Source organism: Wolffia australiana, chromosome 4 (assembly GCF_029677425.1).
Source record: "Wolffia australiana isolate 7733 chromosome 4, ASM2967742v1".
Classification (NCBI taxonomy): domain Eukaryota; kingdom Viridiplantae; phylum Streptophyta; class Magnoliopsida; order Alismatales; family Araceae; genus Wolffia; species Wolffia australiana.
Window position 1 is genome coordinate 19,221,057 of NC_135838.1, and position 139,317 is coordinate 19,360,373.

The 139,317-nt window shown below is 42.1% G+C and overlaps 8 protein-coding genes, 1 long non-coding RNA gene and 1 other non-coding gene across 12 annotated transcripts; 5 read left to right on the forward strand and 5 right to left on the reverse strand.

The window, feature by feature from the left end:
• Positions 1-25,694: 25,694 nt before the first annotated feature.
• On the reverse strand, positions 25,695-26,864 carry LOC144702250 (alpha/beta-Hydrolases superfamily protein). The gene is made up of 2 exons (XM_078574220.1): positions 26,281-26,864; positions 25,695-26,169 (listed from the first exon to the last, which is right to left on the reverse strand). The coding sequence occupies exons 1-2, from the start codon at positions 26,841-26,843 to the stop codon at positions 25,737-25,739; spliced, it is 996 nt and encodes a 331-aa protein (XP_078430346.1). The 5' UTR covers positions 26,844-26,864; the 3' UTR covers positions 25,695-25,736.
• Positions 26,865-44,519: 17,655 nt separating this feature from the next.
• Positions 44,520-44,600, forward strand: TRNAL-AAG (transfer RNA leucine (anticodon AAG)). Its single transcript has one exon. It is a non-coding gene; the product is annotated as a tRNA-Leu (tRNA).
• A 1,894-nt stretch (positions 44,601-46,494) lies between these two features.
• Positions 46,495-47,696, forward strand: LOC144702252 (uncharacterized). Its single transcript, XR_013581214.1, has 3 exons — positions 46,495-46,858; positions 47,356-47,477; positions 47,557-47,696. It is a non-coding gene; the product is annotated as an uncharacterized LOC144702252 (long non-coding RNA).
• A 212-nt stretch (positions 47,697-47,908) lies between these two features.
• ACA1 (autoinhibited Ca2+-ATPase 1) lies at positions 47,909-50,698 on the forward strand. Its single transcript, XM_078574214.1, has 4 exons — positions 47,909-49,466; positions 49,525-49,855; positions 49,929-50,227; positions 50,311-50,698. The coding sequence occupies exons 1-4, from the start codon at positions 48,054-48,056 to the stop codon at positions 50,584-50,586; spliced, it is 2,319 nt and encodes a 772-aa protein (XP_078430340.1). The 5' UTR covers positions 47,909-48,053; the 3' UTR covers positions 50,587-50,698.
• LOC144702251 (cyclin-D5-1-like) lies at positions 50,646-52,135 on the reverse strand. The gene is made up of 5 exons (XM_078574221.1): positions 51,824-52,135; positions 51,661-51,747; positions 51,303-51,594; positions 51,082-51,212; positions 50,646-50,994 (listed from the first exon to the last, which is right to left on the reverse strand). Exons 1-5 carry the CDS (start codon positions 52,007-52,009, stop codon positions 50,809-50,811), a joined length of 882 nt encoding a protein of 293 aa, XP_078430347.1. The 5' UTR covers positions 52,010-52,135; the 3' UTR covers positions 50,646-50,808.
• A 6,366-nt stretch (positions 52,136-58,501) lies between these two features.
• On the forward strand, positions 58,502-63,489 carry SAT32 (interferon-related developmental regulator family protein / IFRD protein family). Its single transcript, XM_078574224.1, has 13 exons — positions 58,502-58,807; positions 59,796-59,961; positions 60,664-60,744; positions 61,105-61,187; positions 61,274-61,389; positions 61,469-61,579; positions 61,681-61,790; positions 61,871-62,180; positions 62,670-62,753; positions 62,833-62,883; positions 62,964-63,035; positions 63,138-63,215; positions 63,293-63,489. Exons 1-13 carry the CDS (start codon positions 58,798-58,800, stop codon positions 63,338-63,340), a joined length of 1,320 nt encoding a protein of 439 aa, XP_078430350.1. The 5' UTR covers positions 58,502-58,797; the 3' UTR covers positions 63,341-63,489.
• Positions 63,490-64,812: 1,323 nt separating this feature from the next.
• Positions 64,813-85,772, reverse strand: LOC144702253 (nucleic acid binding protein). Its single transcript, XM_078574222.1, has 8 exons — positions 85,426-85,772; positions 78,910-79,646; positions 70,759-72,566; positions 67,166-67,434; positions 66,475-67,084; positions 65,686-65,767; positions 65,141-65,188; positions 64,813-65,056 (listed from the first exon to the last, which is right to left on the reverse strand). The coding sequence occupies exons 1-8, from the start codon at positions 85,670-85,672 to the stop codon at positions 64,853-64,855; spliced, it is 4,005 nt and encodes a 1,334-aa protein (XP_078430348.1). The 5' UTR covers positions 85,673-85,772; the 3' UTR covers positions 64,813-64,852.
• Positions 85,773-113,483: 27,711 nt separating this feature from the next.
• Positions 113,484-118,113, reverse strand: LOC144702255 (glucosamine inositolphosphorylceramide transferase 1-like). 2 transcript variants are annotated; one of them, XM_078574225.1, is made up of 4 exons: positions 116,300-118,113; positions 115,485-115,607; positions 115,183-115,350; positions 113,484-115,104 (listed from the first exon to the last, which is right to left on the reverse strand). In XM_078574225.1, exons 1-4 carry the CDS (start codon positions 116,537-116,539, stop codon positions 113,596-113,598), a joined length of 2,040 nt encoding a protein of 679 aa, XP_078430351.1. In that variant the 5' UTR covers positions 116,540-118,113; the 3' UTR covers positions 113,484-113,595. The 2 variants fall into 2 exon arrangements, with proteins under 2 accessions (XP_078430351.1, XP_078430352.1); XM_078574226.1 differs by lacking the exon at positions 116,300-118,113 and having other exon boundaries at positions 115,481-115,608.
• Positions 118,114-118,258: 145 nt separating this feature from the next.
• On the reverse strand, positions 118,259-126,954 carry LOC144702258 (adenine phosphoribosyltransferase 1-like). 2 transcript variants are annotated; one of them, XM_078574228.1, is made up of 6 exons: positions 126,769-126,947; positions 126,230-126,340; positions 125,719-125,811; positions 121,405-121,554; positions 119,103-119,161; positions 118,259-118,427 (listed from the first exon to the last, which is right to left on the reverse strand). In XM_078574228.1, exons 1-6 carry the CDS (start codon positions 126,851-126,853, stop codon positions 118,374-118,376), a joined length of 552 nt encoding a protein of 183 aa, XP_078430354.1. In that variant the 5' UTR covers positions 126,854-126,947; the 3' UTR covers positions 118,259-118,373. The 2 variants fall into 2 exon arrangements, with proteins under 2 accessions (XP_078430354.1, XP_078430355.1); XM_078574229.1 differs by lacking the exons at positions 118,259-118,427; positions 119,103-119,161; positions 121,405-121,554 and adding an exon at positions 121,561-123,571 and having other exon boundaries at positions 126,769-126,954.
• Positions 126,955-128,201: 1,247 nt separating this feature from the next.
• Positions 128,202-128,974, forward strand: LOC144702256 (zinc finger protein ZAT10-like). Its single transcript, XM_078574227.1, has one exon. The coding sequence runs from the start codon at positions 128,286-128,288 to the stop codon at positions 128,862-128,864; it is 579 nt and encodes a 192-aa protein (XP_078430353.1). The 5' UTR covers positions 128,202-128,285; the 3' UTR covers positions 128,865-128,974.
• Positions 128,975-139,317: the final 10,343 nt, after the last annotated feature.

The window sequence follows — 139,317 nt, forward strand, 5'->3', positions numbered from 1 at the left end:
GGAAACGGCTACGACATTGTCCACACTTTGCTTGACGAAGGAGAACAAGATACATGTGGTGGAGGCAGGGACTATGAAGGCTCTTGTAGAGCCCATGGTGGATCTTGAGTATGAGATGGTAGACAAGGCAGGGTATGTTGTTAACTTGTTGGTATATGTTGCTAAAGGGAGGATGGTGCTGGTGGAAGATCTCAAGGTGTTCTAATCGGCTTATGTGTCATTTTAGTATGGTCTCTGACCAATAAGATTTATCTTAAAAAGTATACTACTAATTGAAGAAGTTTTGCTCACTCTCTCTAAGATCTGCAACATATTAATTGTTAGTTCAAAGATGGATAGGATCAAATGTGGATATTTATGATCCAATATAGATAGGATTAAATATAAATGGTTACATCAATCAACTAAGGTTGTGTCATAACATCATCTATATACATTATTAATCAGCATATTGGTGTAAGTAGAATTCCTTCTAGCAAATCGTCCTATGTTTCACTCTCTCTCCCCCACCCCCTCCCTCCCTCCCCTTCTCCGCTACCCCATCTTCTTGAAATATATTAGAAGAGGATCGGATCCCAGCTGACAGCTCTTGACTGATTGAGGAGAGATAGAAAGGATGCAAGGCGACGAAAGGAACCTAAAGCCTTGGAAATTGAGAATTGAGGGTACACCCAAAAACTCTCACAGTCGCTCATGCACTATTTGCCTTTAATATGTAGATAGAATGCTACAATTTTACATAATGTATAGCAGGGAGTGACATATTAACTCTGCAATATAACACCAATTATATTGGAGCTTCTATAGATGGCTCACAAACACAAGAAAATTAGGCCATCTATATGTTGGTTTGTGTATGTAAGCAGAGTGCTGCATGCTACATTAGGCCACTAGGGACAAGGAAATCCTACCCTTGGTTGTATTCTCTCAGTCTAGTGTACTCAAATCCAAGCAGAAGGTGCTTCTTCTTCCTCCTCTTTCTCTTATTGTTGAATTACGAAAGAAGGGAAATAGAGAGACAATTATAAAAGATAAAATATGAATGATATTGAAGTTTCTCCCTTGAGGAGTAATATTTGTAGAGGATTATAGTTTTACAACTAAATTTCCACAACCATGATATCATATGACAAATGACATCATTAGATCGGACAGTCGAGAGGAATGGAGGCCATGCAGTGTAGGAGTTTTCTTTAATGATGTAGAACCTGAAAAAATAAGTTTTTTACAGATTTTATACTCCTGATCCTCTTCAAACCCCCTCCCCCCCCCCCACTATAAGCTCAGCCACAACACAAGGCCGAGCTTGTTGCATAGACAATTAAATCAAGATTCTGGTAGATGTTTGGTGAGGGCATCCACATGTTGATGTTTTCTAGAGATAAATCTGATATGCAGTTCCCTAATAGTGGCATTTTATTGAACAAAGTTAAAGTTTTTCATGTGCTTGGCACGACAATGAAACACACGATTGATAGCCAAGTATGTGGCATCAATATTGTTGCAACAAAGGATTAGGTGATGTGGGAAGTTTATTTGAAGTTTTCAAAATAAAGATTGAATCCAAATGAGCTAGGTGATGGTATTAGCTAAAACTTTGTACTCTGTTTCAGTACCAGGTGGAGTAACTCCAGGTTGGTTCTCGGAATATCTTTAGATGAAATTATTAAGAATATACATGATATAACCACTTGTACATCATTCGTCAGCATTAGAGCCAGCCCAACTAGTGTTGTGGGAACCAAAAGCATGATGTTGCATTGGTTAAAAATGAGGAGCCCATGGAGGATACTCCCTTTGAGAAAAAAATGAACATGCTTGAAAGCAGACCATTCAGTTAAGGTAGGATAAGTAATCGTCTACAAGTGTGGTTGATAGCAAATGAAATGTTTGACCTGGTGTAGGGCCCCAAAGTAGGGGACAATCTTGTGCAGAGACATGTGTGCTAACTATCAAGGATATGCTCGTATACATGGACTCAGGATTGGCGATTGAATTCGTAGCATGGACACCACATGTATTACATGTGATGATGCCCAAACCTGATCTTTAAAGCCAAGACACACATGGTGCTCATGCTCATTAGCATGCAAGCACGCTGGATCAAGGCATGCTGCTCGCATAGGCCGTGGGCGCTGCACACAAAGGATGCCAAGGATGTGTGGGCGTGGGCGCATGCACGTGTGCTACACCTTGGGAACACGGGCCACGCAAGCTGTGGGCGTAGCCCACTACTGGCGCACAAGCGTAAGTGCTGAGTGTTGTGTGTGCACGCAAGCTAAGAAGTATTATGCCAGGAGACTAAGGCATGGCACGTGGAGTGTTGAGATGACTACGAGGCGCACAATGTCCCTACGAGTAGTGTTACGATGCTCAGTCAACAAGGCTTGAGGCATCAAGCACGGTAGAGCCAAGATGTAACAAAGTGGTAGAGGTGTCAGGGTGGGTGTTGGTGGTGTGTGGAGCCTCAAGGTCGGGACTGAGCACATGGTTGCGGTGGATGGACATCAAGGCATGGTTGTGGTACAATCGATCTGTGGATGCGTTGAGGGCCATGACCCACAAGCCTATAGTGGCCCACTCGAGGGCACGCTTGTTGCAATGATGTCCATAGGCACATGCGTGGGGCTACAGGCCTCAAGGCATAGGAACGTCACAACCCAATGGCGCATGTTGCCCCTTGTCTTGTTATTTTGGTATCATCCCTGATCTTCCCCTTTGTAATGGCTAAAAAATCTAATGTAACATTGTTTAATACAATTGAATGTCCCTTTGATGTTAAGGGCCTAGCCCTAGCTTCTCTCCTTAACCTCCAAGCAATGCGAAGTTGTCAAAAGAGACTTCCATTGAATAGGTGAAGGCTGCTCAATGTTCCTGCCCAAACGTTGAAACCAGAATGCGTTTTATTCAGGCATTGTTTTTAGCTTCAAATTTGACCATGTGGCACTTGCTATCATGTGCTCAAATCTTGAGCTAGAAACAACCCTCAAATCATAGGCATGCCACCCTCAATGCTTGTGCAAAAACGCTAAGCAGCCTTTACTTGTGCTGCATAAGTCTCTTGTAATAGCTTTAGAATGCTTGGAAGTTAAGGAGAAAGGGTAGGGACTAAGCCCCATACATGAATTGGGTCATGCATTATATCAAAACAAATCACAGTGAAATTGTAGTCATTACAAGGGCATAAGACCAGGAATGATACTGAAGTAACGAGATGACTCACCGCAAGCATGGGTAGTAGAGCTCAAGGGCCTTGAGGCCCACATGCCAGTGTGCACACTTGTAGGCCCCCGCCACTACAGGCGTGCCCCTAGGCCAAGCATCGTGCGCTTGTGGGTCATGGCCCTCGACATACCAGCCCATTCATCCCAGCCTTGGCACTCCACATGCCTCCAACACCCATGATGACAGCATCACGCTCGGTCCACATTAGTGTCCTCGTGCTCAGTGCCCCAAGCTGGGCATCGCGCACAATACTACCCGTAGGGGTGCCACGCGCCCCACAACTGGCTCGGCGCTCTATGTGCACCAATGCCTTGGTCTCTTTGCGGGATGTCTCCCGCCCTACACCCCACAAACGCAGAGCATGCTGCCCACATGGGGCACATGGTGCTTAGCACCGCGCAATTCTCGCTCCCAGTGCCTACGCCTCTATCGCCCACCATGTGCTTCCTTTGTGCATAATCAAATGCATGTGTGCACATCGCACGAGGCCCTTGGCTTGATTTGTTGTACTTGCACAGCGAAGAGCGCAAGCACCTAGTGGGCATTGGCTTTAAAGATTAATATTGGGTGTCACCACCCATGGTGCGTGCGATGTTCACGCTTAAGGACTTTATCCCCTGTTTTAAATCCAAGTACACGAAGATGTCCTTACAATAAGTATACAGACATCTATGCAAGAATGCCACCTACTTCGGGGCCTTACACATGGTGAGAGTGACATATTGAAGTGCACCAATGATTTTATGGTAAAGGATATCATCCGTGGTACTAGAGGGATCTAAGGGATCTGAATAAGAGCACATAAGCCAAGGTGTAGAGAGTGGCCTATAGAGGTCTATTTTAAACTTTTAAAAAATTAGTTAACATACTTTATTTGACAAAGTATATAATAGTCAGGATTAGCAGCCCATAGGATTATTTTAGTATGCATCTTGCTCAACAAACGTAGATTGGATTAGGAGTGTCAGATATTTTTATTTATCAAAACATTTCTTATTTTAATCTGAATTAATTCTTTCGAAACGTAGTAAGCGCAACTAACTGAATATGTGTCAAAGAAAGCCAAGTGCCAGAAGAATCTTTGGTCCGCAATATTGAATCCCCACCAGCTTTATATCTCAATTGCCTATAATGTGCTCAAGAAAAGGTCTGCTAATAAACTAGAGCATATCCATTTTGCATAACCTAGAGCACGATGGAAATCAAAATTTTATTCCATAAGAATGGTTTCAATTAGATAACAATGAAAAAAGGCATTATAAAAATAGATATTTTGGATTTTACATTTTGACTAGTATCAAGGCAAAAGAGAATGTAAACAATGGTGTATACCTTAGGGATAAGACAGGTCTTATATGGGAAATGGTACGATTGAAGATTATATTATAAGAAAAAACTATTTGTAACAAATCACATGTTGGCGGTATGAGTGAGGAAAAGAGTCCACAGACTTCATCAAAAGATAATATTTAGATGCACATGTAAAATTGGTGGGATGCATCAAGGTGGAAGGGAGGCAGCGGAGAGAGGGAGTTTTGAAGTCAGGCTGCAGACTTGTGTGAGACCTTGGTAGGATGTGTAAGATTGTGGCTATGGGAGTGTAAAATTTATGCCAGGTCTATACTTTCAGCAACATAAACATCGTGAAGAGATTTTTTACTGGGAGAAGTAAACGATGTAGGGAACTCAAATGAAGAAGAATCAAGAAATGAGGAGGGAGTAGCAAGGGTAGCCCTTGGTCAGTGAGGACAAGTAAAAGTGAAGGGTCGCAAGAAGGGCTAATGAGTGGAGAGGGGTTGGTGGATGGCAAGAGCATTGTGGGAACCATAAAATAATAAGGCACTGAGCACCACACAAATGAAGTCAAGGGGTTAAAAGGTGTCATAGGATGAAACATGGGAAGAGGGTTATGGAAGCTTAGAAAAACTCAATCAGGTGAATTAGAGAATTTTATGGTCAATAGCCTGGAGAATAGAAAAGTATTTCCATTAAACACAACATGAGAAAAATTAACAATTCTCCTAGAGATAAGAGAGAGATACTGGTATCCATTATGGAGAGAGCTCTAGCCACAAACACACACAAACTAGACCTATAAAGAAGCTTATGTTTGGAATATGGAAGATGGTAAGGATAACATGAACCTCCAACTGATTTTAGAATTCAATGATAATGTGTTTGGGTAAATAAAAGTTAACGTGAATACTTATTGTGCAGAAGAGGTGTCAGCATTCGATTGATGAGATAGGGAAATGTGGTGATAGCTTCACCTTATAATTTTTTTTACATTGATGTGAGATGGATAAGGGAGAGACAAGTTTCAATGAGGTGCTTGTGTTTTCATTATGAAGTGTCTTTTTGTTTTGGTGTGGGGCCATGACAGTTTATGGATGACCCTTCTCTTCTTAAACTCAACATGAACAGATTGGTATTCAACACACCCATTCATATAAAAAAGAAACAATTTTGGTATAGAATTATATGTTAAAATTCAATGAAAGGAAAAAATGGTATACTATGTCTTCGTGAACCTAGACTCAACTAGATAAAATGTGATTGGTACCAATAGTCATTGTCCTAGATATTAAGGAGATCATTGGTGATGATCTTGCCACCTTCATTATTGCGCCAATCAGATGTGATATAGTTGATGGCCGAATCAGAACTAATATTGATAGAGGTCAGAATCTTAGGTAATGGTGATAACTGTTGCATTAGTCATGCATTAAGCCATTTGTTGGAGTAGGTGTCGTATGCTCCTTCGAGGTACTCTACTGCTTTTTCTTGAAAGAGGATTGGCTTCCAAAAATTTAGCTTTCTTGACTGATTGGGCTTTATAAGGATTATTCATAGTACCTGAAAGATACGAATCCCATAAGCAATGAGATTGGTCCAATAATTCAGTTCATTAAATCCATGATGTGTGCGTTTCGAATGGTCATTCCATTGCACTTGGACTTCTAGTACATTAGGGTCTTTAGTAAAAAGGTGATCTATGAGAACTTTATAAACAAAATTTGGAATCAGTTGGAAGAGTTATGGTATTGTTTCTTGTTGAAAAGTTTGTGATCTGAGGGCACTTACGAGATCTCGAGTTGGTATTGATGAAGGACAATATCTGCAACATTATGAAACATTGACTCCCCAATGTGCTGGAATGTCAAAAACATATGCATTGAAATTAATTTTGTGGAGGGTACAAAATGGGCCAGCACTTTGAGGATGTAGCTTTGCATATTGTCAAATTTTATGAACGCGAACCATGACGAGGTTGGCTTCATTGAACTTTTAAAATAATCATTGTGAATGTGCCGAAATCTTTTAGAAATGGTTTGAGGGTTTCATCTTGGCTTCAATATTTGCATGAAGGGCATTAATGTGAGTTACACAAATTTTTGGAACATATAATGGTTTTTTTATTCCTTTTCGAGGGGTGGGATCAATACAATTTTGGTGTTAAGATTCCCTTTACAAACTTTGGGTTGCCGCATATGGCATCTGGTGATTCTCACTCGCGTTTCATTATTTGTTTGGAGGCTCATTCACCGTGGCCTCCCGACTGCTGATCGGGTGACCCGTATTGGTCACTCACTCAGTTTGCATTGTCATTGTTGCCATGTCTCTCCTCAGGTTGAAACTATGGAACACCTTTTCTTCCATAATGAGATTTTTATTTAATGTCGGAGTCAATTTACTCATCACTGGGCATGCTCTTACAAACCCACACTCATCTAACACCGTTAAAGTGTTTTGAGAAGATCTTTTTTGCATCAACATGCTCTAATTGAAGCTCTACTTACACATCACCATAGCTTACTTACTATGGGAAATATGGTAATGGAAAAATTATCCTCGTTTTGTAGGGCCTCCCTTGCGAGCATATGTTGTAATGCGATACATCAAGTAATGGTTTCATCACAGGTACCAACTCGTACAGCCCATTACTCGAAGCTCCCCAATTACATGTGATTTACTTTATACTTGGGGCATCTTGGTGGCCTTGAACCCCATCACCACTCGGCTACAGATTGTCCATTGGCACCCACCGCCAAGGGGCATTCGAAAGCTCAATTTGGATGGTGTGGCCAAAGAAAACTCAGGACCAAGGGGTGGTATTCTGCGAGTTCACACGGGGAGTATTCTTTTTGCTTTTTCATATTTCTATGGAGTCCAAATTATCACAACAATCATGGCGCTGGCAATATGTGATGGTTTTCTCCTCTATGAGTAGCGCAACCTTCACCATATCATCATAGAATTGGACTCACAGTTCTTGGTCAACATGCTCAGTGCATACGCATGCTTGTAGTAGAGTCTCTAGAGTGTATGGCAAGACATCATGTGGTGTCACCCCGCATGAGCAGCATTCTCCACCAGTTGCGTGAGGGGAACCAAACGACAGACGCCCTTGCCAGCTATGTGGTATGCTCCTGCACCCCCTCCTTTTTCATCACTTGGCACGACCTCCCCGGTGCGGCTTGTGGCTGTCATCATGTTTAAAGACTCGGTTTGCATGCTCTCCACACGCGTCGCCTCTTGCCAAAGGCTAGCCCTTGAGAGTGGCGTATCGCATGGAGCACTAGTAGCACGAGTGCATGACCTCCTTCCAAACTGATGCCCTTTAGCGCACCTCCATGCTCATATCCAAGGATGGTGCAATGACCTTCATACTCCATGTAGTACCAACTCTGAGGGAAATGCACACGACATGGAAGCTTGCAGCCTTCTCCAAGAGCAGCCTCGGTATCATCTCTTGTATGTTTTTCTTTTTACACCATGGGTGTGGGCAAGTAGGGTACGTGTGTAATTGGAACATTCACACTTGATCCATGCCTATAAATTCTCCACTTAATATGTTAAACCCCCTTGGGTGGCGTCCACGGCATGGATGGATCGGTCTATAGGCAAAACTCTTAGGTTAGTCGTACTGACACAATGTTTTTTGCCAATAAAAAAAAAAATTTCATCATTGGAAATGGATGACTGATTTTGTAATTGTTTATAGATGGAGACAAAGTACGGACATTCCTTATATACTTATGGAATACCTTTGAAATCTTTCAAGTGGGCTTCTAGTGTTGTGAGTATGTATTTCTTACTTAGAGCATCAACTTCTTTATTTTTTATGTCTGGCTTATGTGTTAAATATTTGGCATACGACATGTTGAGGATTCAGACACTTTTGCAAGTCCAAATATTTGGGATACTCATGTTTATATAAAATAATAAATTAGTGAGAAATAAGATAACGGTGCTAGTGTCCAGCACTTGGATGATTGTGTACAATTGGTTCTCATGTGTATAGTATCATAATTTGGTTGTCCTAAGTTTCTCACTATGAAATACAAAAGGATGTCCATGCTAGGTGAGAACACAACCTACTGTCATAACAGAAGTATCACATGTAACTTCAAGTACCACATTAACATGAAAAAAAAGCTGAAGTATTCGGGTTTGAGCTCATGGGGTTTTGATTTCCATCAAGGCACCCTGAGATGCTATGGACCATAAACTTCTCCTTTCTTGAGATAACCCATAATGGGCTCCATGATAGAGCTGAATTTCTTGATAAAATGACGATACAATGTTTATAATTCATGGAAATGGTGGCATCATATTCTATAAGAGAATAAGCCAACTTCAAATAGCTTATACTTTTTTAGAATCCACGGCCATGCCTTCATCAATGAAAATTAAGCTTAAAGGGCATTTTTAGCACAATGCTTTAATGTGTTTTTTGATGAATGTTCAAAGTGATGCATGCCTTAATATGGGTTATGATCCAAGCACAATAGGCCCTCAATCAAGTAGTTTACTGATTATATGTGAAGATAAAATAATTTGTTGAATAACTTGTTCAAAGTATTAATTACTACCTTCGAGTATTTAAGGTTGAATTTCTTGATGATTTAATGAAAAGAAATTAAATGAAGATATTACTATCTAATGGTGATATCTTTATTTAATGATGTGGTGAACATATATAAAAGTTAAATATTATTTTAAATCTCAAGTCCTTGGAATAATAGTTGGTTTTTGCTCTTAACTCTTGAAAGGTATTTTGAATTGATTGCAAAATTATAAATATAAAAAAATTGGAATTAAAATGATTATTATTTTATATTGCGTAATCATAATCAATGAATATGATTTTTGGACTTTTGAAAGATTATCGTTATGCACTTTCAGATTTCCAAGTCCATATATGCAGTTTTGAGCCCTAGTTTCAAACTCCCTTCTCCTTGCGCTTTGTAAATCGCAGTCCAAAAGCTAGAGACATCCCTCAATTCCTGGAGCAACTTTCAAGCAGCTTTTGAGCAGTCTTTGAAGAAATCATTTTTTCTCACATCAATCCAAGTTCATAGAACTTAGGATCGTGGTTTTGGTGCAGGGTATTTCAAGATTTAAAGAAAAGAAGGCTGGGATCCGAACTTCGCACATCCTCGACCCTATGATAAGTTTATAACTTTTAGTATATTTTTTACTGATTTTCAACTTTTTTAAAACATATGAATTGTTTCTAACATCCATAAGAAACCAAAAAAAATTGAATCGCATTCTTAAAAAATATGGTATATTTGCGATCACTTAGGTTCAGCCTTTGGGGGCCAGAAGAAGAAAGCTTTGGGGGTTGAGGAAGACAAAGCCTCGTCTACTTTTTTCCTTTTTCCTGGTATCCTTGTTCAGCCCTATTTCCAAGTGATTTTCTTGGGGGCATCATCACCTCGAGACGGATGCCACCGAACACCATTAAGGATTAGCCTGAAATGTCTAAAAAAATAACTGTCTCCCTTTTCTCCTACCTCATTTCTTGGGTAGAAAAATCATAGGCTAATTAAAAATAAAAATATAATATAAATAGAGAACCTAATTCACCCCCCCCCCCCTCTTCTTAGGTTATTCCTTGGCCACCTAAACTAAAAATCAGATATGATAAAACACACTTCTTTTGGTTGATGAAGAAGTCATGTTCGTGTAGAACTCTACAACGTTGTGTGAAATGCAACGAGTGGTCTTCTTTGGTTTGACTATAAGTGTGTCACCAAAAAAAGTGACAACAGATGTTCCTAGTACCTCACAAAAAGTGTATGTCAGTATACAAAGGAAGGTATTTGGCTCATTGGAGAGTCTAAATAACATCAATAGCTACTCGTAAAGACCATCCTTGGTTTTGAAAGTTGTCTTCCATTTGCATCCTTTATAAAGTAGCACTTGGTGATAACCACTTCGAAGATCAATATTGACAATAGCTTGGCTCCTATTAATGTGTCAATCATAGCATCTAATTAGGTATAGGAAAACAGTACTTGATAGTGGTCTTATTAATGGCTCAACATTTGATGCACATTCTCCACATTACGCGTGTTGGATGAATGACGGGTGACATTTTCAGATAGATAGTACTGGAGGACAATCCACAAAGATCAAGCCCAAGCTTGTCAACAGCCATGTCGTGGAGTGCGAGCCGACATGAAGAGCCCAAATTTCTGATATCAGGTTTGACGATAGCTTCCTAGCGTCATTTATTTTCTTTCACGTGTCATGTTTCTTTGAATTTATGGAGCCCCCCCCACATCCTGTTTACGGGCCTCCCATGTCAGTTTCATTTTTTTATGTTGGTTTTGTCTTTTGTCCATCCATCACTATTTGGACTTCTCCCCTAAGGAGGCCCATTAGGGCAACCGCACACCCCCCCCCCCCACTATATAATGGGTTGGGGTTTGATCACATGTTTTTTTGAAGATCCTTTGAAGAAGAAATACGTTGTTGTTGCACCATGGGGTCTCCATCTTCCCCTCCCTAGAGGAGTCGATTTCTGTTGCTTTATAGGATAATCTACTGTCAAAGTGAACGCTGGCTAGCGCCATAATGAGGTGCCACTGGTTGGGGCCGCCTGCTGCCGTCGAGCTGCCTCAAGCCTTGGTGTTGCACTGACAAATCTGATGCTGAAATTCCTCCGTCGCTACCATGTTAAACCTGCCACCAACTACAGTTGGCGTGTTGCACCATCCCGATCACGCCACCAGTGCTAGTGACGATGCCACACATGTCCTCTCATGCCCTTAGGGCTATGACCTGACCTCTAGTGACCTCAACCGCCAAGATCACAGTTGATTGTGGCCGCCCAGTGAACTGAGGCCGATCACTTCCCTACCATTCTCTACGGCCAGATGCATGCAATTGGCAGTTTCCCACAGCCCCAACACCATGTTCGTGGTCACCCATGGTCCCAGCCTTATGTCAAGGTCACAATCCCACCGCACCAATCCTGCCAGTGCTGCCCACAACCCTTTTTCCACCTCCCCTGCACCGTCTCATGCTTCGCCTACGGCCTCAGTTGCTGGAACCACGGTCTCCACCACTACAGCCACCAACCGCGCCAAGTGCGCGCTCTCCCTCTCGATCACGCCTGCCCACAGCCGCCGCAAAATAGCCCCCAACCCCTGCCACCCGCCGGTCCCTAATCACCCGTGGCTCTGATTGGCCGCAGATCGGCCCACCGTTGCCCTTGGTCACCTGTCAATGGTCCCAACTTGTTTTCGCAGAGCCCATTGCATCTTCTCGCGATTGCCACCTACTCAACGCGGCCCTTACTGCACTCGCAATAGGACCTCCTAGCCTCCTCTATCACGATTGCCATCGAAATTCATGTTACTGATTTTGTTCTTTTGGTATCGGATCTGTTTCACTCTCGGCGACAATCAGGAAGCCCACTGACAGTAATTTCCTCACCCCATCGGCTTTTGATCGGATCACTCGGATCATTAGGAGCTTGCCCATTGTCAAAACCCCTTGTGTCAACTATTTGGGTTGTCGACGTCATACTACTCGTGGGTTTTCTTTAAATGAAGCATCATCTCCCCGTTTGCATCACATTTTCAATCATTTTATTGTTCGTCCATGTTTGATCATTGTCACAACTTTCTCATCCGTTCATACCATCATTCATTTGTCATGGCAAATGAAACTAATGACCGCCAAATGGATGGTAGAGAATACTTTATCGACTGTCATGCAGCTCATATTCAATGGCCTGCAATGAGACGATTGGGAATAGTCTTTGGTTCCAGAACTCATAGTCAAAAAAAAATTAATGAATATCTGAAAAAGGAGATGTATTACCATCCACAGCATCTACATTGTTCACAAAAATGTTCTTGATCCATGGTTCACATTAGCTCTCCATAACTGCATATCAGAAAAACCACATTCATTATCATCATTCAATCTTAAAAATGAAAAAACCTCAAACTTATATCTGCCCGAATTAATCCAAGGTATATCATCTTCAATTTCGGAAACCTTCCAAACATGATCACAAGCAAGATCATCACCACACACAGAACCTTCAAAGCTTCGTTGTCCATCGTTATTGTTCTTCAATGTCACTATAAATCAATATTTGGCCACATTGTTTCCACCACATTTGTCAAGAATATGAGGAATTCAAACAACGAAAAAATGAGAAACATCAAAGAAAACTCAGAATTTGAGCTTGCCACCTGCATTTAAGGCCTCTCATGTACACTTTTTTAGACAGAGAAAGATGGACTTAGTGACAAGGGATTTCCAAGTCAAAGAGGAAGAGAGAGAGCTCTTGGAGAAAAAGTTTCATCCCCATCCTCAGCGGTCATCATTCCCCATCGTCTATGTTCGGCATCCCTCTAAGTGGTGGTGGTCATCCCGATGTTCGGTGATCAGCCTCTCCGTCCTCGGCAGTTGCTATCACTGTCTTTGGTGGGCATCGCCCCCATCCTCAATGGTTGTCGCCCTTGTCCTCGGTGATCATCATCCACGTCCTTGGTGGTCATCATCCCCGTCCTTGGCACCCATCCTCCCGGTCGTCAGTGGTCATCGTTCCTGTCCTCTGTGGTCATCATTTCCCACGATCGATGACCTTCATCCCCATCTTCAGAAGTCGTCGCCCCGCCTCAGCAATCATCCATCCCCGTCATCGATGGTCATCATCCCCGCCCTTGGTGTTCATTGTCCCTATCCTCAATAGTCGTCATTCCCCATTGTCGACAGTCATCATCTCCATTGTCAATGGTTGTCATTTCCATCCTTGGTAATCGTTGTCCCTATCCTTGGTTGTAGTTATCCATGTCATCAAAGGACATCATTCTCATCCTCAGTGGTTGTCATCTCTGTCTGTGGTGGTTGTTGTCCCGATCATTAGTAATCGTCATTTTATGTTGTTAATGGTCATGATCCCCGTCCTATGTGGTTTTTGTTCCCACTTTAGTGACTGTCATCCCCGTGATTGACTGTTGTCCCCCCCCCCTTAATGGTCCTCGCCCGCATCTAGAGATATTTTATATTATTTTTAATATATTTCTTCCCATTTCTGTCATCAATCATTGTTTTCATCCATTTAGTCATTTCCATCATCAATAATGTGTAATATGTGAAGGATGAGTGATGAAGAATGATTGAATAAATAAATTCAGATGGATGATGGATGACAGTTTTCGGACACATGGATGAGGATTCATCATCGGTCCAACAAGCCTACTCTAGATACCATCCTTTTTAGATATTAGTAATGTCAAGATGGCAATGTGAATGAATCAGCAAAATGACATCTTCAATTTGTTTCCATAATTCTTTATGTTCTGCAGGAGTAAGTGAGTAGTGAGGTAAGTTGGGCAAAGATGACCCAAGATGAAAGTAAATCACAAGGGAAGGAAGCCCCTTTGGTAGGTCTTTGTAAAAGAAAATTGGAAATTTAGTTTGTAGACTCATAAGATCTTGGTGTGTAGTTTATAAGGGCGAGCCTGTAATTGTTAATATAAAGTATATCATGAGTAGTGTCACATGCTTTTCATGGATATCTTCAAGGATGAGGTGTAGTACTGATAGTTTTAGTTGAGAACTTAAATGAGATGGAGGGTTTAACATCATCATCGAGCCAAATGGCCCGATAATTATGTGTTTAACGATGTGCATGAAGGTGAAAGACATCTGCCCATGGCCATCCCAATATAACACTACCCACCTCCATTGGGAAGACATCTGCCCATGCATTGTCAAAATACAAATAAATCTGTGAACTACATTTTGTCAATTGTGTGATGAAAATGTAGCTCCTTAGAAAATAGCATTGATGTTTCTTCCATTATCAATGATGACTTTGTAGTGTTTTGATCTACACAAATATAGGTACAGAGAATAAATTTCTTTACTGGTGGTCTATTCCAATTAATGAAGTATTGTATATAGTCATCTCGTCAATAGGTTCAATGAAGTATTATGCTACTATGTATTCTTCATCTTTAATGCATAGATCATTCTTTTTTGAATTTTCTTCTAGAGTTTGATTATGGGTGTTTATGATATTTATAGTTTGACTTGATGTAAATAGATGACCAAACCTCCACATGTATAGCATCATCAATTTAGCGTGCTTCTTAGGGGTGTGGTCTAGGTGATGCTTCCAATAGAAAGCATGTTATGCCAGGAACTGTAGTTGGAGGCGCTGGAATGGACCCATATTGTGACATGGTTAATAATGGAAATATTTTGCCGACAATCCAATCACACATTCCATATCTCATTTATGTTCATTAGTACAATGTATTCATTATAGTGCACGTGTGATACTTATAATGAAGTATGTAAATGCATGATGGGACATAGTAAATTCTGATGAGATTGTAATACACAGATCCCTAAAATTTTAGCATGTGTTCTAGATAATCCTATTTGAAAGATACATGATAAGGGCATCGAAGTGTGTGGATATAATAACACTATCTAGCCTCACTCATATGATGAGTATGGCTAATGACATAGCCATTAGTGTGGAGACACTTGCTCGGTTCTAGAGGTTTTGATTTGGATAAAAACTTAAAACCATTTCCAATAAGAGACTTGACAGAATTATAACAGCATCAACATAATATTAAACAGAGCACCTCAGAACGAATAACATCCATGGCTGCTTCAATCTTCGAACAAGTCATGTGGAGCAGCTCATGCGTGCAATCTCTAAAAGTATCCATGTGATCCTCAACACAAAGAATTGTTGCCCTTTGCCTTGACAAGCTCCATTCACCCTCTGTAGTGGTTGTTATACCACCCCGATAGCATCCCAAATGGAGAGAAGTTACGAGGAGAAGGGAGAAGAAGGAGAAGGCCCTTGAACAGGTTTGGCCTTAGTGAATTTTGTTCAAGGCCTTCCCTTATTTATACTGAGAGAATATTTTTCATAAAAATGGAGCTCGTCAAGGTGAAAGAGGAGATTCAATGTGTAGAGGATCATGTGGATACATCTTGGGGCTGCACACATGAGCAGCTTACTTTGTCTCACTCGATGATCCAAGAAATCACAGATATGATCAGTGCCCACATGATTCATTTCATGTTTTGTAGATGCCATAATGATTTCATTTTAAGTCTTTTGCATTGAGTCAGTCGAATCTTAGATTTAGATCAAGGCCCTAGAGAACCCAATAGTTGATCGGAAGGGCTTTCTAATAAATTACTCATTGGAAGATATCTTAGGGGAGGAAAATATTTGAGAACCCATTATGGCCTTTGATAGGGAATTGATTGTCAAACTTCTCTAGATAGGACATGATTGCTTGTGAAATGAGGGTAATAAATTCATCATATTCAAGCATCACTCAGTATGCTTCCTCCAAAGTCCCTGCACAACAAAGGCTAATCTCTATACTTTTCAGATATTGTAAGCTGGTACAAAAACAAAACAATCTTTGAGATGGATCTTCCAGAAGGCCGCAAGTCAGCACTAACTCATCAATTTATGTGATATATTCAAGAGAATTTTGATTTCCTTTCACAATAAGTTACCATCGGTCAATCAGACGTATGTGATAACCTTTTGAAAGATACTTGTTGCAGAGATTTCCTTAATGGTGAGCCACATGGTTACTTGTCGTTCTCTTCGTTGGTGAAGTAATTCATCAAGATTTTTCCAATAATTTTTGCCCCCCTCATAATTTTGAGGTTAAGAAGCTACAACTTATAAAGCTAGGTCATATTTACCTGTCAAAAAGGAATCCATGGCATCTTTCCGGTCATAATATTCTTTAGGGCACTTGGCCCAGTCAAAACTTGGTGCCTCAACTTTTATACTTTGATAGTAATGGTCATCTTGCTCATCAAGAATGCCTACGCCTAGCTATGGTGTCCTGATTTCACATCCTCAATCGGGTGGTGGACAGTCATTTGTTCTTACTTGTGGATCATTTACATCTTCATAATCTGACAGGTCATCCAATCCTTGACAAACGTTTTCAAGAAGTTGTAAGCAATCATCAAAGTTGTGACATCCCATTGTCAAGGTTTTTTGAAGCTCTCATGCCCAAGTAGGCATGGTTTCTTCTCTCAAAGATGAAGTTACAAGAGAAGCAATAGAAAGGTGAAAGTTTTGATTGGGGGAATAGAGGCACCCACAAATAGATTCATCCAATATAACCGCTCTAATATCATTAATGCAATATGATGTACAGGACGTCGAGAATGTGCCTTGGTGTACTTATCCAAGAGTAAGTGAAATGGATGTATCTGATAGATGGATGAATATCATGTTGACAGTGAGACAAAATCACGATGGACAGATACTGAGAAATGAGAGGGCGCGCAGACAAAGAAGTTGTCATAGGAAAGAAGGAATATAACTAACTTATCAAAAGTCAAAACTCGTCCCCCACTAATCCTCGCTATTAGGTTTTTTATATGGAAACCAGAATACCAAACAAGACTAAAATACCATGAAGAAGTTCTTTTCCATGGCCCTTAAGCAGTGGGTGGTGGATGATTTCATCCCCTGATTTTGGGCATGACAAGAACTTGAGCGATTGGTGGTGGGCAATGGGTCGTGGCCAATGGATGGTGGGAAATGGGCGATGGGCGCCAGACAATGGGCGATCATATGTCCATATTACATCTCTCTCTCCCTCTTCTCTCTATATCTCACTCGCTCTTTCTCTCCATCTTACTCTTCTCTCTCTATCTTGGCCTCTCTTTCTCTCTCTCACTCTTCTCTCCATATCTCAGTCTCTCTTTCTCTCCATCTTCCTCTTCTCTCTCTATCTTGGTCTCTCTTTCTCTCTCTCACTCTTCTCTCTATATCTCAGTCTCCTTTTCTCTCCATCTCCCTCTTCTCTCTATATAACTCAGCCTCTCTCCCTCCTTATTCTCTCTCTCGGTCTCTCTTTTCTCTATCTTTCTCCATATTCTCTCTAGTGTTCGCACGTCCCAATACTGACATCGTATTTCAGTATCGGGAAAGATATTGTACCGGATACCGGAAATCAAATTTTGGGTATCCATTTTTACCAATATTCGAATATCGGATATCTGTTGCTATAGTACCGATATCTGATATTGTCATCTGTCTCGATGTCGTCATCCACCTCCGCTTCAGGGGAAGGATAACAATATCAATGTTAGATATCGAAGTTCAATATCCAATATCAATAACCTAAGTTTTGAATTTTTGAAATGAGTCGGGCAGAGTTAGCGGCATCGGTGGCGGCGACAGCACTGGTCAGCTTGAACACTGGTCAGCGTGAACATTGGTCAACACGGGCCAACGACGTGTACAGTGGTCAGCGTTTCTTCCTCCTCCTCTTCTGCTTCTTCTTCCTTTTCTTCCTCTTCTTCTTCTTCTTCTTCTTCTTCTTCTTCTTCTTCTTCTTCCTCCTCCTCCTCCTCCTCTTCTTCTTCTTCCTCTTCTTCTTCTTCTGCTAATTCTCTTCTTCTTCTTTATCTTCTTCTTCTTCCTCCTCCTCCTCCTCCTCCTCCTCTTCTTCTTCTGCTAATTATCTTCTTCTTCTTTATCTTCTTCTTCTTCCTCCTCCTCCTCCTCTTCTTCTTCCTCTTCTTCTTCTTCTGCTAATTCTCTTCTTCTCCTTCTCTTCTTCTTCTTCTTTATCTTCTTCTTCTTCTTCTTCCTCCTCCTCTTCTTCTTCTTCCTCTTCTTCTTCTTCTGCTAATTCTCTTCTTCTTCCTCTTCTTCTTCTGCTGCTAATTCTCTTCTTCCTCTTCTTTATCTTCTTCTTCTTCCTCTTCTTCCGCTAATTCTCTTCTTCTTCTCTTCTTCTCTTCTTATCTTCTTCTCTTCTTCTCTTCTTCTCTTCTTCTCTTCTTCTCTTCTTCTTCTTCTTCTTCTTCTTCTTCTTCTTCTTCTTCTTCTTCTTCCTCCTCCTCCTCTTCTTCCGCTAATTCTCTTCTTCTTCTCTTCTTTTTCTTCTTCTTCTCTTGTTCTTCTACTACTACTAATTTTTCTTTTCTTCTCCTTCTTCCTTCTTTTCTTATTCTTCTTTCTTCTTCTTCTTCTTCTCTTCTTCTGCTTTTTCTTCTTATCTTCTTCCTCTTCTTATCTTCTTCTTTTTCTTCCTCTTCGTCTTCTTCCTCATGCTTCCCTCTTATCTTTATTGTGTTCTTAATTCCTGATTTCTTATTGTTTTCTCCTTCTAGTTAGTCATTTTTATCATTCTTAGTTTACTCTTGCAATTTTTTGTGTTAGGTTGTTTTCAAATTTTCAATATTGCCTTGCTCGTTTAGATTGTTTATCATGTTGTATCGTAATTTATTCATGTAATCCAGTAGAAAAGAATCTTGATATCTGACTTATGGTTCTTAGAAGTATGAGCACATCTAGAAGTAATGTCCTGGCCCAAGTCACCTCTGGGGCAGGATCTTGAGGTCATCAAGATATCGACGTTGGAACATCTCGTGTTGCACAGAGTCACCCACAATCAATGGATCAGTCATCATAGATTACTTCATACCTATTGGTGATGGGTACTATGTATGCTTACTGTGTCGTGAGAAGAACCCTCAGAATAAGAAGAAAGTGATAATGCGGCAAGCTGACCTGAGCACTAATGTATTTTGGAGATATTTCAAATCTTTTTATCGTGCACGTCATGCGGAGCTAAAGGGCATTGTCGACAAGAAGCAGCCACTAATAATGCAGGCTATGGATGAGCAACCAGAAGGAGGGCCGATTCGATGAGGACATCTAAAAAGGCATAACTCTAAAGAGACAAAGGATGTCATTGCGTGTTTCATATGCTTAACAGATTCCCCTTGGACCATTGTTCAGAATGTCGCATTCAAAGAGCTGTGGTGCTATGCAACATGGTTGGACTTAGACCCCAAGTGCGAAGGTCATGAAGTAGTGGATGATCCAAATGCATGGTAGCACGAAGAGTTAAAGAATCTATGAAATAGTGTCAACCAAGTGTCTCTCACTATATATGCATGGCCTACAAAGAATGGTACTGGTCTTCTAGGCATCACATTCATTGGGTGGATGAGAAGTGGGTGTATCGGGAGTGAGTACTTGCCATCCGAGAGATCCGCAAGCACAATCGGGAGACTATGGCATCCATCGTTCTCCAAGTCCTAGAAGAATTTTGCCTACGATCAAAGGTCATCATTAAAAAACAAACCTCTCTTTTAAGTTGAACATGCGATTTTATCCATAACATGTATCTATGCAGGTTTAGGTTGTGACTAATGATACCGCCTCTACTAATAAGAGGGTGTTATCAGTGATTGTGAAGAAGATAAAGAGCATTAACCCAATGTTTAGCACCAATCGACATGTCCCATTGGTCACACACATATTTAACATTGTCGTCCAAGCGACAAATAAAAGCTTTGGCATTCCCTGGGCTCAAGAAGTAGTGCCCGAAGAAGGAGATGTGGACAGGACCGCTGATCAATTTGATAATGATGAGGAAAACTTGCAGGGAGATATATTTTTAGTGGTTGAAGACAATGATGGAGTATGTCCTTTGTTTTATTTGGGAGATGCAATAGCGAAGGCACATACTCTAGTGCATGGCATTCGAAGCTCTGCTTAGCGACAAGAGGAGTATGTGAAAGCATGTGAAGACAACCATGAACTTGAAGATAGTAACATAGTCATGTTGGACTTTAGACCCGTTGGAACAACATACATACTATATTATTCATTGCTACGAAGAAAAATGATGTGATAGATGAAGTGCCGAAGAGTTTTAGCACAAAAGGGAAGTCGACGAAGATGTCAAAGGATGAGTGGGAGTTGGCGAAAGAATTATGTCGCATTCTTGGGCGATTTTCTGTCTCTAATGATCATGTTTGCCGGATAGAGACGCTGGCCATAAATGATGCGTTTTTCATCATCGAAGGTTTTCTACATTATGTGGGCGATGTAGTCCAAAATTTTGAGGAAACCTTCTTCTCTATGTGTGATGATTGCATGAAAGAGATCGATGCAACATGGTGCAAGCGTGCAAGGCAATGCAATGCAAGTTAACGCAGTATGTAGAACTCATGTGGGTGAATGACACAGTCACTACAACGGCATTAATGGATCCATTCCTGAAAGGGTCCATGCTCGATGAGAGCATCAAACAATCAACAATCGCATATTTACGATCTCTCTTGCTATGTGACTTGCTAACACATGCAATGGCTGGTCCCATTGAAATGGATCAACCAAAAAGGAAGAGAGTTGGACTCTTGGCTATAGAGCTGATGGAGTGCACCAGCCCGCCCCCTAAAGACATCATCGGAGCCACCGTCAGCGTCATCGACGGCTCCGCTCGTTCGCGTCCAGCCCGACCAGCACGCTAAGGTGACGGTAAAGACGCCTAGGTTCAAATATCCCTGGTAAAAGCACCTCTATGCATTCAATGTTTTGATGTTCATCGACACGTGCTCGTTCCATTATTTGTTTTATCACGTTCGTGTGTCCATTTTTGTTGTGTCCGTACTCATGTTCGTCGTGTCATGATGTGTTAATCGTGTGTCACGTGGCCCTATCTTTATGTTTCTCCTTTTGCATCTTTATTTGGTTGTAATAAGGGCCCCCATGTATAAGGGCCCCTTAATGGACCCCCTTATTGGACCTACCTAAGGGGCCCATCTTGACCCCCCATACAAGGGAGACATGGGCGCCCTAGGTCGGCCAACCAGACTTCGTATTGAATTGTTGTTTCATTTTTCAGTCTCACGCAAGGAAGAGAGAGGAGAAGAGGAAAGAGGAGAGAAGAAGAGGAAGAAGATGGAGAGAGAAAGAGAGGGGGAGAAGAGGATAGTGTGCCAACGTTGCCTGCCCTCGCGGCGCCACTCAACACCCGCTTCTCTAATCCACCCCTTTGAGAATGACACCGTCCACCGTCAAAGTTTGCCGCGCTCTGGTGAGCCACCTCCCTGACAGTGAAATTGATGTGTGCCTCCCTTGAGCTCGCGTGCTATGAGCGAATGCGACTACGTCTTGGACGTCCTCCGTGGGCATGCCCATCATTATCGCAAGGTTGTCCCCAAGGTGACCGTCCACGAGCGACCCACCGGGCACGTACACCGCCCGGCTCGGCTGCGCGCGGTTGATGGGCGTGAGCAGTCCACCCGGACATGTACTATGCCCTTGCTCGATTGCACCCAGATTGATCGGTTGCCAAGAAATCTACTTGGTCCGCATGCGGTTCCTTTGGATCAACCATACTACCTGGTTGATTGACTGCCGGGCATCCCACTGAATACGTGCCCCAACTCGCCGCTCGTCTGCCCAACCCAGTTGACAGGTCGTTGAGCTGCCCGACTGCTCAACCTCCACGCAAAACACATTGCACCACCGACGTGGTTGCGCGCCCTCTACACGACATTCACGCGGGTCACTGTTGTTGTCGCCAGTGCGCTGGAACCATCGTGCTCCCCACTGACTGTCGTCCTTGTGCCCGCTCGGCGTCACTACCAGCATCACAACCAACTGTCTGTGCACTATGTTGCCTTGCACCGCCCGCGCATCGTCGTCATGACCAGAAGTCAGCGTGCATCAGCACATCGCGCCATCCTGCGCATCTCTTGATGCTACTCGGCTTGCCAGTCACTACCTCGCACATTGACGTCACCGCGTCCACTTCTTTGTCCTCCCCTTCATCCTCCAACACCCGCTCCAGCACGGCGTCTCCGCCACCTGTTGAGCTACGCCAGGCTCCTCCCTGGCACACCTCTGCCTAGCAGTCTGCACTGACTCATGCACCGGCCTGCACAAGCATCTCACCGACGAGGTACATTGTCCCCTTGCTCGCCTGTTACATTATCTTCTACAGTATATTTTTGGCTGCACTCTACCGCACTCGGGTTAGTTTAGGTGAGAGGTTTTATCCTAAAAACTACGAGTTGAGTGATTTCCCAGGTACAGGTTGAGCCTGTCCATTACGTGCGAGCGTCAATGGAATTATTCCGCTTGACGCCTTAGTCACCGTCGTCGCTCCGACGAGGGTCAGAAGGTCATTGTCACCGTCACCATCATCAGTCGTCTACCCGGGAGCTCGGAGCTGGGTGAATCCACATGAGTCGGGGCATGCAAGTACATCTCGCCTAGGACACTGCATCACGTAGTTACATCTCCTTAGGGAACTATCTGTCGGACGCCGTCACTGATGACGTCCGACACCATCTAGGTATCCGAGCATCGTCTCGATACTCATTCGGTCGATGCCACCGACGACGTCCGACATCAAGAGCACTATGCAAAAAGTCCAACGCACACCCGCGTCAACAAGGTCAACCTTAGATGACTTCAACCAATACATGATAGAGATAGTGCCTAATGAGGGAGTCTTTACACCACTATCTTGGTGGGCCAGCACAAGGGCAAAATGCTTCTTTTTACTTGCCTCAACTACAAGAGAATTATTGCAAGTCTATGCAACGAGTGCTCCTGCGGAAGGAATGTTCTTTGTGGGGCATGCTATTGTCACGTACAAGAGAGCACATTTATCACCAATGGGCATTGAAACACTCATCACTGTGAAGTGTTGGCTGTGTGAAGACAACAAGCAATGGCACAATGATGTCGAGCTGGATTCGGATGGTGAGGATGGCAAAGATGGGGTAGTTGCATCATGTAGAGGTACACATCCCTAACATCGATGGCCGTATAATGCATATTTTAAATAATGGTCACATTTTATTTGTTGTCTTTGACTATGTAGCTGATGAGCAAATAAGCACAAACCGTTTATGGACTCATGGAGAAACAAATACTACTATGGAGGGTGTATTTTGTGGCCCAAAGATTACAAAAGAAGCTTCTTTTGTTCCAAAATTATTTTTTCAAGCTTCTTAATATTTCTAGTTCTGAAATTCTAACATCACTTGATGCATCACTTGTCCATGTAGTTAATGTAAAGTTCAACAACATGATATTTGGGCTTAGAAGTATAGAAATTTTACAAAATTTAAAATTTAGAAATATACATAGTGCGGAGAATATAATAAAAACTTCACACCATTTATGAAATTATTTACTGTTTTATTTCGTAATATGATTAAACACTACAGGTTAATAATGAAAGATGAAAAATATATTTTACGTAGAATTATAATGCCACTTTGTAATTATCTATATAGGGAATGTAAAATTAAAATGGTATATATTAGCATCTCAAATTATTATAATGAAATATATTAATACTTTATTAAATTAACAAATAAGCTACTCAATCTCTAAATCATAATATTTTGTTCTACTGATATTCCCAGATAATAAGTAATGTTCCAAAAATTTTAACATAATGTCTTAAGTGTTACAACCTCCATAATTATATATTACTACCAGAAATCAACATATGAGCTACTCAATCTCTACATCATAATATTGTGTTCTACTAATAATCCCATAATCCCACCAAATGAGTAATGTTCCTAAAAATTTTAACATAATGTTCTAAGATTTACAACCACTACAGTTATATATTAGTACTAGATTAAATTAAAATATAAACTTCGTAATCTCTAAATAGTGATACGTTTTCCTACAATTAATTCCACCTGACAATTAATGATCCAAAAAGTATTAACACAATGGACTAAAAATAAAACTACTATAATTATTATCTACTTCTAGATCCAATTGACTAATGAGAAATTTAATCTCTAAGTCATTATTTTTCCTCCTAATAGTCCACCTAACACCTAATGAATAATGTTCCTGATTTTTTTACTGTAACGTCCTAAGATTTACAAGCACTATAATTATATAATAGTTCCAAATTAAATTAACATATGAGTTGATTCCTCCTCTAGATCATAATATATTTAATTCAAGTAATTAACACATTTTAATCCATTTAAAGAGTTTAAAATAGGGTCATCATCATATATTTATATGTTACTCATTATTCCAAGTGAATTCTGATTTTATTAAAAAAAATTGTTAATTTAGGGATTTTTGGAATTTATTTGAACTTGGAATAACTCTATTTAAAAAGAAATTTCAGTTTAAAAAATTAAATTCAAGGTTAACTAATGTGGGGATGAATTACTGGATTTTCTAGATTATTCTATTATTTCATTGATTTTTTTGGGAATTATTTGAGAAAAAGCATGACATATTAAGTTTTTAACTATAAAAAGGATATAAGTATAAGGAAAATAGGAGTTTAGAGTAGTTTCTAAGGTCGAAAGGGCACTTTTAAAATTTTTCTTCCGAAGATGCCCTTAAAACAGCTCTCGGTTACATGTTGCATGCATAAAAATACACTAAAAATATTTGTCGGGGCTTATCGAATTAATTTGGATTTTCCTATAGTTTTTGTTAGGGAAATATAGAAACGGAGGTGTATATCTCCAATTATTTTACAGACAGCATCCGTTTGAGCGCGCAAATTAGATCAGGGACTTTTGTGCAAACGTCAGGACAAAAATATATACCCTTCATAATTTTAATTTTCTTCCATATGGGACTACAGGATTCCAACCAAAACATAACTGGATATCTGATTTTGATATCCAGATACCGGTTACGTTATCCAGATATCAAAATCTAATATCCGGTATCCGATATCCGCCTCATCCCTACTCATTCAATAGACATCCCGATATCCATTTACACCTGCCATACGAAATCCGTCCGACATCCAATATTCGATGTCAGACACCATCCTGATTTTTTATGGATATCAGATATCGGATGTCTGATACTGGATAATGGACGGATATCAGGAGGACATTCACTAATTCTCTGTCTCAGTCTCTCTTTCTCTCTCCCTCTCCCTATTCTCCCTCTCGGTCTCTCTTACTCTATTCCCCCCATTCTCTCTGCCATGGTCTTTCTTTTTTCTCTCTCTCCCCCAACTATCCCTCTCTAGGTCTCTCTTAACTCTATCTGCCTCATTCTCTCTGTCTCTCTCTACTTCATCATTTAAAAATATGTCCCACATTCATCCATGACAGCTGTCACATCACTCCTCTTAGACCCTCACCCATTCGTCACCATTACATCATCATGTCATCTGTCACAGTCACATCAGTGTGACACAAATCCATCAACATGACAAATGATGTTTGCCGTTTCCTACCCTTAACACAGTAGCCCTAATGTGCAGTAGTATACCATGGAAAAGACCACAGTATCGTGTAAAGATACATGGTGCTACTTTTCATTAACTCTCTCTCTCTCTCTCTAGAGCCCTCTTGAGTGATTTCGGGCCTCATAAAGAACGAAGTTGATGGGAAAGAAGGTAAATCATGGATCAAGGTTGAGAGAGAGCACGGCGAAGGATGGGGGCGAGTACGGCGGGAGCGCTGAGATGTGGGAGATGTCCCTCGGCTTGCAGCAGCTCGACGGTGGTGCGGCCGCCGAGATGGGCTTCAAAGTAGGCGGCCACGGAGATTGGCACGGAGCTGTCCTTGACCCCTTGGATGATACAGCAGGGAGTGCTTACCATGCCCAGAATCCCCCTCACATCGCTCCTTGCCACCATTCGCGTGACGAAGAGCGAGATATCGGGCCTCATATTGAACAGCGTCCGGCAGAACTCTTGCACCGCCTCCGGCATGTCCACCCCCACCAGCCGCGGCGCAAAGCCCATAACCCAGTCGTAATAGTTCTCATGCATCGCCTCGTAGACAGCCTCAAGATCATCCCCTTCGAATCCCCCGTCGTAATCTGTGTCATTTATATACCTGTACCATCCATAATTGCAATTAGAAAAAATCTATAAACTTGCCCTTCTCATAATGTTTGACGATTGAATATCACGGGATGACGGATTGAGGTAAAGGCTGAAGACGCGCCTCGGGGAGGCGCCGAGGAGGACAAGCTTGGAGAATTGCTGTGGCCGGCGGGCGGCGGCGAGGATACCGGCCATGGCGGAGATGGAGTGGCCAATGAAGGCGCAGGATTCGATGCCGAGCGCGTCGAGGATGTCGAAGAGATCGTCAACGAAGCCGTCGAGGGTGGCGTATCGCTGGAAATCGAAGTGATCCGGGTCAACGCTGCCGGCGCAGGCGAGATCGTAAAGGACGACGCGATAATCCCGCGTGAGATAAGGCACCATCCTCTGCCACGCCGACTGGTCAGTGCCCAAGCCGTGCGAGAGCACCACAGGCTTGTCCCCCTCCCCGATTACCCTCACGTTGAGTATCTCCAGAAGCTCATGCCCGCCCTTGTTCACCATCGCCTCTTCTCCCTTCTTCCAATCCAGGTCCTCTCTCTGCCTCTCGGCGTCCGGATCTGTGCTCCACTTGCTCGATTTTCTCATATGGGTACCGACGACTTCGACCCTCGTGCGAACCTGGCGTCCCAACGAACAACCCGACAGAACGAGGTCGAAAGATCGTAATTTTATTTGGATCATGCACGAGGATAAGAGAAGCGTCGCGAGAGGTAACAACACAAATTTTTATCCTACACCTTTGTCAGCACCCGGTGAAAAACTTCGAATTCTCTCAGATATTTTTCCTTATACCCGTTATCTCAGGAGTTGCCCGAGATAAAGCGCACTCAGTTATATGCCATGCCGACTAGTACATGGGGCCATGCTGGGATATTCCTCGTTTCTGGGGACTTTGCCATAGTAGTTTTAGCTAGAATTCGCTTCCAAAATGTAGAGGATGTGGACCTGAAGAGGCTGCGAGCAGCCAATGGAGTGGACAGTTTGCACTAGTGCGGTGGAGATAACACAGGAAAATATGCATTATCTTTTGGTGCCCATTGGGTGGACATAGTGAGTCTGCGTTGGTGGGCTGATTTTACACAGCTCTGTTTACCCAGTCGTCGGCGCTGGCCGATAACGATGGGTCTATCCAACCATCTATTTATTAAAACATGCATATAATTTATATTGCACAGCTAAGGCTTTCAATTGAATCAATTTTCAATCAATTAATGCCTTTGATAAATGCCGAAGCCGAGAAATCTCAATAGATCTCCCTCAAATTTATATCCACCAGATACATATGTTAAAACTATTGCCTTGGACCTCTGCAGATGACTACCACAATGATGAAGATGTCACTACTTCAAGAAATTATCACTCGGATAAGAGACTCCAACAAAGAACATTCCGATGTAGAGTGGGCTATGAGAAAAATGGGGAGAAAGATCTGACAAGAGAGAAGAGAGAAATATGAGATGATAGAGGGCACCAACAGTAAGAGAGCGTTGGCAGAAAACGATGAGAGATGGACAGAGAGACTGGCAGAAGAGAATGAGAGCGCAGAAGCAAAATTATTCATCACGCAAATAGGCAAACAGTTCATAAAGGCCCAATAAGACCTCATAAACTACACATGGAACACCTGACAGAATGAATTTTAAAGACTGAAATTGGATGATTGACACAATCAACTAAAACTAAATTCGCAGTACCAATCATCTCAACCATAATAGTAAATTTATCCTCCAGCATATCACAACTTCTCCCACTTAATATTGCACCAGCAAAAGAATTAAGTCCAAGCAATGTTCGAAATTCTCCGGCCGCGATAATCTTGATTAGCATATCCATGACAGTATCATCTGCGTGAAACTTTTATTGACCAATCTCTCTTGAGCGCATAACGTATCAAACTCTATGATACGGAGATTCAGAATCAATGGAGTCTTTCAAATACCAATTAGTCCACATGAATTTAGACTCTGGCTCGTTTCTGATATTGTACTTCAATATGCTCGCCAATATGATTCCTTGGGCTCTATCAGGTTACATATGCATCACCAAAACTAGTATAAGGCACTAACTTCATTTCCTTAATGTCTAATTTTTTAGTCGGACATTAATAAGTATATAACGGGAAATGCCTTTTTTTTACTATCAACAGGATCAGACCAGCTGCTCTGAGACATCCATAATAGACTTCTATTCCGATCCCTATGGCTATCGATCCCAAATTTTTCCCTTGAATATATTGGATCTTTCTTCTCATACACCTCACGCAATACTTTCCTAAACCTCAACCTCTCAAGTAAATTATTAGCTTCAAGTTGCGCCATGCACATATAACATAAACATAATGTGAAAACCATCTTCACATTTCATAACATAAATACAAAATGATAAAGCTACATGGTTAAGATAATCCAGAACATAAACAAATTAACTTTTTTTGTACTACTGACACATATGTTGGTTTAACTCATAAAATGACTTTATCAGCTGAGAAATAAGACATTTAGATGCATCAAGCCATTTGGTCGACCCCTGCTGATTTTTTCCTCTATACCATCCATTAATCTAGCTCGAAGTATTAAAGTGAAACGGTAGCAAAGATCATCCTGATTGATATAAGTCTCGATCGAACTGTTATTGGCCTGCCTTAGATGCTTGCGCCTTCTTTAGAAAACCCAATTTAGTTCAATTCACATACTTTTTTTCTTGGATGTTTGACGATAGCAAATTTATATTAATATAGTGTTGTACTCTTAAAAGTTCCTTTAATTAATCCTGATTGATAACGAATTTATATGTTTCTTAAACTCCCTCTAGATGTCTAACGGTGATTGAAGTTGTCTCCACAGGGACTGACTCTAGGAGATAGATCTAATGTATGATTTTAAAAAATGGAGAATAAGCTGATAACATGAAAATAGGGATAATAAGAGGTCTTGGTTGTAAAATAAAATAGGATGAGAGAGATAGTGATAGTTAAGAGGAGAGTGCTAAGATAAAATTGTTGTTAAGAGTAACAAGGTCAAGGTAGGTATTATGAAGACATAATGATGAAGGATAATAACTTACGTGAAGAAAGAAAATAGACTAGTAGGAATATAATTCTGAGGATTTTTAAATAAGATAGATTAAGACGATAGGTGTTGAGAGAAGAACTAATAATAGTGTTACTAGAGCGACAGAGATCTAGAAAAAATAGTATAATTTTTTAAGTTTTAATAATATTTAAAGAAATGGAATAGAGAAGAAGATAATAATAGAGGTACTACTTGTAAGAGATGAAATATTTTTCATTATTATTATTAAATGGTAGGTATGTGCTGTTTAAGATAAGGATTATTATTGCATATTAATGAAGATAAATACTTAACCAGATAGTGAAAGAGGTGTATTTTATTTTTAATAAGATATAAGAGCAATTTAATAAATAAGAAATGAATAAGGGGTAGGAGGAGTAATAAGAGAGGATTAATGCTTTACTATCTACATAATTAAGAGAAAGTATATTATCTTAATAGAATGAGATCTAGATATATTTATTAGTTGGATTTATTTATAATATTTTTATGTTATAAATTAAAGGATTATAAGTGAGAAATAACAAAAATACACTATAACAGAAGATGGCCGACAAAATGCCTCATTGAGGCGGTTCATACAAATTCGAATTAAATCTTGATTACAAGTTAGTTTTAACCAAAAAAATTTCACTGATGTAGGATTAAAATTTAAATATCTATTAGAACATTTCATAAGAAAAACTAAGAATAGGGGCGGTGATTGTCGCGCCTAACTCTAGCGTGAGTGCTGGCTTGTGTCCTCTCTACTAGCACAACCTGGGTCCACCTTGATCTTCTTCAGCTCCTCCGTGGAATTAGCAAATATTTTATAAAGCTATGCCCACTCCTGATCATCTTGGATGAACTCTAGAGAGAGTATCCTAATGTTCTTGATGTTCTCTATCAAACACTGCATAAAATGATGCAAAAATTGCTCCTTATGGCTACGGGTTGTGTTGGGTTCTAGTATCCTATATCTAGATGAAGATGAGGATTTCACGCAGCAGAGGACATGTAACGGAATCGAACGACATCAAAAAAATATTAAAATGAAGTACTTTTGCACGGATCGCATCTGTGATTTCTTAGATGCCAGAGCGAGATGAGTCGAGCTGTTCAAGTTTGCAGCCTCTAGACATATCCATGTAATCCTCGGCACATCAAATCTCCTCCTTCGCGTTGACAGCCCCATTCAATCCCCGTCGTCGTTGTTACGTCGTCCCCATCGTATCGAGAGTGGAGAGAGGTTGTGGGGAGAAGGGAGAAGAAGGGGACGGCCCCTGAAAAATTCTGGCCCATGCAAATTTTGTTCAGGGCCTTCCCCTATTTCTACTGAGTTATTTTCATAAAAACCCCCAAAACTTAAGGATATCTTACGACATCCAAAAGACCATTTGCGTGTGACCCTCTAGGCCCATGTATCGGTCTAGTTAATGACTCTAGTGGCCGAATAACCTTTATTGGCTTTTCATATAAATTAATTAATGTCGGATCAATTTATCCCAATAGATAGGTTGAGTCTCCAAAAAAGGAGTGTGTATCGACATACTCATGGAACCTATTAGTCATCGATTATCGTATATGTATTGTCACTCATCCACTTGACGCTCCTTAGACGACTTAGGGTATGGTCAACTGTCAAACCCTAATCGGTCATCTGAGTTAGTATTGATGCACTCAAAAATCATCAGAGAAATCTTCTCTGATACTTCACTGCCTTGGCCAAGGACTACATTGCATCGTCTTCCTTGAGCTGTCAACTATTACATCGAGGGTGAACGATCCAATCTTGACCACTCAATTGTCTTCGTGAATTTCTTGATGCACCCGAACTAAGATCATTTGAATTCCATGATTAGGGACTCGTTAATCATAGAGAAAGTACAAATGTCGTCTACAAGACGTCTTTGGTGTCTCAAGTTTAAGGACCACTTACACAACCAATGAAGTGAAACAACCTGGTTGACAGTTTGGTATAATACCATTCAAGGATTTTTATGGACCAATTCAGTGAACTCTTTACACTAAAGAACACCCACTATCGATCCTTAGTGTCTCCACACTAATGGCCACTGCACCGACCATACTATCATATGAGTGAGGCTAGATAGTGATATTCTATCCATATACTTTGATGTCTGTCTCGAGTATCCTTCGAATAGGAATGTTTAGAACACATGCTAAAAGAATACGTTCTCTGTATTACGATCTCAACATAATTCACTAAGTCTTATCATGCATTCATGGACTCATTATAAGCATCACTCGTGCACCATAATGAATATGTTATATTAATGAACATGGAATGAGATGTGGAATGTGTGATTGGCTTTCCAGCCACATATATTTCCATCAGATTGAGGTTCCAGGAGGAATAAACATCGGTCATGGGTGAAGATTGACTACCCTACCCTTGGTTGTCCAATTTCCCAAGGGAGGGATTGAATGGCTATGATTTAATCGCGGGTGTTAACTCCTTCAAGTTCTGGTGGATCCCACATCCATGTGTGCATTATCAGCTAATCAGTGACATCCACTATAGGCTGAGTCATCCACTTATGTTGTGATGGGAATATTGTGACATGTGTTAACGATAGGATAAAGACATCAGATCAAATATTATAATCTCCCATTATATCACCTTCATAAAGATCAGATATTCTAGATTATACTTTATAAAGATGGCCCAGTTATGACATGGACTTGGGGCAGTGTTGGCTTGAATCCTGGTCATTTGTTGTGTCTATGTTAAATAATATTTTTTCATGTTGGGTTGTGATCATGTCTTCTTGTATTTCCTTATTTGGCCAGGCCGGCACTAGAACTTAAAAGAATATCATGTTAATCATGTATCAAAATTTTCAAAATTTAGTACACCTATATAAATCACAAACAAAATTTCATTTTGAAATTAAAAAAATGTTTCCTACCGCGCGGGTCTCCATAATCACTACTTGGGCTCTCAACGGTGGGGCCTATTGGGCCTAGGGATTTAGGCTGCATGGGCCGAGATTGACTCCCTCTTCTATGTCTACTTGAGCGCAGGTGCTCGCTGACCATGGTTGCCAAAATATGCAAACCATGACTGTTGGTTCTCTCTGCCCATTGACCATGGACTCCAATGCCCACCCTCTCTTTTTTCGTTTCCATTTTCTATTTTCTTCTGTTATTTAATTTGGCGCCTGAAACATGATCGACATCAAATGATAATTAGGCCCAATGGTTATTCTGCCTGTAAAAATCATAATGTCAAAGTACACATCTTGGTGATATTATTTACGTAAGACCTTTAGTATGAAAAGAATTTTTAATTAATGGTGAAAATGCCAAAATAATGTAACAAATAAATCAATGCATGAAAATTAATATTGGATTAAATTGAAGATAATATGAAATATAATTATAGCAAAATATTCTTAACATGTGTATGATTGTATGCACAACATTTGGCATGTCAAAATGGCACTATATGCTTGTATAAATTTTATCCAAGGACTTCCGCTCCTCTAACATGTCTCTAAGCCATATGTCTTACTCTTAGAAACTAATTACCTCCTCAAGCATTTTGGTTCATAATCACCTAAAAAAATCAATCAAGGTGAGATGGTTACTTAGATGCCTAGAATTCTCATATTATTGAAATATGAATTAGGCAATAAATATATGAGCTTCATGGTCATATTGTTACTTCAATTGAGGAATCTTAGTGAAAACCATCATGAAGCAATAGACACTGTGATGGCATCATAATTATAATATGTATTAACTTCAGAAAGTCATTGAACTGGGAATTATTTTCACAAAAAAATAATGATAGGTGCCATGATCTTTAAAAAATAGATAAATTCAGGGTTCTAGAACCTTGAACCACTGCTAGCAAACAAATCCTCATCTTACTCTCTATCTTTATCAGAATAATTAATTGACCAGTTTCAAATAACAAAAACAAATTAGATGGCTGAAAACACAAAAGAAGAAAGTGTCGAATCTGCTCCTGGCCATCTGATCTCTTTCATAGGGGCTCCAACGGATGTGATTAAGTCACAGGTTTGGACCCCTTTTACTTTCAGCCCACCCACATCCTCGTCTGCAACCATCATCATCAGCAGCCAGTTTTTTGGTTTGTTGCACAAAGGGCTCCACCGCCCTCATGAGGGGCTCCAACCAATCAGAATGCTGTGAGAGAGGGAGAGAGAGAAAGAGAGAAGAAAAGAGGTTTAATTTAAATCAGATAGTCCTATCTTCCTTAAGAAGAGAGGATGGCAAAGATTAGAAAATCACTTATAGATGGCCTGGGTTGTCTTGAAGTTTGGCCATGTTTATTAGTGATTTCCTTATGATCATGGCATGTTGATCTGTGATCATGTCTCCTCATCTTCATCAGTGCGGGCCACATGCAGCTTACTAAATAGGTAAGAGGTCAATCTTGGATAAGTAAAAATGCAAAAATAGTAAGAGATCTATTCTTTGTGGTCATAGATGCTGTTTTTTCTCTTTTAATCATTTTTATAAGAAATTTTGGATGGTTTTTTTTCTTGATTTAATGGAAATAAGTTGGAAAAATAATAGATAGACTACCTTTATGTGATTATGTTAGTATGTTATATCGCTACAACTAGGTTTATACATTTTAGAGGAATATGTTTAGAGACTGTTGTGAATTACCTGCTCAATGCTTCTTTTCAAAATTTAGAAGAATACTGTTTTGGCAATGTTCAGGCATTTCAGTGAATTGAGGAGAAAAGTCACATGCTCGAAGACATACAAATAAAAAGATAAAAAATTGGCAAGTATATGGATGATTTGTGAGTCTACTAGGCATGAAGGCATAACAGTAAATGTGTTTTGGTGACATAGGAAGATCATGCAATGGGCGATGTCTAATGACATGTAAGTCATAATGGGCAGCCAAGGCTCAATCATTGACTCCCCCATCATCAGGTCTTTGAGGGAAGACAACTTTCATCATCCTGAACCCATTTTGTATAAACAAATAACTAGTGTCATACAAATTTATCATAAATAAGCCTTCGATATGTTATCAGCAATAAGTACTTTAAGAAGATGTGGCAGTATGCCATGTAGTTTAAAGGTGTCCCTTGTACCAAGTGGTATGTATAACATAATTAAATAGGCTCATGTAGACCTTTGCTATGTCTGATCTCATTACCAGTCAGCATCGCTCAAAGCATTTATAGAGATATGATTCATGATGAATCATAAGACCATGTAGGAAGCTGCCTTTTCAAATAGTGTAGTAGATGCCTTGAAGCTTGTATGTCATACAAATTGGGATTGTGCATTTTCTGACAAACCCTATTAACCTCAAAACCTATTTAAGATATTGTAGAGCTCCAAAAATACCACTGTATTGAGATTCATCAATCTAAGCATAGTTGTTACGAGATTATGATGAAAATGGACAAGGGGTAATCAATGGTTTTTGGTTTCCATATTGGCACGTTGTAAAAAAGATGAAATGTATTTATATCAGAACTGAAGATAACCTTGATTATGTGGTATAAGATGAATGCCTAAAAATAATGAGCAGTTCCGAGATATTGAATAAATAATTGGTCTTTTGGATGATTTATTAATTATTTAATTTCACAGAAATTGGGGAAAACGGTTAAAATTGGTTAAAATATATGAATAAAATTGAGAAATTTTTTTACATGAGGCATATAAATAGATAATTATCCATTTTTGGACTATTAAAATCAAGGGTTTGAAGGTGGGAAGTTAGCTTGTCGACCCTAGCTCCTGGAATTTGTTTCAGACCATAAAATGCTTTGTGTAAATGGCATGCATAATAAGGGTTGTTAGGGTTTTTACCTGGTGGTTTTCCGTTTATATATTTTATTTCAGATAATCATTTATAAATTTAATAAACACATCTAATTGATGAATTTTCCATCTGTTATAATTGATGAATTGGTATGGACATAAGTAATCTGATTGTGGTATGTTTTATTACATGAATAAAGGTTTCTACATATTCAATTCCTGTTGGTTTTATCCTTTGGTTATTAGTCTAAACTTATACCTATCAACTTTTTCAGTGGGCTGGTATGTAAGCTTAACATCCACTTGCAACCAATCACATGATTATTAGGATTCCTGGGAAATAATGATCACGAACTATTTATCATAAGAACTTTGTTTTATTTTGATATTACATGGATAAAGATATGATTTATTTATACAAATGTCAGATATGTCTATTCTACTGAGGCTGATATCGTTAGGGTTAGACATTGATGTATGGGATGTTAAATTTTTAATTTTTATTTTTGTAGATTCTACAATTTATGGGAATTTTTTCTACAATTCTCTTGACATTACTCAAGTTGCATTCCTTGATATAGACTTTTCTGAAAGGTATTCTTTTAAGAATGAGGGATGGTTCTTGTGATGTACAAAGTGTAACTTAAAATGTATTTGTCTGATTCTCCATGAAATATAGATTGAGAAAAAAGTATTTATAAATTCAAATTTATGTTTTAAATATTTCTTTGGTGATTTTAATTTCAAATAAATAAAATTATAGATAAGTCCTGACAGAAATAAAAATATTTAGGGATGAGAATGGACTGTCTCCATATGGAGCATTAATTGAGGATTTAATATTATTTAAATAACAATTAACAAGATGAGGGGAGATACCTATAAAATGCAAGATAGTGAGACAAGGAAAATGTAAGGCGATGAGATGAAAATTATTAATAATATTAGGATGATTAATATAAACTATACTAGATAGAAGATAATGATATGTGCAAGAATGTGTGAGGCCAAGGATTATATGACATTTGATGGTAGAACAAATTAGTATGTGGGATGACAGTAAAATAAAAAAAAATACAATGATGTGAAAGGGATAGGGCATGAAAGAAATATTTAGGGATTTAAGATGTAGTGTAATGTGAAAAGAAGTAATGTGATGACATGATAGATCTATGTTAATAATGACGGTGAAAAGAAATAATGTAAGGTGAGGTGATAACTTACAAATTAACAGGATTAATTGATGAATTTTACATTGTACTTATGTGTTCTAATGACCATATTTGCATGTTATCATATTAAAATGAAGATAAAAGACTTACACTGTAATTTTACTATTATTTCTAATTTTTATCATTTTTATATGGTATTTAACCTCATTTCATTGAAGAAATATTTTTTACAAGGCCTTAAATGCTTGGCTAAATGTTGGTAAGGTCTTTCCTATTTTTCTAGAATTTTTTCCATATTTTTATATATTTTCTGACCATTCTATAGCCAAGAAATGAATTTTTCATATTTAAATAAAACATATTCTATTTATTTGGTATTTTATAATATGTTTATATATATATATATATCAAGGGGCATCCACGTCATTCGCCAGAAATCCAAGCGAATAAGTGGATAAATATTATTAAAATAATATTAAGAGAAAGAGAAAGAGCATTATTGGCTTATTATGGCATCTCAAATCGCGATGCCATAATGAGCCAATCATTAGCTCGGAATTTACGACGTGGCGCAGCCGGCAAGAGAGAGGTACAGTTTTTATTTTTTTTACTTTTACCTTTTTTGTGCAATAAATGCACTCGGAGAACTGATCTCCGCGTGCATTTATTAAACACGAATATTCCTCGTATTGCAGTCGGTTAGCCGCATGCATTTAATGCACGTGGCAACCGACACACGTGCATTGAAAATTAATCAAATATTTCGGCACATTGTTAATCAGTTTGAAAGCCGTAGTCGATTCGCCGCGTGCATTAAATGCACACGGAAATCGACTGTGTATTCTTAAATATAACGAAAAGTAAAAGTTCTCTTTTGTCTTTTTTTATTTTTTAAAACAGGATGACGTGGCGCTCTCTTGACCATTCAAACGAGATAATCATTTCACAATGATTGCGACTTGTTCAAGCGCGAAAAAATGTGGCATCGCACGAGCCAAGGATGGGGAAAACGAGAATAAACGATAAACGATAAACGAAAGATAAACGATAAACGATCCAACCGCCATAATTAATCCTCAGTAAAAGCTTGATATCTTGAGATCTAGGCATTCGATTGGGTTGAAATTTTGAGGGCATGTTTTTCTCCCTCTACAATCCAAACGGCTGGATCTTTAAATAGAGGTCTAGAAAAGGGCGAAATTCACTTTTTGAAGCTCTCCCCAAGGATTTGGCCAAGAAGGACACAGGAGTTGCTTTGGAAGTCGACAGGTCTTGATCCTGCATTCAAAGTTGTAAGTTTCTGATTTGTATTTTTAACTTCTTCTTGAACGATTCTAAAACACCGAGGCATGGGCGAAATGTACATGGCCTAGAAGTTGTTTTTAATAAAATTAGCATTGCATTTTGAGTCTGATTCAATATCTGATTGTTCATCTTTAGTTTTAAATAGATTTGGAACAATTCTGCATTTTTAGATTTTTAATTTAGGGTCAGATTTCACATTTTCCCCAAATTCTTCACTTTCTCTCTCTAGGTTAGCTCGTCTAGTTTTTCTCTCTAGATTTAAAATTTTATTTTTTGGAAATTTAATTCAATATATAAAAATGCTAAAAATAAAATTTCAGCCATAAATTCGTCCATCTCGAACTCCAATTTCAAAATCCTTTTCTTGATTATTAAATTCCCAATTTTAATTCATAAAAATTGTCTTAGAATTTTATAATAATTGGGAAATTAATAAACCGAATTAATCTGATCTTATAATTGAAATAATTACATCTTGAGCTTTTTGACCGAAATATTTAATATCAAAAATAAGTTTTTACTTGATTTTGATAAATTAAAAAACATTATTAAGTATAATTAAGGTTTATTAATTACAAAATTAATTCATCCTTGAATTAATTCATTAAAAATTGGATAAAATTCTTGCTTGCTGCCTCCCTGTGGTTCGACCCCTTGCTTGATCTATATTCTATTTTTAGTGATTAAGGGTATTTATAAATTTTATTGTATAAGTCTAAACTTCAAATCAACAATATATTTACACGCATTTTTAGGCTTATCATGAGGAACGTTACGGTAAATCCATACTTTCTACTAGGAGCATGCCAATTTTTCTATGTAGGTAAGATAGTACTATTCTCTACTGTCTCTCCTCAAAACAACCAGCACACCAAGTATAAGCTTGATGGACCTCAAAAACTCAATCTCTTTCTATCATCCCACAAACTTGAACGCAAGTTAGAGTATAGTTTTTATAAAGATACATCCTCAATTTATATTGCTGAGGGATGGATGGAAAAAGGGAAGAAAGACAAAGCTGCCGCCAAATTTTGATCTAAATTGGTTTTATGGGACAGGAAAAGGAACTACTCCGAAGAAAGATATTGGGGTTCCCAATGCTTCTCCACGCCCAACGAAACAACCTCGGGATGCTTTACTCCTAGCCCCGTGACAGTTCCGAGACGAAGCTTAACCTGAGTCTCGGTTAAGAACGGCGATGATCTACGTTTCACACGGCGCACGATTCCATGGATAGTTTCATTCAACCTCGTGATGGAGGACATAGCTTACGATCATCGGCTTTGATCATGCCACCAGGCATTTTATCAGGACATTTCACAATGATCTGAACCATTTGTCGCATCTCTTTGATACGGATACAGTAACGATCATAGTGATCTCCTCTGGTACCTACAGGTACGTCAGGATCCGATTGGTCATGAACATTGTAAGGTGCTGCTCTTCGCGAATCCCAGCATTTGATTAAATACTCTCTCCTCATCACCATCAATGCAGACTTATCTTTTTCTGATAAAAATTTTAAGACATAAATACTCATTTTAATGAATAGTTCCCATTTTCTGTGTCATTCAAGATCAACGATTTTGAAAGTAACAAATTTTCATGTATAAAAAGATAAGAAAAAGGGAGGGGGGGTTTGTTTCGGCCTATGGATGGTGGCCGCATGCCTACGGCTTTAGGGCAGCTGCCAAAGGGCGACGTTCTCCGACCTCAGGGTGGCCACGAGAGATGGCCTCAGGGCGGATGCGGGAGATGACGGTGGCAGTTTATGGCGAACTCTCGGATTTTTTTTCTCTGTTAACTTTGCAGTGGCATTTTGTAAATATGATGAAAAATCAAAAACACTAAAAAATAAGAAAATGCTTTTAAAAAATCAAATTTTTTTTCTTCTCTTCTCTTCTCTCTTCATATGGGAGGGCCACCTTTTATTGGGGAAACTATGGGCCTCCCCCTTATAAATAAAGGGGAGAAGGCCCAACTAAGAGTAATTAGGGCCCCCTAATAGGAGAGAGAAACCCTCTAATACGCCCACACATGGGCTCACAAATGCTCAAACGTGTAGGTCCATACAACTGTTCAAACACGTGCGAATAAACAGAAAATAAATCATGCTTGCATGGGTTCTTAAAATGGGACCCCTTTCCCTCTTTATATTTCACTTAAGATTTTTCTCAAAAATCCTACTGAGTAAGATATATCCACCGATGCCCTTATGACCTTGTGCGTGTGACCCTCTAGGCCCATGTATTATTATAGTTAATAACTTAAATGGCCGAATAAGATTTATTGACCAACCTTATTAATAAACTATATCAATATATAGAATAATTAAATAAGGATTGATTTAACCCAATCGATAGGTTAAGTTTCCACTCCGTGGGGTACCAACCTACACCTCGTGCTCTAGAACATACCGAGTAGTCTCAAACTCTCTCATGGAACCTTTACCGTCATCGGTTACCATATATGTATAATCCATCATCCGCGCGAGACTCTCGAACTACTTAGGGTAAGGTTTATTGTCAAACCCTAATCCGTCATTCGATTAGTACTGATGCGTAACTAATAAAATCAAATAAGGGTATTCATTTGCAGCATGCATTCTTCATCCTAACTACCCTGAAATTCAGTTCAACACTACCAAAAAACTATTATTTTACATAATAATGAGAACATGTCTTCCACTTTTTCCATTACTTAAAAAGCTAATTTTTCTACGTAATTGAGGTTTCCATCAATGTTGTGACATGTATTTTACCAAGTTACATATTTTTGGATTATATTTAAGAGGATTTCAGGGATATTTCTAAACCCCACTAGACTCAATGAGTCAAGTGGAATACAAATCTAACAATTTCCCTAGTATATTGACTTTTCAGGTCAAAAGTTGACTTTTTGTGGTCATAAAATTACAAAATTTTATGAGGAAGTCAAGATATAAGTCTTGAGGCTTGGGATAAATTTACAGATCAAAAGAAGCTATGAATAAAAAGATGCATGCTAATCAGCGGAGTTGACTCAACCGATAGGCTTGTTGTGAAGGAGCATGAAGAAAACCTTCTATAAGATCCTTGGAGGATTTCAGGATGATCAAGACACCTAAGGAGGACTCTATCTGGCAGTTATTTTTTGGAGGAGAGCCCAGGGTCAAGATCCAGTCCATGATTAATGAGGTGGAACCCATCCGTCCATTCCAGCTCAAATCCAAGGGCTAGGAATGCTTTGTAACGAACTCTAACCAACTTGTTCTTTTCCCTACAAATTCGACCTGGAGAGAAAGAATCTAATTGGTTGGGGTCTGATCATCTGGATTGAGGTCTCAAGAACCCAATCCTGGACGTTCATTCATGATTCAACCACCAACAATGGCTGAAAAAAAACACATGTACCCCTATAAAAGAGCCCCTCACCCTCCTTGAGGGCAGCCAAGAATTGAGTATTGTTATGTTCCATTTTCTTCCTTTGTTGAGTTGTTGTTGGGTCCACCTTACTCCTGAAGGTGGAAGTAGTCTTCTAGGAGCATCCTGGATCTTGAAGCCAGTTGGTAGGGAGCTGAAGAGATCACCTTGGGCCCCTTGGGTATGACAAAAAAGGTTCATTTCTTCTTCTCGTTCTACCTCCTCTTAGACTTTTCCTAATCATCTTGGCTATCCCTTGGCAGATAGCCAACAACCTAAGCTTTCCAACGCCTACTCACACGTGTCAAAACAATATCTGGAACTCCATATATCATTGTTTTGGTCCACCGCACGTGAGAGCACCTCCGGCGCAACCAGCGCCGGAGCACCGAAGCCCAACGCACAAGTGGCAGCCCATGATTGTGCTCTCTCTCTCTCTCTCTCTCTCTCTCTCTCTCTCTCTCTCTCTCTCTCTCTCTCTCTCTCTCTCTCTCTCTCTCTCTCTCTCTCTCTCTCTCTCTCTCTCTCTCTCTCTCTCTCAACCAACTGTCGTTCATATCCCGAGTCAAGCATGTCCGCGTTCATATCGCCATGTTTTAATTATCTGTTTTCAGTTGTTTGATTTCATGTTCGTGTTCGTCATGACGAGTCACCGTACTCGTCATGAAGCCTTTGTATCTTCGTGTTCTTCATCTGTCATTTTATTTCGAGTCACCTCATTATTTCCCCATGTATTTTCATTTTCAGTGTTGTAAAGGGGTCCCATATTGGGCCCCTAGGTGTACTGTGTATTGGGTCCATCATGGTCCTATATAAGGCCATGATGGACCAAGTTCTAGTCAGATCTGGAAGTTGTGTGTTACATTTATTTTTCATCCAGGTCTCATTGTGAGAAGAGAAGGGAGAAGAAGAGGAAGGAGAAGAAGAGAAGAAAGAGAAGATGAGAAAGAAAGGAACCAAGGAGAAGAGAAGAGAAACGGAAAGGAAGGGAAGCAAGGCCAAGAAGTAGAGGGAAAAACACCATGTGACGGGTGTCTTTCCGATCGCCGATCCCCCGTGCGCTGTTTGACTTCCCATCTCTCTGCCCTTGGATAATCGACTGCGGTCGCCAGTCGAGGCCCTTACTCCCCCAACAAGGAGTTGTGGTGCTCCAACTCCGCCATAATGACGAGTCCTTCTGGGATCTGACCGTCGTCGCTTTCGGAAGGACTTGTCGCCACCCTCTTTGGGGTTCAGAATTGCACCAGCGAGTGATGTCGCCCTTGTGCCGCGTCACACGACCAATCGGTGCCTCGTTGACCCGCGCGACTATGCAACATGGGTTGCCGGGCAGTACGCTACGTGGACTTGAAACGGCCCGCGAACTGAATCCACGGTGGTTTGCTGTGTGCCCACGTCACGGGTGTTACTCGGCGGATCGCTGAACCACGTCGGTGACAGTTGACCGCCTACTATCCGATACCAGACCGCCGAGGGTTCCCAAGCACCTCGCAGATGCCCGAAGCTTGACCCCCGGTCGGACACGCGTGTTGACCCCTCTATTAAATCGATCGGTCACATGGTACGGTGAGGCTTGGCTTGTGTCCGGGTTATCTACCGGTCCCTGTGCCGGCAGGATCGGTAATTCTTGTCGGATGATAACTTGTCTGGCTAGTTCATTAGAACTTGTTGGATACGATGACCCGCAATTAGAAACACTCCTCGACCCGGACCACCGAGTCGGAACCGTTGTCGAGCCGAGCTCTGCCAATGAATCCTCCGCCGATCACGGGCCCATTTAAACTGCCCAGTCCTTCTCCTCACTGATGGTCGCCTGCCTCCACACCGTCGTCAGTTGAGCGGTTGCCGGTCGTTTGCTTATCACACCAATGTCGACACCTCCGCCATCGACTCTCACTCGCGACTCATGGCTCCCTTCCCCTCCAAATTGCTCCTGCGCCCTGTCCACACTGCGGGCAACCGCACCGGCCACATTCGACGCAGAATATATTGACGAGCTTTCATTGACGAGGTATGCCGCTCTCCTGCTTGTCAATTACATTACGTCTTTCAGTATATTGTTGATTGTACTCCACTGGGGTTAGATTAGGTGAGAGAAAATTATCAAGAAACTATGTGTTGAGCGTCTTTCTAGGTACAGGCCGAGCCCGTTCGTTACGTGCGAGCTCTACAAAATTACTCCGTTCGGCGCCATAGTCGCCATCGTCGCTCTGACAAGGGTCAGAAGGTCAGCGTCACCGTCACCGGACGCCCGCTTTGGAGCTTGGAGTTCAACGAATCACCACGAGTCGGGGCCTGCACGTACACTCCCCTAGGTTACATCGCATCCATAGTTATATTCAATTAGTCATTTTACCCGTCGGACGATGTCTTTGTAAACGTCTGACATCAAAGTGCGAACAGAGAGAGAAAGACATAAAAATGAGCTGCACTAATATAGCAAAGATTAAACCTCAAAATAAATAAATATATATATCTCAAAATTATATTCAAAATACTATCTCATTAAATTGACAAAATATGAAATTAAAATTTCCAACGCAAATACATTTACAAAAAAAATCTCAAAGATCAAATAAGTGACACTTCTTCAATATTCCTGATTTCTTGAAGCTTTTATAAAAAATTGAGACGATGATGTGAATCTCAGAAGGAATATAGGCATGATATTCCTGATTTCATGATAATCTCTCTTTCTGGGGAAAATAGAGAGCTCTACATATGTTCTTTATCTTTACAAAAGAAACAGATAATCAAAAGGTTCAATGAAGAAGAGGGTAGACATACCTATTCTCATTAGTCCCTTATAGGGCCACTTGAATTTTTAAGTAGCAGAAAAGAACACATTTTAGTATAATTAATTGCATAATTTAGAATGATACTACATTCATTTATATTTGACATTCATTTATATTTTACATATTTATTTATTATATTTTACAGATTTCTATTTTTATGTATTGATTGTGTCTACTATTTCGTGTACATATTTCTGTTTTTATATATGATATATCTCCCATCTCACGTACATTCTTCTATTTTATATATTTCCTATATCTCCCATTTCACGTACATTCTTCTATTTTATATCTTTGTGATATCTCCCATTTCACTTACATTCTTCTATTTTATATATTTCGTATATCTCCCATTTCACGTACATTCTTCTATTTATATCTTTGTGATATCTCCCATTTCGCGTACATTCTTCTGTTTATATTTTTGTGATATCTCCCATTTCACGTACATTCTTCTATTTTATATCTTTGTGATATCTCCCATTTCACTTACATTCTTCTATTTATATCTTTGTGATATCTCCCATTTCACGTTCATTCTTTTATTTATATCTTTGTGATATCTCCCATTTCGCGTACATTCTTCTGTTTATATTTTTGTGATATCTCCCATTTCACGTACATTCTTCTGTTTATATCTTTGTGATATCTCCCATTTCACGTTCATTCTTTTATTTATATCTTTGTGATATCTCCCATTTCACGTACATTCTTCTGTTTATATCTTTGTGATATCTCCCATTTCACGTACATTCTTCTGTTTATATCTTTGTGATATCTCCCATTTCACGTACATGTTAAATTTGTGTAAATTAATACTCTGAAACAAGTTGACACTCAGGTTGAGATGGCCGAGTTGGTCTAAGGCGCCAGATTAAGGTTCTGGTCCGAAAGGGCGTGGGTTCAAATCCCACTCTCAACATCTAACTAGTTTTTCCTTTTTATTATATATCCAAATTTCCACTACTCAAAAATAATATAATAATAGTTTATTAAAACATAAATGCTTCTTAGTTTTTTTGTTTTCAAATGCAATTTCGACTAGTCACTTTTTAAAAAGATAACTACTGAAAAAAAAAATATATACAATAATTAAATTTAGAATCAAGTCAATATGATAACATATGTTGAAACAGGATTTCCATCAATTTCGACAAATACATGTGGCCATACCTAGGGGGTGTCACGCTATTATCTCCTTAATTGCTATATCACTGAGTGGGCTTAAGCTTGGAGGACCTGAACACAGGCTTAGGATTTATTCATGAAAATACTAAGGAACAAATCCTAAGTTCACAAAAAATATTTAAATTCCTTTTTCAGTCATATCCCAGTTTCCAAAAGTCAAATTTTAAAATGACGGATGTTTATACGACATAACTATTTCTTGAGCTCTCTTCTTTACTTGGTAGGCCCTTCCAAGGGAAGCACGCGACAGTCATACCGTTAAACACCCTGTGCAGACCCAATACCCACATCATTCCATTGCCCCTGCATCTTCAAACTCATGTTGTATCTCCTCCAGCTGGGCTCTCACTTCATGCTGATCTGCCACCTCCATATCTTCTTTGTTGCCTTCACAGTCCTGATTGTAGCTCCTAGTGAAACATATCACCTCCTCTAAAGTGAACCCTAGCTTGAGAGCTCCTGAAGGGACCTGGACCTTTATATTTTGCTTTTCAGCTTCATCATCATCAACACTCCAAAACACATATCAGTGTCCATCTGTCATATCTGAACCAACCACTACGATGAGGAACGTCTCCAGTACTTCATTCACTACTCCCCTCATTTAATTTCATCATTTTCTTTTAAATGTAGTCGTAGTCATAAGTGTCATCTGCATAAAGAAAACTAAATATGAGAGAAACTTCCCCTTTGGTCTCTGGTGTATTGATTGATGGAACTACTGGTTAAACATTTATTCTACAATTATTTTTACATGCTGGACTTTTTTTGCCGAAACATCTTCGTGTTACGCACCACTTTATTTGGGTGCTATAACTATGAATTATGCATTTCATAGCAACCAAACAAAAGAAATGTTAAGACTGCCATTAAACAGTGGGCCTTTTCCCCCTTAATTGTATCTTGCTAGCAGATTTTAGAATCACATTTATTTTATTATTCATATCAAGATGCTAACATTGTATTAGTGCAAATGATCTCAAGTCTGAGTTTGATCAATCTTAATATAAACATGCAGCTTTTAACCTTGCACCAAGATATTTAAAAAACTGACGTCGCACTTAGATTTATTTCTAGGACTTTGAGTAGTAAAAATGAAAGTTTTGAGACAACGTTTGGCTTTCATATCAAAGGAGAGAAATTGTGAAAATCCACCCATTGATCAAAGAGGGATCATTGCAAATGTTAAAGGATTGGGTTTGATCTGATCTAGTGCAGGTTTTGGTATAGGTTAAAGGGCTGGTGGGCAAGGCATTGTGCATGGTCAGATTTTAGCAAGCATGTTTTCTTCTGCAAATCAACCTAGTGAGAAGCTCAATAAAATGCACAAGATCTAAATCTTAATTTTTGTTTCAAATAAGATCAAGAAAAATCCATCAAAAATAGGCTCTAACTGCATACTATATAAAATGCCTTCAGACAGAAAAAATGCACTAACTCATGAATGAAAACTTCAAAAACACTACATAATATCCATTCACAAATGAAAATATGTATGCACAAACGCAAAAATAAATATCTAATGATAATTTATAACATTCGGAGTGATACCAGATATTATTGAGTGATAACTTCACAATTGATATGAAATTTTCACATATTCAAGAAGGAAGAGCTAGGATATATAGAAAAAGTTCACTCTATCCTTAAGTGGGTCCGGAAGCTTCCGCTCCTGTAGTATCTCCAATTGCCGGTGGGATGCAAAGCCTTCTGCCCAGCAAGCTTCCGGCGGGGATGAACCATCTGATCTATCGCCGATTCTCATACAATCCGCTTCAGCTTACAAAGAACTCGTCGCCGCCCACTTGTGAATGGCGTATCAATTTGGAATGGACTCGACGATTGCAGAGTTTCCCATTAATGGCGATGACAAGCCGCCCGATTCCGACGGAGCTTTCTGCCGGGTTGTGTTTTCTGGACCGTCGATGCCAGCGGATGGCCGATGACGCCTCTGATGAGCGCCCTGGGCGCCGTCGCAATTTCCGGAGCAAGGTATGATATTTTTGTTTTTTTATTTTCAATGATTTGATTGTCGAACGAGGGAAAAACCAAGAAATGCGATTCTCCGCCGTAGTTTCACATGACGAGTTATTCTTTATTTTTGCTGGGAAAAAAATTGCATTACGTTCCTGAATGTTGTTTTTCCTTTAGAGATTATTCCTTTTGGGCCTGCGTATTCGTGGAAGATGTCGTTCTGAACGCTGGGATTCCGTTTTCTTCGCCGAAATTATGTTTTGTATACCTCGGAGAGCGTTAGATAGGTTAATTTTTTTTCTTTTTCAGTAACTTTTCCTCAATTTTATTTGAGAACAAGAATTTCATCGGATGACACGTTAAAATCACAATCGAGGGTGAATATCAATCCCAGGATTAAAAATTGGATGAATCTCGAAAACCCAAATTCGCAGCCATCATCTTTTTCGCATTTTTAGGGTTATAAATTGGCCTGATACCCGCTGCAAAGTCTCATCGATGATCTATCATTGCAGGCACTTCAAGGTAACCAGTCAATTTCCAACTCTTTGTCTATGACTTTCAACTCGTTCTCTTCAGGAGAAGTCAAGACTCTCTGCTAAGATTTCAAACGCTAGAACTGGTCACTTTGCAGAAGGCAAAGTCCGCCCCAATTATTTTCTTCACAAACAAAAGCCCCTCATCATTTCCATAACTCCGACTTTCCTTAACTTCAGAGATCTGCAATGAAGCGGAGACTTCTTCTGGCTTCGAGATCTCTGCAGATGAATTGACCTCAATTGTCGAAGACCAAGATACAAGGAAGCTGAAAGAGCTCGGAGGAGTAGAAGGAATAGCCGCCAAGTTATCCTCCTCCACAACCAGTGGAATTGCCGACTCAGACACTCAGTTAAGGTCAAGGCAAGAGGTCTTCGGAGTCAACAAATTCACAGAGCCCGAGTCAAAGAGCTTCTTGGCGTTCTTGCTGGAGGCTCTCCAGGACACAACGTTGACCGTGCTCGGCGTCTGCGCGCTCGTGTCGCTCGCGGTCGGCGTGGGCACCGAAGGTTGGCCACGAGGGGCTAACGACGGGCTCGGCATCGCGGCCAGCATTCTACTAGTGGTCACCGTCACCGCCACCAGCAATTACCGGCAGGCCCTGCAATTCAGAGACTTGGACGAGGAGAAGAAGAAGATATCAGTGCAGGTGACCAGAAACGGGTCCAGGCAGAAGATGGGCATATACGAGCTTCTTCCCGGAGACGTCGTGCATTTGGGGATCGGCGATCAAGTCCCAGCAGACGGTCTGTTCATCTCAGGCTTCTCTCTTCTGGTCAACGCAGCGAGCTTGACCGGGGAGAGCGAGCCGATCCCGGTCAACGGGGATAATCCCTTTCTGCTGTCTGGAACCAAGGTGCAAGACGGCTTCGGGAGGATGCTGGTGACGTCGGTGGGGATGAGGACTCAGTGGGGGAAGCTTGCTGCAGCGCTCGGCGAGGCCGGCGACGACGAGACGCCGCTGCAGGTCAAGCTTAACGGGGTCGCCGACGTGATCGGCAGGATTGGCTTGTTCTTTGCTGCGTTGACTTTTTTGGTGCTCATCAGCCAGAAGCTACAGCAAGGGCCGTTCATGAGCTGGACGGGGGACGACGCGCTGGAGGTGCTCAATTACTTCGCCATCGCCGTGACCATCGTCGTCGTCGCCGTGCCGGAGGGGCTGCCGCTGGCGGTCACCCTCAGCCTGGCCTTCGCCATGAAGAAGATGATGAACGACAGAGCTTTGGTCCGCCGACTCTCTGCATGCGAGACAATGGGATCGGCGACTTGCATTTGCAGCGATAAGACCGGGACGTTGACCACCAACAGAATGACCGTGGTCAAAGTCTTCGTCTGCGGGGGAGTCAAACAAGTGGGCAGTCCAGAGGAGGCCAGGAGAGCTCGTTCTGAGATTCCGAAGCCCACCATGGAAGCTCTCCTGCAGGCTATCTTCAGCAACACTTCAGGGGAGGTGGTGTTGAACAAGGAAGGAGGCGGGTTTGAGATATTGGGGTCTCCGACGGAGGCCTCTCTGCTGAGCTTCGCCATGTCTCTCGGCGGGGAGTTGCTGTCGGAGAAGCTGGTCAAGGTGGAGCCTTTCAACTCGACGAAGAAGACGATGGGAGTGGTGATAGAGCTGCCCGGCGGGGGGTTCCGGGCGCACCGCAAAGGCGCGGCCGAGATGGTGCTCGCGTCCTGCGACCGAGTCGTCGACCCGGCCGGCGACTCGGTCCCGTTGGATGACGGGACGAGACGGCGACTGGAGCGGGCGATCGAGAGCTTCTCCGACGACGCGCTGCGCACGCTCTGCATGGCCTACAGGGAAGTGGACGGTGGCTTCTGCGTTGAAGACCGGATTCCTGAAGAAGGGTACACTTGTATCGGCATCGTGGGAATCAAAGATCCGGTCCGGCCCGGTGTGAAGAACTCCGTCGCGGTCTGCCGATCGGCCGGGATCACCGTGAGGATGATCACGGGAGATAACGTCAACACGGCGAGGGCCATCGCCGAGGAATGCGGAATCCTGACCGAAGACGGGGTAGTCATCGAAGGCCCAGATTTCCGTCGGAAAACCGAAGAAGAGCTTCTCGAGCTAGTCCCCAAGCTTCAGGTAATCCTCCCACCATTTTCCTCCTCAACCCACCGCCGTTGATTTGAACTCGTTGCAGGTGCTGGCGAGATCCTCGCCGTTGGATAAGTTAACTCTGGTCCGGCACCTGAGATCTGCCTGTAAGCAAGTCGTCGCTGTTACCGGCGACGGGACGAACGACGCGCCGGCTCTCCGGGAAGCGGACATCGGCTTGGCGATGGGGGTTTGCGGGACGGAGGTGGCCAAGGAGAGCTCCGACGTGATCATCATGGACGATAACTTCTCCACCATCGTCAACGTCGTCAAGTGGGGCCGCTCCGTCTACGTGAACATCCAGAAGTTCGTGCAGTTCCAGCTAACCGTCAACGTCGTCGCCCTTATCGTCAACTTCTCGTCCGCCTGTCTCACCGGTGAGAAGAACAGAGAGAACCCTCGTAGAAAATTGCTATTGGAGAGAGCTAACGGGGAGGTTTTTTGATGAAGGGGAGGCGCCGTTGACGGCGGTTCAGCTCTTGTGGGTTAACATGATAATGGACACGCTGGGGGCGCTGGCGCTGGCGACGGAGCCGCCGAGAGACGAGCTTCTTAAAAGAGCGCCGGTGGGGAGGAACGGAAGCTTCATCAGCAACGCGATGTGGAGGAACATCGCCGGCCAGTCGCTGTACCAGTTTATCGTTATCTGGTTCCTGCAGGCGGAGGGGAAGGAGCTTTTCCAGCTCTCCGGCCCCCACGCTGATCTCACCTTGAACACGCTCATCTTCAACACCTTCATCTTTTGCCAGGTTCGATTCATCCCCTCCGTCCGATTCGATTGATTGTTTGTTTTGTTTTGATTGATTGATTGATTTGGTTTCCTGGGTCGCAGATTTTCAACGAGGTCAGTTCCAGAGACATGGAGAAGATCGACGTGCTCGCGGGGCTGCTGGATAATTCGGTGTTCGTGGGGGTCTTATCCTGCACCGTGGTTTTCCAGATCGTGATCGTCCAGTTTCTCGGGGATTTCGCTAGCACAACGCCGCTAGATTTGCAGCAGTGGATTGCCTGCGTGTTGATCGGGTTTTTGGGTATGCCCGTCGCTGCCGCCGTCAAGTTCATTCCGCCGGATTTCGTGGAGGCGGCGCTTCATCGGCGGCGGAGATGATATGAACAAAGCCCGGGAACTGTCTAATCACTGTCAGAATAACATTCGGTAGACAAATGTATAATATCACAATCATTCAACTTTATACTTCAGTTTCAACATTGCTACCAAAGATGAAAGAACGCCGAGCCGGAGAGACCCTTCACAAGAAAACCAATCAAAACAAGAAGAATAATCACCAGTCAAGAAAGAGAGAGAGAGAGAGGCGCTCTTCTTCGTCGCCTAATGAAAGTTGCTATTATTAGTTGGACAAGTGTCAGCGTAGAGGCTAAGGCTGATTCTTCTCTTCTTGTTGCGGGCTGCGCTGCCAATGACGTTGCTTGAGAAGGGAAGCGGCTGATTCTGCCGCGACTTGCAAGAATCTTGAGTCATCGTCGTCATCAGGTTGTAGCAATCAAGGGCACGGTCCTATGGCCAAGGAAAAAGAAGGCTCTTAATCGACGAAGAAGATAAAACAACGAAGGCGCCTCAAAATCAAAGACTCGATTGTCTTACAGTTTGAAACGATCTAAATGGACAGACGCCAAGCCTGCTCTCCAGAAGACTTCTCGTCAATGGCTGTCCGGCGGCGGCAAAGACGGCGGCCAGCGCCAAGGCAGACGGAGGATGATCCACTAGATTCATCTCTAAGACGGAGATTGATAGAAAAAATTGAAGGAAATGGGCATGATTAGAAAACCCATTAAAGAAAAAACCAGCCAAATCTGTTCTCTGACCTTCAATAGCGGATACGATGAGCTCCTCGGCTTCTAACAACAGACCCTTGTCGCCGAATCTAAGACCAAACTTAGACGCGAAGTAATCAAGAAACAAGAAAGGCGTTATCGAACCCATCCTCCACTCCAATGTATTCAAGACGAGGAGTTCCATCCTCTGGATTGCTCCGCCGTCAAACTCCCACTCCTCTCCTGAATATTCCGTCAACGCTGGCACTCTACACTCTTCCATCTTCGCCGCCAGCGATAAGCACGCCAGCGATGCCAGGCGGATCGCCCAAGACTGCCTTGCCTGCACATATTCAAGAGTTCAGATCAAAGAAGATCGATACAAAACGATAAACGCCAACTCACATACATCGATGGTGCGCTTCGAGAAGAACCGATCGAGATAGAGAGCGGCGAGGTACGCCGTCTGAACGCTGAAACCGAAGAACTCCCCCGTCTGATTCAAAAGCCGCGAGCTTTCTGAGATTACAAAGACGAAAGAAGCTATCTCTGAAGAGAGATGTAGAACCCACCTTGATAATCCACTGTACTGCGTCGGTCCGCTCGTACGTCGTCCAGTCCTTGGTGAAAACTTCACCTTCTCCTCTCTCGAAGGCGCTCTCCTTTGAAAAGAGCATAACGATGTACTCTTCTTCTTCTTCTTCTCGTACTTCACAGTGTGCCCTTCCCTTACTTTCTTCCTCTTCTCCGTATTCCATGCCTTCTCATCAGCCAAGGCTAATCACGTAGATATAGAGAAGAGGAGAAAAACGGAGTCTTTGGCCCTGCCCGCCCTCGTGCGAGAGGCAGAAGGATCTCTGAGCGGATCTCCCGCCGTTGGATCTTTCATCACGACGTCGATGATGATCGTGGAGAACCCCATACGACGCCAGTTGCCTCCAGGAGCCCGACAGAGCTGTGTTTCGTCCGTTTTCAGTTTTCAGGCTTCAGCCCACCACCGCGTCACTGTCAGGAACCTTGTTTTAATTTCCTTAATCAGCGATTAACTGCCGTTTAATCATAGATCTGGGCACGAACAGCCAAGTGAGATCAACCCTTTCCCCCATCCGGCCTCGTGGGTCCTCTCCATCTGCGTTCTCTGAATGAAGTCTTCGTCGTCCTACGTTCAACACTTCTCTCTCTCTCTCTCTCTCTCTCTCTCTCTCTCTCTAGATACGTCTGTCTATCTATATCTCCTCTCTCTCTATCTCTCTAGATACGTCTGTCTATCTATCTCTCCTCCCTCTGTCGCTGCGGCAAGAAGAGAGTACAGTGCGCACAGGCTGTCGAAATAGGAGAAGAAAGCGTGAACGATGGAGTTCAGTAGCGGAGACAACGCAGTGGAATAACGAGTTCCTCGTGGTATGTGGACAACGGAGATTGTCGTCTTCTTCAGTACAATTTTTTCTCAAAAATGAGTTCCATGTTCATGACACAGCTCTCTTGGGGCCAGAGCAACGAAGAACCCCTCCTTGGTGTATATCATTCGATCAAAGGGAGCCTGCGATAACTGTTCTCGGCGCTAGATAGCAGAGATTGCAAGTGGTCGAGATTCCACGATGGTTTGGGACGAACGGAACGGGATTTTTGTTCAATCATGCTTCAAAGATGATCGGAACTGGTAATGGGTTCCGTTTGGCCGTAAGCTCCTCCGGGCGTCGGCGACGTCTACGCCGAGACAACAGAATTTGCCCAGACACTTGTCATGATCTGGGCTGAGTAGCGTCCCCCGTGAAGAAGACGGCCAAAAGAATTAGGGAATTTAGCACCCTGCACGCTAGAACTTTAAAAAATTGGCAGATCCATGACAAACTTTGAATTTGCCATCCTACAGTCCAGATATTTTTAAACTGCCAGATCTAGGACGCCTACCCTTACATGGACACCGCCTGCCTGCCAGGTGCAATCCGGAGAGTCCACGTAAGACGGGATTCCACCTGGAAGCCAGGCGGTGTCCACGTCAGATACCCGATTTCTTACGGGGATCGAAGGGAGAAGGGAAAGGGGAAGGGGAAAGGGGAAGGGGAAGGGGAAAGGCCTCCGGCGGGGAAGATTTCTGAGGCTCGCCGGAGGTCTTCCCGGAGACGTCCCACACCAGGCCTCCGGCGACCTGGGAGGGCCTCCGGCACCAGGCCTCCGGGGGGCCGTAGGAGGCCTTCACGATTCCTCCGGCAGATCTTTCTCCGGAGAAGAGAGAGTGTCGGGCAGTTCATGCTAATGCACAAAAAAAAGTCATCTTTTATCAATACAACGAGCTCTTTACATCCTTTGGTAGGTTCCTCGTCAACCAGTGAAAAAAAAGAAAACGAGGTAATAGACTGCAACGAGCAACTATCCGCTCTAATCTCCGCCGCTTCCACTCTTCAAAGATCAAGGGCAAGGCGAGAGAGGGTCCTTGCCCATTGCCAACTCCCGACTACACCTACAGAATCTAAGTAAAAGACACCGACTGCTTCCCTATTCACAACGAGGCTCAGCCAACGACGGGTTTCATGCGCCGGCCTTCTCCGGAGAAAGATCTGCCGGAGGAATCGTGAAGGCCTCCTACGGCCCCCCGGAGGCCTGGTGCCGGAGGCCCTCCCAGGTCGCCGGAGGCCTTTCCGGAGGCCTGGTGTGGGACGTCTCCGGGAAGGCCTCCGGCGAGCCTCAGAAATCTTCCCCACCGGAGGCCTTTCCCCTTCCCCTTTCCCCTTCCCCTTTCCCTTCTCCCTTCTCCCTTCTCCCTTCGATCCCCGTAAGAAATCGGGTATCTGACGTGGACACCGCCTGGCTTCCAGGTGGAATCCCATCTTATGTGGACTCTCCAGATTCCACCTGGCAGGCAGGCGGTGTCCATGTAAGGGTAGGCGTCCTAGATCTGGCAGTTTAAAAATATCTGGACTGTAGGATGTCAAATTCAGAGTTTGGCATGTATCTGCCAAACTTTGAAAGTTCTAGCCTGCAGGGTGCTAAATTCCCAAAGAATTAAACCCTCTTGCTGCAGTGTTTTTCCTCTCCCCAACGCCGTCCAAGAGAGCGCAGTCTCAGTAGCAGACGCAGTAAATGGCACATAACTGTACTATATTATAAACCTTGTTTTTCTCTATAATTCAAATTTTTCTTATACCAAACAAGCTTATTAAAAGTTTGAAAATTAATTAAAGCAATCAAGCGGTTGACTAGTCTACAGGTTCTGTCCGTGAGTCTAGTTTAGAAGTTCAAATCAGCTATTTAGTGTATTTTTTGGCAGTGAATTGAGTTTTTTTCCAGATGCATGTGTTCAAACTTATGTTTCGGTCTCAGTGTTGGTTTTTGGCAAGGACCTATACCTATATCTAACTTCGGTACAGTCTCCGTTGGATCAAAGATCAGTTTAGGTTTGGTGAAACCTATAAGTTTTGACTAGGCTTCGCCCAACCGATATCTGTCCGTTATCCGATATCGGACAACCGATATCCGATATCCGGGAAAAAATGGGACGGTGCCGGATATCGGGCGATATCCGTCCATAAGGGGTTAGACGGATATTGGTATCGGATATTGAAGGTGGAGGGACGAGGCGGATATTGGATGTCGGATACCGGTTTTCGATATCCAGATATTTTTTCCAGTCCACCGCGATCCCATATGGGAAAATTCTAATTTCTTCGGGAGTTTATATTTGACGCAGCAGTCTTACATTTGAATCTCATTGACGCCGCCCTCAGATGCTACGTTATGAAAAATTAAGTATGTCATTTTCACATATTACTGTCATATGTTGAATTTCATATGTGAAAAATGCAACATTTATGTGGGCCTTAACTAATGTTAGACCGAAATTAATGTAATGGAATCTTAAGAATCTAAAACTTCATAATAATGAGGGTAAAATTGCATATTGTGGAATTGTTTTTTTAGACTTACAATTAACGTTTTAACGAAATTAATATATTGCAAGTCTAAGAAAATAAAATTGCATAACAAAATTAATTAATTTAATAAATAATAGAAATAGGTACTAAGACGAATATTAATTCTGCCGGTTTAATAATAAGGGGACACCGGGACAGTGTAAGATATTAATGGAATGTGTTTTTTTAGACTTACAATTAAGGTTAGAATGAAAGTAATACCACGTATTTTTAAGAAACAAAACTGCATAATGTAATTAATATTTTTAATAGATAAGTAAGATGAGTAATAAATCTGACGGTTTAATAATAAGGGGAGAGTGTAAGATACTAGTGGAATGGTTATTTTAGACCGACAACCAATGTTTTAACCAAATTAATGCACTGTATTTTTAAGAAAATAAAATTACATAATATATTTAACACCTTTAATATATAAGTGAAACAGTTAGTAAGAGGAATAATAAAACTGACGATTTAATAATAAGGGTAGAGTGTAAGATACTAGTGGAATGGTTATTTTAGACTGACAACCAATGTTTTAACGAAATTAATGCACTGTATTTTTAAGAAAATAAAATTACATAATATATTTAACACCTTTAATATATAAGTGAAACAGTTAGTAAGAGGAATAATAAAACTGACGATTTAATAATAAGGGTAGAGTGTAAGATACTAGTGGAATGGTTATTTTAGACTAACAACCAATGTTTTAACGAAATTAATGCACCATATTTTTAAGAAAATAAAATTACATAATATATTTAACACCTTTAATAGATAAGTGAAACCGTTAGTAGGAGGAATAATAAAACTGACGATTTGATAACAAGGGTAGAGTGTAAGATACTAGTGGAATTTGTGATCTGAATCTTTATAGTAATGTAAGCTATGAATAGAATTAAAAATATAAGAGAGGATGAAACACATACCATGGCAAATGCATAGGAGAATAAAGGTGCATGATATGATTTATATTTGTTATAGATATTAGAAATAGTTAGTAATAGGAGTAATAAATGTGGCTGTTTAATAATAACGAGAGAATGTAAGATATTAGTAGAAGGGTTATATTACTGGGGTTTATATTATTGGAACAAACAACAGTGTTTTGCTGATTGCTTGGATTATGTTTTTTTGTTGAGACATGCTGTGTTTTCTTTCCTGTATCTTGCAAGTTGATGGTTCCTGCGTTCTATATTTCCTTCATAATTTTTTGTCCATAACTCAAAATAGCTGACTTAATAGTTGTCGATCCGTCAGACATGCCAAGATTCACTAGATCCATATGGGCCATTGGGAGTACACAATAATATTTTTTAAGATCATATTGGAGTATAAATTAAATGAGTGGAACAAAATGTCATTTGGGGGAAATAAGGATTGAAATTCATAAAAAACCATAGCTCTCAAATTTAAAACAAGCTCCTAACAAAGTGACAGATCTAGATGCAGGTGCATCTACATGGGATTTGGATAACTAAATATGAACTGATACCATATGCACTTTTATGGAAAAAGGGACAAAAGAAGTGGTCCTTAGAAAGCTTTAGCATAGCTCACTAAATTATGTGGTTAATGAAATTTGTGAATCAGATGTTCATTTTTGGAGAAGAATCCAAGTAAAGAATCCATTCCTATTTTATGCTATTTGGATAATAACATAAAGCTGGATCCAAGTGTAGGCATAGGAAAAATTGATTTGATGCCTTTATATTTCTTTGTCTTGACTACATCCTTCTGCAATATCGACAGATTAAGGGTGAACCCAAAGTGGAAATGACTTGATCGATTGTAGTTTTATAACATGCAATGATATAAAACCATTTTCTATGCAATGGAAGATGTGTTTGATTATGCATTGATCCCTAAAACAAAATATGGCACATGTATCTTGCGTGGAACTTTTCCCACCCTTGACTTGCTCCATTGGAGTTCCTTCTAAAGCTGTTCATATAACTGGCCTCTATAAGTATCCACGTGATCAAGTTGTTCTTGGATCTACATTTCTTATTCTTGAAATCTTCTTGAGGTTATTTTCGGTATTCTCACCATGAAGACTCTCTTTTTGAATGGGTGGAGAAACCTTCGAAAGAAAGAATGTGCCGGGGGGGGGGGGTTACCCAGTGCTGGTTGGCGTAAGGGCCTAAAATGGGTGTCATCCCCTCTTTATATTTTACTCAAGATTTTTCACCAAAACCCATTAAGTAAAACATATCCACCAATGCACCTATGATCTTATGCGTGTGACCCTCTAGGCCCATATATCATTATAGTTAATAATTTTAGTTGTCCAATAATAATTATTAGACAACCTTATTAAGTAACTATATCAACATATGTCTTAATTAACTGATGATCGATTTAACTCAATGAGTATGTTAATTTTCCTTCCCATGGGGTGCCAAGCTTTTCATTATGCTCTATAAGATACTAAGTAGTGTGCAAAGTCTCTCATGTAACCTTTTTTTGGGTTTTAGTACCTTAGTTAAATAATGGAAAACATGTTTTTACAAATCGTTATTTAGTTAACATATCATATGCAGCCTTTGGGGAAGTTATTCCACTCTTGACTTGCTCACTCTGATATCATTCTGAAACTGTTCACATGCTTGGCCTCTAGAAGTATCTACGCAATCACGTTGCTCTTGGATCTCCAATTATTCTTCTCCATCTCCTATTCAAAATCTTGAAGATACTCTCACCATGAAGACTCTCTCTTCGGTTGAGTGGAGGAGGCATCGGAGTGAAGAAAGGGGGAGATCCCAGATCTGGCTGGCCTCCCCCTATTGGAGAAAACTATTGGAGTAGAAAGAACTAGATAATAATTAAGAGATAGATCAAGAGGCGGAGTAATAAATAAGAGTTGCGCAGACAAGACACTAAATAGGAGTTGACGAGGGGGAGGGGATGAGTTGCGCAGAAAGGAGATTTATTCTCAAATAACTTATCTCAAATCCAATAAGTTTAGAAATTAAAGAATAAAACAATATATTTTTATTTGTCTATATTATCTTACATGACCGATGACAGATGATGACGCAGTTCCGTGACGGGCACATGACGTGTGACAAAACCGTCATAGAATTTCTCAAAACCCACGGGCATAAGAACAGTTTCGTGTATCAGAGTTCGTCATCCGTCCCGTCCGTGACATGCCTAGCCCTATGACGTCACTATAAGTCCGGACAAATACGCGTTTCCGGATAAGGATCGCTCAGTCAAAGTCAGCGGCTGCTAACATCCACGTAAATGACCACGGGCGGTGTGATCACCGCATTCGGCGGAGCACGGGACCGCGAGGAGAATATGCGAATTTAAAATAGCGAAATTCCCAATGGCCTGTATTTTCTGACACCTCTTCTAGGGTTTTTGTGGCTAACAAACTCCGTCCACGAAGGAGGGCTTGGCTTGTCGTCCCAGAAACTCTGCTCCTCTCCCTCGCATCTCTGAATCCGTTTGCGATTCACATGGATCTATCCTTTCCTGGTCGATTTAAGATTAGATGTTCTGTTGGCGATTTGGATTCTCATCGGTCTTCTGCTAATCTTCCTTCTTCTAGTCATTTTTTCTCTGCTTCTTTCCGTATTGGCCGCGCCTGGTCTTGATTGCAGCTCTTCAACGCTTTCGCCATGGGAAAGAGTAAGCGATTCCTCGTCATTTTGATCGATTTTTAGTTTGATGCATGCTAAATTGGCTTTGCGTTTGGGTTTCTGAGTTGGTGTCATCTGGTTTGGCTTCTCTCTGGTCGTTAGTTTAAAGGCATTGGTTCTCTCGTTTTGTTATGATGTTATGCCTTGTTGATTATTCCTCTTTGAGTTGAACCGTTTTTTAATTATTACACAATTCAGTGATATTATAGCTTCTTGAAATCTACCGTTCAATCATTCCACTCTGAGTTTGTATCCTCTTGTTTGACCTCTTTCTAATCCTTATTTTTCAAGACATTGGTGTCGCTCATTTCGGAATGATGTCACTCCTTTTTGTAATCTACAATTCATTAATTCCTACTAAAGTTGAAACGTTTTATGACTTTTCTGAGATGAAATGCCGTTATATGTTTACGAAATCTGAAGTTCAATGTTCCACTCTGAGTTGGTTTCCTCCTTTTTGATTTGCGTCAGATCGTTTTCTCTCCAGACATTGGTGTCTCTCGTTTTCGGATTGACGCTGTGCCTCGATGAATATCCCTTCTTGAGTTTAACCGTTTTTAACTATTCTGCAATTCAATTATATCATAGCTTCTTGAAATCTACAGTTCAATTAGTCCATTCTGAGTTGGTTTCCTCTTTTTGGATCTCTGTCAGATCGTAATTTTTCAAGACATTAGTGTCTCCCGTTTCGGAATGATGTTATGCCTTGTTGAAACCTACAAGCCTATTACCTCTCATTGAATTTTTGATTTTTCGTAATTCAATGACTCTTTAACTTCTCATAATCTGCAACTCAGTTATTCCTCTCTGAGTTGGTTTCCTCTCGTTTGTCGTCTTTCTGATCGTAAATTTTCAATATATCGGTGTTTCTAGTTTCCAAATGGCGATTTACCTTTTAAAAATCTAAAACAAGGCATAACATCGTTATTCTTCCTTTTTGATTTGAACCAATTTTTGCGGTTGGGACGCTTATGCAGGTCGTGGCAAACGTCGTGATGCCAGCCTTTTTGATAGTGACGACGATGATAGCATGAGTTCTACGTCCACTGGGATCTCGGAGATGACGCTCACCCAAGATACGGAGCGCGTGACTTCGAAGGAAAATGAGTTGAACATGTACCTTGATGCCCTCTATGAGAAGAGGTACTCGACTTCTCTTTTTGAAGTCATAAGATCATTACCTTTCTTATTTTAGAACGCTGACATATCTCCGAGAGGGGAAGAATGATCATTGGTGACATTTCATATATCATCTCGTTGATAACCACTGTATTCTACTTATAATTTATTTCAAATAGTTGGTGCAACCTATCCATGAATCGTTGTTATGTTCTTGAAATCCTCTGCGGGTTTCAGTGCTTACCTCAAGGGTCAGAGAAATACGTTTCTGATGTAGAAAGTAGAGAAGATTGAAGGCATCAAATAGTAATGGTTTGCGAATGCTATCTACGAGTGAAAATGTTATACTGGTGCCCGCCAATGTCGTGAAAAAGGTTGATCTAGTAGTCTAAAGATCTAATATTACTCTTACCTGAAGAAGTCGATGTTTTAACTTAATTCGTTTGTAAGGCTTTTGCTAATGAAACACTATTTTCTGCTACTTAATGTATTAATTTGAGTCGTTAATTTCAACATGCTACATCTTTTGTATTTTCTTTGCTTAGTTGCTCGGCATATTGGATGCATTAATTTGAGTCGTTAATTTCAATATGCTACATCCTTTGTATTTTCTTTACTTAGTTGCTCGGCATATTGGATGCATTTTCGACTTTCAGTTTTCGACAATGCCTCTTTCTTTTTTATTGAGATGGGGCTGAACACTTCTCCATTATGTCAAAAATGTAGGGGCCAAACTAGAGAAAAGGCATTGTTGGGGTTTGTCGATGCCTTTGAAAGCCATATGCTTCTTGAATTTGTGGAAAACAAGTAAGTATTGATACACTTTGTACCAAACATCAATGCTTTAATTATGTTTTGGTTCCTTATCATTGATGCGCGCTTTCTTATAGTTTTTCTTTACTTTTGGGCCACATTAAACTGCTCTTAGTAATACCTATAAAGACTGCATTCCAAGTCGTGTTTATTTACTTGATCCCCATAAATAGGTCTCAGAATCTGTCGTAGGTTTTTAGTCAACACAAAAGGGTATAAACGTATACAAAGTTTTATTTTTTTGCTATAACTTTCAAAGATCTCAAGGATTACTGGTTTTTAAATAGTTCGTTTGCTTGACGCTCAAATGGATATTAGTGCTTATTCTGTTAACAATTCTATGTACACGTGTAGGTCTATTACTTTGTTTCACCAGTTCCTCTCCTCTATAAAGCGAGGATCATCGAAAGAGGCTTCATTAGCTGCTCGTGCTATTGGTTAGTCGTCACCTCGCATGACGCATCCCCCATTTTCTTTCACTGCCGAACCTTAAATGTTATAACTGGTTGCATTTTTCTCTTAGGTCTGTTGACTATAACCACTGGCTGCGGTAGCGTCGCTCATGAAATAATGGAAGAATGTATCCCAAATTTTTATCAAGCCATCATGTCGGCGTCTGACTCCGCAAAAAAATCAGCGGCAAGTGTTTTTATTTGAAGTCGATACCATTAATTCATTATCTGCTAACATTTGCTCTTATTTAATTTTCTTTATCCAGGTTTTAGATTGCCTGGCTGTTGTCTGTTTTGTTGGCGGAGAAGAAGTCGAGGAAAAAGAAAAAGCAATGAAAATCATATGGGAACTGATCCACCCAAAGTCTGGTTCCAATGTGAGTACTTTTAACTCCAATGAAAATTATCTTTTTAGAGATTTTTCTTTACCACTTCTCCAGTTTTTTTATCCGATCTTTTATTCTCTTCGATTTTCTAGGTTACGCTTCCCAAGCCGACCCCTGCTGTTCTGGCTTCAGCTATCACTGCCTGGTCTTTCATTCTATCCACGTTGAATCCCCGACACATCAGTTCACAAACATGGCGGGAGTAAGCAAAGAGAATTTGTCTTTCAAATGCGAATAGAAAAATGTTCTGACGAGTGACTCGTTTTTCTTGTACTTCTACAGTTCAATATCATTTCTCTCTACGCTATTAGACAAGGACGACCGTTCAGTCCGTATTGCTTCCGGGGAAGCAATTGCGCTTATGTTTGAGCTGGGAAGGCTTGATAAGTTTTCTGAAGAAGATAATAGACACAGCGAGAATCCTGAAGGCGCTAAGCCTGCCAGCGGCGGTTTTAGCTACGTGGAAACGCTCAAAGGCAAGATATTGAGCCAGGCCAGAGCGCTGTCTATGGAAGCCGGCGGCAAGGGGTCGGCCAAGGGTGATCTGAACAACCAGCGCAGTACCTTTCAAAATATCCTGGCTTTTATAGAGGTTTCTTTCTTTCTTTTTTCCCCTATTTCCCTTTTGCATTGAGCAGGGTTCGCTGTCCTTGAGATTAATGACAAATCATTGTCTTCGTTCGCCATCGTCATCTGGTACAGACGATGATGAATGACAATGACAACAACATCCTTTATTTATTTTATGTTCTAAAAGTTTTCCTTCTAAATGTGATTCTCTCTAGGTTGCCGATTTCAGATGTCGTCACCATTCTATCTTTGTCCTCTTTCTTTCAAAAAAAAAAAACTCATTGTCCTCATCATTAGTCTGCCGCAGGATGAGGATGATGAAATTCTCCTCATTGCCGTCATTCGTACATCGCTAGGATGACGATGGCCGAATCATTATCCATTCCCTAGCCGCGGGCAATGATGGCGAATTCGTCATCATCCTCCAACCCTTAGTATCAAATGTCTATGTTCCTCATGTCTTTTAGTCCAAGTGAGATCGCCGAGTAAAATACGCGTTTTGGGTGTGCAGACAGGCTGCTGTCCTGAGCATTCCGTGAAGCTCTTGAATAACAGCAATCAGCTGGTGGTGTCTACCTGGACGCAGACAACGCAGGTCATTTTTTCAAATTTCCTTCACTGTCTACCGTTAATTCATTGAATGACCGGCTAATCAAACTGTTATTATGGTGCAGTTGAACTTTTTGAAGCGTTTCCTTGGCCGTGGGTTCCTCAAGCACATGCAGGTACTCCTATCGCTAAATTACTTAGACCTGCTGCGAAGAAACGCGAAAAGTCTGACGTATGACATTTCAATAATATGTAGGAAAATGAACTGCTCCAAGAGGTCTTTGACTACACCCCAAAGAAGAAAGATAACTTGACAGTGATGGAAAAGGTCAGGGAGAATTACCATCAGTTTGGTCATTTTCTTTAATCGGAGGCTGCCCCGTATTTTAATCTGTTATTAACAAATGGTGAATTTTTTCCCCAACAACAGAGATTATTCCTGTCACCAAACTCCGTGGTGAGCAAGGAGAGGACCCAATACCTCAACAAGCGGCGATCGTGCACGAAGGTGCGGTTATATCGTATAGGAGACGGTTAAGTCGATTCATCGGGGAGTTGAACGTTGTGGTTTGCTTGTTTTTGTAGGATTGGAAGCAGGGTCATTTCAAGGTGGGAGCCGAAGACGATATTTGAAGCAAAGAGAGGTACCCTTTCTCTTTGTTGCTCGTTCATGTGGATGGTCTATTTGTTTGAATTTTTTATCTGGGCCAACCAGTTTGATAGATGCAATCCAGAGCTTACTGTTGTAAGTTGTGACTATGTTAATCATATTTCATGACCTAGCCCAACCTTCCAAACGTGGTTAGGATAAGATCTATCAATTATAATGTAATTTTCTTCAAAATTAATCTTCAACTTGAAACTCCGAAAAGTGTCTCTACGATTCAGAGAATGAAGATGCGCCTTTTGGGGAGTAATTTAAGAAAATATCTAATTAGAATTTCGAGATGACGCCATGTTATAATACTTGTGTGTCGTGCTGGATGCCTGTTCTCTTGATATACTAACATGTTTCTTTATGTAACATAATTTCATCCGGTGGATGCTGTACAACGTTTGAATTAAAAGTCACCTTTTGAATTAATCGAAGCCAAAGGATTGATTAAAAAGTGTAGAAATGGAAGGACAAATTACGGGTACGGAATTCGGTGTCAAATGGCGTTGCACCCATTCAATTATGGCAAAATAAAGCGTACGCTTTCATTTTGAGGGAAATGGCCACTTGGATGATTGATGACTCTAATTGAGGAAGTAATTTCATCTATCAATATGTACACTGTCGATTCACATATCAATGTCTTATACATAATCATCATAATTATCTGGATGTTCACATGAATTCGAATGTTTGACGGAGATGCTTATCAATTGTTCCATGTATGAACAATCGGCATCATGTCGATTCACACAACAAGATGCGCAATAATGGAATTGAGAGTCCTATTGTTATAAACAAAAAAGTTGAATATGCAGTGTTTATAATCGCTTCCCCATGATTTTCAGGCAAGTATGTAGACTTAAAAAGTAATTTCAATGGTGGCCCACACGGTTATATTGGGTTATCGCGCCTGTAAAAAAATATACATCCTAAAACTCTCCGGAAAGTTAGGGTAGAAAAGTTATCAGTGGAACAAAATACTTTTGTTCATTCTCGTTATATAATTTTCACATTACTCAGAGAAACAAATGCTTGCAAAACTAATGGTTCAATAACGTTTTAAGCATGAAAAATACCATAAAAATTGCACTTGATTCAAGGACTTGGAGAACTACTTAAGCAGGAATTTGTACATGCAAATTATTCACCTTTAACTTCCAATGTAAGAAGTCTTATTTCACCTCACCTGCAAATCCTTCGCAATGTTTTATGCTCAATCACATTCTCATGAAAAATCATCTGTTTATCATAGTAGTTGATTCTATGGACCAGTAAAATGACTGATGACTGCTGAAGGATAATTGTTTTTCATTGACCTATCTATAACACTAATCTATCCATCCATCTCTCATCTCTGTATCCAACCATCTGACCATCTAGTCAGTCCGTCCATCCATCCATCCATCCATATATCTATTCATCCACACGTCCATCTCTCTTATCTCACTCAAGAGAATGACAAACTATACAGAATGGCATAATGTGGGTCAGGTGGAGTCAACGGAGGTATCTTTGGGGAGAACGAGGGCAACGAGAGAGTCAGAGGGATGGGGTGATATGGTCAACAGGGAGCAAACCTCGGGTGAGTTGGGAAGGATGAAGAGCACCCTCGCCCACATGGACCCCGTCGCCGCCAGCTTGATCACCCCTGCACACTCCCTCTGCTTTAGATACGATGCAAAGTCTCGCAGCTGCATTCAAGTCAAGCCTTCAATTTAACGCCCCTTAATACATTTTTAAGCCGTTGAATAAATTTTTTTATCCAGCTTACTTACCCCTTTGACGTCGGCCGCAGCTGTCGGCAGCAGCCGGCAGACCTCCCTCTGTTCAATGGTAAGGAAAAAACAGAAAATTATATTAAAAATCATGGGAGGAGTAAATAACATATGGGACTTGATCATTGTAAAAACTCAGATTTTCATTTGAGAAATCACAGAACGGTTAATTGTTATTGTAATCAGTTGATTAATATATGTTGAAGATATGGGCTAAAATACAAGGAAGAGTCCAAGCTTAAGAAGAGAGTTATCGGGCCCAGTTTTAAGCCTCTATCGAGCCCACTAACTGCGGCTAATGGCTAGTCAAACTAGCCGTTGGCAGGCTAGCCATTAGACGGCTACTATAAAATCAATAGACGTATTATTGTAAATTTTGATCCTTTTGGAATAAATTCAGAACTACTTTGTTTTCTACTTCTGCCATCTTCTCTCGTTCGATCATCAGTAATCTCGACAATATAGTTAAAAATTTCAAAAACTTAAGAGTAAGCAGATCAAATGTAATGGATATGAGCTAGTGCATGTGAAAGCGTTGTGTTCACCTTGTGTGGCTGGGCGCTTGAAAACGTTGTCTTTACATGGCGAAAGGCAGTACGCTGCGTCACATCCAGTTTTGACGGCCAACTGTTGATAAAACAAAAAGACAGATAGACGAAGAAATCAACAATGCAACGAGAGAAGGATAGAGTGCTAAATCAGACCAACGGCTCCCGTGCCCTAGAGATTTTTCTCTAACAAATTTACATTATTTAATGACAAGAATTATCTTACACTTTCCTTTATTCCCAAAAAAAAGCGAAAAGGGAGGATTGAAGAACCTCAGGAAAGCTGCATGTGTTATAATTCACCAAAGAGGTATGGATATTTTTTTTTGAAAATTTTAAAAGATTTACGAAAAAATCTAATCAAAGACAGTTATGCACTCATCACCATCATCGTTGGTCAGTGTCATTGACGATGACAATGATGTTCACGCTGATGAATTGTAGAGGCTTACAATGACGATGACGTCAATACAGTAACCGTTGACGGTTGACATTCACAGGTATCACAGAGGGTTGACACCATCTGTCAATGTCAGCCATCAACTTACTAAAAAATTTTTCAAGAAAATCGTCAACCCCATCAACATCAACCGGCCTAGTTGGTGATTACAATGACATTGACAATAATTTTCTTACACCATAGATGGTTGACAGTGATGACAATCTTCGCACCCATTAAAGTTGGTGTCATCAGTGAACTGTCATCCAGCATGACAAGTCAACATTGTTCGGACACACTGAAGGCAAAATGTGAATTTTTAATGGAGCTAAACAAGTTAAACTTACTTAGCCGGCTCAAAAAGACCATTGGAGTACTTGCACTTGTCTGTGTTCTCTCCACTCGCATAAACTGCACAGTAGTGAGCACCACTTTTGCACAGGGAACCATGCCATAAACTAGCAGCCGAAGCCTCTGAAGACGAATGCTGATGAGGTGGTGGAGAGCTTGGCGGAGGTGGAACGAACGGCGGCTGAGAAATGGGTAACGGCGGTGGTGGAGGCGGCGGCAATGGTGGCAGATCAGGTGGCGGAGGAGGCAGAGGCAGTGAAGCGGAAGATGAAGCAGGGCAAGCCAGCTGCTGATGAATAGAGTTTCCTGGGATCTGGGCTAAAGGAGTCACAGAGGGGGGTATAAAAGGGACAGTCACACCCATGCTAACATGTAGGCTTGCTGGGTTCTGATGAAGTGATAAGGGTTGGTTGACAGAATGTGCATCCCAAGAATTGCACGATGTAGTGAAGACAGGATGCGGGTATGACGTTGATGGAACAGGCGGCGGTGTAACGACCATGCCTGCGGTTCTAACAGAAGGCGGCGGCCATGATGTGCCATCAGATGAAGCAAATTCATGATGCTCATTCTGTTTATCATGCTTCCAGCTTTGTTCCTGACCGTCTGTTAGGATAAGAAAATGAACCTTTTAGTTCACAGAAGAGAGTTGATCGACGTTAGAGGGGAAGAAAGTCAACTGCTCACCAACAACTTGTGTCTGTGCCACATCAGTGTCCGTTCTGTTCGCAGAACTTCTCTGCCCCCATTTGGAATGAAACGATTGCTGCTTTTGCATTTTTGGCCCCATATTTTCCACTTTTATTTTCGGAGACACTGCTTTGTTCGCCTTGCTTTCAGAGCTGTTTAATAAAGAGGACACATGTTGGCGGGTTCCTAGTTTCACTTCCCTGCTGAGTGGGTTGAATCTATCAGAAGTACTCTCCTCTTCCAAACATAACGCAACCGAAGGATTTCTGTAAGGGGAAAGAGTGAACACACAAATATTCATATAAGATTAAGTGAACTGCGAAACTTCATTATTCAGTTTAAATTCAGTTTCGGACGTGATGCTTTGATATTCTGGATTTCTCATTATGTTTCTTGGACTCAAATCCACAAAAACTTTCTCACAATGGCTCTGCATCGAGCAATACAAGAGAGCTACCGTCTACAGGAAAGCCGTTTTATTTCACCGAGAGAAAGGTACATGCTCCGGTAAAAACCATGTTCAAAAAAATAGAGCTTTGCATATTGTTGCCAACCAAAGGCACTAGAGGTATAGATACCAAAAGAAAATTCTAGATAGCTCAAAAGATTCATGGGTAAAACTTCCTCTTTAACAAACTGGAAGTCGGGTCACTTAAGTTTCCTCGAAGACTATCAAGCTATTGGGGCAAGAGCAAGGTAACAATCAGCCAGATGGACACGAAGACTCTTGATAGTAGGCCTCGAGAATTCAATTAACATCCAGCCTAAAAAAATGACTATCCACCCTCAAAGAAGGATTATAAAGATTCAGAAGGGAGACATTATTCTACACAAGAAATATCAGTATCCAGTAAGGAGCCTCTATCTCATTCAATTGGGGTAGCCAGTCGGCAATTGAGATGACACATAATCCAGTGCGACATCACTGGAAGCACATTTAAAAGGAAAAACTCATTATAAAAGACAGATTAACCATGGGTTTTGAAGATGACATTTGCGCACTCAATGGAGAAAATGGCAGAAGCTTTCTGGTGACAACGTTAAAAAATATAATCTCCAAGCTGAATATGTATACTTGAACTGTAGCTAGAAGAAGATGATAGATTCGTAAAGTTATATCATGGAAGTTTCCAAATATTGTTGAAGAGAGAGGGATAGTGAGACAGGGACAGAGGAGTTGATCTGTAGTGGACTAGGGATCGACACAGAAGTGAGCCCACTGAAGATCCGGTGAAGCGATAGCAGGAAGTAGGGAATTGTTGGTCAGCTGAATGGGCTGCACCTAGACAAGGAATACCTGCAGACTGCACGCTGACAGGGGACTGGGGATGGAATGGACATCGCCCTTTAGTCCAAAGATGGAGAGAGATAGGGACTCAAATATTGATCAAATTTCACTTCTTGATCGCCCTCCTAAGGAGATCTTTATTATGAGCGAGTGATATTAACCATGGTACAGATCTTTCTTATGGAGAAATCTTGGAGCCAATTGCTTCTAACCCCCTGATTCTTCAAAGGAAAATAACTGACCCCCTGATCCACACTTCATTGAAGTGTCCTAAGTACCCCAGCGGCAGGGGGGATACAAAAGGCTTTCCTGTGCTGTAGAGAGTATTGTCTTCATAGACAAGAGTTGACATCACTCTGCTACCATGTTAACCTCCAACAATGATATCTTTCTCTGAAGAAGATTATCTCTACAGCACTGGAAAGCCTTTTGTTCTTAACTATTTGCTGCAGTCGGGAGATGTCATCTATCCCCCCTGCCGCTGGGGTGCTTTGGAGTTTGGTTAAAACCTTGATTTAGGTTGCTACCAAGGAAGAGGATAGAGGAGAAATTGATCAGGAGGTACCCCAGAGACAAACCAGTTGGAGATCTGGTGAAGGATGGAAGATCACAAGGGGAAGGGAATTGTTGATGGTTGAGGGAGACACTAATGAGAAATGAGTAGAAATTAAATTCGAGTAATGGATGCTCTTTTTGTGGAACCCTAGCAAGAAGGGGTCAGCAGCGTTGGAGAATAGGCAGAAGAACCAGTGAGGAAATCTTGAGTGGCTTGGGATTGATGGACGCTCGAGGGTAGAGGGACCAAAAGAAGACCGAGGTGAGGCTGAGCCAAACAGCAATTTCAATTCTTCAATATTGGCTGCTCTTCTTCGGTGAGAGCTGCATCTGTTGACTTCTCACCGAAGCCCAAGACGACAGGTGGACAGGAGAAGAACCAACAGGGAGAACCAAGAAACAAAAATAGGTCTCAACTCAATCTGTTCCTGTGTGCCCCTTAAATAATGGGGTATGTGGGTTACACACAATGGCCAAAAATAGAAAGACATGTTACATGTCATACAAAGAAAGTGTAATAAAGGAAAGCTCGTCAGCGAACAAGATCAGTTAAAAATGAGTCATCATAAGAGTGAAATGACCAAAATGCCCTTAATGAGCTAAGTCCCAAGATACACTACCCCGGTTACAGGAGCGCATTGAGGTTCTGGTAAGAATCCTTCACTAACGAGATTAACAAATATCTCATCAGTTTTTTTAATAGAAACCATACTGATCGTTGTCGTGTTTCAGACGTCACCAGGCATTGCACTCTTTGACCTGTGATGAGAGTTTAGGGTATGAAAAGATAACTTCATACCTCAGGTATGAGGTAAGAACCCCTTTAATACAGAAGTCTTAGAGGGTCTAATATTATGGGTCCTCTAAAACATTAAGCAGGGGGCGGTCTATGGCCCCTATATAATGGACCATGCAGAGTTACAAAGGGACACTAATCGTATGGCGTACCACGGCTGCAGGAAGTCAATCTTAATACCAGGGGAGTACAAAAAGATTGGTATATGGTTAGACCCCCAAAACTGTATCTAGTATGAGCAGTGAAAGGAGTGAAATAAAGGTATCATGGGCTGCCATGAACGTTCAAAGAGCTTTTGGCACAATCAAGATGCAACTAGCTCCAATAAGATGAATAAATTAAAGTTTATGTGTAAAACACTACAACGACCAAATACAGTTGTGGATGAAGAACTTCACAAGGGTGGGGAGAAGCAGAAGCATAAATGATGAGACACGAGAGCAGGGCAGTGGAAACAACCCTGCAGCCCAGGGAGTCAGGCGGAGTGTGAATGATGTACAAACCTTAACTCATTTACAAATGGAGGTTCCCCTCATACAATAGGAAACCCAAAGAGGACATACACATAAACCCCTATCTCCAACAGTGTACAGTACGAAAACATGGAGTAAAATCTGAAATAGACGCGAGAACATAAATAATATCCACAACTTTGGTAAGACTTGGAGTCAGAGAATTGCATGAGAAAAATGTTCTCCGATGTTTAACTCCACAAAATGGCCATATAACCAAACTTACTTTGAATTCTAACAAGGCATTAGACTTGGTCGAAATATAATAAGAGTCAAGGCATCAAATACAAAAAACAATGGGAACTTTTCTTCGTCAAAAGATATTGAAACATGAATTGGACTAGTATGAAGGTGAAGACGAATAATGATAGAATCTCTGACTTTAAGAAAATGACAAAATAAGGGCATCAATGCAACTTGACAGGTGTAAAAGCCAAACCTGAAAGTAACATGCAAGGAAATGCTGGGACAACTCCGAATATTCTTCAAAGCTTCAGTAGCCGCATCTACACAGTTGAATTCTACCATCCAACAAGGACTCTGCAGATTCAGACGTGTGAGTTTAACCAAAGACCCCGCTTTTCCAGCTGCAAAGTTGCAAAATCCCTTCAGCTCATCATCGAAAGATGGAGAAATGATGTCCACGAAACTAATAAAAAGAGCGTTTGTTGCTACTTGATCTTCTTCCGTCATGGATACCAGATGGTAATTATTGGATTCATTTACGCCAAATCTTGTGCAGATGGAAGAAAAAAGTGCAGACAATTGAGAAGCTATGAATTCATTGTCAGAGTTTTCTTTGTTCGATGTAGAAGGTGATGATGCTGATTTGTTGACGACAATGTCAGAGGACTCTGATTGCATTTCAACAGAAACATGCAATGACCCGAATCTTGCCCCATTCAAATTATACTTTGCAAGCTGTGCAGCCTCAATTGAACGGAAATCCAGCAAGCAAACACCGTTGTGTCGAATAAATTTATGCCGGATGATCTCACCATACATGGAGAAGGCACTGACTAATTCCTGCTCAGAGACGCAAGAATCTACATGTTTCACAAGGAGCTGATAGAATGAGTTGCCGCTAACTTTAGTGTCTCGATTAGATAGGATACTCACATTTCCCTCCTCATGAGATTTACTCTCCCTACGGTTTTCTCTGATATGTTCCATTGCCAGAGCTGCTTGCTCAGCATTGAAGAACTCAAGCATCAACGCACTTTCGCCAGAGATATCAGTGACTGTGCGTGGGCCATTCAATCCTGCAGAAACTAATCCTTGGAGTAGTTCCTCTTTAGCCTGCTGATTTTGTATCTTTCCGACATAAACATGACAACTGTCGCCTATAGCCACCCCGTGGAATGTCCCCTTGCAGCCCAACCCAGAGTCCAGGAATTTAACTAGAAGACTGGCACCCCAAGGAGATGAGCCGCCCATGAATTCACGAGCCCTGACGGCGTCCATGATGTTCCGGTACTCTATCATAGCAAAGTCCCTGTCACCAAAGAAATAGAAATGCTTGACTGGGCCGAAGTCCTCAAACTGCAGTCTAACTACAGATTCGGAGGCATCACTGCCAAGTGAACTGATCCATAGCTGCTTGGACGCTGAAAAAACATCCATGGCAGAAGGGTCCCCATCAGAGTACCAGACTACTTGACCAGACTCTGTCCCAGGTGAAATAACTTCAGCACGAGTAACTGTGGTTTTTCTATCATTAGATCCAGGAATTACCTTCTCCAAACCAGCGCATTCATTCCGCAGCTTTGTGCTCGACAAGTTTTTGCGAAAGAGAGAGCTATCAACCAAGGATTCTTTCTCACAAGAGCTTCCCTCTTTTTCAGACAAAATCGAACCTTCAATGTTTTCACCTTCACGGTATGGAATGCGCTGAGCTTTGTTCACATGCTTTGACAAGTTTGATCTCAATGTTTCACTTGAGATATTTCTACGATCGTTATTTTTTCTTTTAAGAACAATGCCATCAGGGACATCACTGGATGTCAAATCATGAGCTCTGACAGATGAGTCAGCTGGTTTATCATCGTGAAGACCGTTTTTTGAAGAGTCCGCATTGTCCACATCATTCTGAAGAGCAACTAATTCTTGAAATACCTTGCCTGAAGATCCAAAGACGCGCTCCAGAAATTGCGATAATACTTCAAATCTTTCCGGCTGAAGTAAATTTTGCAACCCTTTCCACTTCATTAGGACCCAATCCTTCAAAGAAGGGTCTCCGACAATGACCTACAACAACAACAGGATGAGCCACAACTATGCCGAACTCTATAAATCTGCCAACCGTCATATCAAGAAAGAACAAAATTCAAGATTGTATATCTCTTTTGCGATGAATTGAATAGGTTTCCCTGGAGCAATACTTACTATAAATGAAAAAATGACAATCAGAATCATTAATTGCAGTGCTGAAAATGAAGACTATCCATCTAAAACCAGGTCACTCTTGAACAACCTTAAGCAATCTGCAGAAAAAAATGTACAGCATTCCAAGTCATTCGTATCCTGAAGTCAGGCCAAAACTAGGAAATATTTGTACATGTCAACAGATGCCCACTTATTTCCTTTTAATTTGCTTTTTATTCTGTTATTTTAACTATTACCGATATTGTAGAAATACCCTTATAAAATCCAACATGGGTATCCAGTATACATATAAACGCTATTTCTTGATGGATGGGCACACTGTGCCATTTTGTTTCTTCTTCTCTGCCGACACACAGGGCCAGGATATTGGGAGGGTGAGCGCTGACAGTTCAGAACTTGGGGGCTGGCATAACATGATCGCACTACTATTTCACAGGTACACCGGAAAAATAAAGTTCTTTGAAAATTTTTATGACACAAATTTAGCATTTTCAAAAGGATGTGAGGACAAATATGTTGCAGAGCAGTTCTAGCCAACTACAGTTATACAGCATGGAAACATGGAGTCACTCCACCTGCTTCCGCTAAATTAGGCATAAAAGGAAAATAAAAATTACATGTAGGCGATACACCCTTTGTATCAAAACAATTCACGATCCGATGATTTGCAATGTCCGAATATGAAAAATGTAGTTTGTAGCAACAGGAAATGGAAAAATAGCTGGTCTGGAGATGATCACGATGGCTCTCCCCCTCGGTCGAGCTCCTTCTTGATCGTGGCGGTCCTCCTCTGCGGCTGGACTCCTCCCTCCAGGTCGTTCGGTGGGGCAGCGCACTCGCGACTCCTCCCCTGGGAAGCGTAACAACTTCTTGCACAAGAAAGACTCCCCTCCCAGTTGGTGTACCCCTTTATTTATAGACCTCACAAGAGTCACTTACGCTGGTCAACTGTCCGTTGACCAGATCTGAGCTTCCTTCTTCTGTATGTCTTCAAATAGCGTCTATCAATACACCCCCCATGAAGATCCCGCTGGTCCTCAAGCTGGAAGTCAGGAAATATCTTACGCACTCTGTGCACTGGCTCCCACGAAGCTTCGTCTGACGGTAAGTTTGACCATTTGACTAGGATTTCGTCACCATATGGAGTACGACGAGTATTGAGGACATCCTCCGGGTAAACCTGCCATACATAGTCATCCGTTAATTCAGCTGGTAAAGGTTGACTGTTAGGTTGGTGAGGGCCAAGCGCCCTTTTTAAGAGAGAAACATGGAAAACAGGATGTAAAGTTGCTGTTCTGGGCAATTCCAATTTATACGCTACTGGTCCAATTTTCTGAGAAATTTTATACGGGCCAAAAAATTTCAGGCTCAGTTTTTCGCAAACCCTTCTTGCCAGTGACTTCATTCGGTAAGGTCTTATTTTTAAGTAGACCATATCCCCTTCCTTAAATTCTTCATCCCTCCGGTGCTTGTCGGCTTGAGATTTCATGCGAGATTGTGCCTTGGCTAGATGCTGTTTAAGACTTGTTAATACTTGATCTCTTTCTGTCAATAATTGATCAATGGAATCAAAAGGAGAAGGGGTTGACCCATAACGTAGTAAGGTTGGTGGGTCACGTCCATATACTGCCTTGAATGGAGACATTCGAATGGATGTATGGTATGATGTATTATAATTATACTCCGCCCAGTGTAACCAGTTTTTCCATTTCTTTGGATTCTCTGATGCAAAGCACCGCAAGTAACATTCCAGACCCCTATTGGTTACTTCTGATTGACCATCCGCCTCCGGGTGGTATGACGAGCTGAATTTAAGGTGAGTCCCCTGAAGTCGATGTAGCTCTTTCCAGAAATGGCTTGTAAATAAACTTCCCCGATCGGAGACGATAGAATTAGGAATGCTGTGGAGTCTGACAATCTCCTTAGCGAAAATTTCGGCTATGGTTATTGCCTTAAAAGGATGTTTAACCACTATGTAATGGCTGTATTTACTTAGACGATCAACAACCACCATTATTGAGTCTGCACCTTCTGATTTGGGTAGGCCCTCTATTAAGTCCATTGTGATATCCTCCCATATTTGATTAGGGACGGGTAGAGGTTGTAACAAGCCTGCTGGCGATAATGTAGACGTTTTTTGTTGTTGGCAGGTCTGACAATAATTCACGTGAGTTTTGATTTGTTTTCTCATACCCGCCCATACAGCTTGTTGTGACATTCTTTTCAATGTTCTCTGGAATCCCCCATGACCACCGATATTAGAATCGTGAAACTCGTGCAACAACTTCGAAATTAAGGAAGAGCTTGTGGGTAGTACTATCTTTCCCTTGAACAAAAGGATGCCTTGCTGAAGAGAATAGCCCGGTGGTGGTTCTTTACCTGCTTCCATATCCTGCAATATTTTACCCAGCTTGGTGTCCCCTTTAATCTCTTGTAATAGTTTCATTTTGTCTAACCAGTGTGTCATGGATATAGAGTTACACTCTTCTGACGTAACCTGTGTGACTTGAGATAAGGCATCCGCGACGACATTCTTCTTCCCCGACTTGTATTGTATGGTGAAATTGTACCCCAACAGTTTTGACATCCAACGATGATATTGGATAGGCAATTCCTTTTGATCTGTTAGGAAGCGAAGACTAAGTTGATCAGTGTATATGTTGAACTGATTGAACATCAGATAATGTTTCCATTTTTGGATAGCCCACACCACTGCCATAAGCTCCCTTTCATTTGCAGATTTGAGTTTTGCTTGGTTGGATAATGCTTTACTGTAGTAGGCAATGGGGTGATTTTCTTGTAATAATACAGCCCCTGCCGCAAAATCTGATGCATCGGTCTCTATGCTGAAAGGTATAGAAAAATCGGGTAACCTTAAGACCGGCGTCTGGGTCATAGCTTCCTTCAGCTTGATGAATGCTGCCTGGGCTTCCTCCGACCACTTGAAGGAATTTTTCTTCAGAAGAGATGTTAGCAGATGAGAGAGGGCAGCATAATTTGGAACAAACCTTCGATAATAACCAGTCAGGCCCAAGAATCCCCTCAACTCCTTGATGGTTGTGGGTGCCTTCCATTGTTCAATTGCTACTATCTTCGTTGGATCAGTGGACACACCTTCAGCCGAAATGACATGTCCCAGGAAGTCAATTCGTTTGCACCCAAACTTGCACTTCTTTGAGTTGACATATAGGTGATTCTCAGAAAGAAGATCAAACACCGTAGTGAGATGTAACTTATGTTCCTGAAAATCCCGGCTGTATATCAATATGTCATCAAAAAATACTAGGATGAACTTGCGTAGGTGTTTGGAAAATATTGAATTCATGAGAGATTGAAATGTCGCTGGCACGTTTGATAAACCAAATGGCATTACCAAAAATTCGAAATGACCATGGTGCGTTTTAAAGGCTGTTTTATAGACATCATCTGGATGCATGCGTATCTGATAGTACCCTGATTTCAAATCTATTTTTGAAAATATAGTCATACCATGCAGTTCCTCCAACAACTCATCCACCACAGGTATTGGAAATCTGTTAGTAATAGTCACTTGATTTAAGGATCTGTAGTCTACACAAAGTCAAAACCCACCGTCCTTTTTAACTAATAAGGCTGGACTTGCGTAACAGCTTTGGGAATGCCGAATAATCTTCATGTCCAGTAACTCTTGTTTTAATTCTTCCAAAATATTTTTATGGGTGTACGAATACCTATAATGCCTCTTATTGATCGGAGGTGGTCCGGAAATCAAATATATCTGATGATCACCGTCTCGGATTGGTGGAAGGGTTTTTGGTTGTTCAAAAACATTGGAATAAGTATTATTTAACCAATGTAAAATTTGTTCGATTGAAATAGGAGGTACCTCTTGATCATGAGTGGTCGCTTGCGCTCTGATTTCGGCAATTTGATGGATCGCGTTCTCCCATTCTTGATTAGCTTGGTCAATATAAAATTAAGAATACCGAAGTGAGTTTAACTCCGGATCGGATATGATAGTATGAATCTGACCCTTCCAAGTAAACTTGAGCATTAGATGGTGATAATTACAGTGAAACCACCCCAGCGTCTTAAGCCATGGAACCCCAAGTATTAAGTCACAACTCCCTAGTGGGAATGGAACTAAGTTCTGTTTGAAAGCCAAACCTTGGAAAGCAATTGGTAAATTGAGACATATTCCAGCCGTCTGTCTGCAATGTCCGTCGCCCATGGCAATGCTGAACTTATGATAAGGATGAACTGGAATCTTTAGTCTCTGAATAACTGTGGGTCGAATGAAATTGTTAGTGGCCCCTCCATCAATGAGGATGGTCACCTTTTGATTATATATCTCTCCCCAGAGCCTGAAGGAACCCTGCTTTGGACCCGTATCAGTGCTAAGCTTCTGCAAAGACATTAACTCCCCTGTCATTAAGGGTCCCTCGTCTAATTGCATGAAGTCTTCTTCTGTGAGAGGTTGTTCCACTTCTTCAACTTCTTCCTCCAGCATGTATATACTGAGTTTCTTTTGACAACGATGACCTGGTGTATATTGATCATTACAGTGATAGCATAGGCCCCTTTCCTTGCGCTGCAAGAACTCTTCAGTAGATAGCTTTGTAATTTTCTTCTTGTTGCTTTTGTGGGAAGTATCACCCCTTAGAGGATTTTGAGTTACTCTGGACGCCTGGGCCGAATGCTGCCCCTCTCCTTTGTTTGAGAAATTTGCCCTGGGTAGGGTGAAATTGTGAGGCTTGTGTGAGTTACCCTTTCCTCTTCTTCCAGGATGGCTAAATTACTCTCTGCTTCTATTGAATAGTCCATCATTTCTTGAATTCCATCTGGTCAATACTTGTTTAATTCCACTCTGATTGCTGGTTTCAGCCCTCTGAAATACGCAGTTTCTTGAATATCAGGTGGAACATGAGATAAAAATGCACAAAGATCCTCAAATTCCGAGCGATACTCTGACACTGTACCTGTCTGTTTAAGACTCATCAATTGATTGCATAGAGATCTGTTGGAGACATGATACCTCTTTTCGAAGTGCTGTCGAAACACCAACCAGTGGCCGAAACCGAAATTTTCTTCGGTGTAAATAAACCAGCCTAAGGCAGGGCCTTCCATGTGGGGGGAGACCAATTGCAGCTTCTCTTCGTCTGTAAGTCTGTTGACTTTAAAAAATATCTCAACGCAGTTTAACCAGATTTGTGCATTATATCCATTGAAATAAGGTAGATCCCCTTTACGGAAAATTACCTTTTGATCCGCAGTTGTTTCTTGGTTCATTTGCACCCGACCATACCTGGTCTGTTCTCTCACCCCAGTCCTTGAGGAGGGAGCCGTGTTGGCTTCAAGTTTAGAATTCATAGCCAGCAATTGCTGCATAATTCCCATAAGAATTTCCACTGGAACAGGGATCTCGTCGACTATAGTTTTGCCTCTGATATCTTCTTGATCCGACATTTCGATCTTCTTAAATGAATACCAAATCTCTGTCCGAAAAGGTCGTCCGGCTCTGATACCAGTTGACACACCCTTAGTATCAAAACAATTCACGATCCAATGATTTGCAATGTCCGAATATGAAAATGTAGTTTGTAGCAACAGGAAATGGAAAAATAGCTGGTCTGGAGATGATCACGACGCCTCTCCCCCTCGGTCGAGCTCCTTCTTGATCGTGGCGGTCCTCCTCTGCGGCTGGACTCCTCCCTCCAGGTCGTTCGGTGGGGCAGCGCACTCGCGACTCCTCCCCTGGGAAGCGTAACAACTTCTTGCACAAGAAAGACTCCCCTCCCAGTTGGTGTACCCCTTTATTTATAGACCTCACAAGAGTCACTTACGCTGGTCAACTGTCCATTGACCAGATCTGAGCTTCCTTCTTCTGTATGTCTTCGAATATCTTCTATCAGTAGGCTTGACTCAAGAAGTATGGTACAAGCAAAGAAGCTTGAAAGTGAAAAAATCAGGGCCTGCCTCTCAGAAGATAAAAAACATTACTGCGCAATGTATTCAAAATACCACACAAGTGTGTGGCAGGAAACCAAAATGTGAACTTCTTTGACAAACGAAATACACACCAAAACCTCAAAATCACTAATTAAATCTTCGGTGTAATAGAGGATAAATAGAAAAATAACTCAATAAATAGAATAACTAAATAAATAGAAAATAAATACCAAAGGAAGTCAATTAAAATGCCAAAAAGATATATTTCGTAGGTTACCATATCTAAAAAACAGTTATTACTCGGGCATAAATGCTCATGATTGCCTTTTCTGGTAGTGATTAGTGTTCCTCTGTCCATGTCCTCCACGCCTATTTCCACCGGATCTGCAAGCGAATTGTCTTCATTGTTATTCCTATCATATCCCTGTTTCACTGTGATCTCGTCCAGTTGCATTGTAACTAGATTTATAAAATATACGCCTTTCTTGCGTTGTTCCACATCAGTAGAGGGAGAAGATACAAGCTCAAAACAGGCTCCAAGAAGATCTCTCGGGCAAGAAAATAAAACTTTCAGCAGACACAGAGCCTGAAACCAAAACAGCCTTGACGGTCCAGGTTTATTCTCCTCTTCTTTTTGTATCAACTCGTGAAACAAATCCAAAGGCTCCTGAATATTTTGTATCGCACAACGTCCAATTGAACGAATTTCTACCATTTCAAGATAGGAAATAAGGAAATTGAACACTTTTGCAAAAACAGGGGAACAGATTCCCTGAAAAGCGGATGATGTTGAAGCCTCAGATGATGCTGAGCAACAGATATCAACAAGGCCGAGAATGCATGCTTTTGCTGTCTGATAAGCGACACCATCAAAATCCTCCCTCCCATTAATAACACCAACGCTACAGTTGTGCATATCAATTACCACTTGTGCCGCATTCTCAAGGGATGATGGGCAGAATGATGCATAACGAGGAATCAGCTCAGCTACAATACGCTGTACACTCGAACATCCTACATAGCAAACGTGAGAAATTGACATCAGAACATCGTAACCTAATAAATCTCCATCCTAGAAAGAACGATAAGTTCATTAAACTAAGTTTAGAATCAACTTATAACTCATTTGAAACCCCGATCATTAAATATATGGAACGTAAAGCTGAATTTAAAAATACAAGTAAATACAGTCTTTCATAGAAAAGTGAATGTCTTCATTAGACTATAAGGTACAAAGATTTTATATTAAATAGAATATAAGACGTGACACATCTTATAAACGTATATTTGTTTCTTTAATTGTTTAGACGCACGAAGCTGCACAGAGGAATCCGATTATCTTTTTACCTGTCCTTGCAAATTGAATATCTTAACGAGGAAATATACAAGCGAAACCATAAAAAATGGGGTTTTCATGGGTTTGGAGGTATTTTGTAGCAGGAGACGTAGGTACATTGAAAAGGGGGAAATTTTACGTCCTAAGACTAGTTTGATGTATTAAATTGCATGGAAGAAATTAATTAACCCCACTGCGCGTATCCTTAGATGTATACAAATCCATATGCACCATTTTCAATTCTGGCTCAAGTTGGAGCCTCAATAATGATGGCCATTTATGGTTTTTATTTAACAAGAGAGAAATGAAATTGACAAAGAGCTTGAAACCATTCTCATCTGCAGATCCATAATGAAGCGAAAGGTTCCCTTAAAGATGTGGATTTTTGGTTGGTTACTACTTAGGCAGTGACTTGTGACACAAAGCTTCAACAAGAGGCTCTTCCCAAACACCTTGGCAGAGTGTGGCCTGTGCACTGGAGGTGAAGAAGACTGCTCTCATATGTTCTTTCAGTGCCCGTCCGCTCAGGCAGTTTGGGCCAACCAGAAGGCTCAGTGTGTGGGTGTCACTTCAGAAGAGGCCTTCGGGGCCTCTCTCAGGGGTCGGATATTCAGGAGGGACGCGGAGTGGGGAAGGGTACTGGTACGTTCTTGTATCGAATTGGTAGTAAATTCTATATGAAACGAATTACTTACAATTTGGGAGTTGCTCTACTCGATCTTTCAAGCGGATGTCCCTCCTGTCTCCCGTCCTCGTCCTTCTGGCGTATGCGAACCCGCTCGGATGCTTGGCCGAATGCAGCCTGTCCTCCCAGCTCTCGTAAGCCCAAGAAGTCTCCCACCGAAGATCCCCTTTCTCACCCAGTCTTCTTTATTTATAGTGTTCTTTATTCCTTCCCTAAACTACCAGTCAAGAACTGGTAGTTATTCTGCCAGGTCAGCAGTACCTGGACCCGTGCTCTTCTCTATGACGTTTGACCAGTATTTCCGCCCTTGATGTTTTCTCCTTTCATAAACTTTTATAGGAATCATATCAGGTACTAGCGCTGCTGTGACCGATCTGGTTGCATTGTAATGAGATTGCTTCCAAGGGATGGACACATTTTTCATGAGGCGGAGGGTACTGTTTCATGCTGATCAAGAGGGGTATGAATGGTGGGGAAGAACCAGTTTGGTCCTCTTTGTAACTATTTTTATTATCTGTTGAATGGGTTCTCTCTCTTTTATCTCTTTGTAAATGCCCATTAACATGTACCCATTTTGGACTCTCTCCTCCCCACAAGTACCATGTAATGAACCCTAAATCATTTTGATGAGGGTTGAGCCTCTTTCAATTCTAGGTTTTTTCATGGTATCAAAGCACCATCTGGGAGTTTTCCTCCAGATTTGATCTCCTATCAGCTTGGTTAGGCTTCACCTCTGCTCGCTCAGGCTCCGCTGCAGTACACGTTGGCTCCACCTCTCCTTGCGCGGGCTTCGCCACCCTTCACGCCTCGCCGACATTCGCACCATCGGCACCTCTGCTCCGTCTGGTTATATCAGCTCAGCTGTTGCTCATGTCGTTTCTGCCAGCATCGACCCCATCCTTCTGCCTTCAGATCTTGCAGTTGATCATCCTTGATTTCCTGTTAGGTAACATCATGGCTACTGGTGACTCTTCTATACTGTTGCCAATCTGGCGCCAGGGACGTCTACTCTCCCAACATCAGAATTGAGTCATTGATACTATCCTCTGCCTTGCACACCTCCTGCATTTCATTTTACAGGATTGAACCTTCTTCAATGGTGCCAATATGTTCAATTTACCTTGAAAGGAAAGTTTAAGAAGCATTTATTGGAAGAGCACTACTTCCCACTGCTTCCCATTATGATAATTGGCTTGACCTCATGGGTGTTGTCACTGTTGACTCCTTGACAATATCAGTCCACTGTTTGCTTCTGAATTCTTATCTCTTGACTCCGCTAAGGAGATTTTTTTTTTTAACTATAACAAGGGATGAACACCTGATGAATCGGTGAACTTCCCATTTGGACCATAGAGGCCCTATACCATCTTTCAATCATCCTCAATATCTCCCTTCACCTGCCGTCGCTTGGGAGGACCATGCTGCCTTAATTCCTTCAGCTACATGTATTACTCCATCTGTAGAAGCCCTTCTTTCTCTGAACAATACCTCGTTTCTATGTAACCAGATGGCCCACAACACCGCTAGAGCTCGATCACCGTCCTTGTTTCCTCTTCTCGCGCAATTTTGTGCCGAGTCCCAAAAAGCCAATTCAGATGTCACCTTCATCCTTGAAAGTGGCTGGCTGGCCCAAACCGTAGGAGCAAAGGATCATTCAAAGAAAAGATGGTTGCAATCTTCCTCCCCATTCGTACATAGCACGCATTGTGACGAAGTATCTGGATATAGCCTTTTGCGAAAAACTCTTGTCATTAATCATTTCCTTGCTAGCAGCCATCCAAAAAATCTCGCCTTCAATGCGACTCTTTGGCGCCTTATGAACCTGCATGCGCTGACTAATGCCCTGTCTTCCTCTTGCCCCTGTCGGATCATCATATAAGCGTTCCGAACCGAGAAGGGGCCATTGTCCACTCCCACCTGTCTTTTTCTCCATCCTCTGGTCGTAACTGTAGTAGGGATTGCTGCATATCTATGAACTCGGACACACGCTGGTCAGATAAGGCCCCATGTATGATCGGGTTCCATGCGCCCTCCCAGCAGTTACGCAAGTGGGCATGTTGATCTTGGGCAAGTGCATACAGTCGGGGGAATACCTCACTAAAAATACCCTGCGGCGACCATGCAACTCTCCAGTATCGGAATGCCGTCCCATTGCCTAACTTGGCCAAAAAAAAACCTTGTACTCTTGGAAAAACCTGCCTCAGCCCTTGCTAGAACAGGGATGCTCCATGATACGGATCCCCAGACCGCCTCTCTTTACGGAACGACATACCTTATCCCATGCCCCAAGTCAGTCCCCTACCATAGATGCCATGCAATAAATTGATGACCAAATCCTCTCATGGATTCATTATTCTCTCCACCCATTTGGTTAGGAGTGCCATGTTTATAGTCTGCATGTGTAGGACCCCCAGACCGCCTCTCTTGACGGAACGACATACCTTATCCCATGCCACCATCGCAAGGCCCCCCATATCCCATGCCCCTTTGTTCTGGCCCGTTTTCCATTGGTCATTCCGCTCTTCCATAGATGATTCCACGGAGGAAACCCAAAACCTTTCAATACTACTAGACCTATTTGTTAACTTCTCAGTCTTGGATATCAATAAAACCAAATCCGCGTTTGTGAGGTTAGGCCTTTCACTGGAGAAAGAGGTTCAATGCTTGGAAGCTTTGGGGACACCCATTGGGTGCAACCTATGCATTATCTTGGATTATCCCTAACAGGGGGCGGATGTCAAGCAAGGACTGGGCACTAGTGGTCGAGAAAGTGGAGAGGAGACTGGAGGGCTCGCAGAGCGAGTGCTATCAAGAGCTGGCCCTCTGATATTGCTGAGATCGGTGCACTCCAAACTACCTAAGAGGTCGGATGCTGCCTGGATTCCTCGATGAGGTGCTTCTCCTATAAAGGCCCTGAGCTTGGGGAATGGTAGTGAATCGGCTATAGTGTCGTGGGAGGTGGTTTGCTGACCGGTGGAGCAAGGAGGGCTGGGGGTACTACACCTACAAGCCATGAAAGCGGGTGCGCATGATCATGGGACTGGAGGAAGATATGGTTACGAAGATCTTGAGAGACAGCTACAGCACAGATATGAAGGGAGCAACAGTAGAACCCAATCAGCGGGGCATCCACTTTCTTGCAGGGCTTGAGATAGATCTTTTCATAAATTCAAAGGTTTTTTACGCCCAAATTGGGGGACAATTGTCTATTAGATGAACGAGTGGTTGGCCAGAGGTCAGTTGCGAGAGGTTTTTCCCTGCCTTTTTGTGCTGGCATGGCATCCGCAAACTTCGGTGCAAAATTGTTGGGATGCCACATGGAACCCAATTGTAGACGGCACTTTGTCAGATCAGCGGGTATAAGATTTACTGCACATACATATAACTAGCTTATATATGCAGCCCGAAAACGGAACACGGCACTGCTGGACATAGTGGGGCGCACCTTTGTCAGTTAAAGATGTATACAAGCGGATCAGAGGGATATGACAGACGAGTCAATTATTACTACTAGTCACCTGTTATGGAAGCAGAAAGTCCCACTAAAAATAAGGATTTTTGGCTATCTGCTTCTTAGAAAACGGCGGATGACATGAGCCCGACGAAAGAGCATACTATCACACAGATCGGCAATGTGTCCCATTTGTGCATAAGGAGAGGAAGACTGCTTACATCTGTTTTTTGAATTTCTGTTTGCCCATGAAATTTGGAGTTTGCAGTAGCTCATTGGGGGGGATATGACATTAGATGAAGTATGTCGGAGCTCACTCTAGGAAGGCGCCTGCAGAGGACAGTCACGGTGGGGAAGGATCCCCACAGTACTTTTAAGCAATATGGCTGCACCGTAATGATGTCATGTTAAAGTGGAGGGCTGTCTCTATAGGTACTGTTCTGCATGATGTGGAGAATTGTGTCTCCTAATGGGTTGGTGGGGTGTGAAGGACCATAAAGGGATCAAGTTGGTCGGCCGTGGATTCACTACAATTCTGTATACCATAAATTTGGGTTGATCACCGATCTCGGGTGATCTTCACCCTTATTCAAAACAAAAAAAAAGTTGATCACTGATTTTGGGTGATCCTCCTTTTTCTTTCTAAAAAAACAAGAGGGAAGTAAACGAATGAGAATGCAGACAGTTATTGGCGGACAATGAAGAAAAGCTAATTTTCTACACGAATCTAATCTAAAAAGATAAAGGCTAGTCTCAGCTTTAAAAACCCTACAATATCTCCGCTGAAAGCATCAAATAAGAACGGAAACCTGGGAACAACAGAAGCATAGATTGTTTAACCAATGAAGAATCCGTCTACCTACATTCGGACATAAAAAATGACCAAATCAAAGAAATGTAGCGCTTCATGAGACGTCCTCCAAATTTGTTAACGATGGTTTCTGGAATTCATGGTAACAGGTAACGGAAAAGGTATTAATCATGATATTGAATAATATTTCCACATTTTGTGTTATGTGAAGAGAAAAACAAATTCCATTCAAGAAATGAAAATCCGACCTGTGTCCAACTAATCAGTCCAATTATTCCACCTTGAGCACAATTATCAACAAAATTCAACAACAACCTATAGATCTTTATTTTGGCGAATTTTTGGCAAGCTCAAGGTCGTTCGAACAGGGAATTTTTCCTCGACGAAGTAATAATCAGATGAGCAGAAGACTGGAGCAAATAATACAGTTCCCAAAATATGCTGAGAGAAGAGAAGAGATCGGGACAGGCAGAACGCAAGCGGGGATGATTGACAGACGAACGGCTATACCTTTCGAAGCCGAGAACAGATAGAGATACGCCTGATCGAAATCCTTCTTGAGACGAGATCCATTCTGAGATATGTAAAACCTAATCCGCTTGTAACAATCGTGCACCCTTCGGAGCTCATCCCTGTTCTTGCGCTTCTGCAATACCTCATCAGGTGGAAGTGGAAGAGAAGTGGAGATTGGCTCATTCAAACGCGATGATTCTGGCGCCGGATCAATCAACCTTCGTTTCTTCAGCGGTTGATCCATCGACGAGCTGGCTGATCCCCCTTCGCTCCGATTGCTCCCCGAGAAGGGGGAACGGAATCGAACAACCGCGAAAACCAGCAAATTTAAGGGCCGAGCGACTCCATCGGATCGATCGAATAATCAAATCGCCGGCCCAATCCCATTTTATATTTAAATGTATGATAATTGATTGACACTATTTTCTATCTCGTCTTTACATTTTTTACATTATAGGGGGTGATTTCTGGAATAAATTGAAGGTTTTTACTGCTATTCTATAGGTGAAATATTTACATTTTTTACATTATAGGGGGTGATTTCTGGAATAAATTGAAGGGTTTTACTGCTATTCTATAGGTGAAATATTTACATTTTTTACATTATAGGGGGTGATTTCTGGAATAAATTGAAGGGTTTTACTGCTAATCTATAGGTGAAATCTTCGGAGGTATTTAAATATTTTTGAAGAAAATTTTTTGGGTGCGTTTTTAAAATTACGGGATCAAATACATTTACTAGTGTTAGACTTCTATCATCATGGTACTACATTGGTGTTGCATTCAGTTGATGAATATATGTAGGCGTTGCTTACAAACTTTTCTAAGAAAACTGAAGTCAAAATACACCCATAAAAGTTCCCACAGTGAAAAAAAATTGCAATCTGCGGATGTACCTCAAAAAAGATATCCAACATGGAAATTAATGTACCTACTTCATAAATATTCTCAGATACAGCACAGAAAATAGATAACTAAGTAATGATCAATTGTGGCCATCATTGATTCACATAATGTAGATGATGATCTTACAGTCTTGAGGAACATACTCAAGTCAGTTGGATGAACTCACATATTGAAAAATCTATTGGAATTGAGCATGTGTTGCTACCTGGTAACACATATTCATGGACCATAAGCCCTAACTTTATCATAATATCTATAATAATCTTGTGCTAACTCTGTTAACTAAACTATAAATATATTTTAGACATTCCATCTGTGAATTAAAGTATTTAAATTCCAGTCGTATATATCCTCTATTAAGTCATTGAATATTAGGATAATCCTTGTAGTGATATTTATTGTTCGTAATTATTTTCTGAGTTATTAGATACCATTTCAATATGTTTTTTTATCATTTAACGTGTTCACTTGATCTTAAGTTTTCTGTAAGGTTGCTTAGGGCCCACCGATCTAAAGTTGGGTTCTGTCACTTGAGATCCATGCCAACCCTAGGTGCATCTTAGCTCCATCCTACAAGAAAATGTTTAAAATCCCAAAAAATTATTCCCACCAATGACTAATGACAATACATATCTTCACACATTTGATATTTTAATTTTTTATGATTAATTATGTTTCAAATTATGATTTGCTTGATTAATATTTGACGACATTTGCACAAGATACTAGTTAAATAATTGGTTAAATCTACCATTCCATCATATTTTTAGATTCATTATTAACCAGTGGTATTTTTTAGGTCATTTTGCATTTTAAATTTACTATTTGTGACATGAAGTAATTAATAATCACAAATAACATGCTATAGAAGTAATTTCATTTATGTTTTGTTTATTTTGATTGAAATTATAATAAATGCATTTTATTCAAACTTGAAACAATAATTTACTATATTTTTAAATAAATCTATGATTTTTCCCAAATTTGTGACATTCCATATCTCTTTCAATATTCATTGATGCTATATTTATTCCTTATAATACAAGTGTGATGCTATAATTGAATTCCTTGAATACATGCAATGGCTAATGAATTATGATGGGATCATAATAAGCAGATCACTACTCTTTAAACTTGAGTTCTAAAAACTCTTATTCGAAGGATCCTAAAGAAGGACATCAAAATATCTGGATATGCCATGCATATGATGAGTATGGCTGATTCTGTAGCCATTGTTATGGAGACATTAAGGCCAAATAGTGCGTGGTCTTTAGGAAAATAATTCATTGAATTGATCCTTATGAATCCCTTAATGATATTGCACCTATTGTCGATCAGGTTGGTTCATGTCCCTGTCGTGTAGATGGTCATTGGATCAAATGGATACATCTAAATAACATACATTTGTAAGTCTTGAAGATGCCCACTTGAGTAACCAAGAGATCAAGGACCCGACCTGTGCAAATGAGATGTTTTAGGTATTTTATGCAATCAAGTTCGCATCATGTTGATCTAAGCCCCAAAAATCTTAAATTTGTTGACATTAAATTTATAAATAAAACCATTTTATTAGTCACGTGTATATATATGGATCTATTTAAATACTTTTAGGGTTTTATTATTTTTAGCATGATATTCTAATTTTTCTAATTTTTGGTATTTTTTGTGAAACTTTATATTCTTAAATCATAAATAAAAAATATAATTAAGTATTAATGTATCTATATTAGCTTTTTACCTTTTCCATTTTACCTAAAAATTTATGCCACACTAGCAATACGCCTCATGTAAAAAGGAGAAGAGAGCATCAAATTACAAAAAATGATGTAACCTCCAATCGAGATATCTAACGATCTAACAGTTTTAAGATATAAACTAACTGAGGGAACTTTCGTCTCTTTCTCATCTATTCATCCATATATTCTGATCTATAAATAGATTACCCCATCTTTTCAAGAAAGGCACCCTTGGACTTTTTCTTTATGATAATTAGTGAAGTGATTTTCTCATTCACAACCTCATTTGGCACTATTCTTGAATCTTGGAGGCAAAGTATTAACGGATCAATGTTTTGATCTAGACTCTTGAAGATAAATAACCACTTAGCCTATTGGGCATGTGATGGGCCCATGGGGTGCCAAGCTACACTATGTGCCATAGAATATATAAAAGAGTGTGTCAATTCTCTCTTTGAATCTTTACCATCATAAATTACTTTCCACATTTAATCCTTCATCTGCTTAACAATCCCAAATGACTTGGGCCATAGTTAACCATCAAACCCTAATGATTCGGCCTATTTAGTTGATGACACACAAATGTTAGGGTTATTTATATGAAATATGCATATCTTTATGCATTGCAATGATCATACATGCATGTTGTCAAACTTAAAATTATTAAATCTATTTTGGAGTGAAATTATAACTTTTGTGGATTTAATAATATTTTAAGGATTTTTCTAACACCATATTCTTATAGAAATTATATATCTAATTCAAAAATTGTGTTTTTATTAAAATTTTAAAATTATATTTTTTGGAGATATTAATTTTCAAAGTTGGAATATATACTTATTATATTTTAGTACTTGGGATTTATTATATGCCCATTAGTTATACATTTCTAGAATTTAATAATAACATGCCACATAACGCCATTCAGTTTGATCAAATCACATATGCACATATAGGATATGTTATAGCTTGGTTCCTCGAGTGAGACATATTGAGTTACTCAATTTTTCAGCCTCTAGGTGTATTCCCATGATTCCTAGCAAGTTATATTTCCTACTTCACCATGAATATCTCCGTTCACACTCCATCTTCGTCATTGCATCATCCCCGTATTGAGTTACTCAAGTTGAGTTATTTTGAGTTACTCAAATTGCATCATCATCACACTCCATCTTCCTCGAGTGAGACATATCGAGTAACTCAAATTTGCAGCCTCTATGTGTATTCACATGATTCCTGGAAAGTTAGATTTCCTACTTCACCATGAAAAACTCAGTTCACACTCCATCTTCGTCGTTGTATCATCCCCATCACATAGGGAATGGAGAGAAGCTAAGGGGAGAATGGACAAGAAGGGGAAGAGCCTTAAAAATTATGGTATGGATGAATTTTATTTAAGGCCATCCCCAATTTATTCGAAGTATTTTCCTAAAACCCAAACTTCAAGTATATCTTTCAAAATACAAAAGTCTATTTCCATGTGACCCTCTAAGCTCATGTATTAGACTAGTTAACAACTCTAGCAACCCAATATTCTTTATTGATGATGAATTACACAAGATTAATTGTTTCATAAATACATATGTAAATTAATGACAGATTGATTTAACCCAATTGATAGTTCAAATCTCCATCCTGTGGGATGGCAAGCTACATATTGTGCTCTAGAAGATACAAAGGAGTGTTTGGCTCACTCATGGAACCTATTAGAGACAATGGAGTGTTTTGGCTCTCTCATAGAGCCCATTAGAGACAAAGGTGTGTATTGGCTCACTCACGGAACCCATCTATCACTGATTGCAATGTTGGAATAGTGCCTCATCCACTTGAGATTCTTAGAAAAACTTAGGGTATGGTCCTCAATAAACCCCTAATCAATCATCTGAGCTAGTATTGATGCATTGAGAAACCATAATAGAACTCTTCTTTTATACTCCACTACATTGGTGAAGGACTTCATCACATCATCTTCCTTGATTTGTCTCCTCTTATATCAAAGTTGAATGGTCTGATCTTGACAACTCAATCATCTTCGTGAACTTTTTGCTGAACCCAAACTAATACTGTTTGAAATTCTGTTATTTCAGAACTCGTAGGCCATATTCAAAGCACAACCATTTGCCCAAAATACATCTTTAGTTTCTTAGGTCTAAGAACCACTTAACAACCATGACACGAATAAACTTGATTGATAGTTTGGTTAAATACCACTCATAGATTTATATGGATCAATCAATTCAGTGAATTCTTTCCGTCAAGACCGCACACTATCTATTATTAGTATCTCCAAACTAATGACTATGGAACCTACCATACTCATCATATGAGTGAGACTAGAAATTTATATTCTTCTTGATGTCATTCTCTAGTATTCTTCAAATAGGAATATCTAGAACGTGTGTTTAAAAACTAGTGATCTCCATATTATGATCTCATCATAATTCACAAAGCCATATCATGTATTCATATAACTCATTATAAGCATCACATGTTCACTATATCAAATTAATGAACACTGAATAAGATGTGGAATGTATGATTGGCTTCCTAGCAGCATATATTTCCACTAGAATTAACCATTGATTGGGCATGAAATTAAGGTTCAATTTTTGAACATTTATTTTGCATCAATGCGTGTTCCTGCATTAATGTATGTTGTGGCACTAAATGTTGTGAAGGTGCCACCTGGACATATTTTCTCCTTTAAAAATATTACACTTTTCCATGTGTGTTGACATGTAGAAACATTGCAACTGCATTCAATTTTATTTTAATTTCCAAATTCCATGATGTTGATGTGTTTACATGTCCCATTGCATTCATTTTACTTTTGATCCATTGATTTCCTCCACAAGCCACATGTCCCCTCATTGGAAATATATGTGACCTACAAGCTAATCAAATATTTGACATCTTATTAAATATTTATTTATATAACATATTTGTTGTAATGTAAGCACGATGCTTATAGATGAAGTTCATGAATACATACAATGACTAAGTGGACTATGATAGAACCTAATACTGTGATTTGAATAGATAACATTTAAAAATGTATAATCAATAATCATATTCAAAGGATACTCGATATACACATAAAAAAGATAGAATATCAGTATATATTCCTGCTTATATGATGAGTATTTCTGATCTTGTATCCATTGGTGTGAAGATGCTAAGGACATGTAGCCGATGCTCTTTGTCGAGGAGAAAAACTTCACTTAAAATTTATTTGTATGGATTCCCTTCATGGTACCCTAATTGTCAATCTTGTTGATTCACATCCATTTTGCATAAATTGTCCCTAAACACTCGATGGAGGAAGAGTTATGTTTTAAATATGACCTACGAGCTCCTTATCACCGGATTCCTAAAAAGCTTACTTTGGATTCATTAACAAGTCCAAGAAGGTGCTTGTGTGGTCAAACTGGGATTGTTTGTCATCAAGATTAGAGGAGAACCTAATAAAGGTGACATGATGAATTCTTTAGAAATGGTAGTTTGATGATTGAAAAAATACTAACTGAGATGATTAACTATGGTAGGTAGTTTACCATAGCTTAAGCAGACGTGATACCATACTTACACGGTAATTTATGAAAGCAATGTTCCATGAGAGATATCACCCTCCTTTTTATCTTCTAGGGCACGAAGTTAGGCTTGACATCCCATGGATCAACAAGTTAAACAATCAATTCGGTAAACTTGATCATGGATTAATTCATCCGTTTTTTCATATAGTTAATTAATTGGGTTGGACACTAAAAACTTAGTCTGATATATTGTCTACAATGTTACATGCACACAATTTTTGGGACATCGGTGTACTTACTCTGATTTTTGGAATTTTATAAAAATTTCCAATGCACTTCTATGAAGATTTTCCATAAGAGTAAAGATATGGGATAATACACACTTTTAATACCTGTGTGAATCATTCATGGGTGGCTCCACCTCTATTCTATTTCACTTTCATGTGTGGATTTTACTGAGGATGGATGGTGAAGAAGTATAAAACCACAGTTTCAGGGGACAGTAAGGAGATTCAATGCTCAGAATATTGTGCGGATATGTTTAGAGACTAGATAGCTAAATAACTCAAAGAGATTCATCTAAGGAACCATGAAGTAAAATGATCATCTATTTTATCAATTTATGATCCATCTTCAATTCACTCTTTCATGTCATAATCAATTTTGGATCAAGTGAATTGAGTAATTGAGACCATAGATCCCAACATCTTGGCACATTAGAAAAATATTTACATGGATGATTGTTCATTATGACATCATGAGGTACAATGTTACAATGACACATTTACAAAATGATTGGAAGGAAAATATTTGGCTGAAAATAAGAAAATGTGAGATAAAACCTTGAGAATTTCATGAAATTTTTATATCAATACATAAAATATATTTTACAATATTGAAAATTTTCATTCTGAATATTACTTCATAAAATTCTTCTTAAAATACCAAAATAATTTGGAACAATCATACGATAGGTCTAAAATGAAATAATAATTTTAAGCCATGATAATATACATATATGTCTGGTTAATGCAAATGTATACATGAAACTCATGATAATAGTGCAATAATTATCATGCTACTAGAAACTATTAGATCTAAAGAATCGTTTTAATTTTATACTACACTTTTGAATGTGGGATTAATGGTTATTTTGCTTTTGAGAATCAGTTATGTCTAAATGAACTCAATAGGCCAACTCGAAAACTGCAATGACAGACATGGAGTTTAATATTATGGGGGATTTGAACTTGGTATTAAGAAAACATTATCTCGTCTAGCATTTCATGCTATTAAAAATTTTCATCAATTTAAATAACTTAATTATATTGATGGCGCGTCACCACCGGTCGTCATCGAGCCAGCAGAAGAGGAGCATCAGGACTTCCCCGACTCAGCACCCGAGGAGCCGGCACTACCCAGCTCGCCACCGAGACGAGTCCAGCCACCACGACGAGCCGCTGCAGCAACACGGGATCCCGCATTCCGTTACTCGGCATGATGCGGACGCCGACCACCGGAGCACACCGTTACAGTCGGTTACTTTATCTTATAGTTTTTCCCTTTATTCGTATTGTCGTGTAGCGGGGGAAGGGCCCATAGGCGGAACCCTTTTCCCCCTTTTTCTTTTATGTTGGGCCTGACAAGCCCGTTTCCTATTTTCTTGCTTATTTTCTCTCCTTTTTCTTTTGTGTTATTGGACTAAGGAAGGGCCATCTCACCCATATATAAGGGGAAGAGGTGGGCGCTTCCCTTACCTTGACCTAATATTTGAAGAATTGCACTTTGAGAAAGAAGGGTCAGGTCGTGGAGAAAAAGAGAAGAAAGAAGAAGAAGAGGAGAAAGAAGAAGAAGAAGAGAGGAAGAAGAGAAGGGAGAGGAAGGAAAGGGAAGAAGAAGGAAAGGGAGAGGAAGGAGGAAGGGAGCCGCCGCCGCCGCCGCCGCCCCTCCGCACCAGTCAACCTCCGGCACCCCGGACAACTCCCTCCCCCGGAACCAGTTGGTACGAAGATCCCGTCGCCAGCGCGACGAAGGTACTCTGCTTCACTCGCCCCTTTACGTCATTTATTTCCTTCAGTATTCTTTCGTATTGCCTCCACCGCGCTCGGGTTAGATAGGAGAGTGAGACAGATTGAGAGTACGACGAAACAAAGACGAGCGTCTTACCTGTCCGGTACGAGTCGGGACGCCCCGACGCGTGTGAGCATTCCAGTGGGAGTTCCCCATTCGACGGCGTGCGCGCCCTCGACCCGCCTCGGACGACTTGGAGGGCTGGTTCAACCTGGCTAGGCGACCCCGTCCCCGCTCCGGATTGGCTCTCATAGCTTGTCGGCGCATTGCACGTACCATAGTCGGACCATCATCCTCGTTATCGTCATACATGCATTTCTGTTCTCCGCATATCCATCGGTTGACGTCGTGGACGAAATCGACGAGTAATTAGTGATACGACACCGAGTTCCTACCCTCGGTGACGGTCGGACGCCGTTGAGACGATGTCCGGCATCAAATTGGTATCAGAGCCCGGCTGTGGTCGCCCACAGCACGTCTCCGACTTCGCATCGCATCGCATCTAGTGCATCGCATCCATCGATTTTACGTGCATCCATATCGGTACCCAGGAATGGCGTGAGACGCGCGATCCGCACGGATGGCGCAACGCGGAGGTTCTACCTCCCGCCGACGCAGTCGAACTGTCGCGAGACGAGAGAGGCAACGAGATTGCCCTCTCGACCTCAACCAGCCTCGCGGTTGCGGATCCTACCTACCCCATATCGAGGACACGCCGGTCCCACCCGACGCCACGGGTGCTCCAGGCGCATCGAGATCACCGCATCGCCGGTGGTTCACGCCGATCCCAGCACTCCCCACGCTGCACAATCGGCGACTCCGATCGAGTGACGACGAAGACCGGGATACCACGAGGTGACGACCACACGGGAAATCTCCCGTCGTCGAGTACTCCCCCAGAGCGACCCCTGCACGGGGTAGAGGACGAGGATGACGAAGCGCCACTCGCCAGTACCCGCTAAGAGAAGAACTTCCGGAAGACCAAGGAGCTCAACGTCGCACATCGGCAGCTAGGACGGAGCACTTGGAGCGGATGCTCGCCGACACCCGAGTGTCCGAGCACGGAGTTGAGGCGAGACCGGTTGCACGAGGCCCCCCTCGCCCCCCTTACGGGACTGGAAGACCCGAATACCGTGGTCACCCCGACCCGGACCTTGCTGATGATTACGAGGTCCCTGATCGCCCATTTTACGGCGTACCGCCACAGGTACGCCTAGCTAGGGAGCCCGTGCGCGACCCACAGGATGTCCGCGCTTGGGACATGCATCGCCCGCGGGACGACTACGCCCGTGGCTACGACGGGGTCCCTTATGCTCGACCTGATCTCCCTATACGTCAGTACGAGCGCGACCCGCGCCGTGACTATCCGGCTCGTCGATTCGATCCCGTTCCTCCCCGTGGTCCGCGGTTCGACGAGCCACCGGCACGACGCGAGGACTACCCACGGCCGCCACCCCCGCCATATTACGGGGCTGACGGTGCATGCCCACCACCACATCGTCCGGTGCCTTTGGACCGAGCACCGCGGGATGGTCGTCCCTACCACGGGGACGACCGCGGACACGACCCATTCCCGCCCCGTCGCCCCATGGACCCGCGACGAGGGGACTACCCCGTGCCCGAGCGGCACTATGATGACGACGAGCGTCGGCGCGAGGAGCATCGTGCACGCATCCAGAGGAGCGTGCGCGCCGACGTACCCGTCTACGAGGGCTCGAGGAAGCCCAAGGAGTTCATTGACTGGGAATCAAAAATGAACTCGTATTTCAGGTGGTACAGGATGGATGACGACCTTTGCGTCGAGTACGCGGAGACACGGCTTGACGGACAAGCCAAGATCTTCTGGGAGAATGAGCAATTCTCGGCCGAACGACGAGGACAGCCCATCATGTCGTGGGCAGAAATGGCGCGAAGCTAAGGAACAAGTACGCTCGCCAGTACCAGATGACACTCTTCCTCTCGTGGCTCGACCTTAAGCAAGGTCGACTCGTGTCGGAGTACATCGAGGCTTTCGAGGAATGCCGGATGCGTTGCCGCTTGCGGAGGACCCCGCCATCATCGCCTCTTCGCCACGGCCTTCGGCGCGCTTTGCGCAGAAAGGTCCTCGACTGCCAACCGCAGAGGTCGACGAGGCATACCACCTAGTGGAACACATGGATCCGCCTGTCGAAGATGCCCCGCGCCTAACGCGCACACCACGCCGCGAGTTCCGACGGTTCGCTTGCACCCGCTTCCACCCTACCCGCGACCACTTGGGTCGCACCGTCACCGGGGCCAAGGAACGACCCCAACCACCTCGCTGGGGTCTACCCCGCAAGCCCGGGCCTCGACCGGCGATGCCCCGGCCCGTAGCGCTGCACCAAGTCAAGCACACATCACGTGCTACAAATGCCAAGGACGAGGGCACCGGGCACACCAATGCCCATCTACACTTTTGATTGATGTCGGGGAAACCGAACAGGATTATTGCGATGGAGCCGACGTACCCCAGGAGGACCACTATCACGGGAAGGAGGAATGCGCCCTTGAGTACGAGGAGCCCGATGGACAGATAGGATTCATCCAGATCATCGAGGCGCAGGGAACCCCACCCGTGACAGGCCGTGCGTCCGTCCGGCCGTTAGCCAACATCGATGTCGACACATCCGGCAGCAGTAGAGATAGGATATCACCGCGGGTTGACAACTCCGCTGGACTTCCACGGGCTGCTCAACAGCCGACACCGTTCGTTGATGCGGCCACCCGTACATAGATCTTCTACACGTACATCAAGATCAACGGCAAGGCGTGCAAGGTGATCGTGGATAGCGGTAGTTGCATCAACGCGATCTCAGATACTATGGTCAGCGGCTTAGGGTTGACTTCGATAGAGCACCCCACGCCGTACGACGTTTCATGGATCGACGCTTCATCACTATCTGTGAAGCGCCGTGCCGCCTCCCGGAAGGTGAACACATACGCCGAGGATGTACTCTGTGATGTACTACCCATGAAGGTGGGTAGCATCATCCTCGATCGCCGCCATGGTTATATGATCACGACGCCACCTTAGCAGGGCGTGAACACCTGCTCCTTTATACACCAGGGGCGACGAGTTACGTGGCACCCGTACACCACGGCCGCCAGCAAGCCGGCCGCGACCACCAGTAGGGTTAGTGATAGTTCGAGGACCCTTATTCACTCGCGACCTGGCCGCAAGGTGACGATACACCTATGTGTCCGCCGTCACCCTTGACGCCCCCGCTGACAGTGCAGTGACCCCTCGCACCCAGAGGTTGAGGCTCTCCTATCGGAGTTCGGAGATGTCTTCCTAAGAGCTACCAAGCGGATTACCCCGATGAGGAACATACAGCATGCCATCGACTTGGTGCCCGGCGCCGCTTCCCGAACCTACCGCATTACCGCATGGAGCCGCTGGCACGAGGAGCTGCTACGGCAAGTGAGGGATCTTTAGGAAGGGCCTCATTCAGGAGAGCATGAGCCCTCGCAGCACCCACTCTCCTAGCGCTGAAGAAGGATGGCACGTGGCGCATGTGTGCGATAGCCGTGCCATCAACAAGATAACGGTCAGTACCGCTTTCCCATTCCGCTGCGGTGCAGGATCTATTCGACATGATGGCAGGATCCACTATCTTCTCCAAGATAGACTTGAGGAGTGGATACCATCATACGGATCCGCCCTGGCGACGAATGGAAGACCGCTTTAAGATAAAGGACGGTTTATATGAGTGGAGGGTTATGCCTTTCGGCCTCTCCAACGCGCCCAGTACCTTCCAACGCCTCATGAACGAGGTACCGCGCGCCTTCATAGGAAGTTCGTGGTCGCTCATTTCGACGACATCCTCGCCTACAGCAGATCCGAGACGAGCATGCGGACCACTGCGGCAGGTCTGCACCATCCTACGGCAGAGCAGCTCTACACCCACCCCAAGAAGTGTAGCTTCCTTGCGCCCGAGGTTGCCTTCTTAGGGTTCATCGTGTCGCCAGGCGTTGCCGCCGACCCGAGAAGGTCCGGGCCATCACGCCGTGGCGACCCCGCAAGCATGCACGACGTTAGGAGTTTCATAGGACTGGCGACTTTCATAGACGATTCATACGGAATTTCAGTTCCGTTACGGCCCCATCACCGATCGCCTCAAGGAGGAGTCGCTCGCCGACACCGCAGCAGAGAGCTTTCCAGCAGATAAAGCTCATGATGACACAAAGCCGGTATTACGGCTTCCCGACCGGGAAAGTATTCGAGGTTACATGCGATGCCTCAGGTATCGGCATCGGAGGCGTCCTCGCCAGGAGGGCCACCGTCGAGTTCTTCAGCGAAGCTGAATGATGCAAAGCTTCGATACTCCACGCACGACAAGGAGTTCTACGCGGTCATCCAAGCCTTACGACATTGGAGACACTACCTCCTATCATCGGAGTTCGTGCTCTTCTCGGATCACGAGGCGCTCAAGTACCTACACTGCATAGAAACTGAGCGATCGGCACGCCAGGTGGGTCGAGTACCTACAGGACTACACCTTCGTCATCAAGCACAAGAAGGGCAAGGACAACGCTAGCCGACGCCTCAGCCGGAGAATTCACGTGCTCAACGTCATGAAGGTGACAGTCTTGGGGTTCGAGACCATCCGAGATGGGTACGATAACTGCCCTGATTTCGCCCCATCATCGCGAAGTCCGACGAGGACCATCCCAGGATTACAAGGACTATGTCCTCGACGGATACCTGTTCTTTAAGAACAGATTGTGCGCATTCCCGCACATCGCCACGTGACTTCCTCACTTGGGAATGTCATGCCGAGGCCTTAGCGGTCATTTTGGCCGCGACAAGACGATCGCCGCCATGGAAGGCCAATTCTACCGGCCTTCCCTAAAGCGCGATGTTGGCAACATAGTTGCCCAGTGCCGTATGTGCCTTGGCCAAGCAGGTCAAGAAGAGCGCCGGACTTTATACCCCATTGCCGACGCCGAGGCGCCCTCGGACGACGTGAGCATGGACTTCGTCTTGGGACTTCCGCGCACTGCGAGGCACCACGACTCCATCATGGTAGTCGTGGATAGGTTTTCGAAGATGGCCCACTTCGCGTTCCCCTGCGCGAAGACGCCTGACGCCGCGGAAGGTCGCCCAGATCTTCTTCCGAGAGATCGCGCGCTCCATGGCTCGCCATCCTCGATCGTGTCCGATCGTGACGCGCGCTTCACGAGTTACTTCTGGAGGACCTGTGGAGCCTCTTGGGCACGGCTCAAGTTCTCGATCGCCTACCATCCGCAGACCGACGGCCGGTCAGACGGAGGTGGTCAATCGTAGCTTGGGCTACCTACTACGTTCCTCGTGGCGAACACCTCGCCTTGGGATCTTGTCATACCACGCGCTGAGTTCGCATACAACTCCTCGGTGAACAGAACCACCGGGTTGAGCCTTTGAGATCGCCACGCCAGGCACCCGGCCGACTCCTAGACCTAGCTCCCATAGATCCTCATGTTAGGGTTTCCGAGGACGCACTTGCATTTGCCCAGCATGTCTCTACATTACATCATCGCATTCATGATAGGATCACGCAGCAAAATGCATTGTACAAGCCGCCGACTTGCATCGCCACCCAGAGCATTTGACGTGGAGACCTAGTGATGGTCAGACTCAGCCGAAGAGATACTCTCCGGATGGCAACGGCTGCATGCTCAGCGCCGCCCGCTCCAGATCCTCCAGAGAGTGGGCGACAACGCATATGTCGTCGAAATTCCTCCTACGTGGGGAATAGGCTCTACATTCAATGTGGCGGACCTAGCTCAGTACCGGGCCCCTTCTTCCTCCCCACTCCCAGCCTCTCTAGACCCCTTCAGCGTGAGTGAGTTTGCCGACACCACTCCCCCAATTGTTTCACCCGATAGGCATGAGGCAATCGATTGTGTACTGCAGGAGGTAATTGACCATGCAGGTGGGGAAGAATCGAGGAGATTCCTAGTACGTTGGGCGGGCCACACCTGCGCGGACGACACGTGGATTGCAGAACAGGAGCTCCGACGCCTCCGTCCCGACCTCCTTCCACCGTCGCTGATCCTCCACCCTGACTCGCCGGAGTCGAGTCCTTCCCACCCCGGGAGGATTGATGGCGCGTCACCACCGGTCGTCATCGAGCCAGCAGAAGAGGAGCAGCAGGACTTCCCCGACTCAGCACCCGAGGAGCCGGCACTACCCAGCTCGCCACCGAGACGAGTCCAGCCACCACGACGAGCCGCTGCAGCAACACGGGATCCCGCATTCCGTTACTCGGCATGACGCGGACGCCGACCACCGGAGCACACCGTTACAGTCGGTTACTTTATCTTATAGTTTTTCCCTTTATTCGTATTGTCGTGTAGCGGGGGAAGGGCCCATAGGCGAACCCTTTTCCCCTTTTTCTTTTATGTTGGGCCTGACAAGCCTGCTTTCCTATTTTCTTGCTTATTTTCTCCTTTTTCTTTTGTGTTATTGGACTAAGGAAGGGCCATCTCACCCATATATAAGGGGAAGAGGTGGGCGCTTCCTTACCTTTGACCTAATATTTGAAGAATTGCACTTTGAGAAAGAAGGGTCAGGTCGTGGAGAAAAAGAGAAGAAAGAAGAAGAAGAGGAGAAAGAAGAAGAAGAAGAGGAAGAAGAGAAGGGAGAGGAAGGAAAGGGAAGAAGAAGGAAAGGAGAGGAAGGAGGAAGGGAGCCGCCGCCGCGCTGCCGCGCCGCGCCGCGCGCGCGCCGCTGCCGCGCCGCCGCCCGCTGCGCCGCCTTGCCGCGCCGCGCGCGCCGCGCGCCGCGCCCGCCGCCGCGCGCCGCGCGCGCCGCGCGCCGCGCCGCGCGCGCCGCCGCGCCGCGCGCCGCGCGCCGCGCTGCGCGCCGCCGCGCCGCGCGCGCGCCGCGCGCCGCGCCGCCCGCCGCCGCCGCTGCCGTCGCTGCCGCGCTGCCGTGCCGCCTCGCCGCCGGCGCCGCGGTCTAGCAGCGCTTCGCCAGCTGCGCCGCTGGTGTGCTGTGGCGACACCAGCGCGCGTGGCAACAGCGCGCGTGCCGGTGCATCGTGCGCCGTCTGCTGCGCCCGCTGGCCGTGCTCACCGGTGCCTTAGGCGCCTGGCCATGTGCCCCCGTCCTCGCGACGTGCCCGCCGTCCGTGATCCGCGCGACGTTGGGGTTCCTGCTCGCCACACCGACGCCGCCGCCTCCGCACCAGTCAACCTCCGGCACCGGACAACTCCTCCCGAACCAGTTGGTACGAAGATCCCGTCGCCAGCGTGACGAAGGTACTCTGCTTCACTCGCCCCTTTACGTCATTTATTTCCTTTAGTATTCTTTCGTATTGCCTCCACCGCGCTCGGGTTAGATAGGCGAGTGAGACAGATTGAGAGTACGACGAAACAAAGACGAGCGTCTTACCTGTCCGGATGCAGTCGACGCCCGACGCTGCGTGTGAGCATTCCAGTGGGAGTTCCCCATTCGACGGCGTGCGCGCCCTCGACCCGCCTCGGACGACTTGGAGGGCTGGTTCAACCTAGCTAGGCGACCCCGTCCCCGCTCCGGATTGGCTCTCATAGCTTGTCGGCGCATTGCACGTACCATAGTCGGACCATCATCCTCGTTATCGTCATACATGCATTTCTGTTCTCCGCATATCCATCGGTTGACGTCGTGGAGGTAAATCGATTAATTAGTGATACGACACCGAGTTCCTACCCTCGGTGATGGTCGGACGCCGTTGAGACGACGTCCGGCATCATATATTTATGAGATGACATAGTGATCACCAAAAAAGAATGTTGGGTGGTAGACCCAAAATGTGGCATGCAATCATACATATTTTAAAGTCATTTTTGGGACATTTCATGTGTATTATCTTCAATTTTATGAAATATTGTATTTCATGCACTAAATAGAGCAAGTGATAAAACATTACATTTTAATGTCATTTGAATACATGTTTAACATACTCAAGAATCTCTTAATAAAATCCAATAAGACATTGTTAAATTTTAATGCTCTATCTATTATGTTAGTTTATATTTTTTGCATGGAAGAAGTCAAAGTTGAAAAAACAAATAGAGAGAAATTAATAGAGGGAGTGAAATGAAGAAGAAATATATATAATAATAATAATAATAATGTTTATTGGGCCTATTAAAGAGCCGACGAGGGCCATTAGCGCCCAAGCCAGTCACAGGCAGGCGAGCGTGAGCGCTCAAGCCCCCACGCAGCCGACAAGGGGCAACGCCCAGCAGGTAAGCCCAGCCGGCCACAAGGAACACAAAGCCCATACAGGCCCACAAAGAGGTATCAAGTGCGGGACACAAAGGGGATGCATGCATTTTGATTCATTGTACAATATATGCCAACGCTTATATAGCGCCGTTTATTTCCATAATTTTCAATAAGGGATAAGAATACCACAATACACTTTACATTTGCATGGGGCTGGGCCGATGGGCAAGAGTCTGATCGCCGCCTAGCGAGCGACAATCTAAAAGGATAATAGAGAGAAGTCTGACCAGGCTATGAGCCAATCTGGCCCGAATCCCCTATCATATCAAGCTATTTTAAATAGCCAGAGATGTTCTCATATGTCCTTGGACGGTGAGATCTCCTTCGCTCATTTATGCGCCTTTTATTTATTTTTCAGGGATTCCTATTGGCTGTCGAGGATAATGAATCAGAAGAATGGCTGCTGACCAGACAGCTGATTGGGCGTGTTGACAGTGCACTCACGTGGATGAGGCGGGTACACTGAACTTATTAGGGTCCACGGTTGGGATTTAATCGGAGCTGTTGGACCCAGATGAAATGAATCTGATGGCCAAGGGCATTTTTCTCCACCCTCACCCCAAGCTGTCGACGCCACCGGTCCAAGGTCATTTTCGGCCGACAAGGGGGGAACCACTCGCAATCCAACAGTCCGGGAGGGCCCCCAGGGCCATCCCCCTCCATTGGATGGCCTGGAGTTCCCTCTCAAGCCATTAAAAGGGGCGCAGTGGCCCTAACTTCATCTATCTTTTCACCATAACCCACACGGTGGCGGGGATCCCATCCGATGGCGGTGGGATCAGAAGGAGGGCCGTGACAATCTTCTGCTTGCTCAAGAAGCTTCAAGCGGCGCCCGGAGAAGTCAGAGCATCCCTAGATTCGCACCCAAATGGAGGAGAAGAACAAGGGAACTCCTGAACCGAAGCTCGGCGATGATGATTGGCGCCACCACTCTCATCTTCAAATCATGGCGATTCAGGTATGTTTATGAATCTCTGCGATTGAATTGTACATCTTTATTCCATATGGATGCTTAATTTTGTTCACATTAGATCAAGATCAAGCTTGTTTTCATGTTTTTGTCATCGCAGCCTCTATAGGGTATTTTATCAAACATCCACCTTGCATTGCATAATTTCTACAATTTTCATAAGTTCATACTTCTTTACCTTATAAAATATAAAAAATATACATCAAATGCACTCTGATTATCACGGGCATTCTGTCAAACACCTCACAGGCACTCGACAGAAATACCCTGTTATCTTCGTTTTCTAGTATAAATAAATATATATAAACTATATAAAAATCATATAATAGCTAAATAAACTATATAACTCTCTTATTTTGACCCTCCTCTTGGGAATTCGGTCGAACACCTTCAAGGTGTTTGACTAAATCACCTTTTAATTTATAAATTAAGTATAAAATAAATATTAAAAGATTTAAAAACATATTAAAAATATATTTATATATATTAACTATATAATGAACAATATATCTCTATAAGTTATCTTCTGCCACTATAGGCGACCTTATATTAGTATAAATACTGATTACTATTAATACCCCCTTTTCCCTTTCTCAATATCTCTATATCTTTCTTGCTACTTAGTATACTATATTTAAGTAATCACTTGCTCTCTCTCCCCAGCTATCAACTTCTACTCTTCTTGTTCCATCTTAGTACTAACTACTCTTAATAAGTACTATCTACTTCTTTACTAATTATCTTACTATCATCTTTAACTACGATATCTAATATGTTATTTCTTCATTTTTCTTGGTATCTATAATAAATATACATATAATATCAGATATTTTCTCTCCTATATTTTTCTTATTAACCTATTATTCTATCTACTTATTACTACTTATTTAAACTTTAGTATTATTACTATAACTTAGTAACTAACAACTCAAATATTAAAACTATCCCTAACGGCCAGTCCCTATACAGATGACCTTACTCCCACTATACATTTGAGTAAGTTTATATATTTCATCAAATTTATTTGATTGTAGGAAAATTAAAAATACAACGACAATTAAAATTCTTACACAATTTAAATAACTTAATTATATTTATGAGATGACATAGTGATCACCAAAAATAGGGTCGGATTGATTCTACATTCCTTGACATTGATGAACAAATCAAAACATTCTGCAGTGAAAGACTTAAACCAAATTGAATGGCATCATTAAAAACATTAAAATAAAGTACCTCGAAACGGATTGGGTTCGTGATTCCTTTGATCCTCGAATAAGTCGTGTAGAGATGCTCATGTGTGCAACCTCTAGAAGTATACACACTGTCCTCGGCACATCATATGTCTTCCTTCTTATTGACGAGCCCCATTCACGCTCCGTCATTGTCGTTATGTCGTCTCGATCACATCGAGACAGGAGAGCAGGTGTAGGGGGGAAGGGAGAAGAAGGGAAAGATCCTTCAACAATTCTGGCATGGGTGAATTTTGTGCAGGGCCTTCCCATATTTATACTAAGTGGGTATTTTTCAAAAGAATCTCCAAAACCTAAGTATATATTTTGACGTCCAAAAGACCATTTGTGTGTGACCCTCTAGGTCCATATATCAATCTAGTTAACAACTCAATCATCCCAATAACCTTTATTGGCCTTCTAAATTAATTAAATATATCATTATATAGATTAATTAATGTTGGATTGATTTAACCTAATCGATAGGTTGAGTCTCCAACACCTGGGGGGCCAAGCTACACCTTATGCTCGAGAAGATATAATGGAGTGTGCATTGACTCATTCATGGAACCTATTCATCATCAGTTACCACGTATGTATAGTCTCTCATCCACTTGGTGCTCCTCTGATGACTTAGGGTATAGTCAATTGTAAAACCCTAATCGGTCATCCGAGTTAGTACTGATGCGTTCGGAAATCATCGGAGACCTCTTCTCTCGATATTTTACTGCCTTGGCCAAGGACTTCATCACATCGTCTTCCTTGAGCTGTCACCTCTTATACCGAGGGAGGATGATCCCATCTTGACCACTTAATTGTCTTCGTGAACTTCTTGATTCTCCCAAACTAAGACTATTTATAATCTCATGATTAGGGACACATAGGTCATAGTACACCTGTCCATCTAGCTGTCCATCCACAAGACGTCTATGGTGTATCAGGTCTAAGGACCACTTACACAACTGTGACGTGAATCAACCTGATTGGCAGTTTAATATAATACCATTCTGGGATTCATACAGATCAATTCAGGGAAGTGTTTCCACTAAAGAGCACCCGATGTCTATCCTTAGTGTCTCCACACTAATGGCAACGGGACTGGCCATACTCATCATATAAGTGAGGCTAGATAGTGTTATTATATTCAGATATTTCTATGTCCTTCTCGAGTATACTTTGAATTGGAATATTTAGAACACATGCTTAAAGACTAGTGATCTTTGTATTACGATCTCATCATAATTCACTAAGTCCGATCATGTATTCATGGGCTTCATTATAAGCATCACACGTGCACTATAATGAATATGTTCAATTAATGAATATGGAACACGATATGGAATGTGTGATTAGTTTTCATACCACATATATTTCCACCAAATAATTCCTTGAAGAACTAAAAAATCTGAAACAAAATTTTCCTTCTGAAAAGAATAACTTTGAAAGGTTAAATTTCCTTTCATTACTCATTTTTTTAACCTTCTCATATAAGATAGAATAAAAATATTTGGCAGGAAAGGTGATGAATTTTTAGGATGTTTATGCCTGATTGTCATGAACATTACTTGGCACACAAACTCTCCACCTAAAATAAGCAATCATTTCCTTGTTAGATGATTTTGAACGAATGTGGGTGCCCTTACTTGAACCTTAGAGATGCTCAACACATAAAATTTAGTATCTAGTTCTCACATGTATTGATATCAGATGGGCTATTTGAAGCAATGCATGGGGACTCAATTATGATTTTGAGATAAATATAATAATTTAGAACCAAAATTAAATAGGGAGACGGTGAAAGACATTATACAATCAAACCACACTATCAAAGCAAAGGTACAAAAGTTACAATGATTGTAAAACAGAACACAATTTATTGTATTATTATGATGTCACACATCCCAAAGAAGAACACCAATATATCCCTAGAACACTATTGATATTTTATATAGTAGCTACTACAATCACTTTGCACCGATGAACAGAGCTGCATATCCAATGAATATAATTCCTAAATAAAACACCTAGAGCCTCAACTTTACCTTTCCATCCTGAGGTAAGGCATTATTTCTTAATATAGCTCCATTATTTCTTTGACGGTTTGACACAACCTCATAACACTGCATACATATTAAAGAAAGCAGCAACCGAAGAGTTTATGAATATATCACTAGCACATGCATTGTGGAGATGGAACCACAAACTTTGTGGAAGAAAACCAGCCAGTACCAATATCCAATGCTTGCGCCAAAGGTAATGGATCACCTCTGGATTCTCACAACAAGTGATGCCTCAACTACTTTTATTCATTGAGAGAGGAACTGACACTTGTAATTGGAAAAAGGTTGGTGGGGATTAGGATCTCCCCCCTCAAGGAGATGAAATGTTGGGCTAAAGAGGATAATGTAGTGGAAGGTCCACACAAGGGATGAAGGTCAATATTGTTCTAAAAGACTCAATGTCCTAAACTCTTTGCCATGCTTTAAACTATTTGAACGATTGTGAACTGTTTTGTGTGTTTGATAATAATTTGTATTTAGATAAATATTAAATTGTTATAACACACTATAAAAAATAGAGACAAAAAATAGAGTTATAACACACTAATAAAACAATAAAACAATAAAGACAAAATTATACATTGTCTTCTTTTTTAATATTTTTAATTTTTTGAAAATAAAATAGGTTTATCTACATACAACAAATTATTCACGAAAATACCTTTATATGGTCACCTACTCTGTCCATGTATCATTGGACAATGAATAATGTGCAGTTTATTGTATGGGTTGGACTCAGACCCGTGCCTCTTTCTCAATAATTGTCTATAATATCTTTGTATTTCTTAGTGAAAAAGCCTGACATCCTCGTCTCTCCAAGAGGCATAAGCGACATACCCTGACCACAATTGGAATTCAAGCTGTATTTTCCTTTCCACAAGGACTTGAGAGTGGATCTTGAAGCAAAACATTTATCTCTAAACTGTGTCTAGGACACTGAACCATATGTGATAATGAGATGCATTGCCAAGCTTGGCTCTATCAAATGAAGTTTTAAGAAATCTTAACTATTTCAAGTATATTTCTCTAGTTCATTTGTGGAAATTCTAGCTCCAATTCTTTAAATGAAGATTAATTAATTTTTAAGGTTTTGATCACCAAGGGCTTTGTCAATGCCCCTCTCTACCAATCCCTTATTCAATTTTAACTTTTATATTTTGCTTGGTTCAGTTCTATATCAATCAAGATTTTTGAGTCAGCACATCATAATATCTGTTGGGAATAGAAAAATGAGCGCCACGTTCTATCAAACCAAGGTTTTGCTGGAATCAAATTGAGTTATATTAATAATTTGGATAACACAATATCCGAAGAAAATGCACCTAAGAATTTTCCTTGGTCTTTGGTGAAGAGGGAATATAAAATTTTATTATTTAAATAAAAAATTATCGATTAAGTAAAAAATTCAACAAAAAATACTCAATTATATCCATCTAATATTTAGATGGGGTCAAATTTATTGATAGACCTCCATTAGCACCATGTGGAGATTTTGAGGGAAGTGGTGCCTTCTACTTTTTCAAATTCCTTCTCTAGTTATTCTTATGCTCTATAATCTTGAACGACTTTCTCAAATGATATTTTGTAGCAGAATGGACTAGATCTTATCCAGAGGATCATAGAGAAGGACAATCTAGATGTAATAACACCATCTTGTCTCGTATGATGAGTATAACCGATATCATGGTCATTAGTGTGGATACACTAAGGATAGATAGTATGTGATCTTTGAAAGAAATAGTTTTTTGAACGATACATATGAATCCTTGAATGGTGTTATATCAAAGTATCGATTAAGTTATTCACGCCAAAAAAAATTAAATGGTCCTTAGACCTGAGACACCAAAGATGTCTTGTGGATAGACGATTGCACTTTTACTATGACCTATGAGCTCCTATTCATTATATTCCAAATCATCTTAGGTACGGTGAAACAAGAAGTTTAAAAATATGAATTAGTATTGAAAATAGGATTGTTCACCCGCGGTATAAGAGGAGATAGCTCTATGGAGATGATGTAATAAATTCCTTGGCCTAGTAGTGGAATATCATAGAAGAGTTATCAAATGATTTCCCAATGCATTGATACTAACTCGGATATGACTAATTAGAGTTTTGATAGCCAACTGTACCCTAAGTTATCAAAGTAGCATCAATCATATGAGGGCGTATATGTAAGTGGTAACCAATGATAGTAAGGTTCCATGCATGAATCATAGGATTCATTTGTATCTTTTAGAGCATGAGGTGTAACTTGGCACTCAATTGGGTGGAAAGTCAACCCATTGAGTAGGTTAAACTGATATGTGATTAATTAATCTAGAAAATGATATAAATAATTATTTAGGTTGTGCAGCAAAAGTTATTAAGATATTATAGTAATTAACTAACATGATACATGTGCCTTGAAGGGTTTAATCCATAAGGTCTTTTGGACATATGAAGACATACTTAAATATATGGGTCTACAAAATTCTCATTAAGTGTAAAAAATAGAATGACATGAAAAAATTTCACAGGTCAAAGTTCTTCGTGTACCCACCTTATTCTCCCTTCTTCCCTTGCCTCCCTATCACTCATAATGTGATCAAAATGGTGAAACAATGAAAATGGATTGAAAGCAGGGATCACCAAGTTGAAGGATGAGATTTCATATTACCTGAATGACATGGATTTTTCTAGTGGCTGGAAACATGATAATCACAACATGTCTGACTCGAGTAATTGAGAAATAAAAGATCTGATCTATGCACGTGATTTGATTATCAATTTTAGAGTGTCATTATAATATTATTTTGTCTTACACGACAAGAATAATTTGTGTTTTACCTCAATCGCAGCCCAAAATCTAACATGGCTTGCATGGGCACCTAAAATGGATCATTCCTATTTATACACTTCTGTAAATTTTCATTTACATCCTTAAAACGTTGAGTATATCCAAAAACATTCGTAGAATTTACATTAATAACTTTACTGACCTATAAACATTTATCGACAAGCCTTATTAAGTAACTGTTTTTATATATAGATTAGTTAATTAAGGATTGAATTACCCTAATTAATAGGCTCTTAAAGACACTGAGGAGTATATAATCTCTAACATAGAAGATTTACCACCTCCCCTTAATATATACATATAATGTTTCATCCGCTTGAGACTCCCAAATGATTTAGGGTTAGACTAATCGTCAAACCTTATTCTGTTTTTCTAGTTGGTATTTATACACAAAAGAAATCATTTGAAGATCCTCTTATCCAGAATTCCATGCATATTTTTTCTCAAGTCAATCCCCTTTCATACCAAGGGTGAATGGTCTAAGACCCTCAATTGAACTTTGTGAACTTCTTGCTATATTTAATCGAAGACTAATTTGAATCTCCAGATCAGGGATTCATTAGTAGTCAAAACATAACAATTTATATAAAACATTTTTTAATCTCTGAGGTCCTTGGATCACTTATATAATCATGACATGAATCAAACTGAATGAAAATTGATATAATATCATTCAGTGATTCATGCAGATCAATTTAGTTAATTCTTTCAGTGAAGAGCACCCACCATCCATCCTTAATGTCATAAAATTAGGATCATATAATTATATAGTCATAATGTCAACCATAATTGTCATAAAATTATGATCATATAATGTTGTTCTTTACATTTATTTTGAAGTTCGTCTTGACTATCCTTTAAGTGATAATAATTGTAATATGTGTTTCAAGACTTGTGATCATTAAGTTATCGTAATTTACTTAGTCATTGCATATTTTCAAGGACTTTTTATAAACATCACTTAAAAATAATAATAATAAATTATTTCAATGAACTAAAATAAGAGAGAAATATGTAAGCTTGTAGGTCACATAATATCTATCAATTAATTTTTAAATGACATTTTATTTTCAGTAATAAAAGAGCAATATTTAGATTTTATCATTATACATTCCTTATCAAGCATTCACAACTCGTGACAAATTCAAACTCCTTTGTAAAATGTAACATATCTTCTTAGCCCCATCACAATAGCTGCTCAACCTTAAGGGTTTGAAATTCAAAGGACCAAGTCACAAGATACACTTCGACTAATCAAGAGAATGTGATTAACATTTACCACTTAAAATACTCAAAATAGAGTAATTTTTTATAATTTGTGAAAACAGAATTAATTAAATTAATTTTCAAGTGAAATATTTTCCACTAGTAATTTTTCAGAAATTTCTTCATGATTGCAGGATATTACTCCACCATGTTTTTTTATTTAGTTAATTTTGGGGCGAATAATTACAATTTGGAAGTGATGATATAAGTAACCTGTATTATTTGAATAAGGACACATATTACAAAGGATATGATAAAATTCTCATTAGTGTATTCTATGATAAAGGTGAAGTTGATTTAGTATGAGCCCCACCAGAGGAAGGAAACAGTTCTTAGCACTACAATGCTGGACCTAAGATTTAATCTCACTCACATTCCTTTTTAGTGAAAATTTTGAATATCTGAAAGTCTATTTACTTTCCTGATATATTATTTCTTACGTCTAACCTAAACATACACTTGACTAGTGAACAGTCTATTTACCATAAATGAAAAATGATAAGGTGAGAAAATAGAAATGGAAATCTAACTCTGAAGAAGTGAATGATTATCTACCTGAGCCTCATATTGAATTCATTGGGGTAAAACCATCAATAATGGTTTAACAGGATTGGCTCAAAAACATACACATAAATTGAATTTTTTTTTTGAAAGTTTCTCTATATTCAAACATTAAGACTGTTTTAGAACACCTTTTTTATTGACAAGATATAATATTGTGATCCATAATGGAGGTTGGTTAACTGAAAAACATGTTTCGGCACATATGCAGCCAATAAAATCTTATATATCCAATTATAGGCATATCGAGGAAATTCAGGTTTAACATGCTGCTTAGTACCATTATTTTAGTATGAAATTAGATCTTATCCATTGATTAAATAATTATATTATTTATATATTGAATAACTAACATCCATAATATCAGGTAATATTTAAGTCATATTTGATTTGATATTTTTTAACTTCACCAGATAAAATAAAATCTATCTAATTATTCTATCAGGTTAGTCACATTTTTGGGGTTACAATTGAAGAATATAAGAGGGGATGGATGGGGAATGCAAAATGGAAAAGGTCCACTTATTGGGATATTTTGAAGAGCTTCAAGATCAAAGTGGAGTGAAGGTATACAAACTTTTTGTGTGATGAATATGTTTGCCAGTGTTAAATTTAAGAGAAAAAATAAAATAAAAGAGATACCCTCTCTAGCAAGAAAAGCTCTCGGTCAAGCCTGTAGAACCACATCTACATCTTCATTGTTAGCAGCCAGCATGGAAGTGTGCACTAGTTGGGATCCCTCTGTGCTGTGCCTACCTCAGCCAAAGTCTGCCCATGACCCTATATTCCCAAGGAAAAGCAAAATGGCAGCCTCAGTAGGTAGTCGATGCACAAGTGTGTAATGCTATGGATGAAACTTTATTAAGATGACCCAATAGTATATAGTGACCTGATTGCTTTCCCATATGGGAATGCTATGGATGAAAATTTATTGAGATGACCCAATAGTATATAACCTTTGAATTTTTTAGTCACACTGCAGGCTGGGCTGAGGTGGAGAAGAAAATAAAGAGAGGATATCCACTTGACGGGCCATGACCTAAGAGAAACGAGGAAGAAAAAATATCTGAACCAAAGCCCATGTCATAATGCACCAATTAAAATATCCGATATTATCAAAGAAGACCAGAGGTTGAGATTGAAATCCCCAATATCATCTTTTTTGTTTTCTATTTTCTGTTGGATTGTGATTGTCTGGAAATGGTTGACGAGGTGGGGAGGTTTAGTAATTCCAAGATGTTGATTTGGATGATGATGCTGATGTGGCTGTCCTATTTTATTTACTTTTCCCTGACATTTAAGACTATCAAACGCATTAATTACACAAAATATATGCATTCCTTTCGCAATGTTCTTGTAGTTCTTTAAAAACTTCCAAGTATTGGATCTTCCCCATTCCTGAAGAGAAAAAATCCTCCATCCGCATTAATATTATTCTTCAATTCCAACCCTTGAAATATAATCAATCTCTTAGAATAATTAGAGCAAATTTTATTTGTCTCGGTAAAGTCACAATATCAAAGTAAACATGACATAATTATGTATATCAGATATTCTATCTATAAAGCATGCAAAACTCATATATGAAAATGTAAAAATAATGTAATGGGCGATTCAACAAATGTATGCAATTTCACATTAAAACAAAGGTAGTACATAGTATAGTTGTACTAAAATTTCCTAAAACACATATGATTGAATGGATTAGATTGAATGACACTGAAATGTTGGTCTCTTGAGAACGAGGTGTCTATTGTTGAAGAACTGGAAGCAGATGAATTGAGTTAGGATATTGAGGTGGAGGATTTTGATGACGAGGAAATAACATGTTGAATAAAGTTCATTTATACCGCTACCTAGGTATCAAATCTTGTAATAATCATGTTATTTATTTCTCTTCTCAAAAAGCTTATCCATGCTATCTTGTATTCATCTGTTCACTTTTCATTTGAATTATATTAATTCAAAAGTATACCTTTCATTTAGTTATTTATTTATAAACTCTCACTCATTATGAACATTTTTTTAAGTTGTAGACACTAACTTGTCAACAATAGGGTACATTAGGCCAATGTTCTACATACTGCAGAGCTTTATCCCCATGTCTGCTACTACAAACTACTACCTGGATGTATTATAATACTTGTCAATCAGTTTGCGGTTCAGTAACTTTTTGAATTATTATTTAGACTTTCATCACGGTTTTAACATGTGTAGGGTTATTTGATAGATTGTAAAGCTTTCTTGGCTTCTATTGAACTGAGAAATAAGTATAGGCTCGGCTGCCTAAGTCATTAATTCTCCTACTATAATATCATCCATATCCACCGAAACTGTGAACCTTTCCTCATTTTTAAGAGGGTAAACTAGGACGCAATTCTAATTTTTCCCCGGGGTATCCTTAAAACTATCTCTTCTTGACATTTTCTCCCTCTCTGACCATCAAATCAATAAAGTGCAAAAATAAGAGTATGAAGTCTTAACCGAGTCTACCACGAGTTTTTCAAAGACAACCCAAACTTTTTTATTGAATTTCAGCCTACGAAAGGTAGAAACTTCTCCTACATTTCCCGCCCATCTGTCTTCCATCCGCCATGTAGAGGCACAGAAAAAAAGACAATCATATACATCAACAAAACCAGGAGACGATCTCCGGAGAGCCTCTTTTCCCCATCGTGAAAGAATAAAAAAATAAAAAAACTCCACAACCCATACCAATTCACCTATCCCACCCATCTTCCCGTCGCCCAAACTCTTTCTTCCTTCCATTCATGACACCTCCATAGACCTTCCCAAGCTCGCTGATACACTCCCTCCGCGCGGCCGAAAGCTTCGTCGATCTCAGCGTCTGCCAACCGCCCATCGCCTTAACAGGGCGCACGTACTCTACCGACGCCGCAGAGCTCTCGTTAGCGTAAACCAAGTTCAGCAGAACATCCTCGCAGTCTTTGTAACGAGCAACGATCTTCCTCCCCGGCAACGCTCTCTCGCTCCAGTACCTCGCCGAGGCAACCTTCCAGTCAACGAAAGCCGCCCGGGAGACCACCATATTATACCCCTCGAGCTTCTCCTCGCGGATCGTTGCCGGGTCGCCGCCAGCCAGACCCGGGAAGAATCCGACAATTCTCTCCGGGCGCCGACGCCAGACGCTGAACCCCCGCTCCAGATCGTTACATGCGAGCCCCGCCTCCACGTCCAGGAAGAGAACCGCTCTGTTCTTTGTAAGCGGGTCCGCTCTGAACCAAAGGTTCGACGAATCCTCGCTCTCTATTCTGAAGCGGACCGGCACCGCGGCGGAGATCGAAGGGAGCGCTCGCCGTTCGCCGGAAACGATAACTACTTCCCCCACGGACGGGCACTTGGAGTATCGCTTGATAAACCTCCTCAGAACTTCGGGTTTAGCTTCGGTGCCCACGGTCGATAGCGTGAACTTAGAATACCCGCTGTTTACTGGGTAAGCCTCCTCGCCGCCGCTGCCTCGCCGGAGATAGTACAAGCCGGTGCAAGCCAAGACGACGGAGACGATAACTGCAGCGCCAAGGAGGAGAAAAACGAAAGCTTTCTTCTTGCGGCGCAGGCGGTAGATCAAGCAACCTGCCAACGCGGCGAGAACGACGAGCAGCGCGGCCGCTGATATCAGAGAATAGCCGGCGATGAGGCGGTGGAGGCGCTCGCCGGAGGGGACGCGATCGCCGTCCATCACGGCGATCCAACGACCGGGACTGAGCTGCTGGGCATCGAGCTGGTGGTAGCGGGCGCCGTTCCAGGCGTTTCTCCCCTTGCGCGGCTCTTCGACGCCGAGGGGCACCTCCAGTTCTCTGTACTCGTTGGTGGTGAGAGAGAGGATCTTGAAGAGACGAACGCGACGGCCGTAGGTTTCGCCGCAGTCCTGGCCGGGGCGGTAGAGGCTGCCGTTGTAGACGAAGGATCGGCCGGCGTTGCGAGAGCCCAGGCTTCTGTGTGTGTTTTTAACTGGGTTTTTGGCGTGTGACTTATACGGGCCGAAGGGCGAGCTGCTGTACCAGATTTCCAGTTGCCCGTTCTTCACTGCTCCTGGAGAAGACCAGTCCGAGCCGAAGAGCCAGTAAAATGACTGGTACTCCACCATGAACGTGTCTATGAGGGGCCTCTCTAGGATAACCTTCTCCAGCGTCCATTTTAGAGGGAAGTCTACTGCTCTGTAGAGTCGGAGATCGCCGTTCTTGCTGCCCTCCGGCATCAGATAAACCTGCGGAAGAGACGATAGGAGTGAGTTTTTAGGCCAAAGGAAGGAAGATATCCCTATCGTCAGCTGAGAGAGGCTCACTTGTCCTCGGTAGGAGAAGACGAAAGGGTAGGAGAGATGCCAGGGCTCGTCTAGAATGATGCCCAGGTGCTGCCAAGTGGAGCCGTTGTCGCGGCTTCTGGCGACGCCGATGTCTCCTTGCATGGTGATGGAGTTCTTGGTTTCGAAGAAGAGGTACATGGAAGTTCCCTAAAAAGAGAGAGGAGAGAGGGGTTAGGACTTTCTGGAGAGGGAGAGAAGTCTTCGAGCTGGTAGCGTGGAGAAATGAATAAAGAGATTTGAAAAAGAGAAAAGAATGGAGAAGGAGAGAGGAACTGACTGACGTTGATGAAGAGGAAGGGGTCGGCGACGAAGTTGCTTGGAGAACCCGCGTCCGAGGGCGAGGCGCAGGTAAAGACCGGGTTTGCCACCGGCCACGCCGAGCTGGTGTCTCTCCTCACGTTCCACTGGTTTGCAAAAAACCTGGAGTTATCAGAACATCCGTTCTCGATAGATGGATGGATGCATGGATAGATAAATAGATAGATAGAGAGAGAAAGACAGAAACAGAGAGCGAGAGACGGAAAGAGATTGGTAAAGAGTGAGAGAGAGAGATAGAGACAGGGAGATGGAGAGAAAGAGAGGAAGATGGAGAAAGAGAGAGTGAGGGAGATGGAGAGAGAAAAACAGAGAGAGCGTGAGACTGAAAGAGATAGATAAAGAGTTAAAGAGAGATAATGACATGGAGATGGAGATATATATATATATATATTTACATGGAGGGAGAGAGAGAGAGAGGGAGATGGAGAGAGACATGGAGAGAAAGAGGGAGATGGAGAAAGAGATACATGAGGTGGGAGATCTATATATACATGGAGAGAGACAGGGAGATGGAGAGAGAGGTACATGGAGAGAGAGAAAGGGAGATGGAGAGACACACAAGGGAGAGAGAGAGAGACATGGAGAGAAAGAGAGAGAGGGAGATGGAGAGAGATGGAAAGAGACTCAAGGGAGAGAGAGACAGAGATGGGGAGAGATATGGAGAGAAACACGAGGGAGAGAGAGAGAGAGATGGAGGGAGACACACCGGAGAGAGAGAGGGAGATGGAGGGAGACACGAGAGAGAGAGAGAGAGGGAGAGAGAGAGAGCTAGACTCACCGACTCGATGGGTTTGAGGGAGAAGGGAGAGTCTCCGTAGAAAACTCCGACGGACCAGGAGCCTTCCCCGTCCTGGTTGCAGCCAGTCGAATTACGATGTGAAGCGCCATAAGAGTACCTCGGATAGGAGTTCATCCCTGCAAAAACAGAGACGAATATCGCCAGAACCGCCATGCACGAAAGCAAGAAAAGAACGGCACCGCCGGCATAGCCGGCGACGCAGCGAAAGCGCTGGAACATCCCCCTCGACAGGAGTAATAATCTTCAGCTCCGGCAAATCAGATGAAATCACAGACGAACATTTACATAGATAACACGCTACTCGAATATTTTATATCCTTCTGTGATGAAATAAGAACAAGCATAACGGCGGGTCAGCGGTTATCTCTCCATTGCTGACATCGGAGAGGTCATCCTACGGCGCCTAGAAAAGAACAAGTCAGGAGCTTTGTCAACGCGTCGAGAGAGGAAACGAAGACTTCGCCGCCTGCGTGGACGGGAAGAAGCCCAATAAACCCTGCGGTCAAACTCCATTGGCCCAGTTTCCCAGCTTCCGTCCCCTAGAGAAATACTAAATATCATGCTGTATCTCAAGAGAGATATTGTCAAAGCAGCATGAAATAATAGCATGAAAGTTATAAAAATAGAGGACCTCAGACCTCGGAAAAAGCAGATCAATTACCTTGTAAGTGCATGAGGCTTACACCATTACGGTAAGGTTTGCCATTTTGGACCGGGGACTGGCCAGATCAGACTGAACCAGGACCGAGAGTCCGAGGTTCAGACCGGACAGGGATATAATTTGCTTGATGTGATTCAAATGGTTTGAATTACACTTTGCACAGCCATGAATGGGCGGATTGATTATAGTTCCGGATCGTCCGGGACATGGACGATGGATGGAATCAGACGAATATCATCCCGTCCCGCGTTTTGCAGATTCATCCGAACCGTCTCATCCCAGTTCATTCCCGGACGAAATAGTTCATCCACTTCCCGTCCATGCCAGTTTTGTCCCGTCCGGAGAAAAACCATCCTATCCCTCCTCCCGGACAAAATATCCAATAAGAATAGTTCTATGGTCTGATTGAATTAATATAGATTTTTCTAAGTTTTAAGCATATGGCAGAGAGAAAGCAGAGGGACATATATATAATTATTTTTGGGCAGCGTAAGTTTGGGTGCACGAAAAAAAGCAGGGACTTTGATGCAAAATGTGAAGGAATTGATATAGCGATGCCACGTGGCAAGATCTCAACCGTCTTAAGTGAATCCAACGGATTTTTGTCCATCCCTTACTGTCCATCGTACGAGACCTCCGGATGGGACGGTTTTTTCGTCCGACTGGACAAAAACCGTCCCGTCCGTTCTTCCTGGGACAAATTTTCGGACCCGGTTTTCGTCCAATTTCTCGGACGGAACGATTTTTTCATCCTGGGATGAAAGAACCGTCTCGTCCTCATCCCTGCGCTATAGTTTTGATTGGTTATTTATATAAAAAAAATTAAATAAATGACTCATGGGTGGTTTATTAACAGTTTCAGAACCTGGCATTCACTGTAGTAAATTTTTTCGTCATCAGTAGCCACTTTCACGCAGGGCACCCATGCCCAGCTATAGATAGTCCTGCAACAGGGAAATTGCTTGGATTTATACTCCACACCCAGCCATCGCTGTCAGCTTTTTGGAAATTTCCACACCACATCACTTTAGGGAAAGTCCATAATGAAAGAACTGATAAATTATGGATACGTGAGTGAGAAGAAGAGCAAAATCATGGTTGTATTATTGGGCATGAAAACCATAATCGTGGATCAGATCATGCGGATAATTATAATATTTAGTGAGAGAGCCATTTGGATGAGTCTTGACAAAGGCAGGGTCCCGTTAGTGGTAAATTATTCTTGACCGTTGGATTCGATGTTTCTATATTTGGGTGTTATGTTCTTGTCCGTTGGATTATTGGTAAGAGAGTAGAATTCCTGCTTCTTGATAAGCACCAAGTCATACAAATAAAAGTCTTGGCCTTCATCAGCCCACTGTTTTGAGCAGGTCAAACGGTTCAAGTAGAAGATCAAAAAGCTTTAACAAGGATGAAGAGGGACCTCTCCCCTAATCTCTCGCGTCCCTGCGTATGCAAATAAAAGTTAGAATCAGGCCAGTGGGTAGTTGAAATCGGTAAAAAGAAAGAAGTTACTACAAATCCTACCCAGAACTGTTCCTACGATGAACGATAACGTATGAGAAAGAGAGAAGTTACTAGAAATCCCATGAAGAATAAACAAGAATAAAGATTCCATAGACGATTTGTGAATCTATTCATTATCTGACCACTTGAAGCTGGTTTTAATAAGAACAAGACTCATGTACAACGGAGAACTTAGAACTCCCGCTACCGGATTTTTACGTTTGAACAAGATTCTGGAAATAGATATTCAAGCAGCGGACAAACTGCAGCGTTACAACTTCTTGGAACCAATTAAAACGCGATTCTGCTAGCCATGATTAAAGTAAAAAATTTGCTCATTCATTTTTCCTTGCTATAGTTTGCTCTTTAGTTATTTCAGTAAGTCGCACGACAGCAATCTGTGATTTTTTCATTTAGCTAGCCTCTAAGGAACCAACAGACGAATAACAACCGCATAATTCTATGCATGATACGGATCATTAATGAAGTGAAAAGGAAGTGGATGAGAGTAACTTGAATTCCAGAATATTTTTTCTCGCTGAGCCAAATCATTTACCATGACATAGACTTCCGTGGCCAGTAAATCGATTTGGATTTAGAAGATTAAAAGCTCACCTTTAACTCTGGAAGCTCAATAACGCAAGCGCACTCAACTACGTCTACTCCCACACGTTCTGCACGAGTCCAAAAGAATACAGGTCAAAGGAAAGAAAAAAATTAGCGTAAAATTGTAAATCACAGATGCAGGTGATATTACACCTGCATCTGTGATTTATGATAGATACAAAGAACTAGTATGACAAGAGCAAAAGGCAAATAACATTAATTGAATGCTAAGCGAGACCACAGTGATCTAGTCTAAATACATGGTTATTTTTCACATACAATAATGGATAAGGTTTTGAAATATCTTTGATAGGATCCTTGAGAGGATCCTAAACCTATCTAGGGGTAGTTTTGTCATTTAGCCCACAGGGGCATTTTAGTCATTTGCTATTATGTATTTCCCTTTAAATAGGGATGCCCGCCCTTTAGGAGGGCAGCCAAGAAAGAAGAAGTCTCTTGTCTCCCCTCTCCAACTCTAGGTCTGGCCTCCCCTCTCCCTCCACGATCCCCGTCCCTCACGATCGTCTCTTCTTCACCGCATCTCCAGGCGGCTTGTCCCCAGCCGATCCCTACCTCCTCTGCTTGGACTCCTCTCCGATCCTTCCCGTTTCTCCTATCTACCCCGGGAACTTCTACCTTAACACGTCCTCCAACCTCCTTCTGATACGAACCTAGATCAAGGTTCGTATCAATCTTCCAATAGGAAAATGCAGGAAAGAAAATATTCAAAATGATGTTGTAATGAATTATTCATGTGAGCAAAAGGATGAGAAAAAATAGCAAAAGACATACCACTAGAGTAACATTCCAGGAAAATATGTCAATTACGAGGTGGGACAGAGATGAGGAATTTCCAAGAATCGTATACTGTCAGACATTGGGCTGTACTACACAGCTGCCGAACCTCTTGTTATTTGTAGTTTAGGGTTTGGCCCCATAGACATCTATTCCACATAACTAGACTGGTTTAAACACCAGTTACAAGTGCACTGAACCAGTAGAGTGACAGATATGACACACATGGTTCCTTATGCAACCAAGGAGAGAAGGAAAGTCAAGCCAACAACGAGACTAGCATAAGAAGAGAGCAAAATAAGGAATGGCCGGCACATGATTCAATATGTGATGACCTATTTGCTTTAGCCAGTGCTCTGGAAAAAACAAATAAATGAATAAGTGAATAAAAGGAAGGCAGGAAAGGTGGTTACAAACATCTTCAAATTGTCAGTCGATTATTAGCAGATAACCCCTCTCCGGTAGGGTGTGAACGTTAACCATGCTCCACTAGTACACTGATTTCTGAAACCTTGGACCCACCAATCATATGCTTATGTATCCAGAAAACTAGAATTCTTAAATGAATGCCACTCACGTTGGTCAGCCATTATCTTGTCTGAATACCAGGTCTGTAGCCTCCCAATGCCCTCTATAGACCTTTACCTATCGCTGAGCACACGCTGTTTGCACAACCCCGTCGCCAAATGTCATAGCCCCCACACACCTGCCTCTTCAAAAGACCCAGCATCAGTGATGATGGCACGCTCCCCCCTCTCCTGATATTGATACTTCCGATTTTGGCCAAAAGTGAGTTATGCTTATCTTTAGTTGCCATGTGCTTCAGCACTCAACTCTTTTCCCTGTTTGTTAGCTCTGTGATATGAAGATGGGCTGTATCTACTAGAAGTGCCAGCATGGTATCTGACCATTTAAGGAGAGGCCCTTGAATAGTTCAGGGGGTAGGGGGTGAAGGGGGGGGATCGTCAATCATTCCGTCTATGCATCTTGAGACGTCATCGTGAGTCACTCTCACTCTCCCTCCCTGATCTCCTCCATCCTCGCAGCAGATGTGATTTCCTGTGCATGGCACAATCCTCAGGAAGGTCCGATATGTTTAATCGATTATACTTGATCATTCTCCCCTGCTGCTTTTCCTATCTGACAAATATGAAAGACAGGATGTACGCCACAATCTTCTGGAAGAACAACTTCGCAGGCCACTGGACCTCACCCTAAATAGGGACAATGGTACACAATTTAGGAGTCAGTTCCTCATTAGCTTGTTAAGGTAAGAATTTAATCATGTAAGGTCTGTCTCCTTCCACTTTCTTGTTGTATTGTTCTCCTATTCGATCTCTTCCTCTCAAATCTCTTCCATATCAAAGTCCTCACTCAAGATCTCCAACGCGAATACATGAAGGAATGGATAACGTGAGAAATTATACCATCAAGATCATATCTAAGACAGAAAAATTGTCAAATCTTAGAAAAAGCTCAATATCATTAACTAAATAATTTTGTTTAAAGAAATTACCAAGTAGCTTGATAGCAGCAGATAATGTTCCCCCAGTTGCAACAAGATCGTCCACAATAATGGCCCGTTCCCCAGTTTGAACAGCTCCGACATGCATCTCAATTCGATCCGTTCCATATTCCAAGGTATACTCTTCCGAGATTACTTCTCCTGTGAAGGTTGCACTTTAAATTAATAAAGAAAGAATGTTCTGAGAATTGTAAGGCATTTTGATTTAAAACACCATCTTCAATAACAAAATATTCCAAGATTACTTCCCCTGTGAAGGTTCCTTCGCTGTGATAGAAAAAACTACAGCGAAGGAATTAACAAAATATATTAAAATCTTAAGTGAAAACAATTCATTTTATCATATTTAAAGTTTGCTGACAAATTTTGTACCAGTATTTCACAACGAAAACAAGTAGGTACTTGATACGTTCCTCATGGGACGTATCTTTGATCTAATTTCGATGATGTAGAATCTCAATTCAATAGAGAAACAGATCAAGAAGGGGGACGAGTGAGAGATTTCCAGAGATGGAGAAGAGAAAGGGAATGATAAATGGAGGGGCCAAAAGGAGGAGGTAGGGATCAATCTAGGACCAGCCGCCTGAATGCATGGTGAAGAAGCGATCAAGGATGAGGATCATAAGGGAGGAGACGGGACTAAGACATAGAAGGGGAAGGGGCAAAAACCACCATTTGCATAACTTTCTGTCTGCCCTCTTAAAGGGTGGGATGTGATACTTAAAGGAAACATAGATGGGCCTAAGGACATATATGTGTCAAAAGACGAGGCTTCTCCCAGGAGGGTCAGGGATCATATTAATACTCATGTCAATCTCTGTAGCTAAAGTTACAATAATGATTATGGGAACTCACACATTCATCCAGAGATGGCACATCACAAAGGGAAGCGGCTCAGCAGGTGGATCCTTTCAGCCGCCCCATGCAGAAGTTAAGAAGGAGAGGGGGAAAAGAAACGGAAATCTCATTTATCGATTTGGGGCATGGTGGCCTTTAAAGAGTACATGGGTATCGGATCCTCCATATGGCATAGGATCTGTAACGGGTATCGGAAATACTCTTCATGTCTTTAAGCGGTAAATAAACCTTAATGATCTAGAAATAATGCCGGATTGTAGAGTATCAAATCAGGATGAGAGAGTCTTGACATATCAGCAACCTCCATGAAGCATAAGCAGCAGAAGGAGTGCAAGGTCGTCATGGGAGAGAAGCCTCGAGAGGAGAGCAGAATAAAAAAAGCAAAAGCTTCACATCTTACTCCTTGGCTGAAAGCCCTAGTATTATACAGTTTAGTCGGATCCACTACCCGTTAGGTTGATCTGCATTCATTCGTTTTGAGATACAGCAGTAAAAAAGAACTGGACATAAAAACAACTGCAAAAATTCTGTGAAAGAGAGTAGTCTTTGGAAACACGTAAGAACACACACTATAAGACATTTACAAAACAAAGATGAAACGGTAATCCTCAATAAATATCATAGATTATTAGAAAGTAAAAAATCAAAAAAAATTGACACTTTCATGTCTAAGTTGTACGCCAGACATGACAAGCATGCGAGATAAAAAAATTATATGCAAGGTAAATTTATTCTTTGGTTTGTTTCAACATCCAATAGGGTTTAAGCTTGCCTTCGAATGATGAATACCAGTCTCCATGGGCAGCCAGACAACATAAACATTCAGTTTGCGACATGATCTAGACCTAGAAAGAGAAAGAGAAAAGGGCGAAGGAAAAAAAAAGAAGTGGAGAAAAATGTATGAACAGAGATGAAACTCATGTGGACTGGCCACCATACCCAGATTTAACTAGAAACCCAACAACCAATGATTTATCTTCAACAACAAATAACCAAGAAGTTGCCTCCGCACTTAGCTGTTGAAATTCTTCCAGCATACACTGATCCAGAGAGGTATACCTTCGAGTTAAGGTGTCATGTATGACCGAATGCAGTAGGTGCGACTCCTGATGGAGAGCCAAATTAGCTCGCCAGTTCTCCAGGAAGATCTCCTGAATACGGCAACAGACCAAGAAGCCTCTTCCACTCTCTAGCCTTTTCCACTATCCATATATTTGCGTTTTCTATCATGAGCCTATTGGCCAAGGGGCTCGACAATATGATGTCTTCTCTTCCATCTCTTGCGAATGCAAAGGGAGACCTAATCAGAAATGATATCATAGATGTCATTTCTTATGAGGAATTAAAAACTGAAATAAGACATTCGATATGCATAATCTGTACAAGCCATACATTGGAGCATTAATCCCAGTCCAATAAATGGGATAAATGATTTGAGAAATGTATTCTGCCATATCATAAATACTTCAAATATGAAATGTGCTCCCTGGAACAAATTACACTCTCTACTGATCTTTGATACCATGTCTCATCATGACTAGAACAAACATTTCTCAAATAAAAAATACGTAGTCAATCCGCTGTTGCAGTAGATAAAATACCCTTGTGAAACGTATGCTCAGTTATTGCAGTTGAACAGGAGAACCTATCCTCTGCTTACATAAATTATTATGATATATTATAATACAAAAGGTGTCCTTCTCTACAATTTCAAGAGACTTGATGACTATTAATAGCTACGGAATGGACACCTTTGAAGAGTATGTGATAGGAACCCAAGTCCTATCAGCGATGGAAAGCTGAAAGGGAAAGGCTGGCGCCGAGGGAGATAGGAAGAAGAGGGAAATGGTTAGAAATGGGGAGGACGCCAGAGGTTAAGCTATCCAATGGTATCAGGTGGATTGTGATCGGATCGAGTTGGTCACTATGATCAAGAGGGCTGGAAAACAAGCAACTTGGCAGATGCAACAGGATCGGATCGGACAATTTCATCTGATCAGCCAGTGAGAAAGCTTAGAAAAACATATTAATTCAGCGATGCAGTTCTCAGTGATCGAATGAATTGATCTTAACTAAAATTCAGCGGGATCCTGATCAATTGAATGGATCAACTCAACTGAAAAATCAAGTCTATTTTTTACGGACTAAATGAAGAGACAGACAAAGAGAGGGAGGGAGAGACAAACACGCGCATGCACTCACATGGAGGGAGAGAGAGAGAGATTGACTTGCTACCCGGGATTCAACTTTTACACTCACATGCATTCAACAATATTTCTACGTACAGCTGTTACCAGGGATTCTTTGTCACATTGACTTGCTATCCTCATCACATTGACTAGGTATAAACAACCCTTGTACGGCGCCAGTGAAATGGCAGCAGCCAGGGGGATCACATTCTGATTTATTAGAGGCTGTGTGTACCGGGAAATTTAAGAACTAATCCCTGATCAGAATTAGATTTCTTACACCAGCATAAATAGGAAACATCAAAATACAGTTATGTAGTGAAGTTCTAACATCATTAGAAGCTTCCAGTTGGAGCAAGCTGAAGACTCTGATCCTACACTGCAATGGTTCATTTCCTCATTTCTATCATTATTTGTGGGGCCGTCTCCCAGTATCAGTAGTTGGTCGTGCTATCTTACTATAGGCAGGTATTTCCCTTCCTAACTTTTGTCCCAACAGTTCATCAAGATGACATTTGAAATCTCCTTCAAAAGATGCGACCCGATGGCATGTTTCCCATCTGTAACCAAGTTCATAAGATCATATCTCCCTTCCACACATGACACTTGTACAATCAAAGAATGTAAGGCATCAAACCTATCACTTAATGCATCTTAAAAAGTAGATCGCGCATATAGCTATGAGAAGTCAAGGATATGTCTCCAGGGTTGATTCCCAAGCTTGAGACAAACATGCTCTCGAAATCATTTATATGAATCGAGATGAACCACAAAATAGCGGATATTTTGAGCACAGGATATAAGTATGAGTACCTTGAGACATTAGATGAGTCCCAACATGGCAGATCCGAATAACACTTCGATGCTGTGCCAAGGAGTTTAAAGATCCATCGAAAGTTTTCAATGATGATTTTAGCTCCTTTTCTCGCGGATATTAATCACACAAATCTTTTCGCACAAAAGGATGATGCAGAATATCCAAAAAAATTCAAACATGAACTCTTAGAATTAGGTTTCGCTTTACAGAATTGGCCAAATAAGTTAATAAACCAGAATACGCTTACCAAAACAACGTATTATTCCTCTTCCAAAAGAAGATATAAAGTCCATAGATAATGAAATAAAATATTCAATCAAACTCGGAATAAAATCATCCACTAATCTTGTCGCTAGGAAAAATATTGTCGGTGCACCAGTATGAATTTTTTTTTTTTGAACAATGGTGCACCAATATGACTTATGCACATAAAAGACATACCAGGCAATTTTTTTGGTTTTCTCAAAGGGACAAACTTTGCTCCCAGGGCAAGTGCTATTGGCGGGCCAAATATAAAGCCTCTAGCTTCGACTCCTGTGGGCAAGATACAAGCATCATGCTAAAATAATATAATCAAATAAGAAAAATCCACATCAATTCAACATATGCACTAAAGTAGCACAAACGTGCTTCGGAAACTTAGACTCCCAAGTTAAATTTTTATCCTCTCCAAGAATTTTCAATTAACTGGACTGGCAATCGGCATTCCATAGAGTGGTAAACCGCATTCCTTTTTTCACTGGTGATTCCAGAATTATCACATGACAAGCGTGTGCAAGTCCAAAAATGACTAAAGCCACGTAGAAACACCGCGGTAACGTGTTCATTGTATTCATGTGCCCATATTCTTCCCAATCGAGCAAACTCAAGCCTTCACCAGTACTTGAATCTGAGTTAGTTGAGATGGGCGGCATCGAGGAACAACACAGAATAAATTTCGAGAAATAATTACCGGCAACGACTGAGATGTTCATATCCTTGTATCTTTCGACAAACAAGTCGACGGTGTCGCGGAAAGCCTTGGGATCGAGCAGCAGGGTAGTGATGTCCTGGAACATTATCCCTACAACAACGAAAAAACAAGCACGAATAGAAACATCAACGCTTGCTCAAACCCGATACAGTCGAGATGGAACAACCAGGAACAGAAACATCAATTCTCGCTCATATTCAACACAATCGAGAAGGAAAAACCAGGAACAGAATCGTCAAATCTCAGTCACGTTCAACAAAATCGAGATGGAACAACCAAAAACAGAATCATCAAATCTCAGTCACATTAAACAAAATCGAGATGGAACAACCAGGTACAGAATCATCAATCCTCGCCCATATTCAACAGAATCGAGATGGAACAACCAGGTACAGGATCATCAATTCTCGCCCGTATTCAACACAATCGAGATGGAACAACTACGAACAGAAACATCAAATCTCGCTCATATCCAACACAATCGAGATTGGACAATGCACGAAAGGAGAGAGAATCACCGGGCTTGGGAAAATTAGGAATCACGCGAATCGCCTTGGCGATCCTCTCCAGCCTGGAATCTTCCGCCTGGGCTTGCGACGCCATGGAAGCGACGGCTTGACGGGATCAAGCGAGGGCGAACTGCTGCAATCGAAGGTAAAAAACGCCCCCAAATAAGCTCACTTCCAAGGTCGAGGCTATGAAAAAAATAAAAATATAAATAAAAAGAAAGGTCGAGGCTATGGCGACGAAGCAGAGACAAGTGTGGGCCCGTTGTAGAAACTAACAGCGCCGAGACCGCACGCTTACGGTTACAGCTAGGGGTAGGCCGATCACGTGCGATGCGCGAGTATCCGGTCGTGCGCGGTTCGAATCTAATCGCAATTCGCGGTAGCCCCGGGGAAGCGGTTTGGAGCGCTTTGGAGCGGTTCTTTTTCGTCGTCTGTCGACTGCTCTCTGCCTTTTCTCATTTCTCATCTCTCTCTCGTTTCTCGTCTCTGACTCTCTTTCTCTCTCTCTCGTTGCACATCTATCTCTCATCTCTCTCTCTCGTTGCACATCTCCCTCTTATCTCTCCCTCTCGTTGCACATCTCTCTCCTATCTCTCCCTATCGTTGCACATCTATCTCTTATCTCTCTCTCCGGTTGCACATCTATCTCTTATCTCTCTCTCTCTCGTCTCTCTCGTTTCTCGTCTCTCTCGTTTCTCGTCTCTCTCGTTGCTCATCTCTCTCTCTTGTTTGTCATTGTTCATCTTTGTGTTGTCTCTCTCTCGTTTCTCAGTGTTCATCTATCTCTTATCTCTATTTATTGTTTCTCGTCTCTCTCTCTCTTTGTTCATCTGTCTCCTATCTATCTCTCTAGTTTCTCCACTCTCTCTCGTTACTCATCTATCTCTCTCTTCTCTGACCCACCATCTCGTTTCTCTCCGGGTCGGGTTAGAGCGGTGCGCGGTCCGGATTTTCGCTCAGAATCGCCCCGCTCGGCGCGACCATCCCTTTTCACCGCCGCCATCCGCCCCTCATCGTTACGTAACGGCCCGTATTATAAAGTATAAACGCCGGCACGCGGAGAGGCGCGTGACGTGGCAGGAAAGAGACGGGTCCACTCCAGTCGAAAACCACGACTATGGTGGGCCTGACCTTAGCGAAGCAATGACGTAAGCAGCTCTCCACCCACCAATACTCGATCTAAGACGGTTTGGTTAGTTGGCTTAGCAGTTGACCCGGACGCGGCCGACGTCAAGTACAGCGAACCGGCCCGTCGGCCCAGATCTTATCCGCGGGTTCAATCCGGAACCCTTCGTGGCGGGTCCTACGGACCCGATTCCGCGGGCTTCTCGAATTTGACCGCCTTCGAGTCGGCGGCGCTCAGTTTACAGTCTATCTATCCATCTATCCATCAATTTTCTATCTTTCTCTCTCGTCCGGGCCTCGATAAATAGAAGGGCACTCTAGCAGAGTGGAGCGCTCGTACCATTTCGAGAATTGAGATAGAGGGATAACCCGAAGAGAGAAGGAAGCTATTGGCTTGGCTGATGGGCGTGGAAGGAGAGAGAGAAGCGCAGAGGCCGGCCGGGTGGGCGAAGAGGAAGAGGTCGAGGCGGAGCCGCTTCTTCGACCGCGAGCCGACCGAGGAGGAGTATCTCGCGCTGTGCCTGGTCATGCTGGCGCGCGGGGAGAAGGCGCCGCGCGCCGAGGCGGAGCCGCTCCACAAGTGTTCAGTCTGCGGGAAGGGTTTCCCTTCTTACCAAGCGCTGGGCGGCCACAAGGCCAGCCACCGGAAGCCCGTCGACAAGCCGGAGACCGCCGCGCCGCCGCCGAGCGCCGGCGGCGCTGGCGCCGGTGGCGGAGGAAGAGCCCACCAGTGCTCTATTTGTCTTAAGAGCTTTCCCTCCGGGCAGGCTCTGGGCGGGCACAAGAGATGCCACTACGACGGCGGAGCCGGCGTGGCGTCGTCGGACGGGACGAGCTCGAGCCTGCGGAACTTCGATCTGAACCTGCCCGCACCGCTGGATCTGGTCCTGGACGGCGCCAGGCGGTGCGTGGCGGCGGAGGAGGACGAGGTCCAGAGTCCGTTCGCTCTCAAGAAGCCGCGGTTTCTGATCCCCGCCTAGGACGTGGCCTCCCGCCGGCCCTCGGATTGGCATCGGATTCTTTTCTGTACAAAGATACCCATTGTTCTTTCCGCCTACGAACATGTCATTCTTCTTCGATTGCCAAAGAACCCGTCTCTCTCTCTCTCTCTCTCTCTCTCTCTCTCTCTCTCTCTCTCTCTCTCTCTCTCTCTCTCTCTCTCTCTCTCTCTCTGTTTCAGTTCGTCACGGCAGAGCAAACTTTCTCTCCGTCCTCATCTTCGCTCTCAGTCGGCGGAACTCTCACGCACACTCTGTCTTTCTCCCCCTCTCGCTATCCGTTCTCGCTGACCGGCCACCGGACGAATAAAATCGAGTTAATGGAATAAATTTCTCCTTTTCTTTCTCTCTCTATGCCTCCGCCTTGAATCTCGGCGGTTGAGGTGAGGTTGCGTGGCGAGGCAAGCTTGAGAGGCCCCGCGTCGGCCGCGATAACGCGCTCTTGTCTTGTCTCTCCTGCGAAACTTCTCAGCGATGTCGCCTTGGTTGACTTTGATTGGCGGCTTCCCACTCGGCGAGCTGCCGTGGACGATCAGGAGAGCGGGTTCTCACGCTATCGACGGGAGAGGGGAAGCGGCGATTCGAGGTAACGTTGGATAGGAAAGACTGGTTGAGAAGAGCGGGGCTCTCATTACTCGTTGAAATTCGACGAGTTTAGTTTGGGTCGTGACTTGGAATGACGGGGATGGTTTAAAGAATGCTGGAAGAGAGAGTGGAGATTACGCGGCGACGACCTTCGTTGGCGTGGAAAAAGGAAGGGGTGGGGGTGGGTATTGATGAGCAAACAAGGGACGTATGATGGGGGGATCTCCGTGGGGAAGGAAGTCTTTTTTGCACTGGCCAAACTCTCAACCTCCACCGCACTATCGAGGAAAGGGGGGGGAGGGGTTTGTTGGGCCCATCAGTCCCAGCTAAGCCACGCGGAATTGATTCACTCTCGCCTGTTGGGTTTGATCAGAAACGCTGGCAGTTGAGAGAAAGAGAGTCAAGTCATGATGTCAACCCGTCACTCCCACACGATCGCCAGATACCTTTCTCTCTCTATCTCTCTCTGTCTTATTCTTTTTCTCTCTCTCTCTCTCTCTCTCCCTTTCTTTCATTCTCCCAGTCTCTCTCTTTCATATCTCTCCCTCTCCCTCTCTCTCTTTCTCCCTCTATTTCACTCTCTTCTCTCCCTCTCTCTCTCTTTCACTCTCCCTCTGTCTTTCTCTCTCTCTCTCCCTCTATTTCACTCTCTCCGTCTCCCTCTCTCTCTTTCACTCTCCCTCTGTCTTTCTTTCTCTCTCTCTCTCTTTCACTCTCTCTTCAAGTCTCGCTCTCTCTCTCTCTCTCCCTCTCTCTCTCTTTAACACTCCCTCTCCCTCTCCCTCTCTCTCTCCCTCTTGCACTCTCTCCCTCTCTCTCTCTCTCTCTCTCCCCCCCTCTCCCTCTCCCTCTCTCTCTCTCTCTTTCACTCTCTCCCTCTCCCTCTCTCTTTAACTCTCTCCCTCTCCTTCTCTTCAACTTTCGCTCTTTCTTCCTCTCCCTTTCTCTCTCTTTAACTCTCTCTCCCTCTCCCTCTCATTAATTCTCTCTCCCTATCCCTCTCTCTCTCTCTTTCGCTCTCCCCCCCTCTCCCTCTCTCTCTTTCACTCTCTCTCCCTCCCTCTCTCTTTCTTTCTCTCTCCCTCTCCCTCTCCCTCTCCCTCTCCCTCTCCCTCTCCCTCTCCCTCTCCCTCTTGCACTCTCTCTCCCTCTCTCTTTAATTCTCTCTCCCTCTCCCTCTCCCTCTCTCTTTCACTCTCTCTCTCCCTCTCTCTTTAATTCTCTCTCCTCTCCCTCTCCCTCTCTCTCTTTCACTCTCTCTCCCGTTCCCTCTCTCTCTCACACTCTCTCCCTCTCCCTCTCTCTTTCACTCTTCCTCTCCCTCTCCCTCTTTCTCTCTCTCTCTCCCTCTCCCTCCCTCTCTTTCTCTCCCTCCCCTCTCTCTCTTTCACTCTCTCTCCCTCTCCCTCTTTCTCTCTCTCTCTCCCTCTCCCTCCCTCTCCCTCTCTCTTTCTCTCTATCTTTCACTCTCTCTCATTCTCAATCTCTCTCTTTCTCTCTATCTTTCTCTCTATCTTTCACTCTCTCTCCTTCTCAATCTATCTCTTTCTCTCTATCTTTCACTCTCTCACCTTCTCAATCTTTCTCTTTCTCCCCATCTTTCACTCTCTCACCTTCTCAATCTTTCTCTTTCTCCCCATCTTTCACTCTCTCCTTCTCAATCTTTCTCTTTCTCCCCATCTTTCACTCTCTCCTTCTCAATCTCTCTCTTTCTCTCTATCCTTCACTCTCTCTCCTTCTCAATCTCTCTCCTTCTCTCTATCCTTCACTCTCTCTCCTTCTCAATCTCTCTCTTTCCTCGCGCTCTTTCCTCGCACTTTCTTTTACTTTCTCTCTTTTTCACACTCTCTCATTTTTCTCCCGCTTTCCCAGTCTCCTCTCTCTTTCCACCACTTTCTCTTTTGTCTTTCTCCCAAACTCCTCTCTATCTCTCTTTCCACGCACTTTCTCTTCGTCTCTCTTTCCTCGCACTCTCGCAGTCTCGCTTTCCTCTCTCTCTCTCTCTCTCTCTCTCTCTCTCTCTCTCTCTCTCTCTCTCTCTCTCTCTCTCTTCTCGCAGTCTTTCTTTCGTCGCACTTGCGCTTTCCTCTCTCTTTCCTCGACCTCTCTATCTATCTCTCTCTTTCCTCGCACTTTCTCATCCTTTCTCTGACTCTCCTTGCGCTCCATCTTTCCTCGCACTCTCCCTTTCCTCTCCTTCTCTCTTTCATCGCTCTCTTTCTTTCCTCGCTCTCTCTCTTCTCGCTCTCTTCTCTCTCTCCCAATCTATTCCTCTCTTTCTTCCTTTACCGCTCTTCCTCTCTTTTCCTCTCTCTCCCTTTCACTTCTCTTGCTCTCTCTCTCTCTCGCTCTCTTTCTCTCTTGTTCTCTCTCTCTCGCTCTCTTTCTCTCTTGTTCTCTCTCTCTCTTGCTTTCTCTCCTGCTCTCTCTCTCTTGATCTCTCCTGTTCTCTCTCTGACTCTCTCTCTCTCTCTTCCTGTATCGCTCTTCCTCTCTTTTCCTCTTTCTCCCTCTCACTTCTTCTCTTTTCTCTCTCTCTCTTGCTCTTTTTCTCTCTTGTTCTCTCTCTCTCGCTCTCTCTTGTTCTCTCTATTGCTCTCTCTCTCTTCCTCCATCGCTCTTCCTCTATTTTCCTCTCTCACTCTCTCTTGCTCTCTCTCTCTCTCTCGCTCTCTCTTTCTCTCGTGCTCTCTCTCTCTCCCTCCCTTGCTCTCTCTTTCTCTCTCTCCCTCCCTTGCTCTTTCTCTCTCTCCCTTGCTCTCTCTTTCTCTCTCTTGTTCTTTCTTTCTTGCTCCATATAAATATATCTGTTTTGCCCTTTCTTTCTCTTCTTCTTCTCTCTCTCATGCTCTCTCTATCTCTTTCTTCCTCCCTCTCTGATGCACTCTCTCGATCTCTTTCTTCCTCCCTCTTTCTTATCGTCTTTATTCTCTCTCGTTCTACGTATATTTTTGCGTGCGCACGTGTGTTAGTGTGTAGTTGGGCAAGTGTCACCAGCCAGTTCCCTATCCTCGGCCTGAACTAGGCTTACCTGTCCCTCTTAAAGCATTGAAGACGATAATCTTTAATAATGGAATAGTAGTAAACTTGCTTGGTTTGGTGAGGTTGCAGTGAATATCTAAAGAAATGTATTATTGTTGAAAAAGGAACCGCCGGTCACGGGAATAAAACGGCAACCGACCCAGAATAAGAATGCGGTGTACCGCCTCTATTGACTGCAGATTGGAACACTGTCACTCTCATGCCTTGTTTTGGAGAAATCCAAACGCCCATGGTTAAACCCAACCACTAACCATAGACCAGGCAACCAATAGCAAGGCTGTGATGGGATATTTAAATTGAACTTCAATACTTCTTTCTTTTTTTTCTTGAATCAGTCCTCCGAGCTCATGAGGATGAATGGGTTTGATTTACTTTTTATATAGTTCATATTAATTTAATTATAGTCAATGAGTAGTTTTCAACCACTTTCATGTATATCAATGGGGTGTTAAGATTGAGCCAGATTTTTTCTAAAACCTCCAATTTCAATTTCAGCAAAGGGGAAATCAAAGGCATTTTTAGTCTTTGACTTGCAAAGGAAGGTGAATTCTACCGGTGGTTGGTTATGGAGTTGAATTGGCTCTTGTTTGGTTTCGGTCTTGTATAGTTAAAAACAAACCTTATCTCCTTGCTGACCATTCAATTTTTTATATTCTCTTTTGTTTCTGCAAATCCATGGAAAAAAATTAGGAAACTGATTAAGGATTATTAACAAGATTCCATGAATAAGGTTATTAATTTTTATTATAATAAAAATTTTCTAGATTAATTGATGGAATTTAATGGCCTGCAAGCTAATCTCACATCCACGTCATGTTTGAGTATATTGATAAAAATTATCTTCATTATTATATATTTGATGTCTATAATGAAGTCCAATAATTTTTCCAATAGTAAGTGAATTATGATTATATAATTCTATGATTTTTACTTATTTTTAAAGATATATCAAAAATATTTGTATTTATATTACATTTGAGGAGGGTACCAATGCATTCCATAGAATATTATTGTATAGTCATGCTCCTACGATGATCATAGTTGATCCCATAATCATTTATCTGAATCGATCTGCATGAACCCCTAGATGGCTTTATATCTAACCATCTAGCAAGTCGAGTCATGTCATGATTATGTAAGTACTCATTAGACGTAGAACACGAATGATATCTTATGGATGGGCAGTCATGTTTTGACTATGACCTGTGAGTTGCAAATCACAAAATGCCAAAGAAAATTAGTGAATAGGCAACAAGAAGTATACAAAAGTGTTTATAAATATACATTTTGAAGTCCAATGATTTGTATAAAAGTGATGAATATCTTTTAAAAAATATCATTATGGTGGCGACGACGTCAACGCACCATCATTGGACGCGCCGCCACCATCATCCGAGACGTCCCGCATCCTGACATGTCATCAACGTCAACTGGAGAACTGCCATGATGGCGACCACATCAACGCACCGCCGACGGACCCACCTCCACTAACACAGAAATATCCCGCGTCATGACACGTCGCCAATGACAACTGCAGAACCACCCATAATGTGACAAGTCGACACGTCACCTCGTCTTTGACGGTTATTTTATTTCTTATTTTCTCTTTCCTCCAAGGCCTATATGTAGGCCAATGCTACGAGAAACACTTGGTGAATCATTTTTCAAGAATTAAAGTTTTCCTTCCTCTTGAAGAATTTGCCCTAATTCTCCTCCGTTTCGATCCGTCATCGCCGCCGCTTGTCGCTGCCGCCACCCGCGTAGGCCACCGCCGCCCGCACCGGCCGTTGCCCGTGCCTTTGGCTGCCACCCTACGCCCGATCGCCTGCGCTCCACGCCCTTAGCCTCCTCCCGTGCTTGCGGCCTCGACCGCCTGCGCCCTTGGCGGCCGTCTTGCGCCGCCACCACCGCTGCGTGCGGCGCGCGCTGGCCCGCGCCTAGCCGCTCAGGCCGCGCGCCCGACCGCCGCTGGCGCCACTGCGCTCTCGGCCGCCCTTGCAGCCACTTGCTACCGTGCATACCGTTTAGGTTTTGGGGCGCTACCTTGAACCCCGCAAGGGGGCGACTCCCCCCTTGAGCCCCCACCAATTAACCGCACAGTTGGATTTGCGATACCTTGTTGAAGCCCACGTCAAGAATCTCTCGCATCGCCACTACGCACTACTGATGCAGGATGACTAGGGGATGATGGGACTGGATCCTAGGACGACTCGGGGTGATGGGATAAAACAACCACAAATCATACGGTCGAGTTCAAAAATTAAGTCCGGTGAAAATACTGATGGTGCAGCCTATTTTCCTCGTCGAGGGCGGGAGTACTGTCTTACAACCACCATGGTGATGCAAAGCACCAAAATCAATAACTTCGAACGGGCGATTCGCTTAGAAAACTCAAAATCCAAATCAAATCCGATGGCACTGATGAACACTCGAAGAATACTAGATGAAGAACACGGCATCAAAGAGTGTAGGAGTACCTTGGCACTTAATAGTGCATGAAGAGGTTGCGGGGAATTCTTGACGCATCATTGGCGGGACGACACCTAAACGATATGCACGGCGACTAGTGGACGCGAGGGCATCCGAGGGCATGGCGGGCGTGCTCTGGCGGCCGGGGACTTTGCGGGCATAAGCGAACGGGCGCGCTGGAGCGGCGTCGGGCGCGGTGGGCGCGGTGACGACGCGCGCGGCGTGTGGCAGCGGACGCGCGCGCGGCGTGCGTGGGCAGCCGGACGCGCGGCGAGCGAGGGCAGCCAAACGCGCGGCGGGCGTGGGTTGCCTGTGCAGGGCGCACGCCTGTGCAGACGAGTGCGGGCGCGGGGCGAGCGCCTGTGCGGGCTGGAGCCTAGGGCACAAGGCAGCTAGGACGCAGGGTAGCAGCCAAGGAACAGGGAGCAGGCGGCCGGGGCGCTGGGCACGGGCGGCCGGGGCGATGGGCGTGGGTGGCCAGGGCGCAGGGTGGTGGCCAAGGGAGCATTGCGCGGCAGCGATCAGTGGCGGTGGTGATCGGCGGTGGCTGCGACCGCAATGGGATGGGGAAGATAGGGTGAGCCTTCTAAGGAGAGAAAAACTCAACTCTTGAAATAAACTCGCTAAGTGTTCTTTTGCAACATTGGCCTACATATAGGCCTTGGAGGAAAGAAAAAATAAGAAATAAAATTACCGTCAAGGACGAGACGACATGTCGACTCGTCACATCATGAATGGTTCTGCAATTGTCATTGGCGACGTATCATGACGCGGGATATGTCCTGCGTAAGTGGAGGCGCGTCCGTCGTCGGTGCGTTGATGTGGTTGTCATCATGGCGGTTCTTCAGTTGATGTTGATGACGGGTTAGGATGCGAGGCGTCTCAGATGATGGTGGCGGCGCGTCTGAAGATGGCGTGTTGACATCGTCACCACCAAGTACTCTAGTGTCGAGGTACTCTCTGCATTCTTTGGTGATTGTGTTCTTCATCTAGTATTCTTCGAGTGTTTATCCACCATCGTCGGATTTGATTTGAATTTTGAATCTTCAAGCGACTAGTTGAATGGGCATTTAAATCTTCTAGCAATCACCGTCCGGATTTATTGAACGTGTTGCTTTGTTTTCACCGCGGTGGTTGAAGACAGTACTCCCGCCCTTGACGAGGAAAGGGGCTGCACTACCATTATTTTCATCGGATTTAAATTCTTGGACTAGATCGTGTGATTTGTGGTCTGCTTTATCCTAGCCCTCCCCTAGTTGTCCTAGTACCCAGCTCCCATCGTCATCCTGCATCCTGCCTCCCCTAGTCATCTTGCATCACATTCCTTTATCACCAGTCTGTTTAAATTAATGTAGTCGAATTGGAAATGCAAATCAGGGAGGTAAATGAGTGCTAGGAAATGGATATTATAGAGATTTTAAATGCTCCTTTTTAGAAAGAGAATCAAACAATTGTGAAGAATCAGAAAATAATATTATTTATGAGAATAACACTGATTGTGTTTTATGACCTTGCGATGATATTCATGATAGTCGCAAATTATCATTGGATGTTGATAATGACATTTCCATGAATCTGGATCTTTGCATCTCAAGAACTCTCAAGATATCTTGCTACATTTTTTCTGACGCTCTTTGTCCCTCTCTCTCTCTCTCTCGTTCTTACCCGCTCTAGCTCTCAGTTCGTGCCTATCTATCTTTTCGCTGTCTCTCGCTCCCACTACCTTGGTATCTCTCCGTGGCTCTCTCTCTCTCTTTTTTTTTGCTCCCTCTCTCTGTGCCTTGCTAATTATTTGCTTTCTTCCAATTTATTTTCTCGCAAAAAGTATTTGATGAATAAAAAATATGTATTTGATGAAAATATGGATGAAAACAACTACACCTTAGGTGTTTGACCCTCTAGGGTCATGTATGCTTCTATTCAATGACTCTATAAGCCCGAAAAACCATTTTTAGAATACATAATTAATTAACTTTATATTAAACATAGATAATTTAATCAAATACTGATTCAAAACAATCAATTTGTTGTGTCACTAATGTGTGAGATGGAAAATACAAGGGTTTAATAAACCTGTTTGTTATGATGTACATAGAATCTATCAACTTCTTGATACACCTAGAATTACTTTGGTCCTGGTCAATTTTCAAAATCTTATTGGCCAGTTTAGTTAGGGTTGATGCACTAGAAAATGATAAAAATATCATTTTTTATTTTTTCTGGAATATTGTCCAAGTATTGTAACATATAATCCCATACTGACCACAAAACTACCTTGTAGGTTTGTCTCTGCCTTCAAGATGACTGTTTGAAAATTTGTGATTAAGGTATAATAGGTCATAGTTAAAATATAAATAGCTGTTCAAATTATGTCCTTCGTGTATAATGGCTTAGGTATAACCATAAATTCAATCAACTTGGTTGATAGTTATGTATAAAATCATCAAATAATTCATAAAGGTTTATTCAGTGAACTCTTTCCATAAAGAAATATCCATTACCTCTCCTTATTGTCTCATCACTTATGGTTATGGGCTGAACCATACTCATTCTATGATTTTGACTAGAAAGTTAACTTATCATAATTAACTTATTTATAATGTTAATCACACTTCTATATCACATCTGAAGTTCATTGAAATCAACATTTTATTATTATTATACATGTGTGAGGTTTATAATGAAATACACAAAATCATGTGATTACCAAGTGGATTACAATGAGATCATACCCCCAATGATCAGTGATATTTAAACATGCATTCTAAATATTCATATTCAAAGGACACTAGAGAAGGACATTAAGTTATCTATAACAAAAATATTATCCTAATTATCTGATAATTATGGCAGATCTTGTGGCCATTAGTGTGGAGATATTAATGATAGATGGTGGGTGCTCCTTAGAGAAATATTTTACTTAATTGATATGAATGAATCCTTGAATGGTATTATACATAAATGCGAATCAGTTTGATTCATGTCATGGTTGTATAAGTTGTCCGCTGATTTAAGACACCAATTACATCTTGTGTATGGACGATTATATTTTGACTAAAATGTATGAGTTTTTAATGACACGATTAAAACATGTATTTGTTAAGTTTTCAAAAAAATGCAAACGGTGATTTAATGGTCAGAATGAGATCTTTGAACCTCAGTATAATAGGAGATTGGCTTGAGGAAGACAATACATTATATCTCACACTAGAGTATAGAAGATATTAGGGAAAACATTCTCAAATGATACTTGTTGCGTATCAATACTCACTGAATAATGGATTAGAGTTTGACAATCAACAATACCATAAGTCATTCAAGAGTATTGTTTGTGTTATATATATAGGGTAACTGGTGACGACAAAGTTCATCTTAGAGAGTTCAGTAGCTGCTTTGTACCTTCTAGAGCTTGAGGTGTAGTTTGACAATCCCAACTAGAAACTTAACTTATTAATTAGTTTAAACCCATAATTTCTCAATTAATTTTTATGCCAATATAGTTATTTTATTAGGTTTTCCAATAAGTGTTGTTGAACATTAAATTTATTAATTAATTGATACATGGGCCTAAAGGGTCACACACATAAGATTAATGGACATCGATGGACATGCTTTAAGTTACAAAAGTTTTCCGATGAAAAGTATCTAAATTATTACAAATGGTGGGGGGAGGCCATATTAGGTGCCTATGCCATTCATACCTAGATGTTCCCCAATTATTCCCTTCTAAACATTCTATTGGGTTCTAGAGGCCTTGATAGGGATGAACAAATCAAAACGATTCGCAGCGGAAGACTTGAATGAATCTAACGACATCATTAAAACCATGAAACTAAGTACCTTTCCACAGATCGCATATGTGATCCTTGGATCCCGGAGTGAGATGAGTCGTGGCGCTCAAGTGTGCAGCCTCTAGACGTATCTACGCGATCCTTAGCACGTCGAATCTCCTCCTCCTTGTTAACGAGCCCCGTTCAATCTTCGTCGTTGTCATTACGTCATTTCAATTGCATCGACGATGGGGTGTGGGGAGAGTGGAGAAGAAGGGGAAAGGCCCCTGAATCATTCTGGCATGGGTGAATTTCATTCAGGGCCTTCCCCTATTTATACTAACTTGACATTTTTTTATAAAACTTAAGTATATCTTTCGACGTCCAAAAGACCATTTGCGTGTTACCCTCTAGGCCCATGTATTAGTCTAGTTAATGATTCTAGTAGCCCAATAACATTTATTGGCCTTCCAAATAAATTAACTATATCATCATATAGATTAATTAATGTCAGATTGATTTAACCCAATCGATAGGTCAAGTCTCCAACACGTGGGGTGCAAAGCTAC

What these genes read in the sequence shown, in the direction of transcription:
- LOC144702250 (XM_078574220.1), bottom strand. Translation starts at nt 26,843, where the DNA reads ATGATCCAAATAAAATTACGATCTTTCGACCTCGTTCTGTCGGGTTGT. An exon ending in CTCCTCGGCGCCTCCCCGAG is followed by an intron (nt 26,170 to 26,280) that starts GCGCGTCTTCAG and finishes TGGATGGTACAG; the next exon opens with GTATATAAATGACACAGATT.
- ACA1 (XM_078574214.1), top strand. Translation starts at nt 48,054, where the DNA reads ATGGGCATATACGAGCTTCTTCCCGGAGACGTCGTGCATTTGGGGATC. An exon ending in AGCTAGTCCCCAAGCTTCAG is followed by an intron (nt 49,467 to 49,524) that starts GTAATCCTCCCA and finishes AACTCGTTGCAG; the next exon opens with GTGCTGGCGAGATCCTCGCC. An exon ending in CTCGTCCGCCTGTCTCACCG is followed by an intron (nt 49,856 to 49,928) that starts GTGAGAAGAACA and finishes TTTTTGATGAAG; the next exon opens with GGGAGGCGCCGTTGACGGCG.
- LOC144702251 (XM_078574221.1), bottom strand. Translation starts at nt 52,009, where the DNA reads ATGGAATACGGAGAAGAGGAAGAAAGTAAGGGAAGGGCACACTGTGAA. An exon ending in TCTCGAAGCGCACCATCGAT is followed by an intron (nt 51,595 to 51,660) that starts GTATGTGAGTTG and finishes GAATATGTGCAG; the next exon opens with GCAAGGCAGTCTTGGGCGAT. An exon ending in CATTTAGATCGTTTCAAACT is followed by an intron (nt 50,995 to 51,081) that starts GTAAGACAATCG and finishes CCTTGGCCATAG; the next exon opens with GACCGTGCCCTTGATTGCTA.
- SAT32 (XM_078574224.1), top strand. An exon ending in ACCCAAAGTCTGGTTCCAAT is followed by an intron (nt 61,580 to 61,680) that starts GTGAGTACTTTT and finishes TCGATTTTCTAG; the next exon opens with GTTACGCTTCCCAAGCCGAC. An exon ending in AGCGGCGATCGTGCACGAAG is followed by an intron (nt 63,216 to 63,292) that starts GTGCGGTTATAT and finishes TTGTTTTTGTAG; the next exon opens with GATTGGAAGCAGGGTCATTT.
- LOC144702253 (XM_078574222.1), bottom strand. Translation starts at nt 85,672, where the DNA reads ATGGATCAACCGCTGAAGAAACGAAGGTTGATTGATCCGGCGCCAGAA. An exon ending in ATAACTGTTTTTTAGATATG is followed by an intron (nt 72,567 to 78,909) that starts GTAACCTACGAA and finishes TTGTTGTTGTAG; the next exon opens with GTCATTGTCGGAGACCCTTC. An exon ending in CTGCGGCCGACGTCAAAGGG is followed by an intron (nt 65,057 to 65,140) that starts GTAAGTAAGCTG and finishes ACTTGAATGCAG; the next exon opens with CTGCGAGACTTTGCATCGTA.
- LOC144702255 (XM_078574225.1), bottom strand. Translation starts at nt 116,539, where the DNA reads ATGTTCCAGCGCTTTCGCTGCGTCGCCGGCTATGCCGGCGGTGCCGTT. An exon ending in CCCTCAAACCCATCGAGTCG is followed by an intron (nt 115,608 to 116,299) that starts GTGAGTCTAGCT and finishes TTTGCAAACCAG; the next exon opens with TGGAACGTGAGGAGAGACAC. An exon ending in ACCCCTTCCTCTTCATCAAC is followed by an intron (nt 115,351 to 115,484) that starts GTCAGTCAGTTC and finishes CTCTCTTTTTAG; the next exon opens with GGAACTTCCATGTACCTCTT.
- LOC144702258 (XM_078574228.1), bottom strand. Translation starts at nt 126,853, where the DNA reads ATGGCGTCGCAAGCCCAGGCGGAAGATTCCAGGCTGGAGAGGATCGCC. An exon ending in TCCTAATTTTCCCAAGCCCG is followed by an intron (nt 126,341 to 126,768) that starts GTGATTCTCTCT and finishes TCGTTGTTGTAG; the next exon opens with GGATAATGTTCCAGGACATC. An exon ending in TGCTGCTATCAAGCTACTTG is followed by an intron (nt 119,162 to 121,404) that starts GTAATTTCTTTA and finishes GGACTCGTGCAG; the next exon opens with AACGTGTGGGAGTAGACGTA.
- LOC144702256 (XM_078574227.1), top strand. Translation starts at nt 128,286, where the DNA reads ATGGGCGTGGAAGGAGAGAGAGAAGCGCAGAGGCCGGCCGGGTGGGCG.